The sequence below is a fragment of the Episyrphus balteatus genome, chromosome 3, assembly GCF_945859705.1.
Source record: "Episyrphus balteatus chromosome 3, idEpiBalt1.1, whole genome shotgun sequence".
Lineage (NCBI taxonomy): Eukaryota > Metazoa > Arthropoda > Insecta > Diptera > Syrphidae > Episyrphus > Episyrphus balteatus.
The window spans coordinates 13,760,434-13,889,400 of record NC_079136.1 but is presented as its reverse complement, the minus strand read 5'-3'; the positions used below and the strand labels follow the sequence as shown (position 1 = coordinate 13,889,400).

Below are 128,967 nucleotides of genomic sequence, written 5' to 3'. Positions count from 1 at the left end.
CACACATACACACAACTGACAAATTTGGTAACGTACTACAGATGTTTATATTTGCAAAAAAAAAGCTATTTTAGAAGTAGCCCCCGAGTGCTATCTCAAGACCACGCATGGTTTTAACCAAAAAAAAAAAAAAAAAAAAACTTAAATTAAAATACATACCATGGCAGCTTAAAGAGTGCTTGCTGGCACCAGGTAACACAAACTTTGGACGAGATAGGAGTAGTACAGTCATAGAGACACATTGTTAACCCACACGTTAAGTTTGGCTGCTGCTGGATGTTTGACAACTTGACTGGCTCCAACAAGTAAAATGAATTACTGTACCTGTTCTTCTAAATCAATGTAATTATTATGTAAATCTTAATGCTGTTCCATTCATCATAAAACAGTAGCTTTTTTCGATATATGAATGTGTTATTGAATGTATTTATTTTAAAAAGAAAACTTTGGGTGGTTTGTGACTCTTGCCATTTTAACGGAAATCAAATAAATTTTATACATTCGTATTAATAAAAAAAAAAAACCTTCAATCGCGCTTACATTTATTTGAGAAACACCAGGCGCCAATTCAAATAGATAATAATTTCAATTGCAAAATTATTATTTTGTATTTCTTTTTTTTTTTTTTTGTTTCTCGTAGATACATATGTCATGATGTATGATTATATCTCGACGTGTGCCCACTTGTTGTCGTCATGTCGAGGTGAATTTGTATAAGTCTGTAATTTTTTTGAATATTTTTTACATATCTAACTAGTATATGTCTTTGTTAAGATAGATAGCGTGATACTTGAAACTATTTTTTTTTTTTTATTTTGTAAGATTTTTCGCAACACACGACTGCGGAAAATCTATATATGGGGCAATATTTTAAAACATATTTGGCATTCTGTTCGTTTTCACACCAAAGAAAATTTATTTGTTGGTTTCCATAGTTTGAGCTTTAAGAGATTCAAATACAGAAAATGTCTTTTCAATGCTCTCCCTTTTAAATGAAGAAAACTAACTTCAAAATTAGTATGTGTACTTCAGATGTTAAGGGTGTGACACCAAGGGTTATGGTTATTATCGAACTATCTTTACTTGTGTCTTATCCATGTTGTTATGCTTTTGGATTAAAACTTACTACATCCTCATTGGTGCTTCTCAATATCGTTAAATAAGATGTCACACCCGTTACATCGTTCTCAAAACTGTGACAAAGCAATATAAAAGATTTGAATAAGTAATTTATTACTAATTCAAAAAAAGTATCATTGTGTAACAAGGCAATCTTCATTACGCAAATAGTACAATATTTGGATTCAAACAACTTGAATCTTTGTGTCACACTCATTGCAATAAACAATCCTAGTATTTTGAAAACCAGAGGTAGCATACTTTATTTTAAGTTGCTTTGGTAATAAATAAAACGCGACTTTTCATTCAAAAATTTACTATAATGTTTTCAAGTCACGGCAGCAGATCCAATCGATTTTGTAGCGTCACGCCCGTTACGTTGACGTTTACAAACTGGTAAGCAAAAAATATATCAACAGGTGTTAAAGAGCTTTAAGGACACATATCTGTAACAAAAAATAAAGTAACTGTGTCACACCCGTTACAACGGAAATACCCAGTATTAGTATTCCCTTTATGTTTCCTAATACTTTTTAGATTAAATGAACCGTTTCATTATTTCACATTACCAGAATTGATTTCCTAATTTAAAAGTTTTTAAGATTTAACTTAAGTCAATATAAATAAAAATCGTTATCTAAATATGCTTAGACATGCGATATTATCAGGAAGTTTGATTAATTTCAAACCATACATTTATTTCGAGGTCGTAATGATTTGAAACAATTTGCATTTTTTTTAATGAATTTCCAAACATTATTAACAAATTTATCAGCTTAATCTAAAATGACACAAAAGATCAAAGCAAACATGAATTCTTAAGTGTATTTTTTAAAAAATAAAAAAAATAAGAAGAAAAACTAAAACTTTATTACCCTACCTCTTTGATTTGGAATCAAATCTCTTTTAAATAATAATAATAAAATGATTTAATGAAGTGTGGGTGGTATAAATTATAATCATGTTCTAAAATTGGTGAAGGTCACAATCCAGCACACACACCATACGACCAAACCAGCATCGGCAGTGAATTAGAATAAATATGCGTTATTCAAATCAAATCAAATTGAATTGATTTTTGTTGTTTTAAAAGAGAATGAAAAAAAAGATAAAATCAATCATATTAAGAATTCTTATGTCCAATTAGTGCTGAGGTGTTAATTAATCAAAATATACACACACAGTAAAATCTGAATAGAACAACAGAACGGCAAGTTCAAGATAGCCAGTTATATTGTATTAGTATACAACTTTACTAATATACTATACAGGGTGATGAAAAATTATTTCTTGCTGATTTGGGCTGTAACGGGTTCAAGGCGATAGATTTCAAATGAACTCAATCGTTACGGGTGTGACACTTGATAAATTTATCGGATTTACAGATTTTAAACAGTTTCTAACCGATATACACGTGTTCACAATTTTTAAAACGTTGTCTTCATACAAAAACTAGGATAAAATATGAAAATTTCAGACCCGTAACAGTGCTAAAACGAACGTTTGTGATAGGTTTACATCATTTTAAGTCTCACTGTGTAAAGGATGCTGAAGATAAACATAAACACATAAACATATCACATGTAGGTACTTAAAAAAAATTGATTTGCTATTCGAAAATAGAATTTTTAAGGTCACACCCGTAACGTAATTTGTAATAAGAAATAAATCAAGTATGGTCATCTCATAGCTCATGTTATTGGTATTGAATGAAAGCTTGAAAAAAATCGAGTAGAAGTGTCACACCCGTAACGATGGAAATACCCATTAAAATAATGAGGTCTCTATCTAACTTACGACTTGTGTAAACTAAACAACTTTAGAACACCCTGTATCTACTTCTACCATTTATCTCTAGAATTGGAAAAGAATACAAATTTGTGACATTTTGTGAATAATGTTAACATAAAATATATTTCTGTTATGTATTTTTTTTTTTCAACCTGACTAATTGATTAATTTATCTAATTTGCCAATCACACAAAAAAAAAAAAATTTACAAATGTGAAATAGAATGCCGGTACTAAAACAACATAGTTTCATAGGTTAATTATAATGGAAAACAGAATTTTTACTGCTGCCGCTATCATGATTCAAGTCAAGATGTTAAAAGACACAATCTGTTTTTGTGTAGAAAAAAATAAATGTATGCAAATTTTTTGTAATAAAAATGAAATTTCAACAAGATGGGTTGTGGTAGTGAAGTTGTGACTTGTTAATCCATAATTGGACATAAATGTTTGATTTTGACCATGTTTACTTAAAAAAAAATTGAAAGTAATTGAGTTGCTGCTTTACAAGGTGGATATTATCACGATTGTTTGTTTTTTAATTTGCTGTTTTATAGTGATGTTTTTATTGGTAATTTCCGTCAGTTCAATCGATTGTTGTAAAAATGGAAGTTTGATTGCTTTTAAAGGAAAAAAAAAGTCGTTACTTAAATTTATAATCCAGCTGTCATTCCTGTCTATATCTTTAAAAATCGTTTTCATTGCCTTGAAAAGTTGGTTAATTTTGTAAAGATTCTTTGTCAATTCTCTGGCAAACATATATTTACAAAAATTTTATTTTGTTTCTATGTATTTAAAATTGAAGAAAAAAATTAAAGTATCCTTCAAAATTGAATAGGTTTAATGTGTCACGCCCGTAACAATGTTAAACTAAAATGTTTGATATTTTTGTTATCATTTTGTGACTCATTTTCAGAAGGCTTGAAGCTAAAAAACTGTACATGCAATATTTTGTTCTTTATGTATATTAGATTTTCTAATCGAAAATAAGCTTATTTGTAATGTCACACCCTTGACGCAGCTCAATTCGACATTGTAACGTAATCAAGTATTATTTCTTATTAATTATTATTTTAAGAGTACCTACCATGCATTTTGATCATTTCCCACTCAAGTTCCTTTCTGTTGGAATAATGGCTGAATACTTTATAAAATTATGAATACAGCTGTCACGACCGAAACTATGGAAACACCCTGCAGTTTTTTTTTTTTCAAAACAATGTTGCACGTTTTAAACGGTATTAGTCAATGGAATACTTTATAAAATCATGAAAAAATAAGATGTCACGCCCGAAACCAGTTCCTCACGTGACTAGTGGAATACCGTACTCTATTACCGATATTATCGGCGCCAAATTAGATTCATTTCATCAAAGTGGCTGGGTGTTGTGTGTGTGTGTTCGTTAAACAAATTTGACGAAACGAAAATACCATAATCTTATCAAGTGTAAAACACAGTTTCTTTGTTTTCATAAATTATTTTACAAATCTCATGCAAAACCAACCGCCTATCAAAAGTAACCTTGATCAATAACCTATTTATGAGGAATTTACAACTCTCGTAGTGTAATCGCTTTATTGTTCTCACATGATACATTATATAGGAACGTTATTGAATTGGGATTCTCGTCTCAATGACGCCTTTTACTACATTTAAATCCTCGCATTAATAAAATGCCATACGTTATCATAGTGTCAACTGATAACTCAGAAGAGTGCCGAGTATAAAACATCATAAATTGTTATAAAACAATCATACAACTATAGCCAGTGCTTTAGTCCTCCTTTAAGAACACTATAACGATGCAAATTATTATTGCACTTGCAATTTGAGTCTCAGTGTAAACGGGAATATTTCGCTAGCCCGCCAAAAATAAAAACAAATCTAAATCATCAACTATTAGGAAATTTAATTTAGCTACTTGTCAGTTTTTGAAAAATTGTCGTCGTCGTTTTGTTGCATGCAACCAACCAACAACAAAGCAAGAACCCTCTTAATCAAAATTAGCATTTTAAAAATTCTCTCGACTCTCGAGTGTTTTTCATTTTGTAAATATGCGATCGAGTTGTTGGTGTTGTTTTTTTTTTTTCTGCAAATCATAATTGAGTGCAAAATTTGATCTTCGGTCGTGTGCAAGTGTTTAACGACGATAATATCGTTGTCGTTGCAACCTCCGCCGACGACAAAAATGTTATACAAACGCGATTTTTGATAAAAATTCTTTGCTAATCTCTTGTTTTTTTTTTTTATTAAAATGAAATTATCTAATTGATATTTTTGTTTTGTTTTCTTTAAATTTAGATCAAAAAAAAAAATATTAGAAATTACCGCGGGCATCTATCTAATAGATTGTGATATTCATCAACAAAAAAAAAAACAATGTAAATTTTGCTTGTACTTGCCTTACTGCCTACGAGCATTTTCCATCATAATACTCAGTGCTTTTATATCTACGACAACAGCAAATTTATATAAAAAAGTGAAGAAATGTGTTGGGAGCACACACTTTTACTTGGGCGGCATCTTAGTGATATTATTCATTTGAAGTCATGCGCCACAAACTTTTTGTATGTTTTTTTCTCTTGTCTAATTTATTGTTATACATAAAAAAAAAAAAAAAAACAATTTTGATTTAATTTATAATAAAAGTTCAATTTTATGCTCTAAATAAGTTTTTCTCTACCTGATGAAGAAACAGTTTCTCAAAAATTGTTGTTGCATCATAATATACCTACACGCACTTAAAATTAATTGTTTTTGATTTTTCCAGTGACTGAGTTGTTTTATAATTTTTTTTTTGTTTTTTGTGAAAATGTTCACGCACGATGTACGAGAAAAAGCCATTTTGGGATCAGGAAGAAAACTTTTTGATGAATTCGGTTTTCTATGCAAAATTGTACACAAACAAGTTTTTTTATTTTTCCACAATTCAAAATGACGTTTTACGTCGTTTTTTAACAGTGTGTAAAATATGGACACAAAAATAAATTTGATTTTTAAACAAACAGAACCACAGTGACAGCAATTTCTAATTTGACAGATTAGGACTGTCACTAACTAGGGGTGTTCAATGATATGAATTCAAATTTCCCTTATTCCATTATTCGATTTTTAAAATCAGTAATTAATTTGTCGTTAAAATTTTTAACTTGAAATTGTACATACTTATACCAATTAACACAATCTTTGACAAATCATTAATTTTTAATGAATTTAACTGTCAAAAATGATGTTTTCATTTTGTTGTTTGATGATGACGTCTCGTGGAAAATCCAAAATTCATATCGTTTCATTTTCGTGGTGTAATCATTATTTTATTTTTTTTTTTTTGCGATAATAAAGTACAAATACCATTTCTTGAAACTATAATCAGCATTACCCATGAACGTTCATTAATTTATCAAAAACAAAAACGCACTTATAAATTATCTTATGCTTGTGGATTGTATGTGGAAAGTGTTTGTAATTCATCAAGTTGAAGCGATCAGGCTGCATTTCGTTTGTTTTAAAATAAACTATTTGAAATAATTTAGATTTTATTTAAAATTCACCTGCAGACATGTTTTTAAATCTCATATTGTCGTCGTTTTCCCTTTAAAAATTTTCTTTCAACAATAATTTTGTCGCGGTTGATTTTAATATCTGATGATGGCTGAATTGCGTTTTAAAACTGTGTCAATCTTTTAGAATTAAATAAAAAATAATACAAAATTTATTGCATCAACTAAATCTAAAAAAAAAAACAAATGAGTCGTCGTCAATTCCATTATGTTTCCCTAAATATTGTATTTTCTTATAAAAACATTTTTGCTGCCATTTTTAAGATCATTCCAAGTGTGAAAAGAATATGACGAATTTTTGACTAAGATCATGCCGTGTATTTTCTTTGCCAAAAAGAATTATAATTTTTTTATTTTAATGGTTAGCTTAACGGAAATTTATTTCTATATTTTTTTTTTCTGATTTTTGGCAAAGCTTTCAATTTTTTTTTTCTGTTTTTGTTTGATCAAAATTAATTGTTGCTTTGATTGGTTTGAATTAGTAAAATTTTGTTCTTTTTTAAAAACAAATTGTTTTAAAAGTAATTTCTATTTTGTCCGAGAGAAAAGTTTTCTTTTTTAATGGAGTAATAAATTTAATGGGTGACACGATGATAAAATAAATTTTTATTTGTTTTTAATTAACTTGGCAGTTTATTCATTTTAAATATTGTGTTTGTTGACTTTGCAAATAAATGTTTAATATTGAAAAAAAAAAAACAATTTCTATTGTTGAAAATAAATAAAATATCAACACGTTTGAAACACACGAGCTTAAATTCTAAGGAAAATGGTAGTCAAACAAAACTTCTTTGTTGTTGGTTCTGTTCGCTCACTAATAATTTACAAAAACACATCAAGACGTCATATTGACAGAAAAGACTTTAGACCATGAATTTTTAACACTTTGTTTTTTAACATTTCAACCCGATTACGGTAAAGTTAAAAGGGTTAAACCCTTGTAAACCAACATCGCAAATTTTAAAATTAATAATGTCACGATTACACGTATTTTTTCAAAATTCAATATCTTCATTATTTACTTAGTTTTTTTTTCGAAATTTAAGGTGTAACAAAATAAGTTTAAATAATTTATTTTTTGTAGATAAATGCAAAAATTGAAGCAAAAAACTATCCAATATTTATTTTTAGGCGCATTCATAAAATCCAAAAATAAAACCCCGTTAGTTTATGCAGGGAAAATATTTTTTCTGAATTTCGTATTTTTTACACAAATTAGCTTGTTTTCAAAAAATGCCGAACTTTCAACTTTAACTGCCAATTAAAAACTATTGGTGCCATTTATTAAAAATATGGTGTATTATTTCGATAAAGCAATATCTAAAAAATATGTTATAAGCTTAAAAAGAAGAAAAATATAGTTTTTGAAACTTTTGTTGGATCTTTGTTGATTTGTAAAAGATATGTCACATGGAGCTACAAGGCTTGACCAATTTATATGTTCATTTGTTCCATCATAGCTCCTAAACTTCGTATCGTAATTTGATAAATGATATATTTTTGGAAGCGTCTTGTTCGTCCAGTGTTTATAAATTAATTGTCGTCATGGCATGAATTTGACAAGCATAGGAAAGATATAGCAATGAAATGATTCAAATTTCGAACCCTTATTTTTCATATTGATTAATATTTGCTTTTTGGTTTTCTTGAAAATTGCCGTAAAATAAAACTAATGCAAATTAAATCTAACTTTTCCCACCCGTGACATATCTTTTTTATATGAAAACGATCTAAGCTGACAATGTTTTGTGTAATAAAGCAAAGGATTTAAATAAAAATTTTTAATTTTGAAACAAAAACTGACTTTTTGTTGTACATTAAATAAATAAACAAATAGATTTGATATGTTTATAACAAAAAAAACCAACTGCCAACTGTTTCTTAACTTTACGAAACCAAATATTTGGTTGTGGTTCATGTTTTTGGCCCGGGACTGTTATTTCATTGCATCTGGCTTCCACCTAATATATCAATTGAACGATGAACTTTTATTTTTATTTAAAAATAAATTTAAAGATACGAATTTCGCAAGTTCTCGACCAGGCCGTTTATTTGCCTTAACATTTTCAAGGAAATTGTTGTCGAAACAAATTAATATCTCAACATAAATTTAATGCAAAACTATCTATCCTTGTTATAGAAAATACTTTTTCCCCACTCCTTAAACAAAAAAATTAAATACTACAAAAAATTTGAAGTTTTTGCTTCAAAAATTAAAATTTAAAAAAATATTTAATTAAATTTACATCTGTCGAATAATAAATAAGCTTACAAAAATATTTAAACCTGTCTTGCACGTAATATTCTATGCAAGACCACTGTTATGAATCGCCCCTAAAAAGGTCGTCTGTATTAGTTAATTATTGTGATTTTCTTTGTTGCAATTTTAATATCATAATTAATTTATATCTTTTTTTTTTATTTTCTTTTTAGTTATGATCGTTCGTCAAGAAGACGTAAAGAACGTTCAAAACGTTCACACCGTAAGTCACCAACATCCGGAAGACGTGCCAATACTTATCGCTACAGGGACGAAGCTTCACATAGTATTTCACGTCGTCGCCATCGTGATCGTCCAAAGGAAAGGGAAAATAGGACATCACCATCTAAGGTAAAACCATTTCTATTTATATACAGGAAAAATATATTTTATTTATAATTTATAACAAAAAAAAAAAAAAAGTACAAAAAAAATAATAATAAGAAACAAAATAAAGTTTCAACGAGATAAGAGGAATACAAAAAAATTAATTGGTTAGGTAAAAGAAAATTACATTAGTTACTGTCAGTATTTGTTTTGTATTGTAGCTTTTTGTTTTTTTTTTTTTTTTTTTAATTTTTATGTTTACTTCTTGTTATGTCCTTTTTTCTGGTAGTCGAAAGTTATAGGGAGTTTTTTAAGAAATGTAGGGCTTTTATTCTAATAAATTTTAAACTTTGTGGATTGCATTATTTATAGGAAGGATTTTATATTATAAATTATTACTAAGCAAGTTCAAGATTTTACCTAGTATATATTTTTAATTTTTTTTAAACCATTTACGAGACTAACGAATGGCGATACGTTTTAATAAAAAAAGTCAGAAGATGTGGCTCATAAACTCTGCTTTTATTTAGCATTGACAAATTCAGAACTTTTAAAAACGAAATTATTTAATCATTTAAGAAATTATTTATTTATTTAAGAAAATGACATTTCACATATTTTTCTAAAGGTTTCTAAAAATAACTTAAAAACAACGATGGAAATGAACTATTTTTAATAGGTTGTAAAAGTCATTGATTCATTTTTGAATCATAACTCTTTTGTTTATTTTTATTTTTTGTTTATTTAGAACCTAAATCACTTTTACTATATACAAAATAACAAACAAAAATAGTGTCCATCTGGTTATTCAATGTGGCTCTCGCTCGACTCAGACAAAAAACCTTTGAACCTAAGTAGAAATAAACAAATAAAATTTATTCGTATACCTACCTCAATGCTTGCCAATAAATTCATGTGATAAATTTTTTACTCATTCGATGTGTTCACACTAATTTTTTCGCAAAGCTTACAAAATTTACCTTTGCTAGCAGTCTGAAAGTCTACTTTATATTGATTGGCAACGAAAAAAATAATTCACTTAAGTGATTTTTTTAAGTATATTATTATTTTCTAATAATTTTAAAAAAGAATTAAAAATTTAATTTTGGTGGAAGTTTTTCGATATTAAAATATTTAATAATTAATAATAATTATGGTTGTAAAAATATATAAAAAGGATAATTTTGATGATTTGGTAGGAAAATTTATATTTGATATTTATGTTGGTGATTTTGTTGAAGAACAAATATTTAGAGATGACAGCGATGATTATCTTGTAAGTTAATTCAAATTCAATTTATTTTCAAGGACTCGAAGGATCATAGGATGACAAAAATTAATTTTTTATATTGAGTGCAAAACTAACCTACATTTTTAGTGCACTGTATTTATTTTGTTTGCTATTTATTTACATTGTGATGGTTTTTTCTTTTTTTTTTTTTTTTTGTGCATCAACCTTGTTTTGAAAATAAATAAACTCAATTTGTCATCAAAATATTTAAATAGTTAATAGCTTCGCAGAAAAGCTTTTTGAGTACTTTTTTGTAAGATTTGAACAGATATGTTTTAAGACGTCTTAAAAGCATGCAGTGCGTGGTACATTTTGATTTTTTTTTTAATATTTTTTTTTAAATTTCGTCAAGAAACAAAACACTAAAAATATATAAAAACACTTCATTTTCACACTGGATTTCTTTCACTGTCGTTTCCTTAGTTTTTTTTTTTTTATTGATATATTAGACAGCTTCGTAACGAATTCTTAAATAAATGCTATTATTCAGACTAAAAAGTAGAAAAAATGAAGATTTGCCTGCTACGGGAAATAAAATGCACGACTGGGTCGCACGAACTTGCTCTTAGAGTTAAAGTTGCTTAAATTTTTAAGACTTTTTATATAGAAATTTGGAAAAAAAAAATTCGTTTTTTAAAAAAAAATAAAATAAAATCTGAAATTAAATTGCCCTCCAAAACAAGTATGCAGTCTTGATTGATATATTAAGATGCATTTTTAGAAAACAAATTTTCAAAATCGTTAGAGCCATTTTTTAAAAAACTAGTTTTTTATAAATAATTTTTTGGAAAAAAAGTTTTAAAATAAAATTGGTATGCAATTCTGTAGAAATCACTAATCAACATCTAAAAACAAAATTTCAAAAAAATTCAATGTCCCGTTTTCGAAAATTTGATTTTTCAAACAAAAATTTTCAAAATTTTTTTTTTTAAATCCAAAAATTATTTTTTTCAAAATTTTATTTTTAGCTTATATTTAAATTATATAAATGCTTCTTTACAAAAAGTTTCGTTGAAATCGAATAAGCAGTTTCGGAGATAATCGGATTTGAAAAAAAAAAAACGGTTCTATGGCAGGTACCGTTAATAATCATTTCAAACAAAATTTTTTTCATTGAAAGATAGACCTTAGCTTAAAACTAACATTTGAATTTTTCAATTTTACTAAAATCAGTATATGACAAGTACCGTTATTTTTGGTCCAAAAAAATTAATTCCAAAAACCCCTCTGGAGAGTCGCCAAATAACGCTACATACCAAGTTTGACATTAATTGGTCCATCCGTTTAGGCTGTAGCTTCTTATACAGACAGACGGACTTCCGGGACCCACTTTTTTGGCATTGTCTACCATCGTAATGTCATGGAAAAATGTTATCTCAACTTTTTTTTTTTATACGAATGCATAACTTGATATATACCTAGTAGGTACCTATGTATACCGCAAGTAAAAATAAACTATCTTATTTAAAAACCTAAGGAATACAAAATTTTGAATATGTATTTTGTTTTTTAACTTTACTTTAAAGAAATTATTCAGAATTTAAACCACACAAAATTACGTTTATGTGGGATTTTAAACAACAATTTTTTTTTTTAAGAAACAAACATGTTTATTTGCATTTGCTTGTGTAAAAGACAAATTTTAATTTTTTTTTTCAATTTGCAGGTTTACTGCCAAAACATTCCTTAGTTGTTATTATTGTCTGTTCTCTATTTGAAAAAATAAAATTGATTGGGCTTGTGTTCTAAATAAAACAAATAAGGGAAACAACAAGTTTATTTAATAAATGTCCTACCGTAACGATGTAATGGCCTGTACTCGTTTCTAATTGACGTGGGAATTAATAAATAATATTTATTTAAAAATTGACCCCAGTCAAAAAGTTAGTGTGTCATAAAATACATCTTCGACTTTGCTGAAACACAAATTAAAGGATTGAATAAAGGCAGGAATGCCCCGTTTTAATCCCATAAACCACGTAACCTTTGGTTGTTTTCAGTCTATTTATATTTAAATAAATAACTGGATTTGCAATAGTAGGTTTTTCCGTGGGTAGAACTTTTACTAATTTTGTTGTTAAGCATTTAAAAATGGCCCATCACATCTCAGCAAACTTATTTCCAGCTCAACTCACGGTATCACTACTTGAATAACCCGAAAAAAAATTTTGAGCTGAGATGTCCCGAGTTGAGTTAGCCGAGATGAGTTGTCCTGATTTAAGTTGAATTGATATGTTATGAAATATATTCAATTAGATTTTATAACTTTCAAACCGAACAAAACGAAAAAATTGACAGCAATGCTAAAAGTAAATTGCCTCCTACATTTGTTTACTTTTTACTTGAAAAGCGGAATGATAGTGCCGATTTTACAGATAGAGACATTTGCATTTATAATTCCAACAGTTTTACTAGATATGTAGTTAGGTTGTTCTAGCAAATTAGTCGTATTTCAACTTTCAAAACTTAAGCTCATATCGGAAAGCTAGTTTCATGCTAAATACAGATTGGTACTAAAGCTGTTTTAATTCAACTTCTAAACTAACTTCCCAGTTTATTGGTCGCATGATGATTCGCTGGCAAAGTTATTCTGTTTTTGTATGATCTTGCAGAGCTTTTCTAAGATTATTATTAATAATTTCTTTATTTAATTTACTTAAAGTGCTTTAACTTTGTTAATATGTATTTACCTTTTACGAAATGAAATGAATTTAAATAATTTAGTTCTAATAAAATATTTTGAAAAAAAAAAATATTACTCATACACCCCGTAGTCCGGTACATGTATTTACTACATTTCCGTCCTAAAAGTATGCAATATGTTTAATTCCTTTAAATCTACAACAAAATTCAAAAAAATCTCTTTTAAAAACCTAAACTATTTACATTAACTCTCTCCTCTCCTCATGTTTTTTGTGTTGTTTATTTGTTTACATATTGAAACAACAACAATGAATCATTCTTTTATTTTCGTCCCTAATTTCGATAGACAGTTTTACAATAAAACCCAAAATTAATGGCCCTTACAAAATAATAATCCACCACAGGAGATAATTTGTTGCATTCAAAAAAAATCTTGTGAAATCTGAAGAGAGTTTTTGATAGATCTCAAGAGATCAACTAAAATTAAAACATTCTCTTGAGTTTTCAATATTTAAAACAATAAAGGCTCTTTCTTAATCTTTAGCAATTCGCGCATGACTGCAACCACTATAATTTGAATGCGAAACTTGCTCTTTTTTACTCTCAAAAACGTCATGTAAACAATTCAAAAATGCTGCGCGCGTACAACTCAGTATCTTTTTTTAAAAATACAAAACGTCATGATTATTGCGCATTGATTTTAATGCTCTCTCTCTCTTTGTATTTTTTGATATTTTCATGTATCCTTCTTCTATTCCAACTACACCTTTCTCTGTTCTCAACACTAAAAAAAAAAAAAAAGTAACGAAAAAAAAAATCGTATCTGTGATTTTTTTTTTCGCCTTGCGAACTTTTTAAATGTTGTGAAGATGTGAGTCTTGTTGTGTGCGGGTCTGTCAGACTGTCTATCTATCCTCTGCGCCTTAACGTAGAACTAACCCACCGCAGAAGATCTTCATTTGTCGGTTGTGCGCGGCGAACAGAAATCCGTTCCCCAAAAAAAAATATACAAAAAAAAAATAAACGAAATAAATCCACCTTCTCTCAAATATATAATTTATTTTGAGGAACTAGAGATTTTTTCTATCTTATTTTTTTGTTTAGAAATCAAAAATTTCGTTGAAGTTATATTCTTCTTATTGCAAAATATAAGAAGAAAAAATGTAAAAAAAAAAATTAATTTATATTTAAATTTAAAATTAAATATTTATTTTTGTTTTTGTTCCGTTTTACCCCCTTTTTTGTCTTAAAAATAACGATAATTTGAACGATCGTCCCTAAAGTGTTTCGAAAAGTGACGAAAACTAAGAATAATTTATCATCAAGAATATATCTCAAAAATATTTTGTACAAAAGTGCTTAATGTTAATTTTAAATTAAAACAAAAAAAATTAAAAATCATTTTTTCTATTTGAAAATGTTTATTATTTCCTCCTCATTTATGAGTGCGGATCAGTGAATATTTTTGACGCCATCAAGTCGAATGTGTTTTTATTTTTTTTTTTTTATTTTTTTCTTCACAAGAGAGATCAACTTATCTATTTTAATCTGTGATATAACATTGAAAATATAAATTGCAAAAAGTACAAGAAAAAAAAAAGTCAAATTCATTTTCTTCGTTCGACTTTTGCTTTTTTTTTTTTTTTTTTGTTAATTTTCTTTTTTTGATGTGAGAAAGAGTGAAGAAAATATTGCTGATCGTCTTTATCGTCGTCGTCGTGGTTTGGTGTTCGTCATTGTCGTCGTTTGGAAAATTTGGATTATTGTCTGTGTAGACAAAATACACACGCATTTGGAAAATAAGGAAAAACTTTCTGCTGTTCTGTGTCTGCTGAAACCCCCCCCGGGTTTTGGTGAATATACTACAGACAGGCACACGTTTTGCGCCTACTTTTATTCTGGCTGCTGAATTTTTATCATGTGTGTATGGATATTTAGTTTGAGCAAATAAAACGAAATACAAAATTAAAAAAAAAAAGTAAAAATCCGAACGTGTGATGTAAAATAATGGAAGAAAAAAACTATTTTTAGAAAAATACACTTCTATTTTGAGTTTAATTTTCTTTTAACCAATTTTTGACAAATGAATACAATAACAACAAAAGAAAAAAAGATTACAAATCGGGAACAATAACAAAAACAGTGTTCTAGTTTTTATACACAATTAAAAATAAAAAAAAACTTTATTATTATTTTGAAACTAAATTTTCTTCTTCTTCTTCTTTGGGTCTTGTTGATGATAAATAAAAAATTATAATTAAATTATATTACTAATCATAAATTTAATGCATATTTTTTGCATTTTTTTAATACCGACCGGTACAAAATTTCATTTCAAAATATCAAGTAAACACGATGAAAAGAAGTGAACAGAATCATGACAAAAGAATAAGAAATCAATTGATTTTACATCGATTTATTTCTTAATTAAAAATTAAAAAAAAAAGGAAGGAAACAAAAAAAAAACTATTTTTAACAAAATAAATTGGAGGAAAACAAATTAACCGATCAATTCGTACAGTTGATTAAAAAAAAGAGATCATAGAAAGCTAAACTACAAGTATTTAAAGTACATAAAATACTGTCAAAGATCAAGGTTGCACGTTTCGTAATTAAATCGATTTTTTTCAAATTAACATATTTGAAATTATCTCTATAGTCGTTTTCTATTTATTTTATTTTATTTCTCAACTCTATACTTAATACAAGAATTTGAAATTCAATTTCAAGATATAAAAGTGTCTCATTTTGTTATTTGAGTTATGTTGCCGTCATTATAGATAACACTGTAATTTTAAATCGGTATTTTCTATCTTCTGAGGGGGATTCACAAGGAATCCGGATCATTTTCTTAGCTTATTGCTTCTGACATTTCAAGAGCAACATATATTTGCACGTTCTTCTAAGAGGAGGAGTTGCAGCTGATCTTTTTTAAAACAGTCAATTCAGTCGCAAATTTATTCTTGCAAATATTCCGCATAAAAACTATTACTTCTAAATCAAAAAATCGCCCTTTTTTTGTTTAATAAATTTGCATAAAAGGTTAAGAGCCCCTGATTTAGAAGTACTTGCTTATAATAGCAATGATTGACTAAAAATGATATACATATTAGCCCTGCTCTATTGGAGGTGGTAGACTACTCATGAGTAGAAATCTAGTACAAAAACTACACATTCTTCGAGCAGAATATTATGTGTAGCAGATCTACTCATCTCCGCTTTATTCGACAAAGAGTTATGGGTGGGATCCACACTACCCGGCTCCTTCAACTTGCTCTAAATTCTAAATTGTAGAGAGAATTGAAATCGAGAAATTAAGACAATATTCTTGTACTTTTTTTGATAGAGTTATGGGTGGGGCCCCTTTATTACTTAGTCTTAACCTTAAGATAAAGATTTGATAAGAAACTTTCAACTCTCTTCTATGTGAGTATTTGAGTACTTACTTGTGCCAAGCTGAAGATGAGCTTCGATTCAACAATTCAGAGATTTATCTTGCAACATTAAAATGTTATCATTTTCCCATAACCCTCGTCTGCAAAAAGTGCAAGACTTTGAATTTGGTTTGGGACTTAAATCCTTTATTTTTTTTTTTTTCCTAGGAATATCTTCTGTCTCTTACGAAAAATTGACAGCCTCATTAAAAAGTGCTTTTTACTTGCCGTTGCCACGTTCTCGTCGCCCAAAAATTGTATTTATTTTTTATTCTTTACCTTTGAGAGACTAAAAAAATTATTAAATCAAACAAACCTATTTATGCTGAATGCATTCATATGAAATGTCATTTGTATGATTTGACATTAATTGCCGCTTCACAATGTCTTTGCTTTGACAGATCTTCTTTTCGCATTTGACATTTGTAGTAGTTTTAAGCAACAAAGCAAAATATGACATAAAGTTGTTAACCATTTTTATATTTTTTATGAAATTGGCAAACAAATTGCTTTAATTCTGAATTGAGTTCAATTCTGTTTTTATACTGCAGTCAAAACCTATATTTGTTCCAAAAACTGCGATTTCTTGAAGTTATTATTTTAATTGTATGAATATGACGTTTAAAGTTGCAGTTAGGGAACAAGGCTTTTTTGTTATTTTAAATGCGACCTTAGGGGCTAGTTGAATGAAGCGTACGGGAAACTGAGGTGAAAGTAGTATTCTGAAGCAGGCATAAAGATAAACAATATTAAAGATCTGTTCGCATACTGTGAGATTACTTGATTTTATTTGAGATTTTAATTCAAAGTCCTTATTCGTCAAGTATTTTCGACAAGTGAGGGCCTACCAACATGAATTCTTATTAATTGACTGCTATTTTCAATATATCACATTTAGCAGAATTCAGTACTTTTTTTGAACTTTTTTTTTACAAAATAAGTTTCTCAATGCAAAATGTCAAAAAAATACAAGACTTTTTTAACATAAACTCTAAAATGCAATGAGGCGCCTAGCTTTCTATGAATCCATTGAAATATTTAAATTCTAACATGAAAATAAAACAAATCCGTCACTTGATGCTTCATTTGTACATACTCGTGGTCAACTAAAAGTAAATCAAAATAAAATCATTATTTTTTGGTTAACCAGAAACAATACTATTATTTCTTTCTTTAAGGTTCACTAAGATAAGAATAAAAACAAATTGAAATGTGCATTCTTTTCGAGGCTAGTTTCCCCAAATCGATTCGAATTTATTCGATTGACATTCTTTGTCGCTTCCTTAAGTTGCATATTTTCATTGAGCCATTTCTACCTTTCCTTCCTTATTTTTTTTTTTTTTATTCCATTTTAGATTAAATTTTTTTGTTGTTGTTCTTTTTTTTTTTGCAAGTTTTTTCACACTTCTTCGTTTTTTTTTTGTCTGTAAAATGTAAATTTCTTTGATGATAAATAGAAATTGCGCAAATCAGTGCCAAGCAATCGCATTCGAATTGGTTTATTCATAGAAACGAAATTTTGTACCACAATCGTTGTCGCAGCTACTAAAACATTACAAAACTACGCGTTAAGCAATTTTCATCGAATCGAGTTGATGTACACGTTCTTCGATCAAAATCGATTAAGTAGTTTAAAAAAAAAAAAATCATTTAATTTTAACACAAGCACTTTTCAGTTAGCTTTTTTTTTATAGAAAATTATGCACTAAATTTTATTGCTAAGTTTAAAAAAAAAAGTTATAGTTAACCTAAAATAGTAAAATTAATTTTTTAAAAAAACAATGGACTATGAGCATAGTGAATTCCTTGCACTAAGTAGTGCTTCATCGAATAGTCTTAATAATTTAAATAAAATTGTCAATACCACCAATGACAAAATTATCAATAACAATAATAATGACAATAACAACAACAATGTCAACATCATAGAAACCTGCAGTAGTCCAATTGACAATTCAGCTGAAAATATTGCTGCAACACCGCAACACATTAATAATATTAATAATAATAATAACAACAATTTCCAATCTCGCAGCTATAGCAGCAGCAATAGTGATGAAGTGTCATCAACGGCGGCAGCACCTCGCAATGCCCTATTCTCGTGTTCAACACCGGTTTGTTTGAAATTAACAACCCTACCGCAATTTATTCCCATTGACTATCAAGGTCAAGAGTCGTCGACTTCGACATCATCTATGTCGTCGTCATCCATGTCGTCGTCATCGGGTTCGTCGTCGGTGCCAACAGATGGCGGTGGCAGCGGCGGCAGTAGCAGCAGCAGTGGTGGTAACAGTGGCAACACCACCAACAACCATTTGCTAATAACAACAACCACAACCACCACGGAGAACGTTAATCCACCAGATCCCGATGGTAAAGGCGGCCAAGAGCAAACCACCACAAAGACTACGACAACAACAACAACCACAGCGATACCTGTTTCGGTGCCCGATTTGGCCAAACTCAATCTAACCTCCCCGAATGGAATCGTTTTCAAGAGTGGAGACCTTCGTATGACGATGAGTGAACTTGATCAGTTCGTTGAGTCAGCTGTAGCTGAAACTCTTGCGGCTGTCGAAGCAGACAAACCGAAACCAGGTCATCGAGTTAAGACACCACCACCGGTGGGGGTCAATCTAGGTGTCACTCTGAAACGTGTTGAACCTGTCAAAACGCAAATTTCAGTCAAAAACGGTCCAATGTTGGGTGTTGTTTTGCGTAAAGTTGAAAAGAAAGTTGAACCAATCAAAAGCATTCTAGATGATGATAAGCCACTTTATCATTTATCTATAGTTCGTACTGGTGGTGATAGTCCTCCAAAGACCAAGCCTAAACCAAAGTTAAAACCAAAGCTACCAAAACCTGTGCCATTGCAAAAGGTTGCAACAATTGCTGCAATACCTTTAACTCGGCCAACAACATCTGCTGCAGCAACAAGTGGTGGTGCTGCTGCTGCTGCAAAACCACCTGCTACAGCAGCGACTGCTGCTAAGCTCGGTGTCCCACCATCACCATCTGGTACCGCCTTACAAAAGACCAAATCTGCGGCAAGTATTAGACCTCCTAGGCCACAAGCGGGTGTTCCAATTACAATACAAAAGATCGAAGGTGATAAGATTATTATTATCAAAAAGATTCAAATCCCGAAGAATAGTAAAGTACCAGCTGGTTTTATTCAGGTTGGTTGTCTGTCTGTCTCTGTCAGTCTGTTTTTTTTTTTCTTTGTTGTTTTGAATTGAATTGTTGTTGTTTTGGTTGTTGGTGGTGTCGTTGATGATGTATATGTATATGCGAGTCCATTTTCGTTGGTGCATATTTGAAATGTAGAAATGTCAAAAGTTTTCGAGATGTCATTTTTTTCAATGTTGACATTAATATCATCTATTGACTGTTGGAATCGTTATATCATAAGTCATAATCATGACACGCTATTGCTCAGAATCCTCCAAAACATTTTTGTGCAACTTTAAATAGGAATCACAATTCCCAAATACTCGCGCGGGAAAACAAGTCAAGAAGGTTGTACTAGATTGTGGTTGATGGTATCTATTCACAAAGACTTTGCCACGGCTGGGTCGTCAATCGCTCACTACAAAACCATTGATTTCTATTTTCTTGACAGTTTTTAGCTTTAAAAGACCGCAAATGTGCCCAATTTTTACATTTTTGTGAAATACAGTCAGATAATCTAAATTTGATACTTTTGCTTACAAAATTAAGTTGTAAATATAACAGATTATACCAGTTTTATTAGTAGTAAAGTTAATGAAAAGAACTAAATTGCTATTTCCTTCAGCATAATGTTTCTTATGAAGCTGTCAAACAAATTTATTCCACCTTTTGAGTGAAAACATGGAATTGAGCTCTTTGGGAACATTAAATACTAATATGTAAAATTCTGCAACAGTTTACCTTTAGCCTTAGTTTACCATTTGATAGATGAAACTGTCAACATTTAAATCAAATATGATAGATCTTATTCCTCAACAATGAAAAATGTGATGTGGTGAACTTTCTCAAATGTCATTTGACTTTTAAAATTAGGTGTGTGTCCGAAACGTAATATTGAAAGTATCGCGAAAAACTATAAAAAAGTTGCTGATACTCTGTAACTAACTTCATAAAACTCATTGAACAAAAATTGAATGCAAACATTCAGCGTTGTTTAAAAAAAGTTTAAAATATGAACGCGCCAAGTAAAATTTTTGACATTAAACAAACAGTCTAGATGTATTACTCATTTACACTAGCGGTTTTAAAGGGCAAACTTTTGATTTAACCTACGAACTTGCAGAATAGCAAAATGTACACCGTAATGTACTTTTTCTTAATATTAGGTTTTTACTAATCATCTATTTTAGGAGTTGAACAAATCTGGCCTACACTGTAATATATGTACTAGATCAATTACAATTAACACCAGTCTATAAGTGTTTTTGAAAACATCACCCATACGAAAAAACACATAGTGATTAGTGATTAAAGAAAAATAGACAATGAACGAGTTCAGACTACTATAAGTTTTTTGTATGTTCGAATCCAAAGTCAGAAAAATTCTACCACATCACGTTTTTGAGATATTCCCGTTAGAAAATCGCAAATGCCGCTTGTTACCAGTTTTCGATATTATTTCTTAGCGTTTGGTTATTTATTTTAATTAAATTTGTAACGGTTTCTAAAAATAACATCGAAAAATAACATCGAAAACTTGTAAAAAGCGGCATTTTCGATTTTATAACTTGAATATCTCAAAAACGTGATGTGATAGAATTTTTTTGACTTCGGATTCAAGCTCAAGGCATCGAAATTTTTGGTTTCTGTAATAAAAAAAGGTTAATTTTCTAGACATTTTTGTTTTGCTGTGTAAGTTAACTGTCATTACTTTATTGGGTTTAAAAATTGAAAACCTTAAAAATTAAATTTGACAACTTCTTATGACAGCGAAAAGTGACATTTTCTCTCAACGTATATATGTTATCTAACGTAAGGATTAAAAAAACATGTTTACTTTCGTGTTTTTTTATTCATAAGTAAGCAAAACTTGAATTGATTTTACTGTACTACAACAAATCACTGTTAACATAATTTGACAGTTTCAAGTGAAAAATTGCAAGTACCAGTCTTTATTTTCGTAAACCGTTATGACAGCTTTTTGTCCACCAGTTTTCGGAAGTGAAAAAGGCTTCCGACCGCAGATAACGTTAGGTATAATACTGACAGTTGACGTCAATTATTGTTGCAATCAAACAAAAAAACACTTCAGTTTGACATATCGAAAAACCACCATTTTTTATTTTTGATGAATGACATTAGCTTCAGCAGAAAAATCATGCTTATTTAAAAATAGCACACTGCATCCTATGCCATCCATCTTTAAATACATTTTCCAACATAATTTCTATCTACATCAAGTTACATTAACCTGATTTCCCTCTGACCCAACAGTCAATCATTTCCAATTCAATCTTTTTCTTATTATGTTTTATCTTATCGCACATTATGTATCCTCCATATAAATTATTGCTTCATCAATTTTAATCGCACATACAACCATTTCGCATTTCAAAACAACAGTTATTCACCTCTATTTCTCAATCTCTTCAACTATACTTGCAATATAAAAATTGCAATCTAAGTTATTATTAACGCGCTCGCAGCACAACTTAATAAAGATACTAACCCAATTCAAAAAAAAATATAAAACTCGAATGCCATCGCAGTTAATATTCTTGAACTTAATTATACACAACAAACCATCGTCGATATGAGTTGTCATCAACAAGATACAAAAAAAAATAAAACGAAACATGAAAGAAGAAGAAGAAAATCATAGTTTCCAAAACCAAAAAAACAAGATTAATATATTTTTTAATGTATTTTTTTATCCTCCATTAACTTACTATGCAATTTCACTTTCTAACCTCAACACTCTCAATAGAGTCAGCGCAATAAATCATAATTATGCGATAAGCTAAAAAAACTATCAAGCGATACAAATCTACTACATCGTGCAAGGTGCAAAATGATAGAAGAGCAATAAAAAGAAAAAAATATGCGATCAAAGATCAGTTGCAATGAATTTCCAATATTCCGACAATAAATGTGTGAAAATGCAAGAGATTTTCCATCAGCACCAATACCAACAACGGTCACGTGCTGCTATTCCCCGCCGCCAACTTCATCGCCATTATCTTCTATTGCTTCTATAACGACTTTAACGGCAAAGGCAACGACAATAACGACACCTTCGACACTAGCGACACCACCGTCAACAGAAGAAAATATGATTTCTTCGCAACAGCAATTATTATCGTCTAAGGCAGGTGAAAATGTTGTTGCTATAAATAATAATAACAGCAACAACATCTTAAGTAATCAACAGCAGCAACGCATGCAGCAACAAACAAGCAGTAACCAGCTTAGTAAAGCTGCCTCCTCTATTGCGATCAATCATAATAGAAACCAGCAGCACCATAATTTTTCCAGCAGCAGTCAGCTGCCGATAAAGAAAATCGAAAGTCATGCCACTCCCCCGGTTGCTATTCCGCCCAGGTTAATGACTGCTGCTGCTGCTGCTGCTGCTGCTGCTGCTGCTGCTGCTGCTGCTGCTGCTGCTGCTGGCCCCCAAACAGGCTCCTCGCCAGCCTCGAGTTTATCTTTATCGTCGTCTACTTCTTCACCATCGACATCTCCGCCACCGCCGCCTTTGCCGCCGAAATTAACGAAAACTCTATCGGCTGGTGTCATCCATCGAATATTAAACAATTATCCCTCTAACAACAACAGCGACGCTTGTGGCTATTCAACGAACCAGTTAAGCCGCAGCATGATGGCTCCAAATCAAAAGCCAATTACATCCATGACCAATAATATGTCAAAATCAATAACCAACGATAGTAGTTTAAATAATAATCTCGACCTGTTGCTCGAGAAGAAACTCCAACTAACTAAGGATGTCTCAATTCCGACAACAACATCAACATCATCATCGGTTCCTGGCAAAGAAAGTGACTATTACGATGCTGAAATCGATTACATGAACAAGTATTTGCAAAGTTTGCCCGATTATGGTGAACTGGATAAGAAAATCCACAAGGAGTACAAAAAGTGCGAAGACCTCTGCGATCAAATGCAAAATTTCAACACCAATCAGGGTGTATCGTCGCCATTTAGACGCCAACCGCTACAGCCAGTAGCGTCTACACAAGCAGCGCAACCACTTTCTAAATCGAGTTCACATCAAAGTGTAACATCAGCTTTAACTTCATCATGCTTACCATCGTTGTCGTCGTTGTCGTCGACGGTAGGCAACAGCAGGCCCCCCATCGTGTATCCCAGACCTGTTCTGACATCGTCATCGATAAATATCCCAACTGCAGATGCCCCTGTTGCTGGATCAAAATCTCGTCTGCAGTTTCCTTCTACGGCTACACCATCACAACCAACTACGAAACTTATGAGAAGTATATCAAGTTCGCATGTACCGCCACAATATGGTGGTGGTGGCGCTGCTGTTGTTCCACCACCGTCCAACAAGCATATTCAAATGCTGCCAATGTCCAATGCCCCTATTTCACCCTCTCAAGCTTCTTCTGCCTTGCAAAAAAGCGCATCAAATACTTCAATAAAATCCAATTTAAGTGTTGGCAAGCAACTTATGAATAATTTCTGGTCAGAAAATATGGGCTCCTCGGTGAAAACGCCAAAGAAATCAATTTGGAATTATGAGAAAATTTGCGCTCCCACAGCTTCAGTTGTGGAACCAAGGAGATTCAAACAAAACCCTGAACCACAACCGAATAAACTACAAAAGAACTATTCACTTTCCCATTTGGACAGACAAATCCAACAGAGTGCAACCAAAGAGGATCTGTATAAACTCATGTGCAATGACAATCCCCAACCGCCAGCTAAGCCATTGGGAACGAATTTCATGAGTAAAGTGCCAGTAAAAGTGATTCAACCTAACAAACCCGAACCTCCGGAGGGTCAAATGAGTCTAAACAAGAGTGTGTCATTGTCACATGTGCCCGGGAGCATGGGGGTCTTAAGGTCGGCGAGTAAAACTCACATACCGTGCTATATGAAACATCTTCCATCGCTAAGTCGAAGTACTTCGAATAGTGCGATCTTGATAAATCAAAAGGACATCAAGGAAAAACAGCCATCACAGAAGCCGCCAGCTCCAGCGCCACCTATGCCGACGGTGATGACAACATCGACCCCCCTTGTAGCATCATCATTAACAAATCCAGGTCTACTTAAGTCGGCATCAAGTTCAAGTGTTTTCATGCCGAAATATCAACCGTTCTATTTGCGGTCTAATGAATCAGCAGTTCCGAAACAGCAACAACAACAACAACAGCTGCAACAGCAACAGAATCAGCATCATCAAACACATACAGATGTTTCTTCACCAGCAAATATGACGCATGCAACACAACCACAACACGATAGAAAATCTGAAAACAGCAGCAGTAGCAGCAGCATAGTTACAAGCAATTGCTGCGCTACACATTTGCCTCAGCTTTCAAAATTTACCTCATCATTTCATATTCCGCCGACGGCATCGTCGTCGTCGTCTTCATCGAATGCGACCAACAAACAGCAACAACAACAAATACAAAATTCATCTGCGGCGCCGATGATGCCGGCGGCGACGGAACCACAACATCAACCTCCACCAACATCAATAGCTGCTGCTAGCGTTGGTGGCGGTGGCGGTAGTAGTGGTGGTGGCTATAAAATTGCGAAAACACAGAGCAACGTTGATTTAGAACTTTCGAAACGCCAAAAAGATGCCGAAAATAAAATAGAGAAGTGTCTCAATGATATGTTAAAAATATCTTCTTCAACCAATTACAACCAACAACAACAGCAGCAGCAGCAGCTAAATCAGCATCAACAACAACAACAACTGTCGTCGGTGAATTCCCCTGCATCATCCTTGGCATCGTCGCAGTTGGGTTCAACCACAACAACGATGGCAAAGTCAGACAAATGTCATTTACAGCCACAGCCCCAGCAACAACAACAACAAAATCAACTGCAAATGCAACAACCTGTTATTGCTGCACCACTCGGTTCGGCAGCCGTTTTGGGCGCCATGCAACAAAAATCATCACAAATTAGACCAAATCCGATTGGAAAATCATATAGTGCATCGCAAGTACATCAAGCTTATCATCGACAAGCTATATTGCAACATCAACAGGCACAACAGGAACAAATACGTCAACATCAACAGCAGCAGCAACAACACCACCAACATCAACAACAACAACAGAAAAAACCGTTAACAAGTTGGAATGCCTATGGAATGGATCCATACATGCAACAACAACAAAAGTTTATAAATCAATCCAAACCCCAACAACAACAGCAACAGTCGTCAATGCCTGTCACATCAAACAACCTGTCATCAACAAGTGGGGGCGCTAGTGTCGTCGGCTCTGCAGTGGGGATGATGGCCCCACAGTCAGTTTCTTCTGTTCCGCCCAAAACGAATTTCTCCTTTGAGAATGCGTTTTCAAAACTTAAAAACAATAAAGAGAATAAATTCCTCCCACCATTGGGTTTCCTTCAACAAAAACCAAATCCTTTATCCCATTCTGCCTCATTTACTGTTGGAAAACCCACGGCTGCATATCAACAACACCAAATGCACCAACATTTACCTACCAAACAAACATTCAATAATTTTAAAAATGGCGGAGGTGGTGGTGGGGGTGTAGGTGGTTGTTGTTACAACTTGGGCCATTCCGATGATCGAAAGAATATTTTACAACCATTCGATCCGTATTATTATGCGAAACAACAAGCGGCGGCGACAATGGGTAGTAATTCGAATGTGGGAGGAGGACAACAACAACAACAGCAACATTATGTACCCAATATATCGCAACCACAACAAATTCCTGCGCAACAACAACATCAACAGCAACAACCAAACACAACACAATCATCTATGTGTTTCAATCCTTGTAATATGTCTAAATCAGCACTACATTATCTCGAGGTAGATTTATGTTTGTTTGGAAATTTAATGCGTTGTCAACGGATGTTGTTTTGGTGTTACTTTTTTTTTCCTTTTTTTATTTAAGGCGCTGCTGCTTGGTTTTGTTTGGCGTGTGTCGAATCTGCCTTTTTTGTTGCTTGGGTAATAACAGCTGCATGTTTTAATAATTTTTTTTTGTTTTAATTTACACATTTCAAAAACAAATTTATCGTTGTCTATAAATTATAATGAGATAATATTAATTTGGCAGCACTCTTCTATTTGAAGAAAAACTGTCAGTTGAGATAAATGTCAAAAGCCGCGTTCATTTTATGGTGTTAGAGAGAATAAATGCTAGTAGAACATGGTATAAAAAGAGAAGGTATGATCATTAGAAAAAACTCAGTATCGAGAACTGTCAAAACTTAAAAAATGGCTACTTAAGGTTTTGACAGTTCCCATTGAAATTGTTGATGTAAACAAATTTGTCTTGGAAATTGTTGTTGCTTTTGACTTTGCCAAATATTAAACGTCAAAACCTTATTACCCCATTTTGTAAGATGGCGGCTCTAATGATCATACCTTGTCTTTTTATACCATGGTAGTAGAAGGTACTTTGCCACTCCCAAAAGAACAAGGCTGATTGCATTTAAATGTTGGTTTAATTTGATTTCTAAATAAATGTTGGCAAAACATGTGTGAAATTTTAAACTAAGAATCAAATTAAGGTGCTTTAAGTACAATTGCCATGATTGTGTTTTAAGTACCAAAAATACACTTCTTATTCATTAAAGGAGTTTATTTCTCCAATACGTATTTTCGTTTATTCTTTTAAGTGTCATATACTGAAACGATTTTAGCCTGTATTACCGACATGAAATGACAGTTGACAACACTGCCTCACTACGCCAACTCATTTTGACATTTTTGTAAATCCAATTGAAATTTTCTACCTCTTTTGGATATTATTCTCACCATGAAGTGCAAGTAAGAAATCAACCCAGAAACGTCAAAATGAGTCGAAAAGAAAAAAAAATAATTTCTTAATTTATGACAGTTGATATCGAAACCGCATCCGCTGCATTTTTGGAACTCACCCAAATTTCCAGTTTCGCTCTACGTCAAACTTTATGGGTTTGTTTGATTTGCAATTCTTGACCACGTTTTAACTATAAAATGTGAAAAGCCGAATTGTGTCTCAAAAATTATTTTTAAATTGCAACAAAAAATAAAAAATTCCCATGTATCTTTTTTTGACTTATCAATATCAGGTAGTTGCTCCTTTATTGCTCTAAAAAAAATTGCAAATATATCATCAATCAATACTTCAGATCCTTGTTTATTTTTGTTTCCAAAAATATTACAACCATTTCTTTAGGTCATAACAAAAAAAAAAGTTAATGTTTATTCATTAAAATTTCTTTTTTTGGAACCATCTGATATTTTATTGTCTGTCGAATTTTCTTTTTTTTAGTTATTTTTTATTGATTTTATTTGGAATTTTTATTTTTGTTATTTTGTGATATGTCGATTTATTTATTTTCTCTTATTTTTTCACTTTTTTCCCACACGTCTACTCATTATTCAATTTATTGCAACCAATTTTAATTGTTATTATTATTATTCTGGTTGCAATATGGGTTCTTTTGTTATTTTGTATTTAAATATTTATATTGATGATATTTCATGCTGTGCGTCTCGCAAAACCAAGAATGGTGGTAATTATACCATTGACCTCGTTTTAGATAATCTTATATTCATTTTGACAGACTTGATTTGACTTGACTTGTTGTGTGTGTTTAATTCAATTACTCATTTTACTTTTATTTTTTTATGAAACTACATTATCATTGTCAAAGTGAGGGGGTAATAAACTTTATTAATTGCATTGCGTCAAATGATTAATGGAATTGTTGTTATTTAGACGTAATTCACTAAGCTACTGGTATTTTGTTGAGTGTAAAGTAATTACTTGGAAGGCAACACAAAAAATACAAACAACAAATTTGTGCTCAAGAATTTTAATTAAGCATTCCATAGAGGCTGTCAAAAATGCCGGTGCAGCAGCACACCGACCAGTTAACTTATTATGCCGACAGTGTTGTAAGAGTCATTTAAAACATAGTAAGAATGGCAAAATAAAATTAATGATGGTGTGAAATTGCCAAATTGACATTTCAGGTTTGCTTAGAGCTGTCAATAAAAGGTTAAGTGAATTTTGACATTTGACTAAGTGTGTCCATCAAATTGAAATTATTATAAATTTTCACACTACCTTATCTATTTTTAAATTTGTGTTCTCAACAAATATGTGCTTCCACCCATAAGTCCTTCACTCTAAATCATGTCAAGGTTTTTACTCTCCACAAATGTTTACACTTAGATTTTGTCCAATTTCAAAAATTAATATTGCACTTTCATCGATTTGTTTATGTTTTGGACATTCCTTTGCATTAATATATCTTTTCGCGGTTACTAGATCGAGTAGTTTTTCAATATTTTTTCTGTTGCTTCGCATTTCTATTTTTCAAAAAAAAAATCTGTTTCCTCATTTTATTTCTTATTTTTTTCTTGGTTCGATAGAGGGAGAGAATTCTGGCAATGAGAAATGATTCTATTTTTAATGTTTCAAACAAAAATACATAAAAACTGTTTTTTTTTTTTCAATTGACTTGTTGAATATACAAAATAATTATTTAGTCATTTTGAAGATCGCCGCTTTGGTTAAACGATGCGCTGTTCTACTACTATCTCCCTTACGATGCGCTATAGAATTTATTATTTAGTCAGATTAAGAAGAATAATTTTGGCGGATTAATTGAAATTTATTGCATACATGATGGCAGTTTGTGTGTTTATATTAATGTTTTTTTTTTTTTTTTGTGAGATATCAATTATTTTTTTTTTTTATGTTAGTTTTGTTGCCAAAAAGGATGGAACACTTAAATACGCATTTAAGGTGACCTTGTTTCTTTTTTATAATGTTTATATGACGTCATGCGATTGCATCAGATATGAATAAAATTAAGTTTGATGCAACATGGCAACTCTAGAGTTCCACTTACAGTTAGACAGAAACCGACATTGGTTTCGTTGAAAAATAGTTTAACTAATCGAATTGATTGTTTTGACATTTGCTGTCAAGTGGTGACTTTTCACATTTCATTTTTGATGAAGAACAGTTTTCTCTTTTCAAAGAACCGCAAAAGCCCAAAAGAATTACTTAAACATTTTCATTAAGGGTTGGTTTCACAATCAACATTTAAGTTTAATGACGATAAGGTAGTGTACATTTGACATGGAAAGTCAAACTGAAGTGCCAGCCACTTGACTATGAGACAGCCCCTGAAATGAGCAATTGTCGTCAAATATCGACATCAATAATACCTTATCAGTACTCTGACTGCCCGTACACTGTTGGCATATTTTAGCTCAGTTATTTGGTTATCTTCACTTTGATTTATCATTTCAAAATATTGCTATGGAAGCAAATATTATTAAAAAAGACTTCTGGTTTTATTTTGACGTCAGTTCTGTCATTTTACATGAACACATGTACCTACAAGCCATTGAAGTTATACCTTTCACTCAAAAGCATTCACTTTTAATAAAACTTTTTTCGTACTCGTGTAAACTTGCCTTTTGATTACTCGATGTAATCGCTGCTTTAGTAAATGTACATAGTGTCATCTTGACATTTATCAAAAAGTAAATTTTCACTCTGAATACAAGCGCCAGAAAACAAGTTTAGCTTACTTAATTTTACTGGATGTGTTTTCGAAATGAATGCATTCAGCCCAAACCAGTATTTTATTTATTTAAATTTAAAGTGCATATTTTTATTTTAAATAAATTATGATTTAAAAATAGATTTTATAAATGACATTTCCATTTATAAAATATTAACAAAAAATTAAAAAAAAAAAATACATCAAAAGATGAGAATCTTAAAAGAGCATGTGCACCTGTCATCCTGTCGCAGCTGCTTTTTTAAAAAGGATTTATATGACAAAATGACATTGAATTTTGTATAAATTCTTTTGAATATAAAAAAATGCTACATTGAAACAGTTTCTTTCTCTAAAAACATTTTTAATGATTTTTTTTTTGACAGAAACGTCATTCAGGGTTTTAAGTGAATTTTCCCCACATACGTGAGGTATATTTTTATCATGCTCTAATTAACCGATAAATTACATTATTGGAGAAAATAAAATCAAATTTATATTTCGGCGCCAAAATAATAATCTTACAAGTTCATCATCATTTTTATTGTGTATGTTTTGCTTGGATAGGGTGGGGTAAAACTGACTGGTCCATTGCCAGCACACGCTTAGTTTTTCATCGTGTAAGGTAAATGATACCGTGTCGGTTATAGTGGCTACTACCGGCAGCGTGTGCTGTTGCAAAACATTTCATTTTTAAATTATTTTTCCTTTATTTTTTTTTTCTCACAAGTCCAAATGTATAGGTACATTTTCAAAGAGCTAGGAATATGGTTTATATAGTTTTGAAATAGACCAGATGTCATATTTTTTTTCTTATTTTTTGAAGCTGACTAATATATTTTTATATTATTCAAACCTCACTATAGTACTTTCTATAATGTTCTAATTATAAGTGTGAGAGATTTATAGAGATGATTGTCATGCATAACACGATTCTATAATGTATGTTTTTATATTTTTGTTTTGACTAGTCATTTGTTATTAAGATAGAAAATACGGTCAAAATCGTTCCTAAATAAATAAATTGGCCAGTTTTTACACACATACATTTGTGTATGTTGTAAGGAAGTCATGTTTAGCGATGTACAAATATTAATTAGTTACGCATTTTTCATCTTGTTTTTACTTTGGTTTTGGACTTTCAATATCAAAAAATATGTTTTAAATTGCTTTGCCAAATTTATTTTAAAACTATGATTCTTGTTCTTTTTTGAAACTTTTAGGTCAATGACATTGAAAACTATTGCGTTTTTTTGTCTTTACTTCAATACAAGTTCTTCTTGATTGTCGAAGATGCCCTGAGTTTGAAAGTTTTTGCTGTATTTCCAACGAGGTCATAGGTCTTAAATTAGTTTTCGAAAGCAAACATTGAACTAACCAAACTTTTCTTTTTACATATATTCATGATTTACAAACCAAATTCACCCATTTGCAAATCAAATTCGCCTTCTGCTTAACAATTAATTCACGTCCGACAATTAATTTCAAGTTTCTGGGCTATACTAATTCCTGCAAATAAGACCACAACTTTAAAGTGGCTATTGAACAATTTTCAAAAATTCTTTGCCATCGAATCATTAGATTTTTCCAATTTGATAACTTTATCTTCTTTTTTTTTTATTTTACTGAGATATCTTGAATTTTGAAGAGCATCCCAACGTTTCCAATAAAACACTCCACACTATCACCAAACCACTTTCTTGTAGCATTATCATTTCTGGTTTGAATAGTCTTTTGTTAGTTTAATTCTTTATAGGTAAAAAGTAAAGGACCTAATATACACTCTTGAGGAACTTCATTTCATTTTCCTTACGGAGTCAAGTGCTAAAACTTGTGATTGGTCTAGTCAGTGGTTAAACAAATTTCTTAATAAAAATTGTAGGTATCCATTCTACTGCGTAATAAACACAGGAAAAGTGTTACCTCTGTTTTTTTTTTTTTTTTTTAATAAACAAACAAAATCCTTTATTTTGTTAAAAAAAAAAAAAAACAACATTCCTGTCAGACTTGAGTATCTGTTTTACTTATTTCTGTTCATTTATTGTTTATTTTAAATTCAACAAAGGGAAATTGTCATTAACCCAGGTGTTTTGTTGGAACTAAGAATTATAGTCAGTAAAATCATTAAATTTCATTGTCTTTCACAAAATAACAATAAATTTAAATTTTTATTGCCTTTCTTTCAATTTTTTGACCTCGAGTGACATATTTTTGATTTGTTACAAAAATGACAAAGATTTTTTCGTCAGTTTGTATACCCGGAAAATTTTTTTTTATCACTAAAGTAAAAAGACAACAGTTTTCCCAACAAACAATAAGAAATGAATAAAAATGAGTAAAATTTTGTTTTGATTTAACTCATATAATAATTCGTCTTCTCTTATGATTTTGGTTCTCTTCAAATAAGAATAAAGATCAGTATCCTCTCTTTATTCATATTAGAAGACAAAACTTAACTCTTAAAAGAGACATTTTTGGAACAGTCGTTGAAAACAAAAATAAATTATATCACCTTGGGAGATATTTTTCTGTCAAAACATTCGACTCTTTGATATTTTGAAATTCACCACACCAAGTTGGTTAGTTTTCTCTCTTGCTTTTCCCTCATCAAACCTATTTTCAAAAATAGCTCAATTTTTTCTTAGATTCTTCAAAAAATCTAATCGCAGAAGAAAGGAAATATTATTTTTGTATTTTGTTGATTCGAAATCAACACTGTTTACGTATGGTTTTTTGCTTTTTGAATTTCGAATTATAAGAGTCAAATAAAATTACACTCAATTTCCAATATCTTAAACAAACTTGCAGCACTCCCCGTCGTGTCTACTTAGTAGTTTTTCTGTATAGGAAATAATTACGCGAATTTTGTAATTTCGAAAATTTCCCTTCTAGTCAGTTTTTGAAAAAAAAAAAAATATAATTTGCCGGGAGAGCCAATTTTTGTTGCTGCAGCCTGTGTTTGGTGTGTTGTGCCTGCTCGTCGAGATGTATCTTTCGGGGCAGCAGCATATCTGCTGCGACAGTGCGAAACTTATTTAGCTCTCAAAAACGTTGTGGATTTATTGCTTTATTTGTACAAAATTCCCTTTTGGAAGAATGGGGGTCAAATGTGTTTTTGAAGTGATTCAGTAATTCTCGGCAAACAAAATTTTGTAACATGTGTTTTGTCGTCTCTTGTAATAAAAATAAATAAAATTTTTGATTTCAAAAATCAATATTTCAAAATCATCAGTGATATTATGATGATGATGGTCATATAGATCATTTGTGAATTAATTCTTCCGTGAAGATATTTATCTGTTTTGCAACAACGTCTCTGTTTTTCTCTTCCCACTGCATTGACGTAGAAGAAATTTTGAAAAAAAATCAAATAAAAATATATGTAAAACAAGAAATACAAAAAAAAAATAAGAAATCTTATTTTATTAAATAAAAATGAAAGTTCTATTTTTGTCAAGCTAAATAAAAGTTCCTGTTTATCTCTCGCGTTGTGTGATGATGAAGCTGCCTTTCAGTATCTTTTTTGTGTTTATTTATTATTTTTTTTTGTTTTCGGTTTTTCAATATCCTCTGCTGCCACTGAGGGCCATATTTATTTATTTATTGTTTAATTTTATAAATATTACTTTCCTGATTCAGGAAAAAGATATTGTTTAAGTTAAAAAATAAAAATTGTTTAAAACTTAAATTATTTTGAAAATAAGAAAATACATCAAAAAAACAACCAACAACTAAAATAACAAAAAAAATAAAAAAGAAATAAGTAAAAATCTACTTGAGAGTGAAAAAATGTGTTCTAGTGCCAATTCAATGTGAAACCGATGTTCCGAGCTATTTGTGTATTTGAAAAACTAATTCAAAATACAAAAAAAAATAGAAGGAATAAATCATGTACGGATATCTAACAACAACGGAACGCAAATGCTATGGCTAATTGTATCAGCAATATTGTAGACTAAGTTTTTTTTTTTAATTTTTTCAAAAATATTTTTTTTTTTTTTGGGAAGTTTTGTAGTAGTTTATGAAAAGATTGAAATTGTATTACAAAGAAATTTATTCCTTGCGTTGAATAGGTGTTAAATTAGAATTGACATTTAGTCCCTTTTCATTTAACTGGACACACCTATATTTATGAAAAAAAAGGTGTGTTCTTTTTTACGTTACGAAGCAATTTGCTCGTATGCACTCGTTGTTAAAATGATTGCCCATTTTAGAATTTGAATATTAAAAGATTCCTGATACCTATTTTTTCGAAGTTTCGTGCTGAACACACTCATTTCGTTAAATTACAGAAGTTGTCAAAATAAAATTCCCAATTTACCTGCAATTTCTTGAAAATTGATAATATTTTTAAGGACAAATTCAATTACATCTTTTATACATTTAAAAAAGTAGATAACTCAGTGTAGTGTTGTGCTGAACGCACTCATTTCGTTAAAAAAAAAAAAAAATCTTATTGCAATTCAAACACTCCTCATTTCGTCGACTCATTTTGACGTCTTTGTGTTTTTTTCTCACTTGCACTTCGTTATGACTTGTGAGAAAGAAATGGCAAAGTGAGGCGAGAATTTTTGAAGTTATAGGCTTTTCTTTGATCAGAGTGAAAATTTACTTTTTCACATAATGTCAAAGAAAATAATCCTGATCTAAGCACCATCTAGCTCTTAAAATTTTTAAACAATTTTTTAAGGTGTGAACCTACAATGTTTTAGAAGTCACATTAATTCATGTACCAAAAAAGTTTAGGTAAAAGTAAATTTCTGTAAGTTCTGAGAACAATATTATGCCTAAATTCAAGTTATTAAATCATCGAATATTCGCTTTTCGTTACTTTACTACATTATTTTCTATGTTTTGACATTTGAAGCGTACCTTATATTATTGATCACTTTCATTATATGAAGTGTCGTTAATGCAGTGCGAAGTCGCACTTAAATTTTAAAAAGTGAAAATTTAAGTGCCACTTAAATGAACTCCTTTTCATTCAAACTCAAGTGTTGGCCCTTCCCTTAGTATCGGCAGAGTTTTGGAAGAACTTCAAAGCTTTTTTACTTTCCACTAATGTGTTCAAAATGAGCTTTAATTATCTTTTTTTTTCTGTTTTCTAAAACAATTCTATCCAAATTCCTACCGCGGTTTGAAATAAATTTCTTTGTAAACAAATTGTATCTTCCCACTCACTTCTGAAATATTTACAAAATTAAATTTGCAATTTTTTCCTCAAAAAAACCCCTAGTGAATATACACAGTATACAAATGAAGAAAACAATGGATTAGTTGCTTCATAATATTTACATTTAATTAATTATCATTATGTGCTAAGAGAGAAAAAATAAATTTAAAATAAAATCAAACTAAACTAAAAGGAAAAAAAAATAATAAATAAAAAAAAAAGAATGGATAAACGTGAAAAAAGCTTAACGGTTGCGTCGACAAAAACTTTAATACCACCGCTAGTCGATTTGGCATCGTCGCCATCTTCAACACCTTCTAAACCAGCTACAACAACAAATACACCAACATCGGCGTCAACATCAACATCATCATCATCATCAACACCAAGGCGCAATCGTTATATCCGAAGCTCGACAGCAAGTGTTACACAGTTATTGTCCGATAGTTGCAACAGCCTGCTGCAAAGATTTCGTCGAAATCCGAGCGAAAGACCTGATAAAAGGCAAAATCGGTAACAAAAAAAATTGATTAAGAAATACTTAAAATTTCCAATATCTTTATTCTTAATTCAAAAAATACAAAAAAATATAAATTATTTTGAAAGAAAAGAAGAAGATTAACGGTTTGATAAAAGGTGCATATAAGAATACTGTGAATATTGCCGATCATCTAAAGTTACATAAAGAAAATAAAAACTTTGACACTTGTCGACAAACGTCAAAAATTCCACTTTAAATCAAATAACGAATCGTTACTTTTCCCTAAAGTTCATACCACAGTGTTAGTTATCTTAAAGGTGGTTTTAAGGACAAGTATTGGTATTAATTTATTATCCTTGCTGTGATTAATAGCAAAGTCTAAACATTAAAAAACCATATAAATGAAATGAAAAAAAAAACTGAAAATTTAAAAATAGCTTTCGCCTATGTTTAGCATTTAATCGAATAGAAAAATCTGATCAAGAGGCAAAATGTATTTTTATCAACAGGTTTGATGCGAAAGCTTTTTACACAAGCAAAAAAGCTTTGTACGAATTTTGCTGCTATTAAACATTTTTTCTATTCTGCGTACGCGCGTTGCCAAATTTTTTCAAAGTCTATTTTTGATTTTTTTTTGTGCGAGTTTTTTTTTCGAGAGAGAAAGTGAGAAAGAGAAAAAGTAAAGAAAAGATGCTTTTTTTCCTTTCATATTGAATGAATTACTTACATATTTTTTACAGATTTTCTCTCAAATAAATTCTCTCTCACTCTCTTTTTATTTTATGTTCGAGTTCAAGGTTAGCGATTTTAATTAAATTCAAAACAACGAAATTTATTCGTTTCGTATTGAAAAAAAAAAGTAAATAATGCGAGGTTACTTTATTTTTCTTGGTCATGTTTTCAAAACCATGGTAGACACGTACCTTGCTAAAATAAAAAATACAGGAAATGTATAGTTTTTGCCTGCGCGGAAATGTTACTTTCATGGTTTTGTTATTTTTTGTAGACAAAAAAGTCGGAAACGATTTTGAAAAGTAAATTTCTAGATGAAGTAGTCGGTATTGATTAGTTTCAAATGGTTACAAATTCCAATGTTAATTTTTTAAATACGTTTAAATTTCAAGACAAATTAATGAAGTTTGAATTGACCAATGACTGATGTTGATTTAACCTCATTCATTTTCAAATTATTATTAATTCGCAAAAATGACAGATGACAGTTTTTGATAATGAACATGCCGTCATTTATAATTAACTTGTCATAACCGCTTGCGATTGACACTTGTTCAACAAAACATGAACAAAAAATCAAGTTTCTTGCTAAGTTGTTTTTTTTTTTTCTTGTTTTTTTTTTAAGATTTGGAGACATTTTGGCTTTTGGTAATGTTTCGAAAAAATATACATATATGAAAGTATATATGTATATTTCATTTATATATTTCATATATTTCAATCTGTTTGATACCAACTTTTCTAGGAAGTGGATAAATGATTCATTGTAAAAATTCCAACATAGACAACTTGTAACTCTGTAGTGAACTGTCAAAATGATCCACAATGATGAGAACGCGCTTAACATACGAGTATATACGACTAAAAATACTCGCCGTCTCTCTTCTTAAACACCTTTTCTTATTTGTCAAGCCCTCATGTATTTTTGACAGCTACAGAATAAAAAGTGTAGGGATACCTATTTATTACATATTACTGAACACGCCTTTTGTCAAAACAGGAAACTTGCCTCCCTTTTTTAGAATTTCTATCAACGTCTTAGACAGTTGAAGTTATACTTCGAATTCACAGACATTCATGTTTATCAAAACTTTTTTCGTACTCGTGTGAACATGCCTTTTAACAATTCGCTGGGTTAGTTAATGTTCCTAGCTAAGAGTCATTTAAGAGTCACTAAACTAAATCTTCCGACTTATTTTGACGTTTCAGGCGCGTTTAAAATCTGGATTCTTTTTCATTCTGAGTCCAATATGAACACATCTAATTCCAGTTCTGTTTTGGTTCATTGAACCTTGAAAATCTAATGACAGTTGGAATCCAAAATGTTTGTGACTTATTTCAAGTTTCTCCTGACATCAATAGATGTCACAATAAAATGTTGAAGATTTTCTGACAGCCACTTCCATTAAACCTATAGTAAAATCAATTGGTATAAGTTCCTCAACACATGGTTTTGGAACGTGCTTTTATTTCAATCAGTCAAGATTATTTCCAAAAGAAACCAGACAAGACAAATGTTACAATTAATCTTTTCATATTTTTCACACAGGAAGAGAAATCTCCAAAAATAACAATATTATATCACTCTCTTTTCACCATAAAACAATTTCTTCACCCTTGATACATTGTTGTTTTGGTGATGCATATAAACATTATCTTTGGTTGACATTGTCCCAGTGGCTGCATCAAAACAAAAATACCTTCAAAAAATAGGCACACCACAAAACAGACTCATTTTTTTTCATATTTTCAAATAAAATATAATTTAAATTTAGATCAGAGAACCCATTTAAGTGTGATCTAGCTCAATGCGAACGCACTTTATTGCACACGCAGGTAACGCAGACGAGTCTCTGTGAGAATATCTACAGATTCATACCGAAAAAAATATGCCAAATACCTCAAAAAAAAAAAAAATGTCCGAGAGACGTCATATTTTGTTTAGTAAGGGAAAAAAAATTGGTTTTTCACATTCCAACAACAAACCAGTCGTTAAGACGACAAAAGAGAGAGAGGAAAATTGAAATTTTCCAACACCCCCGAAAAGAAAAAGTTCAAAACCGATAATTTACATTTTTTTTTCTTTTACCCCGACCGATACGTCGGGGACCGATGTCTACACCTCGCTACTTGCCCTCACTCGATATTAACCTGTGGGAAATTTTTTTTCTGAGATCTGAAAGCACGCAGTCTCATCAGTGAAATTGTGAAAATCGCTCGTGTTTGACGCGACGAGCTCCATCTTTTTATTATACCTATAGACTTCTTCTTCTTTTCTTGAAAAATAATTCAAAAATAAGTAAAATTTCTCTGTGTTGAAATTTACGAACAGTATATTTTTTTTTGTATTCTGTGTAAAATAGCTTCGAGCTTAGTCCATCAGAATCCGCTCCAGATATAAATTTAAAAAACGATTCCATGAGTGATCGCAGTCGGAATCGTTACAACACATCAACGTCCGGCTATGGAAGTGGTTCCGGAATTGGCGGCGGCGGTTATACGAAAAGTCACACTTCATCGGCATTAGATAGGTTACGTTCGAATCTAAGTCCAGTTAGTTCGTATTATAAACCGTTAATGCGAACATTCGGTCGGCGAGATGATGAATCAACGACAGTTTCTTCAACAAAAGTTAGTTTTTTTTTTTTGTATTTCAAAAAAAATCGAGATGAAGGAAAGTTTTGCAAAATTTTGAAAAATAAATCGTATATTTTTGAAATTTTTTCTCACGAAAAAAATGACTCGATATTCGCTTTGACATCTCTGAGTCAGATATCTGGAATAAATCATCTTAGTATTTGTTGTTGTTTCTGTATTGCGAGCGGAGGCGTGCAGTTTTACATATACAAAAAATACTAGATATAAGTGTACCTGTGCTGTCAATACATTTTATGACGGTATTTCTGTTTTTTTTTTTTTTTTGTTATTTTAATATAATTTTTGAAAAATTTTTCAACTGACGTGAAAAATATTTCTCTCAAAACAAAAACAATTAAAATTTTAATTCACAAAATGTGGAAAATTATTTTTACGTATTAAATAATTTTAATTAAATTGAAAAGCTCTCTCCAAAATTGTGAGTGCTGTGCTAAAGATTTACGAGTATATTAGCTTATTTCGAGTGGCGAGTGCTTTAAGTATTGAAAAAAATATTTCAGTTTATTTTGTTTCTTTTATTTAAACAATGCCAGAAACTTAATTAAAAATTTATTTCTCTCACACAAAAATGATACACAGACTAAATCAGGAAGGTCGTTGAATCTATTTGTGGGGCATTTTATTGTGTGCAGGGTATAATACTGCTATTTACTCTTTAAAATTGTGGATTTTTATATGACACATTTGGTTTTTGTAAATGGATAATTTTTTAAAAAATAAAATCAAAATAAGAGCCCTCAACAATTCTCTTTTCTAAACAGTTTTATCTGTTCGGGATTCTTCTTGAACGCATTCATATTTTTAAACATTGGCTATCCCAGTATTCGGTTAATTTGTAAGCGAACAAACCTTTCAAAATATATTACCTGTCGCCGCATTCGGCATTCGTTTGGAGGTGGTAAACTGCTTATGAGTAGAAATCTAGTACTACCAACTGCACATTTTATCTAATCCAGCAGATTATTAATTGTAGTACTAAAGTAAAGTACTTATGTATGAGTACTTTACCACCTCCAAAGAAACTGAGCTATTGAAATAATATATTTAATAAGTCAATTTCTATCAATTTTTGCGTTCAGGACAAATAATTTCAAATTAAGTGAAATTGTCTAAAATGTTACTTGACAATTTGTTAAAAATGTAAAATGGCAGCTGACCAATCAGATTCGCGAAAAGATCTGAATTTATACTAATAGCCCGATTCTGCCAAACCTCACAAGTCACAAGAACCTCACAATTTAAGCTGCGTTTGGAATTTGTGATCTGCTTACAACTCACATGTTAGATTTATGATATTTGATCGGGAAGAAGAGCATGAGTAGATGATAGTACTAGATTAACCAAAACATCTACTATCAGTAGATTACCACCTCCAATGGAACAGGGCTATTAAGAAACTTTCGCGAAAATAATTCCTCATATCATTATCGTCTCATGATTCCTTCTATTGAGCGAATATTTGTCAACTGTTCTTTCCATATAACTGACCCTAAAAAACTTGGGTACGTTTCTCATTTTTAATGCATTAAAGATTAGAACAAAAACAAAAAAAAAAAAACAAACTGTCTAAATTGATCTGTCAAGTTTAATGTCAGAAAAGTGAACAATTATTGGAAAATGTAGGTAAACTCGTTTCCTTTTTTAGTACATTTTTAGAACCTTTTTTTTGACATATTCAATTTTTTGTGTAGGTATATTAGGTCTGTTTGGGTACTGCCTAAAACAGAAATATTTCTACTTTTTTCAACATTTTCAGTCCAATTCCTGTTTGGGTACTCTGGAATGGTGTAGTTTTGTACATTATTTTTGACAAAAAAAAGAAATATTTCTGTTTTAGGAAGTACCCAAACAATCTATGATTACTAACTCGCCCGTAATTTGGTTTTTCATTTGAAACATGTTAAATTGCTCTCTGCATTTTTAATGCATTTAAAATGAGAAACAAAAAAGAATACTGAATTTAATGACATTTTTCTTGAATAACTAACTGCCCAAAAAAATTGTCTAAATTGGAAGGATTTTCTTTGGGGACGTTCAGGAAACATTAGGGACTAAATATTTAGTCGGCGAAATTTGGGGGATTCTTCTTTCCAATAAATTGCCTAATTTGGAAAGATTTTTTTTGACATGTCACCAATCAGATATCTAAAACATAACTTACATTTTAGTCCCTAACATTTCTAAACCTAATAGTTGTTTTGATGGATTTTTTTTTTACGTCAGAAAAAAAATTTCCAGATAGAAAAGACAAAACTTTATTCTATGTTTGTTGTTCAAAATTATTAAGAGAAACTAAAACATCATGCGCAAAACTTTCCTTCTCCTAAATAGTCAATGAAAACATACCAAATGATCTTACTCCCATTCCTCTTAGAAAAAAGACAACGGTGATAGAGATAAAACACCAATAGCCGATGGTAAACAAGTTTCAACAATATCCCGCCTCGAATCGAAATATTCCGATGTATTGGATCGTTTTGCGAGGAGAAAACGTCACAATGACAAAGATCGAGATAAAACACTCGAACCGGATGGAGGAAGTGGAATTCCTCTCGCACGTTCCTCAACCTCCGTTCAGTTACCAAGTTCTTCGTCGAAAATAACTGGCAGTGGATCAGGACTTGGTAATTCGTATTCGTTTAGTACGGCTGATCGAAAAGAACGAACACCATATCGATTATCGTCGAGAAATAGAACCACTAAATATCTGGTCGATTCTGCTGATAGTGGATATCTAACTAGCAGTAATGGTAGTAGATCTCGACCAGAATTGACCACTCTAAATGATAGTTCTCGTTATGGTCGTTATGAGTATGATCCCCTGTTGGCGGGAAGTAGATACAAAGACTCGGCTTATGATCCATCAAATAAATATGCATCGAGTTTTAAACCTCGAAGTGGATTGGATTATAGCAATTACTATGATGGTTCTAGAGGATCTGACAAGGAAAACCAGTACAAGTATCGATATGACCCGGATGAATTGTATGCCGATCTAAATAACCACTATGAACCTGAATCCGGTTCAAGAAGACGTCAAAAGTCCTATCGTCGAAATAACACTACTGGTGATCCATTATCGTTACGCTATCATATTCCAGACTATGAGCGTGAACCCTATGCCGCCGCAGCAGCTACGGCATCAGCCAGTAGTCGTTTCACAGGACGAAATAATCGTAGTTCATATGGGGTACAACGATCAAAAACTCAAGGCAATATTTCCGAATACGATCTGAGGGAATACGAAGAAGGCGAAGATCGATCGTCGGAAGATAATGCTGCTATCTTAGCAGCTCTCAAAGAAGACAATAATGACGCCGAAGCGAGAGCTTTCTCTGATCGCATTGCCAAACGGAAGCAAATTAAAAAAATGATTATGAAATATGCTCAAGATGATGCCTACGATTCGGAGCAACAGAAAGATGATGCAAATTCAACAACAGTCACAGCTGATGGTAGCAATGCCATTAAGGAGGATAACGAACGATCTCATGTAACTAGTCCCAGTCGTGGTAGTTCGCCCAAACCTACTACTAAATCCACAAAAACCACCAATCACGATACGATAATAAACGATAGAAACAACAACAACACAATTTCCACCCTTACAACCACCACAGCCCCCATAACAACAGCCTCTGCCTCAAGTAGAAAAGTTAAATCCCCTCCTGTGGCGGCGTTATTGCATAGTAATAATGATCGTTATGCACCGCGCGATCTTCATTTCAATCGAAGAGATTATGCTGTTAGTAGTCGACAGTTTTATAATCCTTTGGTAATGCCAACAACTGGAGGAGGAGCTTCCACTAGTGGCGCTAATAGTAGTAGTAGTAGTCACCTAATGAATAAATACCCTTCCACCTATAAATCCTATTTGTTTGACAACAATCACAATCGATTGTTGAACAGCAGGAAGCCAAATATTGGAGCAACGGCATCCAATTCCTCGGCAGCTGCATCTGCCATGTATTCGTTAGCCAAGTCGTCGTCTTCATCGGCTTTGTATGGGCACAAGTCACGCATTCCAAAAACACTTTACTCCTTTGTAAGGAAAATTTTTCTTTAAATATTTTGTTTTTATTTACAATTTTTTTTTACTTCTTGATTTTGCTTCAGCTTGAAAAAGCAGATAAGCTTTAAATTAATAACAATTTAAACAATTATATTGCATACAATATAAACCACACTTGACAAATATTTATTATTAATTTTTATTTATATTTGTGTTGTTTTGTTTGATTAACCAAAAATTTACAGAGAAAAGATTGATGGAATCTCTTTATGTTGACCTGACTATGTGAGATTAACTCGTGTGCCTGCAAATTTTGCTTGTCTAAATATATTTTTGGATTGTGTCTACTAATTACAGTTTTTTTTAACTAGGTAAAATCTTGAACTTTGCTTAAAATTTATAAAATTTAAAATTTTTTTTAAATTATTATTATTATTATTTGATTTTGAAACAGAAACAAATAAATAATATTTGTGATAAGAAACATTATTGTTGTTGCAATATTAGGAATTAGAATTTATAATTAAATAGGATCAAAAATGTTTAGGCTTATTTTTAATTTAAGTACTAAATATAAAAGGTAGCTAAGGTTTATATTTAATTTAAATTAGTTCAGAAAAAACACGAAAAGAAATTATTTTTTATTTAGGAAAAGATTATATTTTATCTTTCGCTTTATTTAAGTTTGAGATTAAAATTGGTAAATTTGAATGTTTATAAAATGAATTCAATAGAATATAATTTTTTATTTGCACCTTAACTATGATGTATTGATCAATACAATAATTAATTCAGTCCACTATCATTTAACTCGTAATATGAACCCACTGAAAAACTGCGATATTATGAAATAACCAGATTCAAAAATTTTGGTTTCGGTTTTTGAATTTCCGAGGAGAAAATTTCATTTTCACCGCACAAACAAGTATTAAGAAGAGAAGAATTTTATTTTCCTAGTTTTTTCAAGGACTTATGAAATAAGAGCCAAGTTTTCCTGAAAAATCGGAAATTTGAAGAAAAATTTTTAACATCTTTCTCGTTCCGCAAACTAAAAATTCTGTAAAAAACAAAAAATTACTTGCTACAACAAGTAACACTAAATTTCTATTAATTTGAAAGGCATATAGGGCACAAGCTCTTCTTTAAATTACTTCATTAACAAAATAAATTTCATAATTACATAACTCACTGTTCGGGGCCTTATAAATTGAATGTTAAATTCGAATACACTTTTGAAGTGCCTTAAAAATTAAACTGAAAAAGTGAAATAATGCTGAATCACCGTTATCGCACCCATGGTGAAAAAAGATTAACTTCAAATTTGGGAGCTATTTTACTTTCGTTACGCTTCGCGTTATTTCACAACACCATAAAATATTAATACAAAAAAATCTTCATACTAACCCAACTTTTTTACTTTTTGTATCTTGAATTTTTAACTGATCGTTAAAATGATAGCGGATTGAATTGATAGAGTCAAGTCATGTTAACATCCACTTCTTCGATTTTAACATACCAATTACAAATTTTAGCTTTAATTATAAAATTTTTTTGCTTCTAATCTTTTGAATGTGAATAATATCAATCAATACTCTCATAGTCGAAATTCGGAATTGACGTGATTATAAAATTAAGATATTAAAATTAGAAAAGAATGCAATCCACCAGATCAGTGCAATACTACATACTACATAGGCCAACAAAATTTAATGATTCAGCAGATTGGAACTTTAAATTTTATCTTTTAATATGTACTTCTAAAATCTAGTTTTTTTTTTTTAATTTTATTAAAACTTTTTTTTTAGTGTAGTGTATTATAATAATTTCAGGAGGTACTTTTCTAAAGTTAACAAAAAAAAACTTCTATAACAAAAAACAGGTGTCTATTTTTCTGTTTGTTACTGTTTCAAGTTCAATATCCCATGTATCCATTTAAAAATATAATTTTTTATTAAAACAATATCAAGTGAAAACATACTTCCGATTAAAATTTATAAAAAAAAAATTTAATAAATTAATCTGCATACATATATTTTTTTTTTTTTTTTGGTTGCAAACCATATAGATTTTAATTAATCTCAAATAAATAATACATTAATATATATTTTTTCTGTTTTATATTAAAAAAAATGTATATATATAATTTTTTTGTTTTAATTAATTTTGTTATGAAACAAAACAAAAAAAAAAACTTTGTCCGAACTAATTTTCTTACCGAAAAACGATCCGTATTTTTCTCGTGTTTTTTTCTGATTATGATGATGATGATGGTAATCATGGGTGTGAACAACATTGATTGATGAATTGTGAAATTATTCAACAACAACAACTCTCCTCTCTGCGCAACAACACAACTCTTGGGTAACTACTGTAAAAATGGTTTTGGTTGATGGTATATGCGCTTGTGTATCGCCTCTCTCATCGCCATTCTGATGTGTGCCACTCTTCTTCTTTCTGTTTCTGATTCTGGATGATCTGATGATACACTTTGTTGAACCTTTTTCCTAACCCCCAACATTTGATGACCCCCAATGATGATGATGACTGATGACTCTTTGATGGATGAAAAATGATTATATCAATGATGATGATGACGATGAAACCCACTTATGCCCCAATCATGTACTGAAACACAGCAAGCAAAGCCAGTTATTCAAGATGATGCTGATGGCCACTTGATATATCACACTGGCGACATTCTTCATAACAGATGTTCGTGACAATTTTTTTTACAAAAAAAAACCAAAACCAAAAAAATTAAAATAGAAAAAAACATTTCCATTTATTATTTTCTTAATTTTTTTCTGTTTTAAATTTTTTTTTTCTTTAATTTCGTGCTATCTTTATATATATTTTTGTTTCTTCCTTCAAATCTTGTTGTTAATTTAAAAATTAAAAAAAAAAACGGGTAGTTTTGATATATTTTTATCAAATTTTGTTCAAAAAAATTTTATAAAAATATATCGATTTTCTTTTAATTTTTTTCCGCGAAGCTTCGCAGTAAATATAAAAATATAAATATATTTTTTTTTTCTTCTAAACTTTTTTAAATCGATTTTAGTTTTTGTTTTGTTTTAAATATTATAGTCGCGTATTATAAGAATTTTCTTATATTTTTTTTTAATCTAGACGAACAAAATGATATATTTGAGTAAATTTTTTCTTATAAACAAAAATAGTTTCTACATATCCTTTAAAAGAAAATGACGGGTTTTTTTCCAACAAAATACGGTATAAATTTCACTCATTGTTTTTTTGTTCACAAAAAGTATATAAAAAAAAAACTTTAGTAAAAAAAAAAAATAATTGTATCAATAAAATTTAAAGAAACACATCACTTTTTAATATTTTTTAAAAAATAAAATTTTTATAAAACAACAAAAAATCTAGGAGATTTAAAGGTCTTTTGAAAAAATTTCAATGGTTATTTTAAATTTTACAGATAAAATCATGGCTACACTGGGCGAAGGCACATTTGGACGTGTTGTTAAGGTCAAAGACATGGAAAGGTTAGTCCATATCTAATTAATTTTTTTTATATTTGCATTATTTTAAATAATTTTCTTATATATATTAGGGATCACTGCATGGCCTTGAAGATTATTAAAAATGTTGAGAAATATCGCGAAGCTGCAAAACTTGAAATTAATGCACTGGAAAAAATTGCTCAAAAGGATCCCAATTGTGATCAGTAAGTATTACAATTTTTTAAATAATAATTTCTTTGATAGCCTATAATCCAGTTTAGTTATTGTTTTTTAATTATTTACTAATATCTTAACCGAAAGAACTGCGATCAGTCTTTACGGATCCATATGATCATAAATAAAGGAATTAATCAAAGTTATCGTAATTACGATAACTCCAAAAACAACAGCAGCAAACAACAAGGAAAGTGCAGTCGACTCCCTCTAAGTCGAACTTTTTCACCATTTTTAATGAACAATTTTGAAGAAAAAATATTAAATAATACCTCTAACTCGAATTTTCCTCTTACTCGACCGATTTTCTAGTCCCGTGAAAGTTCGACTTAGAGGGAGTCGACTGTACCTCCAAAATGTGTTGTTTATTCCCTCTACTGCTTTTTACGTTAAAATAAACAAATTCGTATACCTTTAATGTATGAAAAAGTACTAACATACTTAATTACTTAGTGACATATAAGACGCTGCTTCAAATTCAATAGTAGATCTCCAACTAACTTTCTGCAATTTACCTCAAGTGGGTCCGTTTGATATAGACACTCCCTCCGTTTATTTCCCTTTCTAGCTTGACGTTGAAGATTTTACGGGTTGGAGCACTTATGTTCATTTTCTCCACTTGCCCTATCTTTTATAAACGTTTGATGCTTTTGGCGGATCACACGTTACCGAACAGGTCGTATACTTCGTCGTTTTATCCGCAAGATGTCGGCTCCCAATTAACAAACTGGACCATAAGTCCTAAATAGGATCTTCATTTCAAATTTTCGTTTGCTCCCAGGTTTCTGTACTAACTGCTTCTGATTTTTACAAGTTTTTCGAGAGCACATTTATCTGCTCAAACGGGTATCAGCAGAAAGTCACTGCACTCAGATCTGCACAAGGAGTTGAATTTGTTTCCTTTCAAGATTCAATCATAATCAAATAAGACCTTGCAGACTTTTAGAAACGCAGAAATTTTACCATAAACTCCTTCTAAAAGTGCTCGAAGTCGAAACTGTGTCCAACTCTATTTTATACTTGATTAAGCCTTCGATGGAGATGTAAGCAGAATTGTCGAATATGACCTCTTAACCAGAAATTCCCCATGAGAATGAAACTCAACGAGTTATTTTTAAAAAAATCCATATTTACATACACTGTATACACTGTGCTCCATAGGCGGATCCAGGGGGGGGGGGGCACGGGGGCACGTGCCCCCCCCAGAACTTAAAGTTCATACTTAAAAAAAAATCAAACTATAAGAGTTTTAAAAATATATGAATAATAACAGAAAGAACTTGAGTGAAAATCTTGTCTATTTCTGGCTGAAAATGCGAATTTTGTTGATTGTTGCATCCCTTTCCCATGAAAAGCTCCACCTCACAAATAAATAAACGGCTATTTGTTGGGTACACACGATTTTTTTTTTCGATTTAAAAAAAAGTGAATTTTCAAAGTGATTTTGGTGAAAAATTTTGATATGGACATCGAATGACATTGAATGATATAAAAAATAATTGTATATGCAACTCTATTTCATACAGAGTGGTTAAAAAATTTGCACTTTTTTCGTTGTTTTTTTTTTAACATTAGTGTTTTTAAAATAGCGGAACACGTCACAAAATTGCATAAACTATATATTATAGAACTGCTGGATATGTAGAACAAACTTGCATTTCAAGTTTGCACCCCGAAAATAAAGACCCCTTGAAAAAAAACTCCTCAAAAGCGACCATTACTTATAGATTTTTATAAATATTATTTTATTTAGAAAATTTCTCCAGGGATACCTCTAAAAATATGTAAAAAAAATAGTGTTCCAAATTTCAAAAGAATCGGTGCAGTAGTTTTGAAGTTATGAGGAGCACCGGCGTTGAAAACATTAGTTGTGGGGATAACGATTTAAAGTTTTGAACTCTGGACTAAAAGACTAAAACGTTCCTAAGGGAAGTATTAAAATACTCATAACTTGGTCAATTTGGCTCCAAGAGACCTACAATTTGAACACAACATTCTTGAGGTATAAAACAATTTAACCCCTTGTAGCCTTGTAGTTGGTATTGCCATGTTCAAAGGAGAGATCCTGAGAACCCCGTCAAAAAAGCAATATCATTATAACGTTCCAACACGAAATAAAAAGAAAGGTAGGCCTAAAAACTCCTGGTACAAGCAAATGCAAAAACACCAGCATTCAGTTGGCCTCAGAAACGGAACAATACAAAACCGGGAGGCTTGCCGCCGATTTCTGAGGTCAACCCGGCGAACCCCACAGGCGGATCACTAGTGTGAAGCAGTAACGTGGGAAGGTTATGATCACCTCGACATCGAAATCATAACAGCGCCGAGAAAAAAGGAAGAAGAAGAAGCCCCATGTGACATTTCTGTAACAAACCGAAAAAGATAGCATAAAAGCTCTTTTTTTGAAAATAAGCAAATTTGTGTAAAAACTACGAAATTCAGAAAAAAAAATAGTTTTTGTTAGTAAACCAAACCGGGTTTTATTTTTGGATTTTAGGAAAGTGCCTAAAAATTAATATTAGATAGTTTTTTACTTGAATTTTTGCATTTTTATATAAAAATAAATTATTTAAACTTTTTTTTTACTCCCAAAATATCGAAATAACTAAGTAAATAATGACTTTATTGAATTTTTAAAAAAATACGTGTTTTATTAAAGATAAAGGCCAATCGATTGACTTATTAATTTTTAAATTTACGACCTTGGGTTACAAAAGGTTAATGCAAATAAAAAAAAACAAAACTGGGTTTCCCGGCAAAAAAGTATGATTCAGTTTTTTTTGTTATTCTTATTAACTTTAATATTTATTAGAATGAAGTCTTTAGTATTTGACTAAAAACTACTAGGTCATTAACTAATGGTATAATTATGTCCATAATATTGCAAAATTTTATACAAAATCAATTAAAAAACGTAAACATTTTTTTTTTTCAAAATTTCATCTTTAAAACTTAATTTCTCAAAAACTATTTGGTGAAACAACTTAAGTCAAAAAATTAAATAAAGAATAGATTACTAACTTTAATATAGCACAGAATTGTACGTGCATTTTCTGGTTTTTTATATTTTTTTTCTTCCGGCTAATCCAGGAGTAAGAGGGTTAGCACTTAAGTGGCTTTTACTGTAACAAGAAAATGAAAATTTTTCCTTCCGAATAACTTTTTGGTCATTTGGTACCTATTTGATGTGGGAAATGTGCCTAAATATTTTTGGCCAGGTTTTAGACCACTGTGGGTCGTTAAAATTTTCTGCTTGTTAGTCAGTCGTATGGTACTTCACTTTATTTCTAACTGTTATTGCTGTTTTTTTTGCCAATCCGTCCCTTGTGCCCCCCCCAGAAAAAAATCCTGGATCCGCCCCTGCTGTGCTCAACTGTATTTTATGCTTGATTATGCCAACTTCCACTAAAATGAAGATGAAAGCAGAATTGTCGAATATGACTCTTTAATCCTAACCAGAAAATCTCCATGAGAATGAAACTCAACGAGTTATTAAAAAAAAAAAAATAGTTCCTTTCAACTATAAAATTATAAAATGAAACAAATTATTTCTTGTCTAACTGCTTAGTTCATGAGAACTATTCATTATTTTTAAAAATCACTGAATAAATAAAACAATTTGGATTACCTTCAATGACATAAAAAGAATTTAATTATATGATCTACAAAAAAAGTTATTTGAGTAAAGCAATATTCATTAGAGACCCAGTTTACTGCATATTATTTTTTTTTTTTTCACTTGGAAATAAAAACACAGTAAATTTGGCCCATTTACATTTTCAAAGTAAAATAAGACAGACTGGATATTTTCTCCATCAACTTTATTTAAAATTTTACACAAAGACTTCAATTTGAAGGGATACAAAATCTAGTTCGTATCCAATCTCAATGATTTGACAAAAAATTTACATATTGGTATTCGATCTGATTTTGTATCGTAAACTTGTTTTCAGAAATGAGGCTCATATTTAGCTCAATTGCTAAATGGCAAAATTGTCTTGTCTAGGGCAATGGTTATCTAAATAAGATCATCGAAACGCCACAAGATTCCAAAAAATTAATCAGTAAATTTGTTTGTTTTCAACTTCAAATGTCCTTTTCTCGACAATTTTTTTTTTTTGTTAAGATCAATACGATATCATATATCAATGCCTTTTCAAAATCAACTGACAAAATATCCAAACCTCTGGTTTAACAATTTTTGTATTGTCATTATTATGATCTAGAGTCTAGACTGAATTATGTAGTTTTGGACAGTTCGCTTAGTTGATCCGTTTGATCACACGGATAAAATTAGACCAAAAAATATGTGTATCATCCAATTCAACGTTCATTATAAATTTTGAATTTGTTTGCACATAATAATTAATGTACGAGTATACTGTATGTGCAATTAGTTAACTTAATGACCTTAATTTATATAACGACACTGCATTTCAAAATCCTAAAGATAAATAATAAATCAAATTTTAAAAATCAATAAAGAACCAATGCGACACTTTATTAAGCAATTCAACTTAATCACTAAAACAGTTTATTTCCTTTAAAAACAATAAACACAATGGTCAAAGATCATTGTATTCAAATAAATAAAAACAAAACAAAAAAATAACGAAACGAAACGTTCTCATGATAAATTAAATTTGTCTAAATAAAGATGCAGAAGTCAAGTGACAAATAATAACAAAATAAATTGGATTTAAATGGCTCGGAAGATTATTCACCCCATTTATTGTATATTGCAGCGATTGTATGCAAACATAAATTTATTATTATTATTTTGAAAAATTATTATTAATGAATTATTTGCTGATTTATGATTTTGTATCTTTTTATTACAGTTTGTGCGTAAGAATGATTGATTGGTTTGATTATCACGGACACATGTGCATTGCATTTGAAATGCTCGGTTTGAGTGTTTTCGATTTCTTGGTGAGTTTATAGCTTGCTACTATAAAGAATGTAAAATGACCATAAATATCTTATTTGTACTTTTAATTAAATCACAGAGAGAGAACAACTATGAACCATATCCGCTGGAACAAGTGAGGCACATGGCATACCAACTTTGCTATTCAGTTAAATTCTTACATGACAACAGACTAACGCACACGGATCTGAAGCCTGAGAATATATTATTCGTTGACTCCGAATACACAACACATTATAATCATAAGATTGTAAGTATTGTACTTTTTTACTTATTCGAATCAAAAACATCGAATCCAATAGTATCAAATAACGATAACTTACTTTTTTTTATATAGAATCGCGAAGTACGTCGCGTTAAAAGTACAGATGTTCGTTTAATTGATTTCGGAAGCGCTACATTTGATCATGAACATCATAGCACAATAGTCTCGACGCGTCACTATCGAGCTCCGGAAGTTATCCTCGAATTGGGATGGTCGCAACCGTGCGATGTTTGGTCAATTGGGTAAATATTTTTGCAAATCCAATTAACCTAATAAAGAAATTTAACATAATTTTATACTATTTTAGTTGTATACTATTTGAGTTGTATTTGGGCATTACACTCTTTCAAACACACGATAATCGTGAACATCTTGCCATGATGGAAAGGATCTTAGGACAGATACCATATCGTATGGCACGGTAATAAAATTGAGACATGTTTACATTCTCTATGATCAGTTATTGACACAAACAAAATTAATGTGTAGTAATCATGTTCTTTTCAGTAAAACCAAAACAAAATACTTTTATCATGGTAAGTTGGACTGGGATGAGAAATCATCAGCTGGACGATATGTCCGCGATCATTGTAAGCCACTGTTTAGGTACCTGATGTCCGAAAGTGATGATCATTGTGAGCTATTTGACTTAATTAAGAAGATGTTAGAGTATGAACCAAGTCAACGTATTACGTTAGGTGAGTGCGTTTATATTGTTTGTATTTTTAACAACAAGATGTATGTCGTATTTTGTGTAAAATGTTTTCAAAAGACAAGGCACATTCGAAGCTGATTTAATTTGTTTTCAAAAGACGAGACACATTCGAAGCTGATTTAATAGAAATAAGTATTTAAGTTTGTTGTGTAAGTCGATTGCTGTGAAATGAAGTCATGTCTTATATTGTTGTCGATGTCCGATTTTAATTTACCTAATCCAATTATTTGTTGTCGCTGTTTTTTTTTTTTTTTTTTTTCGTTACATCTGTGCATATTCGTAGTCAGAGAGTATTCTTTTGGTAAACAACCATTAAACAAAATGTCCAAAGATTTTGATAAAATATACCTCTAACATTTATATGAAGGTAAAAATAAATCTGAATAGAGATGGTCGTTTTAATAGTTTATCCGGTCCTGTCTTTAGAGTTTCAATGCGTTGCTTATCTTTTCCAACTTCCTTTTCAAATCTTGACGCACCTTAATCACGATTGAAAACCACTGGGAAATAACAGCGTGTGTCTAAGCTCGGAAGTTAATTTAATTGCCTCTTGCGTTGTATATTCTCATAAATGACTGCAGATGATAGAAACCCATTTAGATTTTTTTAGCCATAATGCTTTAAACTATAAATTCTTACTTGAATTCCATTTTCGCTGATATTTTTAAACGTCTGGAAGGTCAAAGAATTTTTGGTGCTGAGTGCTAGAAAGTATCATAAATTATACATATACAATCGGCCTTATCACGAATTCTATTCTCGAAAAACAATCAAAAAATCCGATCGTGTAGTGACGATTTGTATGAAATTATCCATTACAAACGGATTCCGTGATTGTTTTAGGGAATCGTAGCGAATTTTTCGATACGAATGGAATTCGTGGTGAGGCCGAATATGTGAATAATGTGATTTAGTGACTATGAATGGGATACCGCCCTATTTCTTGTTGAATTCGAAGTCTGTAGAACTAAACAAGAATATTCATAATTTTATTTGACACCTACTGATCGAATTGGTTAAGAGGCCAGTTATAGCTATCATTGGTTTTCATCATTGAAACCAATCATTGGAATATTTTTTGACAGGTCGTTTATAGCAATCATTGAAAATTTCTCTAATTGAAAGTTTCTTTTTTTCTGGTTGAAAATCCAGCCGATTAATTTTATCTGACAGAAATGTATCAATGTATTAATTAGCTATTAAGGGAAATGAATTTCCGTCCGGGAAAAAGAAAAACTCATAGCAAAAAATAACTTCAATTAAACTTTACATAATTTGCATTTCTAATAAAAAAAAAACTCAGTAAAATATCCAATAAGAAATTTTCCCGGATTGATTTCAATGATAGCTATAACTGGGGCCTAATTTAACTCCATATTATATTATGTATGAAATGATTTTGTTTTCTAACGCCACATGTGGTAAATATTTGTACCTGCTCAAAACATCACTTTAGTATTTGTAGTATATTACTATCAATAACCGAAAACATGATTTTGAATAACTAATTTCAAAAATCAATTCCCAGGAAACTTAGATTTTTCTATTGTTGACCACTGTTTCTCGACAATACAGTCCAATACTTCTCACCATTCAGCAACTTATTTTTATTTAATTTCTTTTATTTAAAATTTATAAATATCTATAATAAATGAAACAAAATCCAATATGTCTTCTTAAAGAAAACATTTACCAAAATCGACATAACAGGTTAGAAATATCAATTAAAATCTTGAAATTTCGGCACTTACCTAATTTGTATCTTTATTTTTTAATTAATTCACAGGAGAAGCACTGCGTCATCCAATATTTGAAAAACTCCCACCTCACCAACGCATCGGTGATCTCGGCAACAATGTTGCGGCTTCTGGCAGTAGCAGCCGCGAAAGGTCGCACAGTTTATCAAGATGAGATTTAGCTCGATTTGGTTATTGTTAGTTAATACAACAAAAACAATCAACAAGGAAAATCAAAATACATGTTTGCAGATATAATATTAATAAATATTTATATAATACACAACAACAACAACAAACAAACAAAGAAGAAGAACCCTTAAGTACCAATATAAAGCAAAAGAAGGAGAAAAACTAAACAAACAGATGAAAAGGGGAACAACTACATAAATCAACTTTATCCACAACTATACGCAGATCCAACAAGGAAACTTAGTTAATATAAATTTATTATTATTATTTTACATTTAATAACTTACTATTATTGTTTAATTTTCTCTCTTTTTCTTGTTTAAATTTTTAAAAAACAAAAGCAAAAATAACAATATTGGTTTGTTTTTTCAGTTTGAAAATTTTTGAACTTTCTTAATTTTACTATTATTTGTAATTTGTAAGTTTAGTCAAACAAAGACAAAATTTAAATTTTGTACAGTTTTACTGTATGCATAGTTTATTATTTTTAAATTTAATTTTCTTTTTATTAATTAAAAACAAAAATTAAATAAATAGAAATTATACCTCTATTATAATGTTAAAAAATAAAGTTATGTGCAAAACTTAAGGAGAAGAACAAAAATGATAAAATGCTTGTTTTGTTGTTTTCTTTTCCTAGCTCTGGCAATAGTATGTACTATGTTCCTTCCGGAATGGTCTTTATAATTTGAACTGAAGCCGACCCCCCTTTTTTTTGATTTTCCTTAAATCTTTTTTTTTTATTTTAATGACCCCTGTGTAATGTTAAGTGTAATTGGTATTAAGGATTTTAAAATGTAATTGATTAATTGTAACCAAATCGTGTGACCAATGTTGTCTTTCATATTTTTTTTTATTATCCACACACATTTTCCATAATAAAACAAAAAACAAAAAAACGGTGAATATAATTATGTAAAAGTGTTAGATATTTTTGGATTCTTTTGTTCAACGCGCATCATTTTGAGCGTTAAACAAATAATTTTTTCTTTGAATAATTTGAACTTATTCAAAATGGTAGATATTAATTATAAGAATTTAAAAATTAAAAGCTTTTCGAAAATACAGCAATTTTAAGATGTACTTTTATTTAACACAAGAAGTGATGAATATTACTGTAAAAAGAAAAGCATAAGAATTTAGAAGCAAAAAAAAAAATAATAAAAATTTGTTCGTGCTTAGAAAAATTATTTTTCTTTTGTTTTGTATAAATCTGCAATTTTAAAAGTAAATAATTAATATTTCATACTCGAGTTGTATTTCGTTTGGAAATTAAAATTTTGGAATAAAGATAAAGAACCTCTAACTTAGTTTCTTTTCTTTTCTTTTTTTGTTTTCATATAAAATGTATAAAATATTATATTTATACACTAAAATCAAATGTGTAAAAGCAAATATTAAAAATTCATTCACTCATATAAACTAGTTGTTAAATTGTTTAAATATATTTTTATCTATTCTATGAATTAAACACAACAATAAATAAAATTTAAAAAAAACTAAATAAAAACAATAAACAATACAAAAAAATGATCACATTATTATATCTGTGACAATGCCAACAAGAAAAACTTAATTTTTCTTATTTTTTTTTCGTTTGCCATTGCAAAACAAAAACAATATTCTTAGAAGTTAAATATATTATTTTCTTCTGTCAATGAATTTATAATAATAAAAACAAAATATAAAGAATGCATACGCAGCATCTCATTGATCATTTTACATGAAAATACAGGGCAACAAATATGTATATTTGTCTTGTTTTTAGATTTAATTAAAAAAAAAAAACAATTTCTTGAAAATAAAATAAATATAAATAAAATTAAATGCATTAGTTTTTTTTTCACAATCATTTCTGTCAATGACGGCACCCAAATGGTTCATGAGAACACAATGAAAACACCCAAATGGGTCATGGTCAAACAGATTTTTTCATATTGAACAGAGAAGTTCACGGTCACGCCGACTTCGGCACAACCTAGCCTAGACGATCACCGAAGGTCACCCAACCCATATACCTACCTGAGGACAAAATAAAAAATTTATCCAGATCATAAGTCTATCGGCCCTAGCGAGGTATCCGTCGGAGCGGAAAATTCTCCGATTTCATACGAATTTCGCTTCGAGGATTACTTCCGATAGGTAAAAACTCTCCGATTCGTTGGAAAACGGACAAATTTCCGCTCCGACGCTAACGCCGTGAGAGCAGGGGGTCTATTACGTAATACGAAACGAGGAGCAAGTCAACGATATTGAAGTAAACGATAGTCACGACAAAGAGCGACTACGTAAAACGAGAAAGTCGTTTGGCCAAACTAAATTGAAAAAAATAATATTTCTATTAGGCTCACATGAATTCTACCAGCAAACGCAGTAATATTATGACAGATAAACGAGAACGAAAGTTAGACGATAGGTTAATGGCAGTCGTAAAGATAACGAGTATCGTTGAAGTAAAACGATTATCGTAATACGTAGTCGCATTTCAACGAAAACGAAGTAGTTTCAACGATATAATCGTTTTACAAAATAGGGCCCCAGATTCTCGCCTTCAAAGTAACCGATTCAATAACTAAGATACAATAAACAAGAATGTAAGAGAATGACTATGGGGACTAGTGCTTCTACCAAAAAATGGATTTCATATTTTAACTCGGCGATAAAAACATAAATAAGAATCGCACATGGAATTTCAGGCAACAAAACCACTGGGTTGCGATATGCTGAAATAGCCAAGTAGATACTTGAACCAAACAGCACTACCCCGCCGCATCACACTTGTGATCCGCCTGTGGGGTTCGCTGATGGGTTGACCTCAGAAATCGGCGACAAGCCTTCCGGTTTTGTATTGTTCCATTACTGAGGCCAACTAAATGCTGGAGTTTTTGCATTTGCTTGTACCAGTAGTTTTTAGGCCTACCCTTCTCTTTATTTCGTGTTGGAACATTGTATGATATTGCCTTTTTGACGGGGTTCTCAGGATTTCTCCGTTGAACATGGAAATAGCAACTGAGTCGGTCATGTTAAATTTTTTGGGAGATGGTATTTTTAACACGAAGGCTTCCTCGGATCTTTATACTTCTAATTCTATCAAGCTTTGTCTAAAAACTTCTAAAAAAAGTGGTTTAAGTAGTGTTAAAGAAACTTAACCGAAGAAAGCTTGTATTTGGGATAATCTTTGGCTAATGAACTTATAGAAGTTAAGGGAAGTTTTGTCTTTGAAAAAACTAATTTAGCAAGCTACTATAACTATACTGTATTGAGTTTTTCTGAAAGCCTGTTACGCAGACCGATCTAAATTTTAGCCGAGTTAAATCTCCCATTCAAAGTTTTCGATAATTTGTATGGGGGATTATTTTTAGCTCGGCTAATTTTTTTCGGTAATTTGTATCGGAGCTAAAATTTAGCTCGATCTGCGTACTAGGTTTAAGACGTTAAAATCTCTTGGTAACAAAGCTTAAAAGAAATTACCAAGTGTTGTATTATTTGTTTTTGGTTTAATCTAGCTTGGCCATTTTTTTTTTGGTTTTGACATTGAGTGCCAGTTGTACAAACGTGGATCAGCCGTGGTTCAGGAATTTAACTCGCCGATTTCGGTGAGTTAACTGCGGGTCAACTTCGGTTCAAGTATGGATGTGGCTATTTAAACATATATGAACCTTCAACGAGTGCTAAACCTCAGCTTTACTACCGATTTCAGAAGATTAAAGTCGCTTTTATTTATAAACGTTGCTTAACTTTAAACAACTGCTTAAATTTTGAAAATGTGTTCAAAAACCTTGTTTGCTGTTATCTAAATAGCTGCCAAACTTGTGTCTAGGTTTAGATTGTGTTGACCTTGAATAGTGTGGTATTTATTTTTATTAAATAGAGCTTTATTTACCACTTTAAAAAAAAAGTTAATCAGTGTCTAAGTGAACAAAAATCTAATAAATATCCCTGTTAATATTTGTACAACTGGCCCTGAATAATCTAACTCGGTCATGTCTCTGACACCAAGGACGGTCAACGACGAAAAGCGCTACCGACAGTGTTTTTGTATGAAAACCACCCGTGCTTCGGTTTTTCCGGTGAGGTAACTAGAGAATAGAGATAGAGATTGAAGTTTTCACACCAAAATAAACATTGCTTTCGAAGTTTTTCATTTAAAAACGCTCCCGGCACGGTTTTTTGTCATTTGTTTCGGAGAGCTTTGGGTGAAATTTGGCTACTCATGAGTCATGAGTAGAAATCTAGTACCACCATTCGCAAATATATGTAATTACATACTAGAGCAAAAGATTATGTAATTGTAGTAGGTAGTAGATCTATTAATCATCCATACCTCCATTGGAAAGTGGCTTGTGAAAAATGCATAGCAAGATAGTCTTTAGACCGTTTTCGTTTAAAAATTTACTTTGCAAAAATCCCACAAAAACATTGCGTATGTAAACTATATTCAAACAAACTACGAACATTTCCTTAAAAAAAATTGTTTTAATTTTGTTTAAATAAATTTTAATAAAATATTTATTAAAATGCTGTATTCTGCCATTTATGAGTGCATCCAAACTTTTCTATAAAACCAAACCGACACCAACTTCACTCGAATCATAATTTCTACTGTCAAAATTTTTTGACTGTTCGATTCGTGGTTCACCAGGATATAGGTTACATAATTTTAACTTTAATTTTTTTAAGAAAAATTAAAACAATTTCATTAATTTTATAGACAAATATTAATATAACAATGGCCGATAAAGTTGTTGAGAAACCAGCGGGTCGTCCCATGAAATTTCCCTACACATTCTCAGCTAAAATTGCCCAATTTCCATTCAAGTTCTACATCCAGAACCAATGGGTCTGGAAATATTATTTAATCGGTCTTGCTGTCTCATTCCCAGTGTTCTACAAGATCCATAAGCTTGGTAAGTTTTTTTTTTTTTGAAACATAATTATTCTGAAATACTACATAATATTTTTTTTTTAAATAAATTTAGCTAACTCTCCCGAAAACAAAGCTGCCCATGCTGCAGCCAAGAAGAAGGAGGCCGAAGCACACCATCATTAGAAGGCGTTTTAATTTAGGGGCAAGCATTCATTTTAAGATTGATTCTATTGATTGGGAATTCAAAAACACTGCTAATTTTTGTCGTAATGAAATAAATGATTTAAAAATCTAATAATTTTCTTTGTTATTAAGAAAAAGTTTTGTTCTTCAAAAGAACTGTTATGTAAAATTATTCATTAAAGGCGGAGTATAACAAAAGTTATCTGGTTCAGTATGAGCTCATGGTGTTGGTTTTCATATCCAGGATTTATCAGACTATAGGATTATAAATTGGCGACTACGGAACATTAACCTAGACAAACGAAAATGGAGCAGTGGCAATGTTCCGGCCCGGAAAGTTTTCAACTCCAACCCAAATCCAGAAAGACGGCGTAGTAGAGGAAAACCTTGATTAAGGTGGCGCTCGAAAGTGGAAGTGAGCCTCGATCAACTTGGCGTGGAAGCAACTGGCTAAGGATATGTCTGAGGGCCTAATCCACTCCACAACCCCTCCCCCCTCCGGTTTTCAAGTTATTTAGATCCTTGTTGGTAATGTCCTAGTTGCTGATATACAACCAAATTCCTCAAAGTTCTGATCTACCGAAACTATTAGTTAAAATCGCACATTTACTTGAACACTATCAACTCAAAAAACTGGGTTTCTCAGGAAACGAGTTGTAAATTTAGTATCAATCTATTTCTGTATGTGTATGAAAGAAGTAAGTTTCTAAAACAAAACTAGTGCTTCTTCTCCGTCAGTTTAAAAAGCTATGAAATGACTTTCTTAAGGATTGAAGATTGCTTTAATCGAATCACTTCTGAATTCAAAATTCGTGATTTTTGGGTTATGACAGTATTCAAGTAAATGAGCGATATATATATAATCAGTGCCGGTTTAAGCACTACCGGCGCCCTTGGGCAAGATTGCAAGTGGCGCCTCTAAAAATAATCATTTTAAAACGAAATCCCGAAAACCCAGAACCCAGAAAACCCAAAATCAAGAATGAGATCCCGAAAATTTTTTCGGCATTTCGGTTTCGAAAACAATCCTTAGTGTGTAATTAAGGTGTTTACACGTAAAAAACAATATAAGTGTATGATTCCGTTAATATTTCTTTTTTACATAATTTCAAGTTCTTATTGCGCTTTCAGCAGTCTTTTGTTGTGATTGAGTTAAGTTGGAAAAATCGTTGAACTAAAATCAAAAGAATTAGGTATGAGTTTTAATATTTAACTTATAATAATTGTGTGGATCAGAATCAAAACCCATTATATCCACTTTTCAAAAAAAATGACTTAGGTATGAGGTTTTGTTTCTAGTATTCAAATACATACGTTGCGCCCAAGTTTGAGTCTCTAACTACATTTTTTGGCGTAGAAATCAGACCACAAAGTTAGAGGTTAATTTCAAAACCCATTTTATCCACTTGAGTTTTTGTTTCAAAACCCATTATATCCAAACAATTTTATTCGCATCAAAATCCATTATATCCATTCACAATATTATTTCTAAAATAAATTTGAAATTCAAAAACCATTTTCTCCATGGGATGAGATTAGATGGGAATATCCGAAAATTTATACGGATTTTTGAAAAAAAAATTTCGGCATTTAGGTTTGAATTTATTTGTTCAAGAAAGTAGGCGTAGTTAAAAAAAAGGAAATAAAGTTTTCTCGTTTTTAATTGAGTTTTTTTGAATGCCATATTTTCTTATTTTGGCCTGAAATTCAGAGGTGATTTTCAAAATCCATTATATCCATATTTGTTTTGGGTATAGCTCTAAAACTAAAACCCTCAGATCACGATTTCTGGACTTGAATTGTAGGGAATCCTAATTGAATCAATCCTGCATTTAAAAAAGTACTAACAAATGTTTCGTTTACGAGATACAAGTTTTTCTCGATTTACTCGAAATCAAAAAAAGTGGATAAAATGGGTTTTGATTCTGATCCACACAATTATACACTCCTGCTCAAATTTAACGCACATCATATTTGTTTTAGAAAAAAGTCCTACTTTAATTTATCTCACAGTATCGTGGTTATTTTCTCAAATAAGACAGGAGTTAACTTAAATTGAAGGTATGGAATAAAAAGTTTGTGGGGAAGATTTGGAGAGGTATGCTGAAGTCTATCTGTCAACCCGGGAACCTTTTAGAGATGAGTCATAAATTTTCATGGAGTAAACTCAGCTTTACAACACCTACGGAGTTAGTGAGGTCTCCTAGACCTACTTTAAGTACCCAAAGATACTTGACTGATATCCTCACAAAGCATGCGGTTCCAATCACCCCTAGATTTGGTCCACAGTTCAGTCTGATGCACAATAATGCATGTTAGAGTTGTTTGAGAATATCTTCAAGATTAAAATATGCCACCTTTGAATTGGCCACACAGATATCCGGGTTTAAATTCAACAGAACATGTCTAGGAGATGTTGAAAAAAATGCATTTGCGGCCGAAATCCACCTCCAAGCATTCTTGATCAACAGAAAACTGCAGTGAAAGAAAAGTTACAACAAAACCTTCAAAATTTAATTCGTGGAATGAATAGACTACTCCAAATTATCATATGCGCTAGAGGAGACAATACCAAGTATTGAATAAAATTATTGGAAAGAACTGTCACGCGCTTCCATTTTTAAAATTTTTTTTTCTTAAAAAACAAAAATTATTTTAATATCAGTTTTCAGACCTTGAATTGCTAAATTTGGTTCATCTTTTTTTTGGTTGATAATACTGTTGCAGTTTAGCATTTTTCTGACTTGGTAAACAATTAGCAAACACAAAAAAATACAACAAATAATTTTAAAGCCATTGTAAATAAGATGCAGGGGTATAACTAAAGATGAAAAAAGTGTGCGTTAATTTTGAGCAGGAGTTTATGTTTAAATTGTTATTTAATTGGTTTTAATTTTATGTTTCTGGTTTTTGAGTTTTCGGGAATTAGGATTTTCTGGATTTGGAGCTTTCTTGATTTTGGATTTTGGGATTCTGTCCGTCTCTCTTCTGTTTTTTTTATTCATTATTACAGTCTGGATATTCTCCATAAACTATTTTGTCTCGTCGGTCTATTCTTTTCCATATCCGGAAAAAATAAAGATACACAGATACACACTCCCTCTCCATATTACCAGCTATGATTTAGTGATTTGTATATAGGGGCGCCTTTGCAAAAATTAATTTGGTTGGAGGAATATTAAGATTGCTTTAGTTTTCCAACAGAAATTGGGGCGCCTTGTTTACAAAGATGAACGAAGATTTTGGACACCATTGTCCTTCCGGAAGCCAAAAAAATTAATCCAAAATTGGGGCGCCTTCATTCTTAAAAAAGTTTAGGACAAAATATACGAGCGCCGCCATTGAAAAAGTAAAATAGAAAAAAAATTGGGTCGCCTTTGTGAAAGTAAAAATAAATAAAACATCGATTGGAAAGACTTCGTTATTTATATAACTTTTGTAAAAGTTCGGGGCGACTTCGGCGCCCCTCAATTCTTGCGCCCCTGGGCTACTGCCCAGGCTGTCCCCCCCCCCCCCTAAAACCGGCCCTGTGTATAATGGCTTTTGTTTTTCCACCGCAAGTATATTGGTGATTATTAATTTCACAATCAATACAGCGTCATCAGCCCTTTTTGTAAAACGATTTTATCGTTAAAACTAATTCGTTATCGTTCAAACCCCATAACTTATTACGATAATCGTATTAGTTCAACGATACTCGTTAATATTTAGAACTGCCATTTGCCATCGTTTCGTTTTTCATTTAGGTGAAATAATATTGTTGCGTCTGCCGTTAGAATGCATGTGAGCCTCAAAAAATATTTTTTTCGGTTTAGTTTCTCGTTTTACATAATCGCTCTTTGTCGGGACTATCGTTTACTTGCAGCTCGTTTCGTATGACATAATAGACCCCCTGGTCAATTCAAATCTTGACTCAACACAGCTTAAAATTCTTTTTTACATTCAGTATATCGTATTCTCTGATTGATTAACTTAACAATACCAAGATTAACATACTATACCTTATACAATCGATATCATCCCCCAAAAATCTGTAGATTTTTAAAAAGATATTCTAAGAACTCCTCTAGGGACTCATGCTTACCCAAAGAAATCTACAGTCGCGGAGCATTTAGCAATTCCTATTGCCCAATCCCTAGTTCGTGGTATCGTATTTTTACCGACTTCCAAAAAGTAGGATGTATTGAATTCGTTTTTTATTTTTTTGTTACCTCATAACTTTGGACTGAGTGAACCAACTTTGATAATTCTTTTTGTATTGGAAAGCTGGTGACTGCAGTGTAGTCCTATTTCAATTTCGATCTGGCCATAGAAACTATTCGAAAAACCATAAATCACAGTTTTGATCCATGGAAGTCGGTTTTGTTTTTTCGATAAAATGATTATTATGATCCGCGTAACGCATCACCTTGCGATTGAACATGGAGTTCATTGATGGCCCAGTGACAGCAGTATACTAGATGAATCTACAAGTAATTTCTCAACGTCAACATTTGAAAGTTATTAAATAAATACATTTGTTTAATGTTGAAGATAAATCATTGAACAATAAACAAACAGATGTTTGGTTTTTTATGTTAGGTAAATTTGAGTAATCGAAATTTACTTAACCACCCTCTGCGTTATTCATATACTATGTATCACATATTCTTGCATACGGACGATGAATTTTCTATAAGCACTTTTCTACTTTAGCATATAGGTATATTTAAACAAGTGCAACAAATTTGTATACCTACCTGAAAGTCAAAATATTAAGCTTGAAAACCCTGATTTATACAAAATTTCTTATAAAAGGAGGATACTTAACAAACTTTGTCAGTTTTATCTCTGGTGTCTGGAGACAGTGTGGTTTGAAAATTTCTTTTTCTATTCAAATCAAGTGATACTGAGAACTTTAAAATGAAGTTGTTGACTTTAATGAGTGTGCTTTTCATTTTGGCCATCCAATCAGTACAACCAAACCCATTAAGCATAGCTGCCGATCCAATTTATCAGAAATTACAAGACGAAATTGTTAAAACAGATTTAGACAAAGACGGTTTACTAGCTAAAGCTGCCATTAATGACATTGCAAAGATAGGATCAAAATTTAATCTTTCTGGAGATTTGCAATTGGGTTTGGAAAAGGCTATTCAAGGTTTAACAAAGGCAGTGACACTTGTAGCTGCTTTTGGACGTAAAGCTAATAGCGCAATTGATAAGGCTTCGAATCAGTTAAAAGCTAACGATAAAAATGCTGCCTTTAGTACTATAAAAAACGAACTTGGAGCTGATAGAAAATTAATCTTCATAGGTGGAGTTCCAATCAATAATGCACCGGGTATCGCTTTAGCACTATCAAGTGGTGCAGGTATTGAGGGATTAACAAAATCAGTTATTGCTATCCAAATGGGAGGATCTGCTATATTAGAAGTTGATGAACTAGCTGATGAAATAACAACACTTGGCATCTCGGCTGGTGGAGATGCAGCCGAAAAGGCATTCAAAGCAGCTAGAAAAACTATTTCAGCCGGTATAGCTACTGTCTATACAGATTTGAAGGAAGCCGCAAATGATGTGATGGAAAGTTTGTTATCTGTTGCTTCTAATGGATTTGCCACTCAATCCAATAATAAGGTGTCAAGACTTTTAGACAGTTTAAAAACACAAGAGTCTACTGACGATTCTGCAGCTTTGGAAGCTAAAGCTAGACTTGATAAAGGTTTTTCATCAGTGTTAAAAGATTTAAGTAACAAACTTTCCATAGATGCTGCCAAGATTATTCATCAAGGACTTTTATCATCAATTTTAAAATCTTCTCATGCATTTTCAATTGCCAAGAAGGCAATTTCAGAGGGTGCCACGTTAGCTGAGAAAAACCCCGAGTCTGCGGTTGATGCAGTTCGTAAAGGAATTAAAGCAGCTGAATATAAAATATACTCTGCTTCAGCTCCTGGATTTCTATCGTTGGGTGCTGCTAGTGAATTTTTGAAAGAATCAGGATCAGAAATACTTGTTTCATCTGTTGTTGAAATTGAATATGGTAGAGTAGCAGCGTTTGAGGAATTAGCACTTGCTGAAAGAGCCTCTATTGTTGGAATTCGAAGTTATGCTGGTGAAGCTGTAGGATCAGCAATGGAAGCTGCTAATCAAATCTGTGATGCTGCTGGTGCAATATTGTATCAAGATTATGCAGATGCAGCAGACATGGCTTTTCATGCTTTACGGAGCCTTTAAAAAGTATTTCGACAAAATTCTTCTTTTTTTAGTATAATTTATGATTGTTGTTGTTGATTTTTAACATTTATTACTAATAAAATGTGTTCATGCAATTTTTGACCTTTTTTTGAAGTGAAAACTTCTTTAGTATCGTAGTGATTTGAAACAAGATGAAACGAAAAAGCGACAGGAAATATCAATTGATCATAACTTTTTTGTTTTAATAGATAGATAATTTGTACTGTAGTTAGGTAATTAAATAAACTATAAATGTGCAAAATTTCAATTAATTTCATATTCAAAATCCTGAGATAACGGTAAAAAGATGTTCTTTGTCTACTAATCGAGATCCTTCGGCGGATGGTTATCTAGGTACGGCCCGTGCTGAAGACGAATAACTTTTAAGCACTAAAAAAAAAAACAAACCTGATTCAAAAATAATTTTTAAAAAACTTTAGGATATTTATAAGAATAACAAATACAAAATGCGCCTTTAGAAATCTTGTTACAAGACCCAAAATACAAAAATTTAATAAACTTAACCTAACCATCCGTACTAAGGAAATGATCAGCATCAATGCTTGAATAAATGTGTCCTTCTGATGTCATGAAATCAAGAATATTACTAAAAAAAAAAACAAGAAAATCAATTAAGGAAACAATAGAGAAATGTTTGTGCGTTCTTACTCCAATTCACCCTTGGAAATGTGACTGAATCTTTTCTGAAGTTCCATCCGATTAATACCCTCTTCAGTAGCATGATTCTTAATTGCTTGAAATACTGCCAATTGTTTGCCTTCAAGTCCCAAATTATTTCCCCCAGCTTGTGCACTTGGTTGTGCTCCACCACCCATGCTGAAATCACCAAAACCTCCAGCATTGTCACCCTTCTGTTAGATAAAAGAATTTCTTAAAATACTCCCCCTAAAACATAAATGAATACCAAATTCACCTTTGAGTATTCTTCAGCCTTGTATCTAGAGTGCAGAACCTCTAGTAAATGTGTAACAACTTGATTGGCATCGTTGACCGGCAACATTTTGAATACCATCAGGGTTTTCTGTCCACCGTGCTGGCGGACAGTTCCAAAGACTTTTGCATAACTATTTAGCATTATATCAGGAGCTTTTAGAGAATCACCCTCTTCTAACCAATAGTGAGCTTCGATTTGTCCAGTATGATCTTCCAAATGGTAGGTCATTTTGGTGGAAGACGTATCGATAGACCGAACAATAGCAACACTTGTTACCATTCCAAATGTCATTCCCCACATTTGGAAGTTGCCTTCTGGCGAATCGAGAACTTGTTTCAATACAACTGGAACGACTCCCTTGATAAAATTTGTAATAATCAGGAGTACTTAACAGAGAACTTATAAATTACCTCAGCTTTTTGTTCGGATGCAGCACCGGCATTACCACCTTGAGTTCCAGTGAATGTATCGCCTCCAACTATATTCGATATTTTAATTTGATTGTGTTTGATATTAAATATTTAATACTTACATGAATCATTCATCTTGTAAATAAAAGTTAATTATGTATTGTTGTTAATTTGGGAATTGAGAAAATGATGAAATTAAACTTTATACAAAATACAAAAAGTTTGTTCTTTTGTTTGTGGTTTGTGCGCCAAATTTCAAAATTTTTGCCGTATGCAAAAAGTTTCAGTTCAGCCCCTTCAAGCAAACAAGTCCGACCTCGGTCCGAATCCGCTCCGCCTCTGGCGGAGCTGAGTCCGACTTCGGATCAGAAACTGGTCCGAAGGCGGCTCAAATTAGTATGGAAATTATAATCACCGCGAAGTCGATTGCATATGTATTGGTGTGGTGAAAATCTCCATTCTGAGAAAACGGAGCCGAAGGCGGACCTGAGTCGGAGCAGCGAAAACCTACCAGAAAGAGGAATAAAAAAAGGATGACGTTTCGCATTTGCGACCAAAAAAAGAACAAGATTTATTTTTTTTTCACTGAAACTGTTTTATTTTTTATTTTATTTTGGCAAACGAAATTTTCACAATATATACAATATATTTTTTTCATTTTATTTCATTTGATGCTGCTGCTGTTGTTGGTGTTTTTTTTTTAGATACCCAATCGCATGTTTCACCTTCTGGATTTTTCTTAGAGATTACATCTACAACACAAGCAGAAACAACACTTTAATCCAAACACTTTGAGCGATATATACAACATACCTTTTTTGTTTTCCATATTGTTTATAATTTAATATAATTGTTTATAGTTAATAATCTAACATTATACAAACAACGACACGAGACACGACGCGACCAAACACTTCAACAAAAAATAACATAATGACGCTTTGGCTCTTGTTGGCCTTGTCTTTCTTTTCATTTTCTCATTTTTCACCACGATTCTCGTTCGACTTTTGTGTTCATACACAAAAAGTTGTAAGTGTGTGAGTGCAACCCCGATTTTCGCGGTCTGAGGTCGGAGTTTCTTTGTTGAACTCAGTTTTCTTGCTTGAAGGGAGTGGGATGTTAGCTGTCAGTTTGAGGTTTTAAGGTGGAAACAAATTGATATGAACAAACATTGCTTTAATGGTGCGGTCACATCTTTTTGAAATTGTAGTTGTGTTTTCAAGGGTATCATAGCCTAGAGCCCAAATGGGTGCGTTCACGTACCGATCTTAGGGTATCTGGATACCTTTGTGTTGTTGTAATCCCATATAAAATCTCAGCTGATCGGAAATATGTGTTGACAAGCAAAAAAATTTAAAGGTATCCTAAACATTTCTGGATACTCGTGTATCTTATGGGAGATTTGAAGAACAGCTGATCTGTGTTCACAAACGTATCGGATACTTAGGTATCTTGGATAGGGTATCTGTGCGTACGTGAACGCACCCAATGAGATAGGTAATTTCGCTTATATTTCGAATTTCAAATCGCATAGAAAAAATTTAATATTACCTAATTTGCGAAATTATCTCATTTGGGCTGTTAATGCAAAGTAAAACAAGAGTTACGGCCATATTATTCACTAGTTTAAAAAATACATCTGGATGTAAAAATGTCAACTGTCAAAAATAAATCCAAATCCAAAATAGTTATCCCGATTTTAACTATGAAAATAGTTAAAAAATAGTTAAAAATGACTATTTTTTTCTCTGTGTGATAGCGAATATCATGGATTTGGATTTATTTTTGACATTTCAATTTCTTTACATCCAGATGTTTTTTTTAAACTAGTGAATAATATGACCGTTATTCACGAAAGCGCTAAAATTTCAGTCAGACTTTAAAGCCTAGTACGCAGTTGAAGCCAAATTAATGTCGTTTTCTATTGATTCTAGAGATTCAGAATCAGATTTGAGAATCTGACAGCTGAAAGAGGGGGTGAAGAGGAGATTCAGTGGAAAAATCTCAGATTTCATGATCTATTTGCGGCTTGTATTCGTGAATCTTGATAAAAATCCAGATTCAGATTTTCGAATCTCATGTCGTTTTCTATTGACCAGATTCAGAATGATATTTGTGAATCTGACAGCTGCAAGGGGGGTGAAGAGACATTTTTTTGAATCTCAAACCGTAAAAAGATAGTGAAATCTGAGATTTTTCCACTTTTTCCCTCTTCAGCACCTCTTTTAGCTGTCAGATTTACAAATCTGATTCTGAATCTCGTCTATAGAAAACGACATGAGATTCAAAAATCTGAATCTGGATTTTTATCAAGATTCACGAATACAAGCACACGTACTTTCACACACACTCCTCTGTTTGACATTTGTCTGAACATTTGTTGTTGTTTTATTTTAAAAAGGTTTTTTTTACACGCAGATTTCGTACACAATTACAAAACTAGATTTCATATTCTATTTGCAGTCTAAAATCTGAGATTTTCACACAAAAATCTCAAAAGCAAATAGAAAACGACATACATTTTCCATACAAAATTTCGTTAACAAAATCTTGAACGAAATTAAATCTGTTTTGTTTTAGCTTTAAAACTTATTTTCTGATGTTTTTTCTTGAATTTTTTGATTTGTATTTTTAATATTTTTACATTGCTATAATACCTACCTAATGGTATTTTTTGGTTAACATGTTCGCTGTTGACTTTGGAGACTTCAAAATTTTTCGTTTCGCTTGAGCTGCGTACTTGGCTTGGTATGGTTTTGTATGTATACAAAACTTTTTTATTCGCAAACTTAACTTAACATAACATAACATATCCAGTTAAAAAAGTGCATTTTGGCGTTTACGACAAAACAATGCTCGGGCCACGAATTATGCTAAGCAAAATCTTTCACGAAAGCACTCCAACGTCATAAGGGTCTAAAGTTTTATTGTACTGTTATTCCATAATTCCAAATTGCTCCAAAAGCCTTCATTACATTGGCCTAAAAATGAAAATGTAGAAGACAAGTTTTCAAACTTATTTTTGGCTGTTTTTTCCTACTAGAAAAGTTAAAAAAATGAGGCAGAAAGCTATATGACGAATTTCTTTAAAAAATATCAAATTTAAAGGGTTTTTTTTCAGTTATTCATATTCCGCCCATTGTTTATTACAAAAAAATCGCTTTATCTTCGATTTTTTTTATGGAACTATCGACATAATTTGTAGACTTTTTTTCATAAATAATTTTTGTTGTGGTGAGAAAAACTGACATAAGCCACACTCATCACCGATCCAAAGTGACTAGGTGGATAATTTGTCGTTATTCTTTCCTTAGCTTGATATCAAAGATAGCGAAACAACTGGTCCTAAAAAGGGTCTTTTGAAAAATTTGAGTATGTCGAAATTTGCGGTTAACATGGTCATTAATTTGCTGCTAATTTGCCAGATTAAACGTCAAAAACTTATTACTCCATTTTGTAAAATGGCGACTCTAATGATCAAACCTTGTCTTCCTATGTTTGATGTTTTGCTAACTTTATATCGACTTTTGTGAAACACCTTCTCTTGAAAAGGTTTTTTTTTAAGTAGAGTATGTAGAACTATGCCGCTAATTTGTCGTTAATTAGATTGCCAATCTCGGTTTTTTTTGTAGGTTTATGTATCTTTGCCGCCGGGTACAAAGGGGTTAAGTCACAAAATTGCACTTTCAAGTTTCGATGAAATAAGAATAACCTCTTTTTTCTCTTTTATTTGGTATCAAAAACATAAATTTAGAACAACTCTTTTCTATAAAAATAAGAGGATCAATGCTCAAAAGTTCATCTATTAGCTCAACTTCACTTTTGCAGGCAAACTATCAATTATGACTTAACCCCTTTGTACTCGGCGGCAAAGATATGTGCTCGTAGAAATTTGCCGCTAATTTGTCGTTACTACCTTAACAATCTAGAAAAATAATATTTAATAGATATGCGTAGTATTTTTCTTTTAAGATATTTTTATTAACAAAAATAATAACAAATAATATTGATTATAATAATGGCAAATAATATTTAACTAAGCTAAAGTCTTTTTTTTTAATATCTTTATGCTGATCTAGGAACTACAAAAACATTAATTTTGTTATACTAATTTTTATTAAATATATGGAAGACTGTGTTCTATCGCAGCTGTGTCGTGCATTTAAAATCAATAATGGAATCTCTTTAATTAATTTTTTTTATAATTCTAATATTTTAAGTTTCCCAAACAAAGATACTTTATCTCAACATATTCATCAATTCCATGGTGAGATCCCTCACGGCCAATACCCGATTCCTTGACACCTCCAAAAGGTGCTTCGGCTGTTGAGATGATTCCCTCATTTATGCCAATCATTCCAACTTCCAATTTACGTGCTACTCTGAATATTTGTTGGACATTCTCACTATAAAAATAGCCAGCAAGTCCTCTGTTAGTGTCATTAGCTTTGGCAATTGCTTCTTCTTCACTGTTGAACTTAATTATGGACAATACAGGTCCAAAGACTTCGTCAGTGTACAATTTCATTGGTGCTTTCACATCAGTCACAATAGTTGGCTCATAAAAGAGTTCACCAATATCAGGACGAGGTTTGCCACCTGCGATAATTGTACCATTTTGCTTCTTAGCATCATCAACAAAAGCGCTAACTTTGGTAAATTGTGCTTTATTAATTAAGGGACCAATTTGAACACTAGATTCATCTCCAGGGCCCATTTTAAGAGCTGCTACTTTTGTTTTCAGGAGATCAATGAATTTATCGTAGACACCTTGCTGGATAAAGAATCGATTCGCTGACACACAAGTCTGACCACAATTACGGAATTTAGAAGCAATTGCTCCATCAACTGCTTTTTCTAAATTGGCTGAATCAAAGACAATGAATGGAGCATTGCCACCAAGCTCGAGAGAAATTCTCTTCACTCCATCAGCGCAATTTCTATAGAGTAGCTTGCCAACTTCTGTGGATCCTGTGAATGAAATTCCAGCCACATCAGGACTCGTACAGAGAACATTGCCGACAGGAGCAGCTTTGTTCGTTGTGACAACGTTTATCACACCACTTGGAATTCCAGCGTCAACGGCAAGTTTGGTAATGGCCAATGCAGTAAGAGGAGTATCCTCGGCAGGCTTTATTACAACGGTGCATCCTGTAAAGAAAAAAACTTCCAAATACCTACTAAAATTGATGTTATGGGTCAAAATCATGGAGGTGGGAAATTTCGAGGACCGAATTCAAAAAAAGTTAACTTTGTTTTATGATAAAAATATCATGCTCAGATGTTTTTTTTAGCTATAATTTGTCAGTTCATGAACGGGCAAAGCACAAAAATGTATATTTTTCAATTTACCGCAAAACCCCAAAATGAGTACCTACTAGAAAAACGTTCCTCGAATTGGGGTGATCTCTTCAAAACAACTTTAGGGGTCTAGACATAATATCAATGTGAATAATGTATTATTATAATTAAGATAGTAGGTCTTTTCTTGGTTCAGAGACCAATTTAATGCTTTTTAAGCTATAAGTAATTTTTTCTTTTGTTTTTTTTTGGTAACTTTTTTGATAAAAGTGTATATTACAGCGATACTTATATAGGATGCTGATTAAAAAAACGCAAAAAAAAGATAATTATGTGTGTAAGACCACATTATTTATTTAGATTCTAAGGGCCATTTGCTGAATCGAAACTTAAATAATTGTTGAACATCAACTCTTATTCCCTACTTTTTCCTCTGCGTAAACTGTCACATCAGGATTCATGTTGAACATAAATGCTTAAGTTTCGATTCAGCAAACGGCTCTAAGAGCGTTCCCGGAAATGACGTTTTGACCTTATCTAATTTGTTTTTATTTTTCATGTCACAAACTAATACTATGTTTCCACCTACCCTAAATCCGAGATTTAGCTAAGTAGATTCAGAATAAGTCTTGAGATTTATTCTAAATCTCGGATTTAAAGTAGGTGAACATCTTGGATTTAGGGTTGGTGAACCCAAATCCGTGATTTAGCGAAGTAGATTTAGTATAAATCTCTAGATTTATTCTTAATCTACTTAGCTAACGGCCATATTATTCACTAGTTTAAAAAATACATCTGGATGTAATATTGTCAAATGTCAAAAATAGATCCAAATCCAAAATAGTTATCCCGATTTCAACTATGAAAATAGTTAAAAATGTCTATTTTTTTCTCTGTGTGATAGTGAATATTATGGATTGGATTTATTTTTGACATTTCAATTTCTTTACATCCAGATGTATTTTTTAAACTAGTGAATAATATGGCCGTAAATATCGGATTTAGGGTAGGTGGAAACGTAGTATAAAACGAAATATTTTTGAGATTATGTATACTGTAGTGGACTCGATTTTTGATCATAATATGACCAAAAAAATGAAATTTTAATCTAAATACACCCCGAAACAATCGGTCCCGGAATGACGGTTAATAAATTAAACTAAAACTAACTTAAAACATACATTTATACCCCGATATCTCCAAGAGTTGTGATCTGCTCCATATATTTATAATTTTGAGAATTATTGTGTCATAATTTGTGACTGTGGGGAGAATCTGCAAAATTGTACTTTTGAGAAAAACGGCTTCAAAATTTTGGAAACTCATGCAATCTTATGGAAACTCGTGCAACGGAAATTGATAGTTTAGGCTTCTAAGTAATAAGCACTATTTTTGTATTTTAGATGTTTAAAATATAGACAATTTAAGAAATTTTGGTACGATGCAGATATACAAATTTATAAAGAGTATTGTTTATAAGTGGTGTTAAGAAAAGAAATACTTAAAAATAATTGACTAATGTGTTTTTAAGCCATTTGAATTTCAGTTTTTGAGTTATCGACATGTCCGGGATCGAAAGAAATTAAAGTTTGAATTAAACAAAACCAGGGGTCGAATTACAGCATACGATTACGATCATTCGTTAACGTTTTTAATATTTGTGTCTCTATTTAATTAGTAGAAAAAGATAGGGACACATAGCAACCATACGATAACAAACGTATGCGGTAATTCGACCCCAGGGTTTTTCAGAAGTCAGAGCAAAAACAAAAACAAAAATAGAAGCTTTTGTTCAAAGAGAAATTTACAAACAAAAGTTCGAGTAAATGTGTTTATTTACTTTTTTTTTTTGCTTTGAAAACCTCTCTTTTGTTGATTTCAAATTGTAATACATATCTTTCGATCTAATTTCAACTTTGGTAACTTTTATACTTTTTTAGAAACTGCAATAAAATAATAAATTAGTGTTACTTAACACAAACATTTTAGCGGTGTTGCTCTTAAATAAAAGTAAAAAATTGAGTTTACATATAACTTGGAACTTTTAATAAATTTGCAGCGAATGGTGTATGAAATAAAAAAGATTTGGTGCACTCGAGGACTGCCGCGGTAAAGCTATTGCATTGCATTTTTTATCAACTTATGCAATTATAATTTGTTTGCCTACACTACACAAAACCAATGATTATGTTTTGTATCTACCTATCAATTCATATACAACAACAAGGTCACATTTGAAAACATGCATACACACAATCTCATGTCTCCAGATAAAAAAAATAAGAAAACACAAGAATACTTTTTCTCTTCTCTTCTGATTTAATATCGCAAGCGCAATCCAACGCTTTACTCCTTCACAAATCACAAAAAGTTGAACAAGAAAGAGAAGAATGGGAAGAGAAAACAAAAGAAAAGAAAATACAGAAAAATGTATGGTCTTCTTCCTTACTCCTCTGTTTGTTGTCTAACACAATTTATATAACCCTCTCTGGCTGAACCAAAACCATTCACACATCCATGCAAGCTTCGTACAATCGTATCATATGCATATACACACATACCATCATAAGTGTAATAATTTTTAGATACGTTTTTTCTTGGTTAGCTCCCCATGCCAGGCCTGCGTTAAAATCTATGCAATAGCTTAAAAATATTTTGATTAAGTGAGCTAAGACAAAAATTTTTCAGTGGTCTTATGACGCTTTCCCATTCAAAGTCTACATATTCTTAGTTTTTTAACTGTACAAAATCCATAGATTAAAACCATCTACATCGAGTTAAGAAAAGATTGAGTTGTTTTTGCGACAAATTAAAAAATGCGGAGCTTATAGTAAAACTTAATTTTTGTTTTCTTTTTCGACTTAAGCGGTTATTGCTTGTGGCCACAGAATGAATGGTTTCTTATTAAAATCAATTATAGGCGGAGAAAGCAAAATACTTTTTCAAATTAGGAAATTTCCGGAAATTCACAAGAAGTGCATTTAATTGAAAACCGTCAGGATTTGGGATGAACAAGTTACCAAATTCTGAGAGCGCTTAAGTTGGCCTATCAGTTTGATCTATTACTTTTGGGACACCCTGTATATTCCTAGATGCGTGTCCATTATATAATTGGTAAATGAGATAAAACCTTTAATTAAATGTTATTTTGATTTAACAAAATGCCTAGACATCAAAATTTCCACCTCCATGATTTTAACCCTTATGATGACTTACCAGCAGCTAATGCTGCTCCAGCTTTTCTCGTAATCATAGCCAGAGGGAAGTTCCATGGGGTAATGAGTGCTGCCACACCAAGTGGCTGTTTCATGATAATCAATTCACGATTCGGTGTTGGTGATGGTACCACTTCTCCGTGGATTCGACGTGCTTCTTCAGCAAACCACTCAATGAAAGAGTTTCCATAGGTGACTTCACCTAAGGACTCATTGATGGGCTTTCCAGACTCGGCAGTCATAATTTTGGCAATTTCCTCGCGATTTTGTTCAATAAGACTGTACCACGACTGAGACAAACATTTTGTTATAAAATAAATTTAATTAATCTTTTGTATACTAACCTTTAACAAAATCGACCTTTGCTTTGCCGTAAGGTCAGCCCATTCGGGAGCATGAAGTGTTTTCTTTGCTGCGGCAACAGCTTTTTCTGCATCATCTGCAGTCATATTTGGAACATTGGCAATAACCTTGCCATTGGCTGGATTTGTTACAGCAAATGTTTCTCGATTCGAAGAATCTACCCAAGATCCATTGATGAATCCCTTGGATTGAATTAGGGATGATATATTTCTGTGGACAAGTCCAAAGTCTGACATTTTGTTTCTCAAGAGTAAACTTCGTAACATCTTTTATTTGACTTATTAATTTTAAAGTGCAAATTATCTTCACTTGAGAATGATAAGAACCAATAAACAATTGAAATTCAACTTTTTTTTTTAATCAGTCCAGTCAGCTGTTGTCAAAGCGAAAAAAAAGCTTTTTGCAAATAAAAATCAATAAAATTTTATTCTGTCAAATTAGTGGAAGTGGAACGGAAGAGTAAAAGACATAGTTAGCTTTCATGCGGTTTAATGGTGTCCTGCTTTAGAACTTTCAACGAAGAAGGAATTTGATGAAATAAAACATAGATGAATTCCAACAGTTGAGTGAGGTTTAAAAATAAACACTCAAATTCTTGATTACATTGTATATAAATTGGAATTGATATACAAAGTTGATTAGTAAATTTTTCTCTTGTTTTAACTTTCCGTTTGCATCCTGTATGTAAAGATAAAGACATATCATTATATGAATTGATACACAATGGTTTACATACAAAATACAAGTTAATAACTCAAATAATGGACATCGTTTTATAAGCGTTTCAGACCCATTTTGGACGCGTTTCAGAAGCGTTTTGGACTCGTTTCAAACGCGTTTTGAACGCGTTTCGGAAGCGTTTTAGACGCGTTTAGGACGCGTTTTGGACGCGTTTTAAGGCTTGGTCACACCGAAGGGTATGCGGTAGCGGTATGGGTAACGATATTTGTATGAAAAAAATTCCACATCTGAACGTTGATATGTCAGTTTGGAATTTTTTCCATACAATTACCGTTACCTCTACCCGTATACCCTCCGGTGTGGCCAAGCCTTGACGTGTTTAGGACGCGCGTTTTTTACGCGTTTTGGATGTGTTTTGGACGCGCTTCGGACGCGTTTAGGACATATTTTGGAGGCGTATTAGACGCGTTTCGGACGCGTTTTGAAAGCGTTTTGGACGCGTTTTACACGCGTTTTTGAAGCGTTTTGCACGCGTTTCAGACGCGTTTCGGAAGGGTTTAGGACGCGTTTCGGACGCATTTTGGACGCGTTTCGGACGCGTTATGGACATATTTTGGAGGCGTATTGGACGCGTTTCGAACGCGTTTTGAAAGCGTTTTGGACGCGTTTTGCACGCGTTTTTGAAGCGTTTTGCACGCGTTTCGGAAGCGTTTAGGACGCGTTTTGGACGCGTTTCGGAAGCGTTTCGGAAGCGTTTAGTACGCGATTCGGACTCGTTACGCAGGCGTTTTGGACGCGTTTCAGACGCGTTTTGTAAGTGTTTTGGAAGCGTTTTGCACGCGTTTCCTACGAGTTTCGGAAGCGTTTAGGACGCGTTTAGGACGCGTTTAGGACGCGTTTAGGACGCGTTTAGAACGCGTTTTGGAAGCGTTTTGGATGCGTTTTGGACGCGTTTCGGACGGTCTTCGGACGCGCTTCGAACGCGTTTTGCACGCGTTTTGGACCCATTTTGCACGCGTTTTGGACCCGTTTTGGACGCGTTTTGGACGAGCTTGGAAGCGTTTTGGACGCGTTTCGGACGCGTTTCGGGCGCGTTTTGGACGCGTGTTGGACGCGTTTTGGATTCGTTTTGCACGCGCTTTGGAAGCGATTTGAACGCATTTTGGACGCGTTTTGCACGCGCTTCGGAAGCTTTTTGGACGCGTTTTGAACGCGTTTTGCATGCGTTTCGGACGCGTTTAGGACGCGTTTTAGACCCATTGCGGACGCGTTTAGGACGCATTTTGGACGCGTTGTGGACGACCCAACTTCTAACGAAGCTGTTTCGATTTTAGAAATATTGCTTGTATACGACCATAGAGAAGCCCTTTTGGCCCACCCGAGAAGCTTGATAGGCTTTAGAAGAGTCATATGCAAGTTGGTTGGAGAGACTCAAAACATGTGTTTAATGCCTTACAGAAACAAACAACATTCAAGATTTGAAAATCTGTATTACTGCTACAGGCTTTTAATTTTATTTAGAAGCTCTGAGCAGACTTGTCGAAGGCTTGTGAAAGTCTAAACGAGGTATATTCCAAATAGAATAAAGAAAAAAATATTTTTTTTTCATTTTAATTTTTTATATTTTTTTTTTCATTTTCTTGTTTGTTTTCCCATCCAGTCAAAGTTTTCTTCTGAAATTAAATGTCCAAACACAATTATATTGAGAAAAAAACTTCTTTACTTACTGACGCATTTTGCGGGATTTGAACCTCGTACGTCCTGATTGATAGTCCGGTACCGTACCCATCGAGCTACCTAGGTATATACTAAACGAGTTTCAAATTTGAACTAGTTGAAACCAGAGCTTCCTAAGGGCTTCGATTTAATTTCCTGATGAGTTGCACTATCTTAAAGAATATGGTGACCATTTGTGGTTTTTTTTTCAAAGGTATTACTTTTGGTTATTTTTACTTGCGATATGGGTACTATATATCAAGTTATGCATTCGTACAAAAAAAAAGTTGAGATAACATTTTTCCATGACATTACGATGATAGACAATGCCAAAAAAGTGGGTCCCGGAAGTCCGTCTGTCCGTCTGTCTGTCAGTCTGTCTGTCTGTCTGTATAAGGAACTAGAGCCTAAATGGATGGACCGATTGACTCCAAACCTGCTATGTAGTAGTTTTTGGAGACTCTCCAGAGGGGTTTTTGGAATTAATTTTTTCGGACCAAAAATAACGGTACCTGTCATACAAAAATTTCGGAAAAGTTTAATTTCACGAAAACGGCTCGAACGATTTTGTTAAAAAAATTCAAATGTTAGTTTTTAAACAATGTCTATCTTTTGAAGAAAAATTTTTTTTTTGAAAATCGTTATTAACGGTACCTGCCATAGGACCGCTTTTTTCAAATCGGATTTTCTACAAAACTACTTATTGTATTTCAACGAAATTTTTTATACAAAAGCATTTATATAAGCATTTAAATATAAGCCAAAAATAAAATTTTGAAAAAAATAATTTTTGGATTTTTAAAAAAATTTTGAAAATTTTTTTTTGAAAAATCAAATTTTCGAAAACGGGACATTGAATTTTTTTGAAATTTTGTTTTTAGATGTTGATTAGTTATTTCTACAAAATGGCATACCAGTTTTATTTTTAAACTTTTTTTTCAAAAAATTATTTATAAAAAATTAGTTTTTTTAAAAAACGGCTCTAACGATTTTGAAAATTTTTTTTCTAAAAATGCACCTTAATATATCAAATAAAACTGCATACTTGTTTTGTGGGGCGATTTAATTTCAGATATTGTTTTATTTTTTTGAAAAATGAATTTTATTTTTTTTTGTTTTTTTTTTTTTGTTCTTATGTACCTACATTTCCCAAATTTCTATATAAAAAGTCTTAAAAATTTAAGCAACTTCAACTCTAAGAGCAAGTTCGTGTGACCCAGTCGTGCATTTTATTTTTTTAATGTCTTGTAAAAAAATATTTAGTAAAACTTAATAATATTATATTGGTTGCCATCACCCGGATGCCGTCAAACAGCATTTTTCTTTGTTTTGACCTTAGATTAAAAATCTAAAATGTCCATTTTATATTCGAATAAGTAGAGAAGATTAAAATCTTGTTTTCCTTTCTTCTCCACTTATATACTCCAAATTGGTAAATAAATCATATTTAATATCACTATTTTAAAAAAATTACCGATATAAAAAGGTTCACTTTTTCATTTATTTATTTATAACAATGAATAAGAAAACCAAAAATGGTCACCATAATCGCGCTTATCCAAATATTTCTTATTCTCATGTGTTTGTCTGACAGTTTACAAAATTTAGCTTGTGCTCACTTTCACAGGGCTTCTACAAATAAAATTAGCGAACCTAACTTCGCTTAAGCAAACTCATAAAACTAAATGCTTTTTTCAATGTTTTGCTTGTGATTAAAGGGCTTCTGAAATTGAATTTCTTTTTCTCTTATACAGAGATACAAAATATAAGTCGTTATATTTGAAAGTGATATAAATTAATATTTTGTATTATTTTCAATCGAAGACAACATTTCAACAATTTATTTCGATCAAATATTAAAATGTTGTAACTATAACACATCTATTTTGTGGAATATTTGTTTAAAAAGGCAAAACTGTTTAACTACGGTTTATTTGAAATTTAACGTAATGTTTTTTTTTTTTTTTATAAATATGTTTAACGGCTCATATATTATTGAGATAGTTTCGGTTATAAAAATTATAAAAAAAAATGCATTTAAGGCAATTGTATAATTTGTAGTTCAACCATACTTAAATACCTACCTAAGTCATTTTGAATCTGATAATTTTCGGACTGGATTAAAAAAAATACATAGCATTCATAAGGATTTTTTAAGCGGTTCTAATACAATTTCATTGGCAAAGCCATTTAAAGGAAGTAATTTAATGGCTTTTATTTCTTGTGCTTCTACAATGGAATTTCATGTGGCCTTATTGAAATTTAAACGAAATGTTTACATTATTGCTTGTACAAATTTTTAAATTCCACTTGCACTAGGTTTCTATTAAGAGTTTAACGAAAGTTTAGCCTCGAAAGTTTTAATTTTCGATTCACAAACTATATACAAGACCTTTAGAGATAATAACTGCGAGAAATTAAAGATCCTAACCTAATGGAAGAAAAATTGTTAGTTGGGGAGTTTAGGACGCGTTTTGGACGCGTTTAGCACGCTTTTTAGACCCATTTTGGACGCATTTTTAATGCGTTTTTCACGCGTTTTTGACGCGTTTCGGACGAGTTTTAGACGCCTTTTGGACCCGTCTTGGACTCACTTATGATGCGTTGTAGCCGCGTTTTGAACGCTTTTTGAATTGAAATTTCTTTCTCTAGTAAAAAAAATCATACCTTCAACAATTTCTAATTGATTTTGATGAATAAAAACTTGTTTGATTCAGCATAGATAGAACAATAAAATTGTTTATAAAAAAATACAAAATGTAGCTTAGAACAATCTCCGAATTCTAAAAAAAGGGGAAAAAATGTTGTAATTTGAGATTCAGTCCATAAAATCGTTCTTGAGCAAAAAGAACAAGTACTCCTTTGTTTAGAAGTGTAAAAAATCTGAAAATGACTAATTAAAAAATCGTCGAAATGTGAAAACATTGAAAAACGGTTTTTTTGCCATAACTTGAAATTTTGAGGCTCTGTGAACAATTTAAAGTGACGAAATATGATGTACTCAGTAATACCTACAACCTATGCTAGGTAACTTCCAAAGTAATTAGCATGATTTTTATTTTGTAACACAGTGCTATGTATTATTGAAACACCTTTTAAAATTTCTCATGAATACTTCATTAAAATGTAAATCTAAATTATGGCCACCTAATATATTCTCATAGTGATTAATAATAAGTTATGTGAACTAAATCTGATATTGTTCAATATTGAAATTTTACCGCGATTTTTTGATTTTCTTTCGTAATTTTGTAAGTTATTTGAGTTGAGGTATTTAATGAAAATGAAAGGTCATAGGTCATACATTGTTTTTAATTTGGTTTAAGCCTGTACATATTTGTTTAAAGTATAGTGTAAAAAAATTACTTTATAAATTTGCATGCGATTGGTATTCACATAAAATGTTAGCCTCTAGCCCATTTACCACCACTGAAGAATTCGAAAACCATGGGTTCCTGAAGTGATTTGTTAGTCAAAAAACTTATGAGGCTTAGAATTCGTAAAAGGTCCTTCTTTTAAATTAAAATAAAATGCACGACTGGGTCGCACGAACTTGCTCTTAGAGTTAAATTTTTCAAAATTTTTTTTTAAATCCAAAAATTATTTTTTTTTGGTTTATATTTAAATTATATAAATGCTTCTTCACAAAAAGTTTCGTTGAAATCGAATAAGCAGTTTTGGAGATAATCGGATTTGAAAAAAACGATTCTATGGCAGGTACCGTTAATAATGATTTTCAAACAAATTTTTTTTCATTAAAAAATAGACCTTAGCTTAAAACTAACATTTGAATTTTTTAAACAAAATCGTTGGAGCCGTTTTCGAGATATTTCAATTTTACTAAACGGTCTATCCGTTTAGGCTGTAGCTTCGTTTACAGACAGACAGACTGACAGACTGACAGACTGAGAGACAGACAGACAGACGGACTTCCACTTACTTTTTTGGCATTCCCTACAATTTTTAAATGTTGGATAATTTTTTTAAATTTTAAATTCTTTAGTTTGTTCTAAATTAAAGGGCAATAAGAAAACGTATACACAGAGAAAAATATGACTTAGGGGTGTAGGTTTATAAAAGTTTATTATTTGACTAGTTTTATTTTAGTAATGAAATTTCGAAGTACAGTTTTAGTTTTGTAGAAACATTATTGGATATGTTATCCCAAAGAGCGCCATTACGAAAGTGAGTAAATATTGCTGATAAATAGACATTAAATATATTCCTTTTTTCTTAAGTGTTTAATTAAAAGAATGAAATAATATTCTTGTTCCTTGTTGAACAGCTATTTCCTACTTCTACAAACGAACACACATCATTTGATTCACGCGACTAGTACATAGTTAACCTACATAATGTAGTATTTTCTTTAAACAACTCTATATGGCCTTAAGCCCAAACAAAGATACAACTCAATGTTATTTATAATTGCATTTTAATAAAAAAATCTAGTAAATTAAAAAACTTGGCATAAGCTCAATATTATTAAGCTAGTCGAAAAATCAATAAAGAGCAAGTAAAATAAAGAAATATTATGACAACAAGATTATGTGTGTTCAGAAAACTCAACCAAACAGCATTCACGTGCTACTTGAATTAAGTTAAATATTTAAATAACTGCATCTACGTGCTTTTCAATCATATTTTACACAATAATAAAATACATAGGTGTAACACCAGCTCATATTCTAATATATTAATAAATTCTGCACAAATTGCCAAGACTGTTTTTTTTTTTTTTATTTAAATGAAAATTATTTAAATTTTAGCGTCATATTGCCATAGTGATACTTAAGCTCGTGTTAAAATAATTATATTTTATGCACTTTACACTATGCTCACTTTTGCAAGTGTTTTAATAGATTTAAAATTTTAATTTATGAAGCGTTTTTCTTAATAAGTATTTTCAAAACAATTGATACATAAATTCTTTTAATAATAACTATTTACACCTTTTATTCAATTTTATACTAGTTTAGATAGACTTCAAAAATATGAAGCTATTGGAAAAAACAGAACATCATAAATCACCTTAAATGTTTACAACCGATCGTAATTTTGTAAGTTATTTGAGTTGAGGTATTTAATGAAAATGAAAGGTCATAGGTCATACATTGTTTTTAATTTGGTTTAAGCCTGTACATATTTGTTTAAAGTATAGTGTAAAAAAATTACTTTATAAATTTGCATGCGATTGGTATTCACATAAAATGTTAGCCTCTAGCCCATTTACCACCACTGAAGAATTCGAAAACCATGGGTTCCTGAAGTGATTTGTTAGTCAAAAAACTTATGAGGCTTAGAATTCGTAAAAGGTCCTTCTTTTAAATTAAAATAAAATGCACGACTGGGTCGCACGAACTTGCTCTTAGAGTTAAATTTTTCAAAATTTTTTTTTAAATCCAAAAATTATTTTTTTTTGGTTTATATTTAAATTATATAAATGCTTCTTCACAAAAAGTTTCGTTGAAATCGAATAAGCAGTTTTGGAGATAATCGGATTTGAAAAAAAACGATTCTATGGCAGGTACCGTTAATAATGATTTTCAAACAAATTTTTTTTCATTAAAAAATAGACCTTAGCTTAAAACTAACATTTGAATTTTTTAAACAAAATCGTTGGAGCCGTTTTCGAGATATTTCAATTTTACTAAACGGTCTATCCGTTTAGGCTGTAGCTTCGTTTACAGACAGACAGACTGACAGACTGAGAGACAGACAGACAGACGGACTTCCACTTACTTTTTTGGCATTCCCTACAATTTTTAAATGTTGGATAATTTTTTTAAATTTTAAATTCTTTAGTTTGTTCTAAATTAAAGGGCAATAAGAAAACGTATACACAGAGAAAAATATGACCCGCTAAAAACTAACAGATTGCCATATTGTTTTACCGTCCATACATTTCATAAGGAAATCTTATTAAAATCAACGATTAATAAGGTTTTTTTAAGGAGATTTCTTATTATTTTTATAGAGAAAATCTTATTAAAATTTGACTGAATAGTTGATTTTTTTTGCAACTTAGCACTAGAACAAAAATCGCGATCAATATTTTCATGGCAGGTTGGTTCAGGTGGTAAGGTGGGCGACTAATGATTTGAAGTCTCCAGTTCGATTCCCAGCCTGGTCATCGTTTTTTTTATTTTTTTGCAGATTTTAAAACAATAAGGAAAACCCGATTGTTTTAATAAGGTTTCCTTCTTGGATGAAAACCATAGAGAAATCTTATTGTTTTTGTTCTAATTTATGTGGTCTATTTTTCTCTGTCTAGACAGACTAAATAACCGGTAGTTCGGGGCCTCGTATAGCCCTAAACTGTTTATGTAGACACGTTTTGAGACAATGATACCGATAAATTGCTGGAAAAGTGACGATTTTTGATTAAATAAATTTCGATGTTCACTTATTTCTTCCCCCTCTGAGTCTTCGATTGTGGTTTTATAATTATTTATTTGAGTAAAAATCTAGTTTTGAACACTACGCTTTCTGCATGAAAAAACGAAACAACCACGTATTAAGAAGCCAGATTCTCAACATAGGGACCATTTTTGACCCTAGTAAAAAGCAGGGTTCTAAAAATATCAATTAAAACAATGCATTTAAAATTAATAAATAAATATTTATTGCAAGTGTTCAACCACACATTAAAATGAATTTAAATACAAATTAAAACATATTGTATAATTTTATAAAAGAAATGAATTTACTAAACACTGAATTAAAAGATTAAATAATTTATTAAAAATCTTGTTTTTCATTTTTTTTTAAGATCACATATTACATATCACATTTTAAATTCTTAATCTAACTTAATTCTAAACTTAAAATTAATAAAAATTCTTAATATTCAGCTTCAATCCTGAAAAAGAAAAAAAAATTTTATTATATGTTGCAAAGGTAAAATATCATCAATTTACCCTATTTTATAAATGCAATGTAAATAAAAAAAATTGCAAATTTATGTCCATTGGAGCACCAGCAAAATCCAATTGCCTAATAAGGGAGTTGGAACCTGCAAATGAAAGAAAAATTAGATTAAATTGCTTTAGTTTCATATTTGTAAACTATTAGCACTAAATTACAAACAAAAAACAACACATAAATCACAAAATTAACAATTTACATTGAAGTTGCAATTTGCAACCCTTATATTAAAACACACAACGTCACAAGTTTATTTTTTTGTATTAAATATACATAAACAATTAAAATAAACAAATATAATCACTTCAATGACTAAACGAAAATGTTTAATTGTATATAAACAATTAAATAAACAAATTTACAACAAAAAGGTTTATCAAAACATAACCTACAAAGTACACATATTATTTTTACTAAAATTTCACTTATAAATTTATGTCCCCGAACAAATACACATTAAATTTAACTAATTTAACAATCTTTTAATATTTTTACAATAAAAAATTAAACAAAACACAAATATTTCACGAATAAAATAAACAAATAAAGTTAAACGTCACTTGTAAACATGCGCGAATAAACAAAGTTGTTTTGACGATACAACTTTATAAACCGAGATTAAAAAACTTATTCACAATACAAATATTTAGTTGGGGAACAATAATTTTGTAATGAATTATAAAAAATGTTAATAATTTATTAATAATTTAATATTTTATAATTCCTAATAGATCCAATAAGTGAAAAAGAGACAAACATATATACCGACAACAACAAACAATCATATGAAAGCTAAGTAGCTGGAAGAAAAATGCTGCCAAGGTTCATTATTTTCAACAAATTTCTACAAATTTGAATGGCAGCACCAAAGCTCGAATTAGAATATAAAAGGGCGACAATTTTCTGGAGAAACTCACTTTTTCCCGACATTCCAAGCGAGAAGGATCTATCAAAAATTGTAAGTTGTAAATCAAATTGAAATTGTTTTACGAATATATACGTAAAACAAATATAATTTGATATAATTTTTTAACATTAACATTTAATACTAAATAGTAAAGAAAAGGTGGAATTCGAAGTTGAAATCGATCGATGACAATATACGTCGTTCGAATATAATCTCGAAAAACCCTTTTTTAATTGTGATCGTTAGTAATTAATTAACATAAAGTAGTATTTATAATTAAAAATTCGATTGGAAAGTGTTCGATGACAATATACGTCAAGCACAAATCTTTCGAAAATAGTTATTTATATTAAATTTAATTAATTAAGCATTATCCAATAATTGTTAAGAAATTAAACGGATAATAAAACTTACATTTATTAATAAAATTATCACTGCTTCCGACTTCTTATTTTTATGAATTTTTGAACCTACGTCGAATACGTACAGTCGTAAGTATCAACGTTGGTCAAAAAACATTGGTGGTTCCATCCAGGAACGGTGATAAATATTAATAATTTGTTAGTTTATTAAAACCGAATATTCTTCTTTTTTTTATTATTTTTTTTTTGTTCACTTTGTTTTTTTTTCTGTGCTAATCACAGCAAAAAAAAATCAATTACACGACCGGGTCACAAATTAATCGCATTTATATCCATTCAATCATGAATGATCTTGACAAGCTATTAGTCAACCAACTCGTTTTGAAAACGAAGATTGAAAAAACAATCGAAAATGGCAAAAAAACCAGATTGGAAAAACGAACGGCTGGTTTTTACAAACAAAAAATGATCGATATGCGTGAGTTTTGGCATGAATTCGTTAAACAAGATCGACAAATAAATGAAGCCATCATCATATCAAAGGCTGAGTGTGAGAATGCCTATATAAAAAAGCAACAATTCGATGAAATCGAAGTCAAATACGATGAGTATATGGGCGAGCTTGAAGATGGTATCAATAGAACAGCTACAGATACCAACCCAAATTCAACGGTTTTAGCAGAACCTCAGTTCAAATATACTCAATTGCCAAAAATTACATTGCCAAAATTCGATGGTGATTATAATTCATGGAGATCATTTTCCGATTTATTCACATCATTAATTCATGATAACAACCAGCTGCAACCGGTACAAAAACTCCATTATTTAAAGGGATGTCTAAGTGGTGATGCGGAAAAATTATTAAAACATACTCCCATCACTAATCAAGATTATGAACCGGCTTGGAGTAAATTAAAAAAGCGATATGAAAATACTAGAACTTTAGCAAATTTTCACCTCAAGACCCTAGTCAACCAAATCAAAATTACTGCTGAATCGGGAAAGAGCCTAAAAATGTTAGTCGATACAACCGAAGAGTGCTTACAGCAGCTCAAGGCGTTGAAAATAGACACCAGTCAATGGGATGCATTGTTAATATTTTTAATAGTTCAAAAATTACCATTTATGACATTGCGCCTCTGGGAAGAGGAATTGGGAGATAACCAAGAACTTCCAAAATACTCAACATTTTTAGCATTTTTAAACAAAAGGATTCGAGTATTGGAATCCATCGGTAATACCATTGGTGCAAAACCAAGTACCGCCAACATAAAAAGGGAAAACATTCAAACCTATCACACCGTCGTTAATTCTCATTGCCCCGCCTGCAATGAAAAACATTACGTTGGGACCTGTAAAACTTATTTAAATATGGATGTACCTACACGCAAAAAAATAATTAAAGCATCGAATAGATGCCTTAACTGTTTTTCAAACAAACATTCGCACGCAAAGTGTCGAAATAAGTTTAAATGCAAACAATGTCATCAATCACATCACACTACACTTCATTTCGATGAGTCTTCATCAAAGGATTCAAATACTGAAAGGGTTAACAGTAATGATGCTGAAAGGACAAACACTTTCCTGTCAATGGAAAATTGTAATGCTCTATTGCCAACGGCGTTGGCAACAGCATGTGACCGCAATGGTCGTTCAACAATATTGCGATGCCTGATAGATACAGGATCGCAAACCTCATTCATCACAGAAAAAGCCTGTCAGAGGATGCAAATACGTGGAACACCCACATCAATACAAATTCACGGTCTAAGCAAAAACCAAACTGCATGTTCCAAACAAAGGGTGCAGTTAAGACTTAAATCTACTAAAAACAACCATACGGCGGTAGAAGTGAAAATGTTCGTATTAGAAACTATCACTGACCTACTGCCAGCTAAAGAAACATCAAGTCAAGTCTTAAAACATTTCAAAAATCTTGAACTAGCGGATCCAACATTCTGGAAACCTAATCCAGTCGACATTTTACTTGGAGCTGATGTATATGGCCATATTATTCGCGAAGGCATACGCTACGCTCCAGGTAGATCCGTAGTCGCCATCAACACTATATTTGGATGGATAATATTAGGAAATAATTTTATCTCACCTAACGTTTCAGTAAAGACATTCATCGCAACTACAAACCCCATCAACGAACTCGGATTTCTACTTCAGAAATTCTGGGAGATGGAAGAAGTGCAAACCTTCAACACACAAACTCCAGAAGATCAAAAATGTGAGGAGTTATATAAAGCCAACTATGAACGGCTGCCAAATAATCAATATATGGTAAAATTACCATTCACAGATCCAAATGGACCAAGTCTAGGTTCCTCAAGGGAACTCGCGCTGAGGCGTTATGAATATTTACAAAGGAAACTATCCAAGAACGCACAACTTAAACGCGAGTATGAAGCCTGTTTGGATGAATATATAACCATGGGTCACATGGAAGAATGTGAACCACCCAAACCAAATGAACCACATTATTACATACCACATCATGCGGTTTTTAAACAAAGCACCACTACCAAACTACGGGTAGTTTTCGACGCATCTGCTAAAACTACAAATGGTAAATCACTGAACGAGCAATTATTGATCGGTCCAACCATACAACCGAAGTTATTCTCTACTGTTCTCAATTGGAGAAAACATAAGGTAGTGATCACAGCAGACGTTGAAAAAATGTATCGAATGATTTGGATGCACCCAGAACATCGCACGTTTCAGCGCATCCTATGGAGAGATCCAGAAACAAAAATGCTTAAAGATTATCAACTTAAGACCGTCACCTTTGGCGTGTCCCCTGCACAATTTTTATCCGTTCGCACAGTACAACAAGCAGCACTAGATGAACAAGAAACATATCCATTAGCAGTGAAGGCAACATCATCAGAATTTTACGTTGATGATTTACTGAGTGGAGCAGAAACCATCGATGAATGCCTGGAATTACAAAGGCAGTTACGAGATATGCTTAGTAAGAGTGGATTTAAACTCCGAAGGTGGGCAAGTAACCGAGTAGAAGTCATATCACACTTACCAACAGAAGATAAGGAGCTACAAGGTTCACTCGAACTACAAGAAACGGAATCTGTAAAAACTCTGGGAATTCGATGGTATCCTGCAGAAGACTACTTCACTTTTAATGTTCAAGGTTTATCAGATACGCAGGCCAAAACCAAACGTATCATACTCTCGGAAATAGCATCATTGTACGATCCAGTTGGATGGATCTCGCCTATCATCATAACAGCCAAAATACTTATTCAAACCCTTTGGATCGGCGGTTACTCTTGGGATAGCAAGGTTTCTCAAGATATCACACAACAATGGTACGATTTTAAAGAGGATTTAAAAAATCTGAATAAACTAAAGATTCCGCGATGGATTGGTATATCGAAAACCAACCAAACAAACCAAATTCACGGATTTTGTGATGCTTCTATTAAAGCATATGCCGCAGTTCTATATATTCGAACCCAAGATGAAAATGGAAACATCAAGGTAAATTTATTAACTGCAAAATCCAAGGTTGCTCCAGTAAAACCAATAACTTTACCTCGTTTGGAATTAAACGGCGCATTGTTGCTAGCCAAACTTATAAAAGCTACGATTCAAGACATGCAACTTGAAACCTTTCCTGTATTTCTATGGACGGATGCTACTATTGTTTTACAATGGATTCGAGAGCATCCATCGAAATGGAAAACTTACGTTGCAAACAGAGTTGCAGAAATTCAAGATGTGACACCTACTGAATATTGGCATCATGTTCCCACAAAGGATAATCCAGCTGATTTAGCTTCGCGGGGAATAACAACTAGGCAAATCCTTGATTGTGATCTATGGTGGCATGGACCTGAATGGCTTAGCCAAAATCAAACCCAATGGCCAAGAAATCCAATTCAACTCGAAGGAACAACCTTAGAAGCCAAGGCACCATCTATAAACACATTACTTTCAACGTATTCAAGCGACTGGTTGCCAAAGTATTCATCATACACTAAACTTGTCAGAGTAATAGCTACGGTATTGCGATTCGTCGAAAATTGTCGCGACCGTGAAAATAAACGAACAAGTCCGTTATCCGTTAAGGAATTGAATGAATCAAGCACGCTGATCTTAAAAATGGTACAAATCTCAGCCTTTAAATCTGAGTTAGATATATTCAAGGCAGAAAAACCTCTATCCAAGAAAAGTCAGCTTATAACGCTTAGCCCATTCTTAGATGGAAATGGTTTGATCCGAGTTAGAGGTAGACTGGAAAACGCAGATGTTCCATATGATATGAAACACCCCATCATTTTACCACGAGATCATCACGTCTGTAACTTGATTATTGATAAGGCCCATAAGGAAACATTGCATGGAGGCACTTCATTGGTTCTTAACACTCTTCGCAATAATTTTTGGATCCTCGATGGAAAACGAGTCGTAACACGGGAAATTCATAAATGCGTTATATGTGCAAAACATCGAGCAGCAACAACGCAACAACTAATGGGAGCTTTGCCGGCACCTAGAGTTAACCTCACAAGACCCTTTACACATGTGGGTATTGATTACGCTGGACCCATACAACTTAAAATGTCCACTCACAGAAACGCAAAACATTACAAAGGATATTTTTGTATCTTCGTATGCATGGCAACCAAAGCTATACATATAGAGGTCGTATCAGATTTGACCTCAATGGCTTTCATAGCAGCTTTAAAAAGGTTCGTGTCTCGACGAGGATTATGCTCGGACATATATTCAGATTGCGGAACGAACTTTAAAGGTGGAAAGGTGAAATTGGATCGCGATCTAGAACAAGCCATCAAGGAAGCAGCTCCAAACATAGCAAATTATTTGTCAACCTTAAACATTAACTGGCATTTCAACCCACCTGCCGCTCCACATCACGGAGGATTATGGGAAGCAGGTGTAAAATCCATCAAATATCATTTACGTCGTGTGCTAGGCACAACGGTTTGCACATTTGAAGAACTCGCGACATTGCTTGCTCAAATTGAAGCATGTCTAAACTCAAGACCCTTATGTGCATTGAGAAATGATATTGATGATCTGGCGGTTCTAACCCCAGGTCACTTCCTCATCGGTCAGGCTTTAAATGCAATCCCTGAACCTGACCTAACAGCATCAAACTCTTCGTTCAACCAAAGATGGAAACATGTCCAACAAATGAATCAACATTTTTGGAAAAGATGGTCAACGGAATATTTAAACCGTCTCCAACAACGCCCTAAATGGCTAACCAACGAACAAAGCCTTAAGGTTGGAGATGTTGTCCTAATAAAGGATGAAAACACTCCACCGACTGCTTGGCCTTTAGGGATAATACAAATGATTCATCCTGGAAAGGATGGATTGGTACGAGTTGTAACGGTTCGAACAAGATTTAGTACTTGTCAAAGACCCATTGTAAAAATTTGTCGTTTGCCGATCGACCAAGTCGAAACTATTACGACAACATGAAACCAATTTATACTAATACTTTGTCCATGTGTTGTTTGTAGTAGTTACATGTCGTGTCGTACTTATAAAACTTTCATACAAATTTCTACAGATAAATATTCTTACAGTTTAATATGCAATCCAACTGGGACGATATGGATTATATCACCATTCTTGAGGATATAAGGTTTTCACCACCTACCATTTCAACCCCATTGGTAGAATTGATACAGGAAAACCTAAGGTGGTCGGCTGAAGTGGAGAATGAATCCGAATTAAGGTGGTCGGCTGAAGTGGAGAATGAATCCGAATTTATTCAAAATAATGAAGGCTTTACCGAACCCCAAATACAAATTCATAGAAACGAAGGCATACCGATTCCGGTTACTATTAATGGGTCGACGATACATTCCCTCGATAGATTACGCCCATCCTCCACTATCCAAGAAATAAAAATGAGGATAGATAATGATTACCAGAAGTTTATAACCCGCGAAGGGGAAGAACTCTTCATTAACAGGGATACTCTTAGTAGGATTGATTTTGAAAGGATCCGAAATAGTAAGAGGAAGCAATTTTCGGTAAACCTACCTGACAGGTACCAAGTTAAGGTAAACGTAAACAAGGCTGGAAAGGTTGTCTTTCATCACCACCATCGCCGTGGGATAGAAAAAATAAAGGCCAGAATACTTGAACGTAACCGTTCAACGGGGGGAGTATGTTCAACCACACATTAAAATGAATTTAAATACAAATTAAAACATATTGTATAATTTTATAAAAGAAATGAATTTACTAAACACTGAATTAAAAGATTAAATAATTTATTAAAAATCTTGTTTTTCATTTTTTTTTAAGATCACATATTACATATCACATTTTAAATTCTTAATCTAACTTAATTCTAAACTTAAAATTAATAAAAATTCTTAATATTCAGCTTCAATCCTGAAAAAGAAAAAAAAATTTTATTATATGTTGCAAAGGTAAAATATCATCAATTTACCCTATTTTATAAATGCAATGTAAATAAAAAAAATTGCAAATTTATGTCCATTGGAGCACCAGCAAAATCCAATTGCCTAATAAGGGAGTTGGAACCTGCAAATGAAAGAAAAATTAGATTAAATTGCTTTAGTTTCATATTTGTAAACTATTAGCACTAAATTACAAACAAAAAACAACACATAAATCACAAAATTAACAATTTACATTGAAGTTGCAATTTGCAACCCTTATATTAAAACACACAACGTCACAAGTTTATTTTTTTGTATTAAATATACATAAACAATTAAAATAAACAAATATAATCACTTCAATGACTAAACGAAAATGTTTAATTGTATATAAACAATTAAATAAACAAATTTACAACAAAAAGGTTTATCAAAACATAACCTACAAAGTACACATATTATTTTTACTAAAATTTCACTTATAAATTTATGTCCCCGAACAAATACACATTAAATTTAACTAATTTAACAATCTTTTAATATTTTTACAATAAAAAATTAAACAAAACACAAATATTTCACGAATAAAATAAACAAATAAAGTTAAACGTCACTTGTAAACATGCGCGAATAAACAAAGTTGTTTTGACGATACAACTTTATAAACCGAGATTAAAAAACTTATTCACAATACAAATATTTAGTTGGGGAACAATAATTTTGTAATGAATTATAAAAAATGTTAATAATTTATTAATAATTTAATATTTTATAATTCCTAATAGATCCAATAAGTGAAAAAGAGACAAACATATATACCGACAACAACAAACAATCATATGAAAGCTAAGTAGCTGGAAGAAAAATGCTGCCAAGGTTCATTATTTTCAACAAATTTCTACAAATTTGAATGGCAGCACCAAAGCTCGAATTAGAATATAAAAGGGCGACAATTTTCTGGAGAAACTCACTTTTTCCCGACATTCCAAGCGAGAAGGATCTATCAAAAATTGTAAGTTGTAAATCAAATTGAAATTGTTTTACGAATATATACGTAAAACAAATATAATTTGATATAATTTTTTAACATTAACATTTAATACTAAATAGTAAAGAAAAGGTGGAATTCGAAGTTGAAATCGATCGATGACAATATACGTCGTTCGAATATAATCTCGAAAAACCCTTTTTTAATTGTGATCGTTAGTAATTAATTAACATAAAGTAGTATTTATAATTAAAAATTCGATTGGAAAGTGTTCGATGACAATATACGTCAAGCACAAATCTTTCGAAAATAGTTATTTATATTAAATTTAATTAATTAAGCATTATCCAATAATTGTTAAGAAATTAAACGGATAATAAAACTTACATTTATTAATAAAATTATCACTGCTTCCGACTTCTTATTTTTATGAATTTTTGAACCTACGTCGAATACGTACAGTCGTAAGTATCAACGTTGGTCAAAAAACAGCAAGAAAAAAAAATTTGAATTCAAAAAATTTTAAATGCAATCGAAAATTTTCTGCACAAAAAAAATTTGTATTTATAATAAAATATGTAATTCTATTGTGGGCCTGAGACTAAAAAACCGAAAAACAAAATAAAGACCTAGAAAATTTTAAGATTTATTTCATTAGATTCAAAGAATTAGAATGTAAGTATGTGTAGGTATATTAGAATTTAAATGTTAATAAGCATCTTTTATTAAATTTGAAAAATTTTAGCCATTAAGAAGAGTATAAACACACTCGAAACGTCGGAGTAGAAGATTAGAAATTAAAACTAAACAAAAATAGATCTCAAGCGCAAATAGAATTAGGTACGTATTTAACTTAACAAAGGTCACGAAATAAGGAATAATTATTTATTCAAATTTATTGCAAATAAAAATGTTTTCTACACTAAGAAATTATTGTTGCAAATAAAAAATTTCCTGATTAGATAACATTCAAACTAAAATGTGTGCAATGTTCATTAAATATTCTTTTTATTATAGATATTCGTTTAATTTCTTACAATTTTGACTTTTTCACATCTTATCTACCTATTTCTATTTCAACTATAATATGAAGGATAGTGTAAGGCCAAATCGTCAAAATTGCAAGAAATTGGAGTATTATAACAACAATATTTAATGCACGCAAATTTTGCACTGAGTTTTTTATTGCAATTTTTTTTTTTTGTATTTGCAATACATAATTTTTTGTTTTAATTTGTAATGGAAGGCAAAGAATTTTCAGGAATAGGAGCAGAGGAGCACCCTGGGTTTCATTTCATATTGACTCCAAGTCACAAATCATTCTTAATAATAAAAAAAAGAAACAAATCTTAGGTATGTATGCTATTTATATTTCATTAGAAAAGACCAAACCCACATTCCCGAATTAAAGACAAAAAATGGGTTGGCCATCTCTCAATTATAGAATTACACAGGTCGACAAAAATAAAAATATTTTTTGTGCTTGGGTTTGATTTGCACTTTTTAGGTTCAGTGTAAACCAAAATAATAGATAATCACCCTTTCCCCTTCTAAGATTTGCTTTTGTAGTGTTGGGAGCGAAAATACAATTTTCATACCCTGTGAGCCTAACTCGAGTCTTATGAGCTATAGTGCAAGAACCGTGCATTGTACAAAAAAAACTGTTGAGGTATAAAATGTAGATAATTCAAAGTTCTACATTTTTGCAAAAGCAATTTATTCGACTTAAATTATAAGAAAAAAGTTATGATGAATACAAGGGTTTTTTGCTCCTAAAATCCTGTTTTGTTGAGTTCAAACTGTAATATTTTTTTATCTAACTTCAACTTTGGAAACTTTTATACTTTTTTGAAAACTGCAATACCCGGACAAGTTTTAAAAATAATAAACCAGAGTCAAACAATACAAATTTCTGTCGTCTTGTTGCTTGTTGTTTTTATGAAACTCGGAACATTTAATTAATTTGCAGAAAAATGGCGTATGAAATAAAAAATATTTTTATTAATTAATTGTTTCTTATTGTTAGGCAATGTTTTAGTGAAAGAATTGTAAAAAACAAAAATCAATTATGGGCAGAGGAAGCAAAATACTGTTGCAAAGTAGGGATTTTTCGAAATTTCACAAGAACTGTAAGTATTTGGGATGAACAAGTTACCAAATTCTGAGAGATCTTAAGTTAGCCTATCAGCCCTGTATATGCAACAAAATAATAAATAAAAAACAATATGCAAAAAAATTAATTTAACTTTTCAATAAATAAAGAATTTCAATATGAACTAGTTTGGCTACAGTTTGGATACAGTTATTTGTGTAAGCAGTTATTTTTGTATAATAAAAATAACATCAGAGTGAATTACTTTTATCATAAATATTGAAAATAGAAGGTATCAAATAAAAAAAAAAAACGAAAATTTCGATTTAATTTTTCTTTTTTCTTCTTAAATTTCCTTTTTTTTATTTTTCTGAATATGAATATGAAAACAGCATTAAAATGAAGAAAACAAAACAAAAATCAGCCAAAACGGGTAAGATGTTCTCGAGTTTTTGCCAAAATTACGCAAGACAATTTTTGTCAGACAGATTTACTAGAAAACTGGAAATTGCTTTGCTGACTTCAAAAGCAAATTAAAAAAAAAAAATTTTTCCAGATGAGTATCAATATATCTATCATAATTTCATAGTCACAACCCAAGCACAAATTTAATGTTGACCTGTGTTATTTTTGTCCATTTTTGGAACCCATTTTAATTAATCAAAATAAATTAATTTGACCTTAACCATACAAGCCAAGTTCACTTATTGAAGAAATTATCAGATATTTTCTAAACTGTGTAAAATCTATATGTTACATGCATTAAAGTCGTTACACTCAGCTCAGAATTGAACTAATGCTTCAAACGATCAGACTTGAATTCCAAGTTTCGCGCTCCACATACAAAAAAAAAAAAATTGCGTGTGCATCTTTTTTTTTCAAAAAAACTCTATCGTATACTTTTGGTCAACGACTGCATTCCAAACCGTTTATTTTTTTGTTTTTTGCTTTTCTTGATGCTGGGTCTTTCTTTTTTCCAGCAAAGAAATTAAAAAAATAAAACAAGAACCAAAGTCGAGTTACAAATAAGAAAAGTGTACACAAAAAAAAAATGTATAAAAAAAAGAACAACAAACATGTTTTGACCGCCACCCCTTATCTGACCACTGGGCAGTAGTCAGTTGGAGCAAAAGAATTCGCAAATCGCAACCCAACCAAACTCGCAAACTCAGTTCAAGAACAACATTTGAATTGTGCAGACGCACATTATACGAGATCTCAACAAAAATTCCGGGTCTTAACGTTTTATTCTTTGTTTTTGTGATTGAATTAGTTACAAAATTAAAAAAAAAAAAAAAGGTCACCTGCAGTGTAATGACCTTGAATATAATAATTTATTTTTATTTTATCAACGGTTATTAAAAAATTTATATTTGAATTTCATGATCTTTAGAACTGACGTCACAATAAAACCAAACGATCGATAGCCTAAGTTCACTCAAAAGTTTGAGTAATTTGAGTGGAGTGAAATAAAACAACTCATTAGAGGAGCAAAACTAGATTATCCAACTTAACGAAAAGGAAACACGGAAACGGAACAAAGTGAAACAAAATGAACGACAAACAGCCTAGAAACAGTCTGAATTTGAACGCTGAAGAGATTGGCAACGGTGTTGGTCTATCATCAAGGCAACAACCGGGTGGAGAAAATAAATTAAAGGAAGAAAATTCTTCAACAAATAATAAAGAATCCTATAAATCTATTCCAGAAGATAATCTTGAGCCAAAAAATAATAAATTAGGTAAGAAAATTCATTATTTATTTAATATAATTAAGAAAACAAGTTGTAGTATAAAATTGGCATGTGCTTTTGAGAAAAAATGTTTCAATAGAAATTGATTGGCGAAAAATGAATGATGCAATAGTGAAGCATGCCACAGGCAGATTGAGTAGGTTAGTCTTGGTATATCTAGTTTTTCTAATTATAATTTATCCATAGACTATAAGTAGCTAGCTAAGATATGTTAGATATATCCTTTCACTATAAAAATAATGGTTATTTGATTGACGCCCAAGTAAAAAAGGTGTGTTGATATATTCGATCGATGTCTCTCTTGTGTGTATCTAAAAAAAAGTTTTTGCTGAAAAAATCGTTTTTTTTTTGCGGATGTGGCTATTAACACATTGTACAGTTTAAATTTCATTCAAGAGATTCAATTTTATTATCAAAATTGAGGGAAATACCTACTTATGACTACATAAACTAGTATATCGTTACTTAGATTAATGTGTCGTTATTTACTTAATTTATCTTTATTGTCTGGCTCGATGATATAAAATATCAACCTCAATTGACTGACACACGTTAAAGATAAATTTTCACACAAAAGGAATGTGCTGTGTATACATACCTATCAGATAGTTCACTATCTACATACTTATTCATAAAACTGGAATTTGAGCTTGATTTTTTTGTTTGTAGGTACTACGTTGCTATTTTTATTCTTTTGTCAGAAATATAAGCTGCAGCTGGCAATTGCAGGTAGCAGCTTTGTCAGTAAAATTTTCTTTTTAAATTTTCATTTATCTTTAAAATGCTGTATGTAGAAAATGCTCTACAAAAAAATTAGTTTTTCGATGCTAAAGGCACACTCTATTTCAAATGAATAGGTATGTCTATATTTCGCTGGCTGAGAAATATAATGTTCTATGTTTTATGGAAACCCCTGCAGACATAGAACATTATAGTTCTCAGCCAGCGATTTGTTTGTGAACGCAATCATTTTGTCGGTTGTAGGTACCTATTCTTCTTTGATAAGGTCTTTATTTCGCTTAGATACTTTTTAGGATACATACATACATACTTTCTTCTTTTGAAAAATCTTTTGTTCAAGAAAATTAATTAAAAATTTTACAATCCGAAAATTACGTTTTTTATTTGTTCTATCGCATACAGAAGATAGAACACTTTGTAGGTACATTATTTAGGTATACTCACACAAATTTTACAATATTAGCCCTGTTCCTTTTTTGTTTTTCTCAAAAACGGTTCTAACGACTTCTGTCTTGAAACCCTTTCAAACGGGTTTCAACCAAAATTAAAAAAAAAAAAAACGTTTCAGTAACTTAAGGTTAATTAATTTTTTTCAAAAAATATCAATTTTGGATTTGTCGGTTATAGCGACATCGCTTATAACCAGGGATAGGATCTTGTGGACCTAAAAACTTAAAAAAGGCACAATAAAACTCCCAAAAAGGCATAAAAAGGCATTTATTGAGAAAAGAATGAAATATAAAAATTAATTGCAGTAATTTTGAACAATCATGAGTTTTTTTTAAATTTTCAGTTAACAAGCGCCTGCGATTGTCCCTTAAAGCCTGGTACGCTGCTCGCGCTAAATTTTAGCCAAGATAAAATTTCCATACAAGTTATCGATAATTTGTATGGGACTCATTTTAGCTCGGCTAAAATTTTTCGATAATTTGTATGGGAGCTAAAATTTAGCGCGAGGAGCGTACCAGGCTTAAGAGTGCTCTAAAGGAGCTAAAATATCTCTCCAGATCTGTAGAGACGACTGGACCCCAATTAAATAACTCGACATCTCCCACTTCAACATTTGCCGGGTCGAACTACGGCATAAGTTCGTTACCGTTTTGACTATTGCTTTCTCTATTTAATTAGAAGAAAATGATAGAGACATAAAGCGTCAATACGTTAACGTACGTATGCCGTAGTTCGACCCCTGGATTTGTGTTCCAATGTATTACGCAATTTATTTGTTCAACTCTTTCGAGTCCCAAAAAAAATTGATCTGTATTTCTCAAAAACATCTTTTGCAACTGCTCCTTTCGCAGCTTCCAAATCTCTCTGGATTATGTCCAAAATCTGGAGAACTTCTTCAATGGAGTATTGTAAATTGAGTAAGTTAGCTTTTGAACTCCGATACGTGTCGGTTGTTGGTCGCGCAATAGAACGTAGAAGACAATAAATGGTAGCAATAGCAGACAAACAAGTTGCATAGGTAGATCTTTTCATTGGAATTTTGTTTGTGTGGGGTAATTAGTGAATTTTTAATATAGAATAGATATATTGAGTAAGTAATATACTGAGTAAGTTAGCTTTTTGTTTGTATATTTGAGTGTTTTGTGTGTAGACATTACCTTTAAGACGCTAAAAAGATAAAAAAAAACATAGGAAAAGACAAAAAAGGCAATAACAAGAGAAAAGGCAAAAAAAGGCAATAACGAAAGAAAAGGCAAAAAAAAGGCAAAATAAAATACATATATTTGGTACGAGGGGGACGTGAAACGTGTTTGTATTTAATCTATAATGTCGTACGATTAAGCAAGAAAAAAAAAGGCAAATTCCACAACATCCTATCCCTGCTTATAACAAAATATCGGTTATTCCGAACTAATCTTTAAGTCTCAAAAGAGGCTCATTCAAATAATAGCAAACGATTATAACGAAAAGGCGGATTTAACGAACAAGTTCTCGAATCCTATCGAGTTTGTTATAACCGGTTTTGACTGTATTTTTTGTATCCTTTTTTTTTTAAGAAAAATGATTTTTCTTGAAATTTTGTTTAAATATGTGGAAAAATAATTTTTTAAAAACGGTATACCAAATATTTTTTTGAAAAATTTTCGAACAACTTATTTTATAAACTTAATAATAAAACTATTAAAATAATTCATATATTAGCATTAACATTCTAAGCAACTTAAGCTATCAGAGGAAGTACGTGCGATTCAGTTGTTTTATTCTACTTTCTATTTAATTAATATAATATTAAAAAAAAAAAAAAACCCTAAAAGTATCTTCCTTTTCATTAGTTTACAATCAATATTGAGACTAATATAGGTTTTCTAATTAGCTCTAAAAATAAAACCGTTTGAACATGGAAAATAATTTTTAATATTGATTATGACATTCAACATAATTTTTAATTACATTGTTCAAAGAAGTTCAAGATTTGTATTTGACTTTTCAAGGTCAAAAAATATTAATCTATAACTACTCTATAATTTTGATGACCTTCAAACCTACAAACTGCTTTTTACTATCAAAAATTCACTAACAAACGCATCCAACTGTTATCTCTTTTTTAGTGGAAACTTTGAGTTTGGCATTCAGAAACAAAGTTCTAGATTAACCCATATTTTTGTTTAATAATCTTTAAAAATAAATTTCAATGCCATGCTCTGGCTAGGAAAATAACAGACATAGATAAGCTCTTAGAATGAAAGATCAAAGACTTCATCTCATTCCTCAATGGAAAAAGTGATTTTAAGACAGCCTTCGAGCACTGCTGCTCTCCATATGTTCTAAATCTGCAAGATAGAAGGCTTCCAAAGACGGTGAGCGAGAAGTTTTCCATTCTACTTACTGTTAAAGAAGATTTGCTTTTCCATTTTTTTTTTACTAAAAAATACATTGAATGTTTTGTAGTATCAGCAATAATGGTTTTTTTCCTTTTGATGTGCAGTTAGGAAATATAAAACTTTATCACAAGATTTTTCATATTTTTTTGTGAAAAAGACAAGAAAAAAAGTTGCTTGGGAATAAAGGTTTAAAAAAAATATGAAATTGGCACCTTCTTATTTATTTCCTTTCAAGATGTAGGTAATTCTTTTTTATACACTTTTACTAGTATTTTATGCAGATATTAGCATTGTTCAACTGATGTGAAGTGTGGTGTTTTTACATCGCTCAATTTTTTTCTTGTGATAATGACTAAGAAAAAATTCCTACAGAAAAAGCCCCGTTTTGATTTTATGTATATTTTTTATCGAACTTTCTGTAGATCAATATATTTTTCTCAACAGTAGTTATTAAATGCTGAATTGAAAATTGTAGTGTGGCTTGTAATGTATATTTAGTTTTATATTTTTTTAGAGTTATCTGGTTATGTCAGTTTACGATCTATGTATGTACACAAACAGAAATCAATTCAAGTTTTAAGTTAATGCATTTGTGTGTACACAAAAAAAAAAAAAGCTTAAACCAGTGAAAAAGTTGAAAGAAATCATATTCAACACTTTGTTTAACAATTTTTCATTGCCACAAAAGCTTAATGTATGGAGTTATTTTCTGCTCTTAATTTTTTTTTTTACTTTACTTTCGCATACTAATTAATTGTTCAATGAAATGAACTTGCTTTTAATTTACTCATTACAAGTTCATGTATACGAATAGTGATAAAAGTTTGATTGCTTTTAATTTTTCTTTGAAAATCTAAACAAGGCGTTTTTCCATTGAAATTTCTTTATTTGTGCCTGATTGTAAGGCTTCTATTTTTCTTTGGTTTTGTGTCTGCAATTAAAATAGGACTGGGATGACGAATCAGTGTCTAAAGAATAGCTTTTCAATTTGCCTCTGTACAAATAAGCCTAAATAATTCTTCAATCATATTACTGACACATTTCCTTAAGACCACAAAAATATTGACAATCCTCCTTTAATTGTGAATGAAAACAAGATAAAGTTAATTAGATTAATCGGCTGTTGAAAATTATAATACACTTGAAACAATCATGCTCCTTAAAAAGATAACACATTGATACCAACAACACACGTCCCATATACATAAGTAGACTTGTTTAGCCACATGAATGGGTTTTTACTATATAGTTTATATACCTATTTACTTATTTTTTGCTGATAACTATTTAGACGATAACAAAAGGTTACAAATGAATAAGCACATTTTATTATCAGCTTTTCTGGTAATAGAGATTGCAAAAATAAATACTTCTATCTTCTTATGCTACTTACTCGTAAATCATTCTTATCAATATTAACATAAAATTTGTTTTTATTATTATTTAATTCAGAAACAACATCTCCACCAATAATAGAAGTCAAGATGGTTCAAGGAAACGATGGAGCCGATGAGCAAATGCTCGGAAAGAAAGAAGAAGTTAAATTCATAAAAGGCGATCATCAAAATGGAGATGCCAAAATTGATATTGGCGCCGTTGGCAAGGTAAGAGAAATTCCATGAAGCTTAGGTTTTTAGTATAAATTACTGGCATATCCTCTTGATTGGGTATTAATGAAATAAATCGATATTTCTAACACATTTCTATATTTCTCAAAAAACAGACATTCACAGGCATGAGCAAAGATGAATTAATGAAATACGCCAATGATCCATTTTGGGTGCGAATCCGTTGGATCTTCTTCATACTCTTCTGGATCACATGGGTTGGAATGTTGGTTTTGTCGATTTTGATCATTTTCAATGCACCAAAATGCTCGGCTCCAACACCATTGAAATGGTATCAACAAGGACCATTTGCCTTCTATCGATCCGTTGATGAAGTTTCACCTGCTGATGTCGCTATAGCTAAGAAAATCTATGCAACTGGTGTGATTTATAAACTCCCAGCTGAGGAAACATATTCCGTAAAAGATCCCAAAGTTGAAGAAAAAATCAAAAAATTGATTGACACCTACAAGAGTACACCTGAGGTGCAAGTTATTTTGGATATTACTCCAAATTATGTCACTAAAGACTCACCTTTGTTGGTCGATGCATTGAGTGATGAAACAAAACGCTCTGCATTTATTTGGATGGAAAAGGCTGAGAAACCAAATAACTGGTTGTCCACTGTAAATGGATCAGCCTGGGATGAAATTCAACCTGGTAACTTTGTGTTGAGTCAATTCGGCACTGGACTTTATGATCTCCGTATGAATGATACTTTGGTTAAAAAGGAGCTCAAATCTTCTCTACAGCATTTGATGAGTTTGGGAGTTAAGGGTTTCCGTTTGAATAACTCCAAATACTTCTTGATTAATCCAACATTTGAAGATGAAGAAGCCAGCGAGAAGAACACCTACATTCACACCGAATATGGCTTTTGGACTCATGCACGTACAACATTCCAAGAGGGACTTGGTGAATTACTCTATGAATACAGGGTTGCTGTTAAGAATGTCAGCATGGAAGCATTCCTCTCTGTCACCGATGATACAATTTATCCTGAAGTTTATCGCACCAATGCTGGGGAATTTGGTATTGATTTGCCTGTTTATGGCCGATTCCCACATGTACTTAGTGCTCCCGAAGGCAAAGATCTCTTTGCTGAGTTGGAAAATATTGTCAAAACTGTTGGCAAGACAACATGGTTGCAATGGAACTATGAGGTATCTGGGGAAGTTGATCCTTCAGCTTACTCATTGTTTATGAGTATGTTGTCTGGTGTACCAATTATTCCAGCAAATTCAGCTGCAGTTAATTTGTCAGCAGCAACATTGCAACATATCAATCATATACGTACTTCTGCTTCGTACATGCACGGAGACTTTGATATGTATCGTTCTGGTGATATTATTGCTTATTCGAGGTAAGGTTTTTAGCAAACATAAATTAATAACAAAATTAATGTTGACCATTTATACTAATCATATTGTTGTCTTTTGTAAATATGTATGTACTCACTAATTCATTAATAATAATAAATTGTATTTGTATTTAATCATTAATCGCATTCTGCACGTATTTGTTGGATACACTAACTAAAACGTTAGGCAAAGGTAATTAGCTAGTCAAGATGCTAACATTTTTAATATCATTACATGTTTTTTATTGTTTTTATGGTTTTCCATATTTTAATATTTTTTAAAAATTTGTTTTTGTTTAGAATTAAGTCTGGAAATCCTGGATACATTGTTGCCTTCAATCCAAGTGAAGAAGTTGCAACAGCAAACTTTACAGGTGTTGGCCTACCAGAAAAGATGACCATGGATATTTTCAGTGATAATTTTAATGTCACTGGAATTGAGTTGAAGTAAGAATAAATAATACCCTAAATTTGACGGAGGATTAATAATTTTGTTTTTTTTTTTTTGTATTTACAGAGGAAAAATTTTAACCAACTCAGTTGTGTTGTCACCTCGTTCAACAGCAATCTACACTTATGTCCCTGTTAAATAGGAATAAGTTTAAGTTGATTCAACAAATCTATGAAGCTCTATCAAGTATTAATTAATCAAAAGTTTTAAATACAAAATTATGTATTCCGTTCAATTCAATTGTTGAAAAAAATATAATTATAATACTTGCTTGCATTTTGAATGTGCATTTAAAAAAGAGTTTGTTTTAAAATTTAATACATAATAAGTTTTATTCAAATTAGTATATGAAGTTTTTAAAAGAATGATCAAGAGCGGGAATCGTAGGAAATTTCCGATACGAATGAAATTCGTGATGAGGCCGTTATTTTTCTAATCACTTTCCTCCTTTGGTGTATGCAACGAATTGTTGATGTGTCTAAGAGTATAAATTATGGAGAACAACCTGAAAGAGCCGAATAACAATAATCATACTAGATGGTGCTAGTAAAAAAGGAATAAAAGAGTCTGATGATCGGATTACCATCCGTGAAACACTTGGTGGTAGCACCTTCAAGATGTTGTTGTTCAAAGATTATAGTAATCAATTGTTATTTACATTATTTGTGAAGGTTTCTACATTTTGTTATACTTTCTATCCTTTCCACCATTTGTGGTTCTCAATTACTATCAGTGCCCTTTTTTATGCAGGGGCCCAATTCCGCGAGAGATTTTATGTGCACACAAAAAAAGTGTTAATTGCCTTGCGAACAAGGCAGAGAAAAACTCACACAGATATATCTTATTCTTGCAGAATTGGGCCCCAGATTTGAAAATTATTCCATTCGTCTCTGAAATTTGTTACGATTTCTTTAAAAAACTATCACGGAAACCGTTCGTAGTGGAAAATACGACCATACCCACAAATCGTCACTATGATCGGATTTTGTGATTGTTTTTTTTTTTGGGAATCGTAGAAAATTTCCGATAAGAATGGAATTCCTGATAAAGCCGATTAAAAATGAAGCGATCTGTTGAAGTTTTTTTTTGAGTGGACTATGATTTTTGAAAAGAGTTCGAACAAAAAATTTCGCGACAGCGTTTTTGTATGAAAAAAATACTCACTTGTGTTACAGCCTTAAAACTATCGAAAACTGCATTCAAATTTTACTATTGGGCTTTTAAGCCAAACGTCAGTGTCGAAGAAAAAAAAAGTAACCAAATTTTTTTTTGACATTTTAATTTTGAGGAAAAGTTGCGTTATGTATATGCTTGTACATCCATGTGTTTATGTATTATGCATGTATGCGTTTGTTTTCTTCAGAATTGATTTGATTGGTTGGTTTTTAATTTTACTTCTTTAATAAACAGTTATGATACAATGTAAAAAGACAAAGACAGATTGCTTAAAAGCTCAATTAGGTTTGTTTTTTTATTACAACCTTTCTTAAACGGACAAAAAAAAAATACCTTGGGGCTTAACCTGAAATCTGGGCAGCACTGTACATTGAATTTTCCGAAAACGGCAGACAGAACACAAATTTAGAGTTGTCATATTTTTCGCTTTCGGGTTTTCTTGTATTTTTCATGTATGTTTTATAAAGAGATACAAAAATATGTATGCTAGCAAAACTAGATAAATACATTTTGTCATTCCAAACGTCAGTTTTCACGCTTCTAAACCAATTCTAAACAATTTATGAAAAAATTAGTTTGGTAGCACAGATTTAAAACTGTTCAAAAAGTTAAGCCCAGAGAAATCTCCTCGCTAAACTACAAAGCCCAAAGGGCTAAAGTGTTGTTGCACTTAACACGTAAATTGCTTAGCCCCAACTGCTTTTTTTCTGTTCAGTTAAAAGCGGTTGTAATAAAAAAAACACCTATTGCCCTTAGAGGATATAATAGGTGTGTTTTTTTATTACCACCTGTCTTAGCTGGACAAAAAAAAAACGCAGTCGGGGCTAAGCAATTTACATGTTAAATGCAACAACACTTTAGCCCCTTGGGCTTAGTTGTTTAGCCCGGAGAATTCTCTGGGCTTAACTTTTTCAACAGATTTAAATCTGTGCTACCAAATTAACTTGTTCGTAAATTGTTTAGAATTTGTTTAAAAACATCAAAATTGATGTTTGGAATGACAATTATTATTTTAAATATTTATTTAATAGTTAGTTAAACTTTTTTTCTTCAAAAACACACAAGAAACCCCAAAAGCGAAAAATATGACAACTTTATATTTTTTTGTGTCAGCTGATTTCGGAACATTTAGTATGCAGTGCTGCCAATTTTTCTCGCTAAGCCCCGAGGCTTTTTTTTTAACCAGTTAAGACCGGTGGTAATAAAAAACACACCTAATATATGGAGTGCTTGTGCTGTTAGTTCCGTGAAGGTTTTATAGAGGGCTCTAGTTTCTTTAAGTTTTTCGATGAGTGCATGCCTCCATTTTATTTTCATTAGATGGCTGTCATCAACAAGCGTGTTTATTTACAGCTGCGGAACCGGACTCGCACTGAAAAACGAAGGCAGTGACCCCTATCCATGTATATGGCGTTACAATGTATTAGGTATAGGAACAAGCACTCCATATATTATATCCTCTAAGCTATTGCGTGTATTTTCATACGTGAATTCTGAAGCCGGCACCTGAATTATTCATGTCTACCAGTGTGAACCCCACCTTACTGGTTTGGTGTATTTTTTTAATTTCCTCCTCACTGAACAAAACTTTTTACAACACTACCATCTGTCATCCAAAACATCTGCCATTTGACAGAATTTTTCGTTGGCATCTTTCCTTTCCCGGCGCGCGCTAAATTTTATTTTTAAAAACACACCTGTGACCGTATAATTTATTTGTTAACAATTTTATAGTGTTTTCTGTAACAAATTCAATATATTTACTAGATTCTATCGCAATTCAACCATCAATCCAATACTCAATCACTAACCATGACAAATTTAAATGAAAACACGACAACAGCCGCCAATCAACAGAAGGCCATTGAAAAAGCTGCTCGAGCTAAAAATCCTCTCGAAAGTCTGCCCGAATCATTTAAATATTCCAATCCAAATGGTGACTATACACTTTACTGTAAAACAAAAGCTGACATGGATTCGAAAATTCTCAAATGGGCTTTCAAGTTGGCTGAGAAAAATGTTGGTCCATTCTACAAAGAATCGAAAATGGGTTGGCAACCAAAAATCAAACAAAACGATTTGAATAAAAATTGGGCCAGATATTTGGTGGCTCTAGACAAATCAAAGAATCCCGTTGCATATGCTATGTTTCGTTTTGATTTGGATTATGGCAATGCTGTTTTGTATTGGTAAGATTTTTGGAGACAATTCATTTCTTGGATAAAATCTTTATTTGAACTTTTTTTGTTATAGTTATGAAATGCAAATTGAGAAATCTTCCCAAAGACAAGGTCTTGGCAAATTCATGATGACTGCTTTGGAAAACTGTGCAAAACATTGGGACATGGAAAAAGTTGTCCTCACAGTTCTAAAGAACAATCCAATTGCAGCGGAATTCTTCCGTAAAATTGGTTTTGCACTCGACGAAACGTCTCCAGATGTTTTGGAGAAAGCTGAATATGAAATTTTAAGTAAACAAATAAGGTAGTTTTTAAGTAGGTATATTATTGGTTTTTATTATTATTCTTAAATAAATATATTTAAATATATTTGAGCACATTGTTTCATTGCTTTACAATAGTTTCTTTGCCTGGGACTCCATGAAATTGGCAGCTCTAATGTCTTTGGCACTTAAACCACCGACATCATGAGTTGACATTGTAACTTGAACTTTGTTGTAAACATTGAACCATTCTGGATGATGATTTGTTTTCTCTGCCAGCAGAGCAACTGCAGTCATGAAGCTAAATGCTTGAGTAAAATCAGCAAAGAGATATTCCTTGTAGATGGCATCTCGTCCAGCAACCATGGTCCAGCCGGCATCGAGCAGAGGTTGGAGTGTTGTGGCACGTTCAGCTTCAGTTAGTTTTGTCTGAAAATTAAATGTCCAATTATTAATTTATGAAGTCGGAACTATTTTCAATCATAGAGTTAGAGGCGAACAAAGTGGGCTTTGTGGGAATGTGGCTAACGACAGTAATAACTGAGGTAGAAGATTTTTTTTTCATTTTGGGCACTAAACGGGTAATCGCTATCTAAGCTGAGAAAGCAATTGAGGATTAAGGCTAACAAGGAGAAACAAAGCTTAAAAAACACGAATCATCTAAGTTTTGTTGAAGTAGAGATGAAAGCCTGATGAAAGCTCTCTTGATGTATTCGAAAAGGAAGATTATTAGTATAATTTATGGTCCGGTTGCGTCAATAGGCAGTTTAAGACAGTAGCGTATTGAGGGGGGGGGGGGGGGCTAAGGAGCTCAAGCCCCCCCCCCCAAGCCTTCAAAATCATGTTACTGATTTCATCATAATCTACATGATTAACTGAAACCGTAAATCGTAGAGATTAAGAGGCAGCTCAAATGATCGAGCCCCCTCCAAATTCTAAAATGGTTGTTTGTGTTTGTTTGAGGAAGTGCCTTAGTTGACGTTGAGGTTTGGGATTTTCAGGATTTTAGTTAAATTCAGAATTCTTCAAATAATTTGTTTGTTGTTTTGACGTCGAATTACATCACCGTTAAATTTTGCAAAGCTTTGCTTATGCAATCACGTCGTATTTTATTGTCTTGAGTGTATTACTTTTTTTCAAAAATAATATTTTTCTCAAAGATATTGGAAATACAAATTTTTTATATCTCAATATCTTAGTGGTCAACATAATGGTTTATTTAAGCAAATTCCAGTTTGTGCTTCTGATTTGTATTAAAAAAGGAACATATTATTAAAAAATATATATTTCGGATTAAACATCAAAAGAATTTCATTGAAAATTAGTTTTTGAGACTTTTACGTTCTGCATTTCACTTTTTGAGCATTCACTTGCATTGCCGATAGTGAAATTAGGTGTTCTACATTTTTTCGCTCATTTCATGTTCAAAGTAGTAGTAACTTTAGAAACAAAATAAAAATGGATGATCCTTCAGTTTTGACAGTTCGAAGCATTTTCGAAGTTTTCGAAATCGATCGAAGATCAATTTCACGTGAAATTGAAAAGTGATGCCAGTTCACTTTCGGTCGAATTGCGGAAATATGGGCATTTATAACGAAAAACGTGATGAGTATAGCTCAAAAACTAGACGTGATAGGAATAAATCTGTAAACAGTTTTGAATTCAGCACATGAAAAAGTTCGAACGAAAAAGTGTTTTTTTTTAAAGATTACTAAACACCTTGCTGTTTGTGTAAAATGCTTGGGATACAAGAACTTGGAAAAATAGCTACTTTGAATGTGAAAGGAGACAGTAGTACGAAGTTGTCGGGAGCAGTAAAATGCTACTTTACGACTTTCAGTACCGCAGCACAGCGCTTTTCTCTCGATCAAAGATGAATAAAAAAAGAGACAAATTTGTAGTACATTTACCTTATCAAAAATGTTTGAACATTTTTCAGCCCCCCCCCCCCCAAATTTTTTTCTGGATACGCCACTGGTTAAAGAAGAATATACGATGGCGAACTACACGTGTCACTGGTAAAAATACAACTTTGGAATGGAATAAGTAGAGCTAATGAACATTAACGCTCCAACCTTTAAAGTTTTTAACGGCAAACCAGAGAATACACGAAACAGAGGAAGACCTAAACTCCAAAGGAGCGACCAGTTTAAAGGTGATCTCCAAGAACTAAATGTGCGACGGCTACTTCGAGAATGAATTGGCTCGAGCATATGTCGGCGATGTATGAATTGTATGCTATTTCAACAAGTTAAAAAGGAAACTACTCAGAATTGAACGATCCATTTTTCAATGATTTTTTTTTGTCTTTTTCGGTGTTATTTCAAAATTGGCGAATTCTGCAACTTTGTCATATTATGACTAAAAAGTTGTAGAGCATTCAATTTTGTACAGAAAAGTTCTCAGGCTTGAATGTCTATTATTGATATTTATCGAGATAATCGATATGGTCGCCTTAAAAAAAGCCCCCTAATGTCTTCTGGGGGCTATTCCGGTTCTGTGATAAGCTCAATGAAAAAACTTTTCACAATTTAAATTGAATGGTGATAAATTTATCATTTTAATTTATCATAGAACCGTAATAGGGGTCCTGAGGACGGATCCGTAAAAGACATCAATTTGGATGTTGTTCAATCTTTAGAGGGATAACTCTTTCTGCTAAGAGACAAATGTACCACTTACAAGAGTACCACTTAAACGTAGAATTCGCACTACTTTTCAATTTAACGGATGCAACACTTTGAACGATGATGAAAGAAAGATGTCTTAGAAACAACTTAAGTGTTTTCTGGTCCAATAGAAGAACTCCTTCACAGATTGAGTCATTGCATATGCACGGTGTCCCACAGTCACCACCCCAAATGAAAACCATGGATTATTGAGGTAATTTAAGAACTCAAGAGGTAATTTTCTCGTCACTGGCTTTAGTAAGATTTTTTTTACCAATCAAGAATTAATTACAGTAATTAACCAATCAAGAATACTGAAAGTAATTAAAAAAAGGTGTCTTTTTTGGCAGTCACCCGCAGTCTCAGATATGAACATTTAACATAGATTATATGAATGCACCAAGATAAAGAAAATATACTGCCCTATTCTTCTATTCAGCATTTAAATGGTTAAACCTAAAAAAAAATTAAACCTAAGCTTCTTTAGAATTTCTTAAACAGGCATAAACAACGCTTTGCTTTGGAAAGCTAGAACTTTTTAGGCCAGTTTGACATGATAAAGGAGGGAAATCTTGAGATTCACGTGAATCGAATAGCAGAATAGGGCTGACAAACTAGTAACTATACTTTCTTCGAAACTGCAACTGCGGATACGAGTAAAGAGTAGCAATGGAAAAAAAGGAACACAACGAAACATATTAAAACTGATCTTAAAAATTTTCAAAACTTTATCACTTTTCCCACAGAATTTACTATACAATCGATAGCAATTGCAATGAATTTTGTATTTACCATTATTAATAATTAATTGTTTCGCGGTTGGCCCGAGCAAGGAAAAATAAATGTTGGCAAACAGACTATTAAACATTGATTTAACTAAGTGCTTTCACTTTTATGGCAAGTAACTATATTTTTAAAATGAGATTTTTATGAGAGATAAATAATCTCACGAAAGGTTATCATACAAATTCGACCCTTCCAAGATGAGTGAATATTTAAACCTATATTTCTCTTGCGGATACCTATTTTTTTTTTTTCTTAAAAAAAGAATACTAAAAAGAACATTCAACAAGTTACTAGGAGATTTTTGTTAAATACAAATCAATAAAACCACTTTGCACTTTAGGAGAGAGGGATGAGAAAGAAGGTATGTATACCTAACTACACTTACCATTTTTTTCTTCTTTGGTTGGACGATTGTTGCTGCTGCTGTTGCTGATGTTTCAAGGTGACGTGTTGAACTAAAAGTGATTCAATTCAAAGCTTTTTGATTTGATTTTATAAAATAATGGTGTATGTACTTTACTTACCCCCTCTGCCATGGAATGATTCTGGTAAAACCAGATTCATGGAGTAACGATGTGTATACGTTGGTTGGTTGAAGAAGGGAGGGAGAAGTCTTTAATGCATTGCGATTGTGCGTTGAAATTGAAGTAATATAATTTTTTTTACATAGTTGAATATTTTTTGAAATTAATTTAGATATATTTCTAAAGACTGTTAAATTCATGACAATTTATTATAATAAAATAATTCACAAATAAAGTTATGTATGTGAATTTGTTTTTATTTTTTGTGAAAGCCAAACAAGAAGTGTCACTTTTTTGTTTATTATTTTTGACATTTGAATGAATTTGTGGGATGTATTTTATGGAATGTGGAATGTTGCGACGGAAGCGGAATTAGAAAAAGTGAAAATGGGAGCCATAATGGATAAATGTTTTTCCGTTACAATTTGAAAAAATTTTAAAACCGGAAATACAAAATATAATTTCAATTTCTTCTCTGCTGTTTTACTTGCTAATTGTAACAAGTTTTTTTATAAAACAAATATGTACTACAAAAAATTCAATTGAAGTATCCTGTATAAGAACCTCACTTTATCATGAAATATGCTTTAATGAATTCAAATGGCTAAGGGAATTTTTTTTTTTCAATTTTCATCGATTCGGTTGCAAATTTGGTTAGTACAAAATAACTACAATTTTAATCTAAAATCCATTGCTTTTCAGTTCTTGCGGATTCACTTGCCGAAAGTGGAATAAGATGTTTCATTTCAATCACTCACAATTTCGATCAAATGATCCAATGTCTCTGCTAAGTGGAATTGTTGTCTTTCTCAATCAGTCTGTATTTTATAGCTAGGACTGTAAGACTTCTAATTCGTTTTTTTTTTTTTTTTATTTTTAGTTTTACACTAAATTAACAACAATACAAAATAATAAATATATTCATTCACACTCCATTAAATTAAAAGTCGCCATATAAAACAGGGCATTTTAAAATTTGGGATTTGACAGCAGGTTTGGGTTTTGAGAGGAGAGTGAATATGATGTCGGTTTCGATTGGTTTCACTCAAGGATTCACTCATTCTGAAATTCAATAAAATGGTTTGAATCATTTTTACTCAATTCTGAAATTTTATATTTGTATTGGTGAATAATCAAATAATTTTTACTTGCGATATAGGTACTATAGGGCAAGTTTAGGATTCGTAAAAAAAATCGAACTCGAGATAACAATTTTACATGACATTACGATGATGGAGAATGCCAAAAAAGGGGGTCCGGCAATTCTGTCTGTCTGTCTGTCTGTCTGTCTGTCTGTCTGTCTGTGTGTCTGTCTCTATCTGGAGCTGCAGCCTAAACGAGTGAAGTGATTTTCTTCAAACTTGGTGGTTAGCAGTTTTTGGTGATTCCCTAGAGGGGAAATTAAATTTTTTTTTTTATGACCAAAACTAACGGTACCTGCCATATAACGGAAATAGAAAAGTTAATTTTTTTCAAAAACGGCTCTAACGATTTTGATTAAAATTTTTGTGTGTAGTACTACACATAATAGCCAACTTTTTAAATAAAAAAAAAAATATTTTTTGTACCGTTATTAACGGTACCTGTCATAGAACGGTTTTTTTCGTTTCTGAATATCTCGTACAACATTAACCCGATTTAAATGAAAATTTTTATACAAAAGTGTGTAAGTAAAGATAATATTAAAATTTTAGAAAATTTTCAAAAAACGCATTTTTGGTTTTTTTAAAAATATTTCAAAATTTTTTTTTGAAAAATCAATTTTTTGAAAACGAATCAATGAAAAATTTTGAAATTTAGTTTTTATGTGTAAATTAATTATTTCTTCAAAATGGCATACCAACTTTTTTTTTGAAAAATGTTAAAAAATTTTTATATATAAAAAATTATTTTTTTAAAAAACGGCTATTACAATTTTCGAAATTTTTTTTCTAAAAATACCTTTTTATACAAGAAATAAAATGGCATATTTTTTATTTTTTTTAAGATAATTTAAAACGGAGTTTAATTAATTATAAAAACAGATTTAATATTTTTATACTACTTATGAAATTTCTTCAAAATATCAAATTTTAAATTTCTTGAATGAAAAGCTTTAACATTATAGTTACTTTAAGCATAAGAGCAAGTACGTGCGACCCCAGTCGTGCAATTTAGTTCTATATGTCATGTTCGTGTGAATAAAACACTTTCAGAAGCCTTCTGAATGATTCCGGAGGCTTCCGGAGAGCCAATCGAAAACGAGAGGTAGAGAAAATAATTAATTTAATAAATTTCACACTTAAGACTTGTTAAATTAAGTTCTTCTTTTTGCAAATTAAATTAATTTTTATGCAAATCATATTTATGTACCATATAAATTGTAGCCCAATGTAATTTAAAATAATTTACTTTGAAACCAAATACGCCGATTTGCAAATCAAATTCACCTCTTTGAAAATAAACTGTTTGAGCTTACCAATTAATTCACTACAGCTCACATTATAAATAGAGGAACCTTATATAGTCTTATATTCTTAAAGACGATTGGTTTTTGTAGAATTTAAGCTTCGAGTGTAGTCCAATGTTGATTTAAAAATTATCAGTTCTATTCTGCTATTTGATTCACATGAATGTCTCAAATAGGAAGCTTTGAACGGCAGTAATAATAAGATTTTAAGAAATAATTTTTCTTGAACATTTAAAAAAAAAAACAAATAGAAGCAACACCTTTCCGTCGAAAGATAAGAAGGTAGAAGTATTTTAAAGGCCAATTTGGCGTAATTAATCAAGTGAATCTTTGTAAAACTAAACTGAAACTGGATAAACTGAGTTTTAAAATGACAAAATGACGGCGTAATTCTGGGTGACCTGACAAATGTTTAAAGAATGTTCGAGTTAGTTGGTCGCCCGATATAGAAAAAAAAAGAGTGCGTGAACAGTGTAAACATGCGTACGCGCCAATAAAGTTATACTTCTTCTCTTTTAAAGAAATTACTTAGTAGGCTAACACCATAAAAAAACGTATTACAGTTATGAGCACTAGATGGTGCTACTTAATAATCACTTTGAATTTTTTTTTTCAAAAAATAAATTTTTCTACTTCGCGCCGCCCGCCCGCCGCAGCAGCAAAAGAAATATGTGTAACTTTAAAAATTGTTTTAAGAAAATCAATAGTCTGCAATTCCTGGACCGTACAAAAATGTTTTCTGCATCATTTTTGAATAATTTTGGGGAAGATTTAACCTATAGTAAAATGTTAAGAAAAACTATTTTCTGTGGCTTATTTTATGTTTTTAAAGTCGCCGACCACAAATCTGAAGTTTTCCAAGAAATTTTTTAACGAAAGGTATAAAAAACATCATGATTCAATAAAAAACTAAAGTCAAATGCACTTTTCCCGACAATTCCTTGCATGGCGCAAACTATCAATTTCAATTTTGTTTTATTGAACATACTATATACAATTGACTTAAGCTTAACTTATTTCTAATAAGATACATTGATTGATATAAAATTTGTTGGCACATATGGGGCCTAACCTTATACAATGGATAAAAGATAAAATATATATAAATATAGTACATGAATAATCTTAATTTTACAAGTCTGCTGACTAGGTTATCCTCGGGGTGTTCCGTCCCGGTTGTCCAGTTGTGGTATTGATAATGGTGGGTTGGGTGGTATGGCATTTAGCCGCGGTAGTAGGCCGATTGCGTATCGGCGTAAAAGTAAACTACTTCCTCGTTGTCGGTTGGGATTATGTGTTCATCCAGAATATCCAAAGCACTAAGGTATCTGGGTTCGGGATGTCGTTGTTGGGTTCTCATGCTTCTCATCAGCTTATTGGGGTGGTTGGCGATGCTTCCGACAAGTTTCTTTGCAGATTGCAGCAGATACTTTTCCAACGTCATGATGTTTGCTTCCTCGTAAAGTCGCTCGTTGCTGTAGTATTTTTGTCGCTGTCGATCGAAGTAAAGTCCGGTGCAGATCCTCAGGATTTTCCTCTCAAAAATTTGAAGTTCCTTCATGGCTGTCTTGGAAATGGTATACCATACTGGAAAGCTATAGGCGATGACAGGTCGTAGAAGCTGCTTGTAGATCAGGAGTTTCGTTGGTTGGCTTAATCCGTTTCTTCTCTTCATCAGGGGGTGAAGGCGATGGAAGGCGTAGTTGGCTTTTTTCAGGACAGACCTAGAGTGAAGGTTGAACCTCAGGAGCTCGTTAAAGTTGATCCCTAAATACTTCGCGTTGCGTTTGGCTGCCAATTTAGTACCATCAGGTAGTGTAAGTGTGATGCTCCTACAGTTTGCAGCTGACCGAATGCTTCGTCCTCCTGTTCGTCTAAAGCACAGTAATTCCGATTTGGATGAGTTGATCCGGATACCCCATTTACTGTAGAACTCATACAGTTTTCGAATGTGAGCTTCAACTTTCCTGGCAGCTATCGTTGGCGAGACGGACTTGTAGTATGTGAGCGAATCGTCAGCGTAAAGCAGGTTCTCGCCCTCACTTGCAAGCGGCTGGTCTGACGTCAGGATACTATAGAGGAAGGGACCAAGTTTTGATCCTTGGGCTACTCCAGCTCTAATGCACTTCTTTGCTGATTTTCTATCCTCCACTTGTACGAAGAAGTTCCTAGAAGAAAGAAAAGAAAAAATGATTTTTATTAGTGCTACAGGGAAGCCTAGTAAATGATGGCGCAAACTATTTTATACATTAATCATACATTCATTGCTCAACAAATACCCTTTTGTTTTTTTTTGTACCGATTTCTAAAAAGGAGGAGGTATTCAATTCGTCTGTATTTTTTTTATTTTTTTTTATGCTTGTTACCGCATAACTTTGGACAGAGTGAATCAATTTAGATAATTCTTTTTGTATTGGAAAGCTAGTGGCTGCAATGTGGTATTTACTTGATATTTACAATTGTTTAAAATTGACTTTTTTTAAAAATAAATTGATCTTTCAAATCAAAATCAGAATTACATTGAACCATCACTGTGGCGTATGAGGAACACTTTTATTTTAAAGACTATTTTTTTGGTTTCCTAAACAAATAAGAAAGCAGTAAGCCTCTGTGAACCATTTTAATGCATTAAATATCTTAAATAATATTAAAAAAAGAAAATACCTATGTTTTGCATGCATTTTTATGTGATTAATATTTCGTTTTGATTATTATACGTTTGAGGACATAAATTCTCTTAATGTCTTTTATGCATAAAAAACTCTCATAAGCTTTTTAATTTGTAATTTAACAATGACCTTGCCCTTTGTGAAAACTGAGAATCACCTTTAAGATTCTCTGTTATAGGAACCTAACCGGATTTCATAAAAGAAGTTTAACAACAAGCCTATAATTAAATTACAACCGCTACATTAATTCTCTGCATGTTGACAAGTAATTCGGCATCCTTTTTAACAAGGGCGAACCCTGGATTGATACTTCTCAATTTTTGTATGGTAAAGTTTTTTTTTTTTTAAGTCTAGACTAGGTCTAGTTTCACTCCCATACCTCTCTTTAAAACTTTAAACGATGGAATCAAGCTGAGAATATTTACAAGAACTCGTACAAGTTCAATACATATACCAAAACTTGGTTTTAATTCTTAGAATAAAATATAAATATTATTTACCTACAAATAGTTTATAAACATAAATACCACCTTGCGGAACCTAATGCACCCATCAATGTCAAAATCTATCTATCATTTAACCTGTCTTCATCAGTCAATAAAATTCCCACCATTTAAACTGGATCTTCTTTAGGGCGTTTAGAATTTCTCAACACTTCATCAAACCCAACTGTTAGCCAACCGACCGAGAAAAGTGTTTACACACGATGTCATAAGATATCCATACTTCGATACGAGTATATTCAATGAATTTTTGAGGCGACACACAAAATTGCAGACATCTTTCGTTTCGATACAAACTGAATTTATATAAATTGAAACTTGATCTTCACCATATAGACGATCATCGGCAAAATCTACTAAATGGGATCGATGTGCTTGCTAAATTATCGAAGATTACACAAAAAAATTGATATAGTTAAAGATGGGAATAAGTCGCATGAACTCGCTCAGAAGTTACATCAAAATCCGTCCAGCTTTTAACAAAACTAAGAACTTGATGTCAACAGATCTTATAGCGGTGGTTAATGCTTGATTTCTAGTTGAAGTTTTTTATGAATCCAAAACATACCCTAAAGTCCCTTAACCACAATTTTAAATTCAGAACGAAACAGGTATCCACCTATCCGCAAGATACCAGGCGTCTGTTGTCGCCAGCCAGACTATCGATGGCGGCTTGGCATGGATGAAACTTTAAAGTGCGTAAATAAACAAAGAATTCCTTTGCCCTTCTCCTAAAAATGATCATCCAATCTTTTTATAAAGTTCTGGTTTTAAGAAGCCAGATGAAAAGATCTATAAAAGGGCCACAATTTCTTGAGAGACTTGCAATTGTTCCGAGACATTCAAAAGTGCAAGTGTTTGTGCGGGCATTTTTAATAATAAAATAATCTTTAACAAGAAAAAAGGTTCTTAAAGATCTTCATAAACTATTCCAAGGATAACTAATTAAAAACAAAATAATTATAGAAATGGAATCAACATTAAAATTATTTGCTACATTTGCTGCTCTTCAACTAGTTTCGGCTGGACTTGCACCACTGGTTATTCCAGCAACAACACTTCTTCGAACACCACAATATGATTCGGCGATAATTCAATCGGACAGAGTTGGAGGTAGTTTTGCTTATAGTACAATTGAAGGACATTCATATCAGGCTGTTTCGCCACTTGTAAGATCGGTAGGCTTGAGAGTTCATCAATCTATATCAAGGACTAATTTTTTTCTTGTAGGCATATCAACCGGTTGAAATCCGTTATAATTTAAATCCATTATCGTATGCATCACCAAGCTACTATGTGCCCAATTATGTTTTGAGTGGTGAAAATGGGAGTTTATCGGGAAGACCAAATGATGCCGAAGCGACTTTGGAGGACTCCAATAAACGTAATGAGGAGAACGATACAGTTTCTGTGGAATCGGCTTAGACCATAGAGATCTATCTTTGTGATTCAGCAGGACTTTATATTGTAAGACTTATTTAGTGTAGCCAGTTAAATAATAAAAAAAAGGTTTGGAAGGGTTTGAGAAAAAAAGCTATTTATGTTATTAATCATTAATCGTAGTTTTGCTAAGAGAGTACGAAATTGTGTCTTTGTACCTGTTAGATATCTTGAAAAAAATTTAAAATTAATGAGTATGAAGAAAAAGATGTTAAGTAAGGATTGGATAAGTATTTGAATTTAATCAAATATTAATGTCAAGAAAAAATCAAAATGGCAAAACTGATTTGCGGTATGGGATGGCTGATATCGTTAAAGATTTTCCTTTTCTAAGCGTCCTCTTTAAGTGGTCATTATAGAAAGTGGTACCCAAATTTGTTAGGTGTTCAGTTTCTTCAATGCAAGCGCCGCTCCATGGATTTAGTGACATTGGAGGTATATATTGCTTTAACGACAAGAGACAACATTAAGTTTTCGAAACATTAAATTCTACACGATTTCTTATTCTCCATTGTACAATCTTTTCAAGATCAGAATTTAATGAATTTATTAACATGGATGTGAAATTGGTTCTGGAAGAAAAAGGAAAAGATGAGAGTACTGTCGTCAGCGAAACAATTGATTAGATTAGTTGTTTAATAAAAAAACCGTTGACAAATATAAGGAAGATAGTCGAAGACAAACAGAGCCCTGTGGCACACCATAGCTTTTGTGTGAGTAGGTATCAGACTTGAATTCGTTCGACAAACTTGTATTGAACGCTTCAAAAGGTAATTACTAATCAGACAAAGAAGAAATTCATAGAGCCCAAATGCACGCATTTTCGATAAAAAAAATCTTGGTGCCAAACTCTATAAAATGCTTTAGAAATATCAAGTGTAATAATTTTGCTTTCCCTAAAACTCTGGAGAGATTGGTTCAATTTTTTGCAGCTATATCTTTCTAATATATAAAAATCTCTTGTCGCAGTGTTTGTTACGAAACTCCTCCGAAACGGCTCGACTGATTTTTATGAAATTTTGTACATATATCGGATAGGTCTGAGAATCGGCCAACATCTATTTTTCGTACCTCTAAATTGTTAAATTGTATATCTTCTTGGAACTATCTTTTTGAAATTTTTTGTGTATATCGGGAAGTCTGAGAATCGGCCATTCGAACAACATGAATTTTCATATGATAAAGTAATTAGGGTGGTCCAACCAAAAAAATTTCTATATATTTTTTGGAATGATTTTTATGAAATTTTGTAGGTATATGGGATAAGTCTAAAAATCGGCCAACATCTATTTTTATACCGCTAAATAGATAGGGTGGAACAAGCTTCAAAAAAGTTAGTTTTCCAACTTATATGAATAGCCTAAATTCGTAATATATCATATTCTAAATACATAAACTTTAAGCCTACAAACATCATATGATATATATTAATATAGCCAAAACCGGGCGAAATGGGAGCACACTGCGGGCACCAATACAAAAAGAATTATCAAAATTGGTTCACTCAGTCCAATCGGAATCGGTCAACGCGATAGTCGATTGTTGATAGTGAAAAAACGATAATTTTGCTCCAAAAATCGTCGATTTTAATTATCAATTATCGATTATCGCGTTAGCCGATTTCACATCAGATTCGATGAAAGCGGTCACACTTTTTTGTATTGTGATTCAATGAGTAAACAAAAATACTAATAAATTGTATGTTTTAAAAACTGTCAGACCTTTGACTATTTCTACAAATAAAATGGTAAAATGTTTTCATTATTTTTTGTTATGGTTTCTTTTGCAAACCACAGTATCCGAAGCTTAGATTAGTATATTAAAGGGCATAAACGTGTAGTATTGTAGCATCTTCCTTTCCAGAACTTATGCAGGTCAGTGACCAAAATATAAATCATCCCACCATCTTTATCTTGTGACTTTGTTGGCTATGGACTTATGATGGTAGATGAATGTTAGTCTCTAGGGAATAAGATTAAAACAGAACAAACTCATTTATCAGAGGCCAAGTGCATCAAATCAACAACACAACAGTTCAATGGATAAAATGCCAAAATGCCATTGAATCTGTTATCTTTAGACTAATGGATTTTTTGCACTTTCATTTTCAATTGACGATGTGTCTCGTGATGGTTTACAGTGGGAAGATTCTTACCATAATTTCATTAATAAAATACTTATTTTGAGTCCGCTTCAATCGTTTATACAGAGATTATTATGCCCATAGTTTCGATATACCTACGTATCAAATACTTTTCCAAAAAATATCCAACTTTGGAGACAAGTTGTTCCATAGTTCAAAAATAAGAAATCACTTCTATCCGAAAATTATTTTTGATAACGTAGCTCTATTTAAACCCAATACTCGATTATTGACAATGTCAGTTGCATCTTCCTTGTGATCTTGAAAACAAAGTTATTTACACATTCAATTAATCATCATGTTATTTATAAAAATTTTTGGAATTCTATTTTTGTGTTCTGTAGCAGGTAATAGGCTTTTATGGTGTTTATTTTTAGTTTTATTTTTCTAATTTTATTCTAATCTTTTTCGATATTCTAGCAACCGATATAATAACTTTCAAACCGTTTCTGAAAAGTCGCTATAGCCTGAGAGAACGTCGTGCTAAGAGTACAACGAGAGCACCTCTTATCAAATCCAATGAGACAGTCATGGACAATCTAAGTACCGAAGCTGAAACTAATGATGTTACTACACAGGCACCAACTCAACTTCAAGAAACAACTAAAGCATTTATTGAAAAACAGTTTCAGGATCGTCAAGAATCAAAAGATATTAGTACTAGTACTCCAGTTATTACAACTCTTTCAACGTTAGTTACAACAACAACCACATCTTCACCCGAAATGATCACCCCGTCTGTGGATAAAATTATTACTTCAACTCCAAAAATAGTTCTAAATTTGGAAAACGAAATCACTGAAAAAAATTTGTTGCCTGATATATTGACCACAAAGAAAATAGAAACCACAACTCAGACTGAATGGGTCTACGATTACTATGCATCCGATGATGAAAATCCAAGGAGACAATCAAGTACTTAATTATTACAAACGTCTGGGTTAAAAAAGTCTTTAAAATCTTACATGTCAGAAAATTTATTCCAGAAATCACTTTTATGTATGACATATGACCTGTGTTTAATACTCTTATAAAAAAAATCATTATTTATTATAAAAATATATCTAAAGCAAGAAGACTAAATAAAATTTTAGTTCAGAAAAACTGTTTTTAAAAGTATATTAATAGACCGAAAGGCCACAGCAAATTTTGGACTAAAATGGGAGTGGAAGTATAACCAAAATGTGAGTATGCAGTTTTATAACTTTATGCGTTCTAATATCGAATTTAGAAGTCTGGAACCTTTAAATCGTGGCCTGATATGGTTTTCGGGGGTTTTAATAAAGTGAGTTTTCCAATTAATGTGAGTAGACTAAATTAACATAAATTCACATTTTGACTAAAAGGACTGATGATCTGTCATTTCCTCCTGAATATCTCAATCTCGGCTTTCCGACAAATAGAAATCAAGATTTAAGATTCATTAACAATCATATCTCTATTCTTTAAGAGTTATGAATTAAAAAAAGAAAAAAAAAACAAACAAAAAATTTAACAGAAAAGTCTCAAAATCAAAGCCGCTCAAACAGCTTATATGTATTTTGAGTTTAATTGATCGCATCGTCTCATTCTTATTTAACAATGAATTTTTTGAAAATTTAGGGGAAATTTATTTTTTGTTTTAAGGGGTTATTTTAATACCCGCTCTACTCCCCAGAGTAATACCTAAATTGCGATATCCTGTTCAGTTCGATGACACATAAGAAACCAGAACTTAAATAGTTTTGGGCCATTCCATTTTAACTTTTTTATTATTTTGATGCTTGTTACACGGTTAACCTTGTTAAATAAGCAATCTTTTTTCTTGAAACTTGGTGGGTCTTAATGGCATATGATAAAGTTGATGTGCTAGAACCTAGAAGTTTCACGACTATTTGAAAATGTTTTTCAGGTGAAATAAAATATTGAAATATTTGTTTTCTATAGAATATTCATTTTTTTATAGTGTAAACACTCAAATTTTATGATAGACCTATGAAACTAACTGCAATTGTTTGTCGACCTAAAGTTCTATATACGTACCAAATTTTATGGTTTTTCAACCCTCCGTTTAGGAGATATTCAAAAAACAAATTTTGCACTGAAAAATTGAATTCCCCCTAAAATCCCCAAAAATCATTTTTTTCAAAAATTGTAACTGTTGTCGTTTGTCCACCTCGAGTTCTTTACGTATACTAAAAATCATTGTTTGCCCACTCTACGCTTAGGAGATATTCCAAAAAACTAATTTTCAAAAAAAAAAAAAAAGTTACACATACACCACAGTGTACCTACTAAAAATTTCAAAGTCCCTTAAATACCCAAAAATATTTTTTTTTTTTTAAATTCAAATTTATGTCGTTTTTCTTAATCGAGTTGTTTGCTTATACCAAAAATCTACGTTTAGAAGATATTAAAAAAAAAAACTTGTAGGTACCTACTCTTCTTTTTTTTTTCAGAAATTCAAATTTCTGCGGTTTGTCCACCTCGAGTTCCTTACGTTTACCAAAAATCGTTGTTTGTCCACCCGCTACATTTAGGAGATATTCAAAAAACAAATTTTGTACTGAAAAATTCAAAGCCCCCTATAAAATCCCCAAAAATTATTTCTTATCAAAAATTCAAATTTCTGTCGTTTTAAAAAAGTAATTTTTGGGATTTTATGGGACTTTGAAATTTTTAGTACAAAATTTGTTTTTTGAATATCCCCTTAACCTAGGGTGGACAAACAACGATTTTTAGTATACGTAAAGAACAATTCTTGTTCACTTCCGAAGTCCTAGTCGAAGATTTTGTGTACTTAATGTACTTAAACTACTTTTTATGATAAGAAAAAACGTTTAAACTCAAGTTACAAAATATTTTTAAATTCTTTAATTATTAAAGTTAGAAAAAATAAAGCACAATTGTTTTGTTGTTGGTAAAAAATAAAAATAAACTAAATATAGGAATAAGTTAATCGATTTATCGAGCATAATTAAAAATGACACAAAAAACACATCCTGTCTGTTATTTCGACAAACAAGTATGATTTCATGCTAAAATTTCAAACTTATATTAGAGTTTTTTTTCTTTTTTATACAATAATACATTTTGGATAATAACTTAAAATTCTATTTTTAATATCTAAAATCTAATTTAAGCCTTATTCGCTGAATTAGCTCCAGATGGTATTGGTGGTGGTGGAACATCTGGAACTTCAGCATTTTTATTTGGTGAACCATTCTTTATACTTTCCAATGGAACTTGTGGTGCTGGTTCAGGTTCTGATGGGGCAGGTGTTGGTGCAGGCGTGGGTGCAGGTGTTGTTGCTGGTGGTGGTGGTGGAGTGGGCTGTGGAGGAATTACTGGTGCTTTACTTGGTGGTGGTGGTTGAGTTGGGGGCGCTGGTGTTGCTTTGGGAGGTGCAGCAATGCCAAAACTATTACTTGGGAAATAATCATATGGAGGTAGAAAGTGTTCATGGAAACGATTGTATGGTTCATAGAGGGGAGGGAAATTTTGATATGGATAAGGTGAAAAGTTCAATGGCAGAGGTTGACGATTTCTTTGAGGATAGGGTTGCAATGGAACTAGACTTGGTGGCAAACCATATTCATTGAGGGGAATTGGAAGTTTTTCACTTGGTTGAATTTGTTGAGGTTTTGGTTCTTGGATTGGAATTGGAGCTGATTCTAGACCGGGTGCTGATGGTGGAGGAATGACTTCGTTTTGGCTTTGAGGTTCCAGTTCGGGTCCAGATGGTGGACCTGTTGGAGGAAGTTCTGGTGAGGGACCGGATGGTGGAAGGGATGGTGATGGGCCAGATGGGGGTAGTTCGTGTTCTTCTGGAGGTGGATATTGCTGGGGATATTGCTGAGGAAATTGTGCTTGAGGAGGTTGGAAGCGAGGACCTGGTGGTTGGAATGGATAAGGAAGCTGTAAGAAAATTAAGAATACGTTAAATCTGATTGATATTCTTGTTAAGATGACTTCTTACCTGGCTTCTCGGTGTTAATCCTGGTACTAGAGGTGGTGGGAATCTTAATAGGGAGTTACTGTAGAGTCCATAGGGATTATAGGGTCCGTAGGGGTAGCTAGCAATTCCAGTTTCATGAATCGTTGGCTGAATCACCGGATAAGCTCTGCTTGATGTGAGATTTTCATCGGTGGTTATAAGAGCATTGTAGACTTTTGGTGTTCGTCTCAGGGCAGCTCCACAACTTGAGTAACAATTCACAACAATGAAAAGGACAACCAGTACCTAGAAAAAGAGAAAAAAAAACATGAATTAATACGTTAAAGAGAATCAGACGATTAATTTGTTTTAATTTTTGGATCTTAAAATTTTTAAAAGGGGAGGCGAAATTGGGACAAGAGTTTACCAAACATCATGATTTATTTTTAAAGTGCATTTTCGAGTTGATACTCTTACTGTAGAACACTGAAAATCACTCAAAATATGTATGTATGTATGGTTAAATATTCGATTTCAGAATAAAAATTGGAAAAGTTGTTTTTTTAGTTTTTTGAAAAAAAGTTTCCAAAGTGATATCTTTAAAAATAAAAATTTTAGGACCTCAATTAGAACACTTTTTTAAAGTTAAAAAAAATATAAATACTTAAAAAATCGAAAAAGGGGGGTTAGAATTTTTTTGTTTTTGGTTCCTAACCTTCGAAATATTGAACTTAGAGGTCAAAAACGGTTTTTTGGCTCTAAAACCTCCATTTTTGAAAATTTTTCAAAAAAATTTGGGACATTCCGTAACAAATCGAGAACAAACTGGAATAACCTTCAAAAATAACACTTTCAAAAAAGGGGGCTAACTTCACACCCTCATAAATGGACTAAAAATGGAAAAATGTGAAGACAACATTGGATTTAAATCCCATAAAAGTCTGGAAATACCTCAAACCTCCAACTCTCAATAATTTATTGAACATTTTTATTGGAATCGTTTCAGACAGTTAGCCCTATATGTAACCCTGGTTTGTATACCTGATTTGAGAATGTATAGATCAAAAGAATGGTAAAAATTTGTTGACATTCTGACCACCTTAGTTGGCTTATTTGCTGCACGACTTAGTCATGGCATTTGAATATTAATCATGCGTAAAGGTTGCCTGGGTACTGTTGTCCCACAATAAAAGGGAGAGGAAAGAGGTTTGCCGCACATGCTAGACTTCTAGACATATTGAAATGCATCAGGAACTATTTATGCATAACTTATAGACATGCAATAGCTCACTCAAAAAACTGATGTAAGTGCCAAATGGAAAGTGACAGGCTGTAAGTCAGCCTTTTCTGTTCTGTTCTTTTTCTTGATTGTTCTTTCAGATACTATAACTGACGAAGTTATGCAACGTTGAGTTTGCGCTAAGTAGAAGTGGCAGTAATGGACATAGGTATGGTCTCTATCTAATGGTTAATAAAACTTTGGCAAACAAATTTTATTATGACTATAGTTAACTTTGCTTAGAGGTATTATATTGTTATTTTGTTGTGTGAATGAAAATGTGCCTTAACGAGTTGTAATTGTTGTATGTTCAATTTAATTTAGTACAAGGTTGAAGTGGCAATATTATATATGAGACACAAAGCAGAACATTTTGCCGCAAGCTATAGCAAGTATTATAGCCGTCACTTAGGCATGGCGCAAATGATATTAAATGTGCATTTAGATAGGTATATAAAAACTATAAAAGTATTGTTTATGTTACCCTGACCATAGAAGTTCAAAATATTTGTTAAAAAAAAGAAATATCTATACAAATACAATAAAAAAGCAATAACTGGATAATAATGGGACTAATGTTAGCCATAATATTAATATTATTAGGAAATTGCTTGAAGTTAACGCATAAATATACAGGGTGTCCCACAGTCACCGCCCCAAATGAAAACCATAGATTCCTGAGGTCATTTTAAGTCGAAAAACTTAAGAGGCAATTTTCTCGTTTTCGTTTTTATGATTTTTGCTCTCTTGTCCTCTAACTGGCCTTATCTTTGCCAAACTACGTTTGATTTGAAAGATTTTTTTTACCAATCAATCACGAATTTATTACAGTTTAAGTTTGTCTCAAAACTTTTTTTTCTGCGGATAACCGTTTCTCCGCCATTTTGCATCAAACACAATTTTCTTCGTTTTTTAAGTTCTTGTTTACACTTTCATATCGATTAAGTAAAAAAAACACGTTAATAAGTATTAATTTTGTGTGCTTTTTATTAAAGCCCAGTTTATTTCCATAAAAAAAAAAAAAGTTTTATTTCATAAAAAAGGCTACTGAAAGTAATAAAAAAAAAAAAAATAAACAAACTGAGTGAATAAAAAAAAATTATTTTTAAATAAAAAAATAATTTAAATGAATTAAAACTTTTTCTGAGCTTTGTCTATTTGTTCTTTTCTTAACCACAATAGCTCAGAAAAAGTTTTTAATTCATTTAAATTAATTTTTTATTTAAAAATTATTTTTTTTTTATTCACTCAGTTTGTTTATTTTTTTTTTATTACTATATCGTCGGTATCCTGCAAAAACATCTCAAGTCACATTTTTATGTTTCTGAGTTATTGAAGATTTAAAGTTTATGGCGGCTGGAAAAATCACTAAGCAGTTTCGATTTGAAAATTGTAATTAAAATCTGATAGTAAAAGTATTTATAAATAAGATGAAACCAAAAAATTTAACTCAATTCAATTTATTCAACTTTTTTTTATACAAAAATTAAATGAATCTTGGACATAGGTCTTTTTTGTATTAAAAAAAAGGTTTAAAGGGACATGGGTTTTTTATGAACATTTTTTTTGTTTTTTTTTTTTATGTATTAATCTTGGTCTGATTCCGAATCCTCATTTATATCGGGCTCTGGGGCCTTATTTTTGGTGATTTTGCTTGTTTTTAAGTTTTTGTACCCCTAATAAAAAAAATTAAATAGATCAGTTCTAGTATTGGTCATATGTATGGAGCATGAGTTTACATCAGACGTTAGTTAACCCTATAAAATTGTCAAACGGACACAAAAATCGACGGGAACGGAAGAAGACTTAAGGACTTACATTATTGAATAGAATAACTAAGAGTGACTTTTATGGTCATTCTGCATTC

At 31.7% G+C, this 128,967-nt stretch overlaps 10 protein-coding genes across 10 annotated transcripts in view; 6 read left to right on the top strand and 4 right to left on the bottom strand.

Moving 5' to 3' along the window:
* The first annotated feature begins 14,161 nt into the window (after positions 1–14,161).
* Positions 14,162–55,334, top strand: LOC129913514 (uncharacterized). The gene is made up of 15 exons (XM_055992242.1): positions 14,162–14,911; positions 22,364–22,999; positions 23,030–26,443; positions 35,523–35,836; positions 38,900–39,167; positions 41,569–43,239; positions 45,843–45,918; positions 46,649–46,715; positions 46,784–46,897; positions 51,749–51,839; positions 51,917–52,087; positions 52,175–52,344; positions 52,410–52,523; positions 52,592–52,800; positions 54,604–55,334. The coding sequence occupies exons 2-15, from the start codon at positions 22,526–22,528 to the stop codon at positions 54,726–54,728; spliced, it is 7,278 nt and encodes a 2,425-aa protein (XP_055848217.1). The 5' UTR covers positions 14,162–14,911; positions 22,364–22,525; the 3' UTR covers positions 54,729–55,334.
* On the top strand, positions 18,207–19,965 carry LOC129913515 (bromodomain-containing protein DDB_G0270170-like). The gene is made up of 2 exons (XM_055992243.1): positions 18,207–19,604; positions 19,900–19,965. Exons 1-2 carry the CDS (start codon positions 18,207–18,209, stop codon positions 19,963–19,965), a joined length of 1,464 nt encoding a protein of 487 aa, XP_055848218.1.
* A 3,977-nt stretch (positions 55,335–59,311) lies between the features above and the next one.
* On the top strand, positions 59,312–70,979 carry LOC129915598 (uncharacterized). The gene is made up of 4 exons (XM_055995214.1): positions 59,312–59,394; positions 59,457–59,652; positions 59,725–59,871; positions 70,969–70,979. Exons 2-3 carry the CDS (start codon positions 59,475–59,477, stop codon positions 59,793–59,795), a joined length of 249 nt encoding a protein of 82 aa, XP_055851189.1. The 5' UTR covers positions 59,312–59,394; positions 59,457–59,474; the 3' UTR covers positions 59,796–59,871; positions 70,969–70,979.
* On the bottom strand, positions 66,435–67,335 carry LOC129913512 (replication protein A 32 kDa subunit; the record flags this gene model as incomplete). The annotated part of the gene is made up of 3 exons (XM_055992241.1): positions 66,435–66,621; positions 66,684–66,886; positions 66,949–67,335. Coding segments are annotated over 3 exons (672 nt in total), but the record flags the coding sequence as incomplete, so codon positions are not given.
* A 564-nt stretch (positions 70,980–71,543) lies between the features above and the next one.
* On the bottom strand, positions 71,544–76,574 carry LOC129916261 (succinate-semialdehyde dehydrogenase [NADP(+)] GabD). Its single transcript, XM_055996109.1, has 3 exons — positions 76,240–76,574; positions 75,897–76,185; positions 71,544–72,530 (listed from the first exon to the last, which is right to left on the bottom strand). The coding sequence occupies exons 1-3, from the start codon at positions 76,522–76,524 to the stop codon at positions 71,587–71,589; spliced, it is 1,518 nt and encodes a 505-aa protein (XP_055852084.1). The 5' UTR covers positions 76,525–76,574; the 3' UTR covers positions 71,544–71,586.
* A 10,742-nt stretch (positions 76,575–87,316) lies between these two features.
* On the top strand, positions 87,317–92,341 carry LOC129913509 (uncharacterized). The gene has a single exon (XM_055992235.1). It carries the CDS (start codon positions 87,317–87,319, stop codon positions 92,339–92,341), a length of 5,025 nt encoding a protein of 1,674 aa, XP_055848210.1.
* A 5,528-nt stretch (positions 92,342–97,869) lies between these two features.
* LOC129915603 (uncharacterized) lies at positions 97,870–105,267 on the top strand. Its single transcript, XM_055995221.1, has 5 exons — positions 97,870–98,101; positions 103,138–103,289; positions 103,409–104,655; positions 104,953–105,099; positions 105,170–105,267. The coding sequence occupies exons 1-5, from the start codon at positions 97,912–97,914 to the stop codon at positions 105,243–105,245; spliced, it is 1,812 nt and encodes a 603-aa protein (XP_055851196.1). The 5' UTR covers positions 97,870–97,911; the 3' UTR covers positions 105,246–105,267.
* Positions 105,268–107,885: 2,618 nt separating this feature from the next.
* Positions 107,886–108,771, top strand: LOC129914266 (N-alpha-acetyltransferase 40). The gene is made up of 3 exons (XM_055993434.1): positions 107,886–107,984; positions 108,047–108,468; positions 108,533–108,771. Exons 2-3 carry the CDS (start codon positions 108,092–108,094, stop codon positions 108,765–108,767), a joined length of 612 nt encoding a protein of 203 aa, XP_055849409.1. The 5' UTR covers positions 107,886–107,984; positions 108,047–108,091; the 3' UTR covers positions 108,768–108,771.
* A 19-nt stretch (positions 108,772–108,790) lies between these two features.
* Positions 108,791–112,936, bottom strand: LOC129914265 (pterin-4-alpha-carbinolamine dehydratase). The gene is made up of 3 exons (XM_055993433.1): positions 112,702–112,936; positions 112,563–112,632; positions 108,791–109,151 (listed from the first exon to the last, which is right to left on the bottom strand). The coding sequence occupies exons 1-3, from the start codon at positions 112,899–112,901 to the stop codon at positions 108,852–108,854; spliced, it is 570 nt and encodes a 189-aa protein (XP_055849408.1). The 5' UTR covers positions 112,902–112,936; the 3' UTR covers positions 108,791–108,851.
* Positions 112,937–124,743: 11,807 nt separating this feature from the next.
* The window catches only part of LOC129915911 (uncharacterized), a 26,537-nt gene continuing 22,313 nt past the window's right edge, over positions 124,744–128,967 (bottom strand). Inside the window, exons 2-3 of the mRNA XM_055995615.1 lie at positions 125,864–126,127; positions 124,744–125,802 (exon numbers count right to left, since the gene is read on the bottom strand). Of these exons, the coding sequence (XP_055851590.1) occupies positions 125,023–125,802; positions 125,864–126,127 (1,044 nt within the window). The 3' untranslated portion in view covers positions 124,744–125,022. The remainder of the gene's footprint in view (positions 125,803–125,863; positions 126,128–128,967) is intronic.

What these genes read in the sequence shown, in the direction of transcription:
- LOC129913515 (XM_055992243.1), top strand. Translation starts at nt 18,207, where the DNA reads ATGGACTATGAGCATAGTGAATTCCTTGCACTAAGTAGTGCTTCATCG. An exon ending in TACCAGCTGGTTTTATTCAG is followed by an intron (nt 19,605 to 19,899) that starts GTTGGTTGTCTG and finishes AACTTTAAATAG; the next exon opens with GAATCACAATTCCCAAATAC.
- LOC129913514 (XM_055992242.1), top strand. Translation starts at nt 22,526, where the DNA reads ATGTGTGAAAATGCAAGAGATTTTCCATCAGCACCAATACCAACAACG. An exon ending in TGAGTGTTTTCGATTTCTTG is followed by an intron (nt 51,840 to 51,916) that starts GTGAGTTTATAG and finishes ATTAAATCACAG; the next exon opens with AGAGAGAACAACTATGAACC. An exon ending in AAGTCAACGTATTACGTTAG is followed by an intron (nt 52,801 to 54,603) that starts GTGAGTGCGTTT and finishes ATTAATTCACAG; the next exon opens with GAGAAGCACTGCGTCATCCA.
- LOC129915598 (XM_055995214.1), top strand. Translation starts at nt 59,475, where the DNA reads ATGGCCGATAAAGTTGTTGAGAAACCAGCGGGTCGTCCCATGAAATTT. An exon ending in CTACAAGATCCATAAGCTTG is followed by an intron (nt 59,653 to 59,724) that starts GTAAGTTTTTTT and finishes AAATAAATTTAG; the next exon opens with CTAACTCTCCCGAAAACAAA.
- LOC129916261 (XM_055996109.1), bottom strand. Translation starts at nt 76,524, where the DNA reads ATGTTACGAAGTTTACTCTTGAGAAACAAAATGTCAGACTTTGGACTT. An exon ending in AAAGGTCGATTTTGTTAAAG is followed by an intron (nt 76,186 to 76,239) that starts GTTAGTATACAA and finishes TGTTTGTCTCAG; the next exon opens with TCGTGGTACAGTCTTATTGA. An exon ending in TGGAGCAGCATTAGCTGCTG is followed by an intron (nt 72,531 to 75,896) that starts GTAAGTCATCAT and finishes TTTTCTTTACAG; the next exon opens with GATGCACCGTTGTAATAAAG.
- LOC129913509 (XM_055992235.1), top strand. Translation starts at nt 87,317, where the DNA reads ATGATCGATATGCGTGAGTTTTGGCATGAATTCGTTAAACAAGATCGA.
- LOC129915603 (XM_055995221.1), top strand. Translation starts at nt 97,912, where the DNA reads ATGAACGACAAACAGCCTAGAAACAGTCTGAATTTGAACGCTGAAGAG. An exon ending in ATATTGGCGCCGTTGGCAAG is followed by an intron (nt 103,290 to 103,408) that starts GTAAGAGAAATT and finishes CTCAAAAAACAG; the next exon opens with ACATTCACAGGCATGAGCAA. An exon ending in GATATTATTGCTTATTCGAG is followed by an intron (nt 104,656 to 104,952) that starts GTAAGGTTTTTA and finishes GTTTTTGTTTAG; the next exon opens with AATTAAGTCTGGAAATCCTG.
- LOC129914266 (XM_055993434.1), top strand. Translation starts at nt 108,092, where the DNA reads ATGACAAATTTAAATGAAAACACGACAACAGCCGCCAATCAACAGAAG. An exon ending in GGCAATGCTGTTTTGTATTG is followed by an intron (nt 108,469 to 108,532) that starts GTAAGATTTTTG and finishes TTTTTGTTATAG; the next exon opens with TTATGAAATGCAAATTGAGA.
- LOC129914265 (XM_055993433.1), bottom strand. Translation starts at nt 112,901, where the DNA reads ATGAATTTAACAGTCTTTAGAAATATATCTAAATTAATTTCAAAAAAT. An exon ending in ATCATTCCATGGCAGAGGGG is followed by an intron (nt 112,633 to 112,701) that starts GTAAGTAAAGTA and finishes AATCACTTTTAG; the next exon opens with TTCAACACGTCACCTTGAAA. An exon ending in AACCAAAGAAGAAAAAAATG is followed by an intron (nt 109,152 to 112,562) that starts GTAAGTGTAGTT and finishes TTTAATTTTCAG; the next exon opens with ACAAAACTAACTGAAGCTGA.